The sequence below is a fragment of the Stigmatopora argus genome, chromosome 6, assembly GCF_051989625.1.
Source record: "Stigmatopora argus isolate UIUO_Sarg chromosome 6, RoL_Sarg_1.0, whole genome shotgun sequence".
NCBI classification, from domain to species: domain Eukaryota; kingdom Metazoa; phylum Chordata; class Actinopteri; order Syngnathiformes; family Syngnathidae; genus Stigmatopora; species Stigmatopora argus.
The window spans coordinates 7,628,839-7,755,304 of record NC_135392.1 but is presented as its reverse complement, the minus strand read 5'-3'; the positions used below and the strand labels follow the sequence as shown (position 1 = coordinate 7,755,304).

The 126,466-nt window shown below is 39.1% G+C and overlaps 10 protein-coding genes, 4 long non-coding RNA genes, 1 other non-coding gene and 1 pseudogene across 35 annotated transcripts; 7 read left to right on the top strand and 9 right to left on the bottom strand.

The window, feature by feature from the left end:
• Positions 1–1,480: 1,480 nt before the first annotated feature.
• On the top strand, positions 1,481–11,989 carry dyrk3 (dual specificity tyrosine phosphorylation regulated kinase 3). The gene is made up of 6 exons (XM_077603399.1): positions 1,481–2,231; positions 4,208–4,317; positions 8,063–8,268; positions 8,352–8,655; positions 8,793–9,209; positions 9,281–11,989. Exons 1-6 carry the CDS (start codon positions 2,189–2,191, stop codon positions 10,010–10,012), a joined length of 1,812 nt encoding a protein of 603 aa, XP_077459525.1. The 5' UTR covers positions 1,481–2,188; the 3' UTR covers positions 10,013–11,989.
• Positions 11,990–25,229: 13,240 nt separating this feature from the next.
• mapkapk2a (MAPK activated protein kinase 2a) lies at positions 25,230–34,135 on the top strand. Its single transcript, XM_077603414.1, has 10 exons — positions 25,230–26,005; positions 29,705–29,844; positions 31,049–31,113; positions 31,243–31,322; positions 31,418–31,544; positions 31,644–31,719; positions 31,809–31,933; positions 32,391–32,476; positions 32,560–32,640; positions 32,716–34,135. Exons 1-10 carry the CDS (start codon positions 25,760–25,762, stop codon positions 32,863–32,865), a joined length of 1,176 nt encoding a protein of 391 aa, XP_077459540.1. The 5' UTR covers positions 25,230–25,759; the 3' UTR covers positions 32,866–34,135.
• On the top strand, positions 26,013–28,056 carry LOC144075948 (uncharacterized). The gene is made up of 2 exons (XR_013300684.1): positions 26,013–26,448; positions 26,533–28,056. It is a non-coding gene; the product is annotated as an uncharacterized LOC144075948 (long non-coding RNA).
• Positions 34,136–36,276: 2,141 nt separating the features above from the next.
• On the top strand, positions 36,277–73,293 carry fmoda (fibromodulin a). Of its 7 annotated transcripts, none has more exons than XM_077603096.1 (17): positions 36,277–36,363; positions 38,663–38,758; positions 44,722–44,779; positions 51,994–52,093; positions 52,172–52,247; positions 52,344–52,493; positions 57,662–57,803; positions 58,861–58,979; positions 60,071–60,092; positions 63,035–63,257; positions 63,347–63,425; positions 69,976–70,034; positions 70,538–70,911; positions 71,079–71,201; positions 71,295–71,429; positions 71,504–71,771; positions 72,766–73,293. In XM_077603096.1, the coding sequence occupies exons 13-17, from the start codon at positions 70,567–70,569 to the stop codon at positions 72,915–72,917; spliced, it is 1,023 nt and encodes a 340-aa protein (XP_077459222.1). In that variant the 5' UTR covers positions 36,277–36,363; positions 38,663–38,758; positions 44,722–44,779; positions 51,994–52,093; positions 52,172–52,247; positions 52,344–52,493; positions 57,662–57,803; positions 58,861–58,979; positions 60,071–60,092; positions 63,035–63,257; positions 63,347–63,425; positions 69,976–70,034; positions 70,538–70,566; the 3' UTR covers positions 72,918–73,293. The 7 variants fall into 7 exon arrangements, with proteins under 7 accessions (XP_077459222.1, XP_077459224.1, XP_077459227.1 ...); XM_077603098.1 differs by having other exon boundaries at positions 52,172–52,251; XM_077603101.1 differs by having other exon boundaries at positions 51,994–52,097.
• il10 (interleukin 10) lies at positions 37,035–39,278 on the bottom strand. The gene is made up of 5 exons (XM_077603104.1): positions 39,043–39,278; positions 38,896–38,955; positions 38,639–38,803; positions 37,427–37,489; positions 37,035–37,348 (listed from the first exon to the last, which is right to left on the bottom strand). Exons 1-5 carry the CDS (start codon positions 39,193–39,195, stop codon positions 37,238–37,240), a joined length of 552 nt encoding a protein of 183 aa, XP_077459230.1. The 5' UTR covers positions 39,196–39,278; the 3' UTR covers positions 37,035–37,237.
• On the bottom strand, positions 46,304–47,657 carry il19l (interleukin 19 like). Its single transcript, XM_077602004.1, has 5 exons — positions 47,505–47,657; positions 47,352–47,414; positions 47,108–47,260; positions 46,577–46,639; positions 46,304–46,411 (listed from the first exon to the last, which is right to left on the bottom strand). Exons 1-5 carry the CDS (start codon positions 47,655–47,657, stop codon positions 46,304–46,306), a joined length of 540 nt encoding a protein of 179 aa, XP_077458130.1.
• prelp (proline/arginine-rich end leucine-rich repeat protein) lies at positions 50,626–57,182 on the bottom strand. Its single transcript, XM_077603095.1, has 7 exons — positions 57,075–57,182; positions 53,932–54,346; positions 53,665–53,850; positions 53,435–53,592; positions 52,322–52,518; positions 50,986–51,061; positions 50,626–50,883 (listed from the first exon to the last, which is right to left on the bottom strand). Exons 1-7 carry the CDS (start codon positions 57,080–57,082, stop codon positions 50,793–50,795), a joined length of 1,131 nt encoding a protein of 376 aa, XP_077459221.1. The 5' UTR covers positions 57,083–57,182; the 3' UTR covers positions 50,626–50,792.
• On the bottom strand, positions 61,566–66,443 carry LOC144075744 (lumican). Its single transcript, XM_077603094.1, has 5 exons — positions 66,344–66,443; positions 65,479–65,810; positions 65,084–65,408; positions 64,616–64,933; positions 61,566–63,468 (listed from the first exon to the last, which is right to left on the bottom strand). The coding sequence occupies exons 1-5, from the start codon at positions 66,393–66,395 to the stop codon at positions 63,317–63,319; spliced, it is 1,179 nt and encodes a 392-aa protein (XP_077459220.1). The 5' UTR covers positions 66,396–66,443; the 3' UTR covers positions 61,566–63,316.
• A 302-nt stretch (positions 73,294–73,595) lies between the features above and the next one.
• On the top strand, positions 73,596–74,925 carry LOC144076086 (uncharacterized). 3 transcript variants are annotated; one of them, XR_013300729.1, is made up of 5 exons: positions 73,596–73,663; positions 74,279–74,355; positions 74,445–74,536; positions 74,675–74,791; positions 74,906–74,925. It is a non-coding gene; the product is annotated as an uncharacterized LOC144076086 (long non-coding RNA). The 3 variants fall into 3 exon arrangements; XR_013300727.1 differs by having other exon boundaries at positions 73,660–73,799; XR_013300728.1 differs by lacking the exon at positions 74,906–74,925 and adding an exon at positions 74,863–74,883 and having other exon boundaries at positions 73,660–73,799.
• Positions 74,926–75,381: 456 nt separating this feature from the next.
• LOC144076009 (uncharacterized) lies at positions 75,382–77,130 on the bottom strand. Its single transcript, XR_013300698.1, has 6 exons — positions 76,974–77,130; positions 76,679–76,779; positions 76,116–76,205; positions 75,957–76,039; positions 75,570–75,630; positions 75,382–75,496 (listed from the first exon to the last, which is right to left on the bottom strand). It is a non-coding gene; the product is annotated as an uncharacterized LOC144076009 (long non-coding RNA).
• Positions 77,131–78,888: 1,758 nt separating this feature from the next.
• Positions 78,889–93,989, bottom strand: LOC144075500 (uncharacterized). Its single transcript, XR_013300565.1, has 4 exons — positions 93,634–93,989; positions 88,814–88,878; positions 79,495–79,595; positions 78,889–79,375 (listed from the first exon to the last, which is right to left on the bottom strand). It is a non-coding gene; the product is annotated as an uncharacterized LOC144075500 (long non-coding RNA).
• lrrn2 (leucine rich repeat neuronal 2) lies at positions 84,184–92,596 on the top strand. 2 transcript variants are annotated; one of them, XM_077602572.1, is made up of 2 exons: positions 84,184–84,470; positions 89,354–92,596. In XM_077602572.1, the coding sequence occupies exon 2, from the start codon at positions 89,705–89,707 to the stop codon at positions 92,033–92,035; it is 2,331 nt and encodes a 776-aa protein (XP_077458698.1). In that variant the 5' UTR covers positions 84,184–84,470; positions 89,354–89,704; the 3' UTR covers positions 92,036–92,596. The 2 variants fall into 2 exon arrangements, with proteins under 2 accessions (XP_077458698.1, XP_077458697.1); XM_077602571.1 differs by having other exon boundaries at positions 89,351–92,596.
• A 1,928-nt stretch (positions 93,990–95,917) lies between the features above and the next one.
• Positions 95,918–112,322, bottom strand: elmo2 (engulfment and cell motility 2). 6 transcript variants are annotated; one of them, XM_077602567.1, is made up of 23 exons: positions 112,011–112,322; positions 108,731–108,800; positions 108,418–108,525; positions 108,097–108,137; positions 107,638–107,710; positions 107,515–107,565; positions 106,978–107,147; positions 106,725–106,824; positions 106,190–106,341; positions 105,402–105,480; positions 103,911–103,946; positions 103,577–103,627; positions 102,252–102,374; positions 101,499–101,618; positions 101,309–101,413; positions 100,885–100,993; positions 100,666–100,802; positions 99,316–99,479; positions 99,081–99,193; positions 98,912–98,986; positions 98,320–98,402; positions 97,868–97,945; positions 95,918–97,348 (listed from the first exon to the last, which is right to left on the bottom strand). In XM_077602567.1, exons 3-23 carry the CDS (start codon positions 108,493–108,495, stop codon positions 97,148–97,150), a joined length of 2,139 nt encoding a protein of 712 aa, XP_077458693.1. In that variant the 5' UTR covers positions 108,496–108,525; positions 108,731–108,800; positions 112,011–112,322; the 3' UTR covers positions 95,918–97,147. The 6 variants fall into 6 exon arrangements, with proteins under 6 accessions (XP_077458693.1, XP_077458690.1, XP_077458692.1 ...); XM_077602564.1 differs by having other exon boundaries at positions 98,879–98,986; positions 112,011–112,319; XM_077602566.1 differs by having other exon boundaries at positions 98,879–98,986; positions 106,196–106,341; positions 112,011–112,319.
• Positions 112,310–112,397, bottom strand: trnay-gua (transfer RNA tyrosine (anticodon GUA)). The gene is given in 2 exon segments: positions 112,310–112,345; positions 112,361–112,397. It is a non-coding gene; the product is annotated as a tRNA-Tyr (tRNA).
• Positions 112,398–113,002: 605 nt separating this feature from the next.
• arfgap1 (ADP-ribosylation factor GTPase activating protein 1) lies at positions 113,003–122,564 on the bottom strand. Of its 7 annotated transcripts, XM_077602981.1 has the most exons (14): positions 122,400–122,564; positions 121,633–121,701; positions 121,385–121,494; positions 120,536–120,707; positions 120,325–120,425; positions 120,039–120,125; positions 119,421–119,535; positions 119,301–119,357; positions 119,149–119,181; positions 118,837–118,866; positions 118,024–118,080; positions 116,547–116,606; positions 116,028–116,083; positions 113,003–115,933 (listed from the first exon to the last, which is right to left on the bottom strand). In XM_077602981.1, exons 2-14 carry the CDS (start codon positions 121,690–121,692, stop codon positions 115,594–115,596), a joined length of 1,278 nt encoding a protein of 425 aa, XP_077459107.1. In that variant the 5' UTR covers positions 121,693–121,701; positions 122,400–122,564; the 3' UTR covers positions 113,003–115,593. The 7 variants fall into 7 exon arrangements, with proteins under 7 accessions (XP_077459107.1, XP_077459109.1, XP_077459110.1 ...); XM_077602983.1 differs by lacking the exon at positions 116,547–116,606; XM_077602984.1 differs by lacking the exon at positions 116,547–116,606 and having other exon boundaries at positions 116,028–116,077.
• Positions 114,293–125,489, top strand: LOC144075192 (ammonium transporter Rh type B pseudogene; annotated as a pseudogene).
• Positions 125,490–126,466: the final 977 nt, after the last annotated feature.

Genomic DNA, 126,466 nt, shown 5'->3' with positions numbered 1-126,466 from the left:
TTGATTTAGATTGGATTACATCGTGAACGTGTACTTAATACCGTCACTTGACGTCATTATCAATAATTGTTTCAGTTCGGCTTCAATGCTATTTCATTGTTAGGTGAATGTGAAAGGGCTGGTCCAAATGGATAGGATGTATATTGCTGCCAATGATCCTGAAAAAAGGATTATACAAAGCCAGCCACCCGAGTTTGAATGGATTTGGATTGGATTGGATAACTTTATTCATCCCGTATTCGGGAAATTTCATTGTCACAGTGGCAAGAAGGTGAGAATGCAGATACAGGAAAAATGGCAATAATATGTGTTATTTTATTTATGCTATTCTACTTCTTGGGTGCTGTCAAACTAGCTTTTGGCTTGGCCAGGAATGCACAACATTTTGACATCTTTCCTGGCATGCCTGCTAAATGTGTGTGACCTGATATATCTGTGTGGTGTGTAATATAAAAATGAGGGTTCTTCAAACCCAAAACACATGGAACCAATATTACCATCATGTAAAAAAGGCCATGTTGGGAAAAAAAATCAGTATTTAAAAAATAAGACACAAGTTTTATGTCTTTTTGAACCTTGGGTCTTCTCTCATTGCCTTTAAGCATTAATGGGATTAATGTAAGCATGTTTAAAGGTGAAATTGATCATGTTAAATGTGAAACCATTAACGTGATATTTTAACCGGGGTCACAGCAATTCATTTCAAAACATTCTAGTGGGAAGGTTACACCCAAATTTCTCCAAAGAAAATATGGTGTCCATATGTCCTGTTTTATGCTGGACAATATTGAATTTTAGTAGTTAATTAAATTTCTCTTTGCTCATTTAATGCCAAAAAGTTTCCGTCGTTTTGGTTTGTGGAAAAGGCCACTCTACACTTTTATTGCTGCAGACAATTCATTTTTATTGCATAGTCACCATTTCTTATGACGTATAGTCTGTTTGTGACTAGGATTTCAGGGAAACTATAAAAAACGACCACTTGCACACTTTAAAACTTTTTTGTGATATGATATAGTTGGTCTTGGTCCAGCATTTAATTGCTTCCAGTACCTCCCAGTTAAAATTGATTGGACCACTATTGCTATCAATGGCATCCAGAGATTCCTAATGGAAAAAAATAATCCATAAAAAGAATAAAATTCCCAGAGTAAAATGCACACAGGCCACCCTTAAATAAATAAATCTATTTATACCTTGTTGATATTTCAATGTATTTGTTTTTATTTATTTTAAGTTTTAATTTTAGATATGCTACTAATACTACAATTGGATGTCAACTGGCCACAAGTTGCAGACCCCAATTTTGAACCTCATAAAAAAACATTTAGTAAGAAAAAAATAATATGAATTTTTGTATGAAATTGAGAATTTAATCAATAGCAAGCCGTTATATTTTAACACCACAAGAGGGCGCGCGTCATATCTTCTCAACTCCAAGCCCCTCCTCCTCCAACGCCTGGCCTGTTCACCCACCCCGGGACACTGAAGACGCCCATAGCAACAACCACACCGCCGCTTCGAATAAGATAGTCGCACGATCCGCAGGACGGATTAAACGCCGCTTTCCTTATCGCGGTGACTACGAGTGTTTTTTTTTTGCAGAACGGCCACGCCGCGGTCGTCTGCGCCCTTTTAGCATGGGGGGAGGACAGTGCTCGGTCGCTTTTTTTGGATAGCCGCCCCGAAGCGAGCCCTCCGAGCCGAGCCGCCCGTCCGTCCTGACTCCAGACGGAGCGCCCAAAGGCTGCAACGGAGTTGGAAGCGCCGCCTTTCGAACGCAAAGTCGGCTCAACGACTAGAAACACGGGAATGGTGCTCCGGATCGAGTGGCTTCGCAGACAGAGAAAGGCGAGGGCTTCGCGGAAGACCCCGGCGAGCCGCTGCCTTTGGACTTGAAGTGCTGTTTTTCGACGGACATTTGTTTTGTGGCTAGCGAGCCGAGTGGGGGAAACGACCCCCATCTCCGCCCGTCTCCCTGCGGCTAACTCGGCTAATGTTAGCCGCTCACAAAATACAAACTAAGCAATCGCTGACGCGCTTTTAGCTCCAAAACCCAACTCAGGTTATTCTATTTTTTTTAAAACTGTGTCAAGTTCAAGTGAAATCCGCTTAAGTTGGCCATGTAACTTTTTTATACATTTTTTTCGGGGACTTCGGATGCTGGCATCACTAAATAATTACAACAATGATGATTATAAGCAGAAAGCCAGAGGGCCCAATATCAACAGGTAACTACAACTTTGGATTGTTTTGTTTTGTTTTTACTGTCGATTCTCTGTTGTTTTGAACTCTTAGCAGCCCATCGTGGTCGGAGTTTAACATTTGGGCAATTTACTTTTATTTACACAAATGTTTTGTATGCGAAAATGGCGTCAATGTTCTTATCACTGGACTCGAACTATCACGTCGTGGCACTTTTTTGGACGAGCTGGAGCGTCCGGTAGTCTTCTTTTCCGTGTAAACATTAGCTCTTTCTTGGAAGTCCACCACGAGACTTGCACGATCTTTATGTTTGCAGTACAAACTCCAGGAAATGTTTATATTTATATGCATGCGTGCCATCTATACGAGATCATGGGAAGGAACAAGTTTTTTTTTTTTTTTTACACAGTCATGTTTGTTTTTACACTGTCACGTTTTGGCTTCATTGTGCGATCTTTAGCCAGACTTTGATCGCTCAAATATCGTGCTTTTCAAATAATAATTCAAATATGACAGGCATACTTAAAGTAATTGTGGTTATATTTTATGAATTTTCTTTACACTTAGTTTACCGCATTATTGCTTGTCGTCTAAATGAACTAATTTGCTGCCATTGGCGGGCATAGGCGTCCAATTCATTTGGTCGGGGAGGGCTGGCTGTCATAAATGGTGGTGATGGATTTAATTCATTCACTGGTATCCCTTCCTGTTAAAATGGATTGGCCAACAATTGTTTGACTTTTTCATTTTCATCCAAAACGCTCAAAATATCAGATGTAGTTTTAAAACATTGCAAGTATTTGTAGTATAAGATTTGTAACAGGTTTGTCAATGTTTTAATTTGGTAAAAGGGTGATTGTAGCTATGTAGTGCTACATGCTTGAGTTGAGGCATTTCTTAAGGTCAGCAGCACATCTATTATGAATTTAGTTTCTTCGTTCAAAGTGCAAATCAACACCTAGTATAAATAACATCTATTTAAAAAATGTCAGTCATACCCACTAATAGACTTTTTTAAATTTTATTTTAAGTTTATTTCCCTTTTAGATGTCAACCCTGAAAGTACTCTGATTCCCAGCCTCTTCTGGCTTATTAGGACTTTGCAGTCCTGCTAACGGGATCCTTGTGTCCTTGCCTAAATTTGTGCATGGAGACCTAAAGCCTGTGCTTGGTGTGCTGTGGCGTGCAGGTCTAATGCGTGGGTATCCAGGCAGCAGATCTAATCTGTCCGGTGCAGGTCTGTTGACTAGGGGACACAGGCTGTGACGCACCTGCCCATGCTCAGAACACTCTCAAGGGCCGGCACACGGAACACCGGTTGTTTTTCTTCAGTTAACCAAACATGTCACCAGTGTAAATGTTGGCTGGCTCATGGCAAGGCTCCCTTGTGTTGGTGAGAGAGAAAACAGCCTAACAACGGTGGAGATGAACAGCCTGCCGATGGGCTTTGTCATCTGAGAAACCACCTACAAGCTCCTTTTATTCATACACTCACCTTGTATCAGCTCAGATGAAGTGATGTGACCCCACGCACATACACACATTCACACACACGCATATAGAATACACCTGGCTATCGAATGCCTACGTGAGCTCTATTTGGGAGCACACCTGACCTGGTCCAGGCAGTACACGAACAAGCTTGAATGGACAGATGGATTGACGGAAAGATGCTGTCGTCACACTGGCATCTGTTACCCCCATTAGGCCAATAATACCACTTGCAGCGCTAGCAATCTGGGACCCTAAGCCCTACCTAAGCTGGCCAGGTCGCTGCCATGCTCTTGTACTGCTCACAACACATTCATGGGGTGGACTGTTGCGGGAAATACGGTCTCCTCAATTTGTTTCCACAATATCCTAGTTGATTGACTAGATGATCAATGGGACTTTTTTTCCTGAAATTAGATGACACTTTTTTATGGATCCTTGACTACAGTGGTAATGATTCAATCATTTCCCTCGATCACATTGGTATGTTTGCTTCTCTTTGTCCCTTAAGTTCGTCATGGTGATGGACTGTACGACTCATACATGAGGACGGACCACATCCTCAAAGAGGACACGGACGCAAGCAGTCCTTCCGGCCTACCCCCCATGCCCAAACACACGGTGAGTAAACATTCAAGCACCCAAAGCCAACAAAGCCCCATTTCCTGTGCATGCTTTCTCCAGACACTGGAGAGATGCAAGCCCTTCCCCCCCGCCAATTTTACACTGTTTAACCTGTACTGCTGCATGGCTGTTTGGGGTGAACTTTTATGACGCAGGGATGAACTAGATCTGTAGATAAAGTTATACACAAGAATTTAAGTGGAGCATCTGAGGTCAAAAAGGATGTGTTTCCACCGAAGTCGATTTAATTCAGTTACTACTCAAGTTGCGACAAATGTGATCATAATGATTATCAGTGTCTTTTTCTCTTGAATAGATTCTTTTAAAGATGACCTTGTTTTATTTTTTACACAAATGAGTCATGGGTTTTGAATGCATGCTGTTTACAAATTCCTAATTTTTAACATGTTTGGAGTTTGGGAACATTGAATTCACCTGATAAAATAATCGGCTAAGTTATTTTTTAACGGAGTGTCATTGTGAATAAGAAATACCGATGTACTTGCTAAATATGGGGTTGTTTCTTTGTGGAAATCCTCAGTCATCCAGGTGGTATCCATTGGTCATCCTCAAAACCAGGATGAGGCAGACTCTTCTTCTGAGATGATAGTGTGTTGTTTTTTATTGTTGTTGTTTGTTTTGTTTGCCATAAATGTCAATGGCACTTGACTAACAACTTCAAACATAATTGTCCATTACCTTCACTATCATTCAATAACAATAAAATCATACTTGAAGATACAAGTGGGCTACTTTTCAGCCTTTGATGCTGCCTGATTGGCAGTAGCAGCAAATGTGCGCACAATGAATTTCTAAAGGCTCTCATGCCAAAAGGGGCAAAATGGTTTGGTATAAAGTCTAAAGATTTATTGGACTTGAAAATGTGACCCACAAAAAAAATCACTAATCAACAACCCCCCACCCCCTCTTGTACTGTGCAGTGTAATCTGCCATCCGTGGGCCTGTACTGAGTTTTAGGGCCACTCTTCTTTTCTATTTGCTGTCATGCTCGCAGAGGTAATATCTTCTATTGAATGTAGCTGACAGAATTGTGCCCCAGTTTATTTGTTTGAACGCCCTGAGCTGCTCGCTTGAAATCATAACCACATTTGTCATTGCTGCACATTACGTTCAAAATGTATGAACAAACTTGGGAGGAATTGGAATAGTGGAGGATGGTGGTGCTGAGCACTGTCACAAGCCTAAGCGTTTGTTTTGTGTAGTTTAAGATGGCTTACATTGGAACAAGTTCTCTGTTTGCAGCACGAGAGTTTCTTTGAATGCAAAGAGATTAGCTCCTTTCCATCTGTTGCACTGTGCTCGTTTTCGCACGAGGAACTCCGTTGCCACCTTTGCTTCACACCATTCACCTCCAATTTATGTGGGATTTTTTTTTGGTCGTTTCTCTTCCTGGCCCTTCAAATCAATAAGGCTGCACTTTTGACAAGCCACACTCTGTTTGTTTTAATGTTAGCCCAGTACTCGTTGCTGTCTGTGGGTGAAGGGTTGCAATCAGTGGCACTGGCTGCACATTTTTGTGACAACAGCTACACAATGTTAGCCATTTGGCTTGCATGCATCAGTCAAGACTGTGCTCTTGTCACTTGCAGTGATGCAGGATCTTTCCTTGGATTTTTTTTACAATGTATGCCTTAACTACAGTACAAATGTGTCACCGCTTTATTTCATTTAGATTTCCTGATGGTTAGCCATGTGCCCTAAAACAGGAAAGAATTTAGTTTGTCCACCAAGGCCATTAATATGTGGAAAATATGATCCATTATAATAGAATATGGCACGGCAAAGTCCAAGGTGACTGCAAAATGACTAATGTTTCTTCTGCTTTTTGTTATATCTATCTGCCAAAACAGCGAGATAAGCACGAAGGCCGCACCTCTCTGATTGGACGTACTCAATTTACTGCCCTGAAATAGAACAAGGCAATCATTCGCGGCAAATTCACCCACCTTTAGCCACTCCGTCCTTTATGGCCACGAACACTCAATGCCTCCAGCAACGCCCACTCGTACATATACAATGAATGGGTTACATGCGACAAACTGTTTGCTGTTCCCACTAGTGTAAAAAGTCCTTTAACCCAGTGGTCCCCAACCTTTTTCGCACCTCACTTTTTCTGTGGAGGGTGACGACTTAAGACAAAATTATGTGAGGGTGGGGTCGGTGCACGAACGACACACACGACTGCAAAAAAAAACAAGTCCCAAGAATAATAGCAATTATTTATTATATAATATGTTATTATATTTATTGTAGGAGGGCGAGATTGAAAACGTTAATATTTTTTACTCTGACGGACCGGCACCAGGTAGCTCGTGGACTGGTACCGGTCCACGGACCGGTGGTTGGGGACCACTGCTTTAACCCGAACAACACCATGCCTACCGTTAAGCACAGTGGTGGTAGTTTTATGCTATGGGGCTGTTTTCCTGCCAATGGAACTGGTGCTTTACAGCGAGTAAATGCAAATACTGAGCAAGGAGGATTACATTACCATTCTTCATGATAACCGAAAATCATCAACATGATGGTTGAGTCTTGGGCGCTGTTGGCTGTTTCAACTGGACAAAAGTAGATAAATTTACCTGCGTCATTTCAGGTTACACTATCAGTTCATGAATGTACTATTTTTGGCTGAGTAGTTAAATGTTAATTACATAAACCAAAGGGAGTTAAGAAAAATCTGTCATAGTTGTTTTGACATTACATAAGTTAATTAAAAATGTATTATATCATTGCCTATCAATGTTGTGGTTTAAAATGACCACACTGTGATAGATTTTTTTTCCCATATTGTACTGTACATACTACGTACACCAACATGTACAAATTTAATTCATCATGTTTTTCCATCAAAATGATTTAATTGTGAAAAATGAGTACACAGCAAATAAAATACACAATTACAATTTGAAATTAAATACTGTCATAAAAACCTTAAAAATGACTTCACTACCACCTTCACTAAGAAATTGGATTTAAAACAAGCTTACTTGGGTGTACGGACGGTATTTACATGTACCTCAACTGGTTTTCTCTCCTTGTAAATCTTTCTCTTTTCCCCGAAAGAAGTTTTTAAAGGACTGAATTCCAGAATGTTAATCACATGAAACTATTGGCACGAAGAGCGGAAAATCAGACTACCCGTCAGTTCTGTAATTGCAATGTTGATAAAACATTGATTGACAGCGTTGATGAAATAATATTTGGCCACTGAGTAATCGACGTTTGATACACATGCAGCAACAAACAGGAGTTTTACCAGTTTTATTGTTCTGTAAAGGGGGCTCATGTGTTGCCCCATCAACAGAATCTAAAACCAGTATTGCTGGTTCGCCCTCCTTTATGGCTAACAGTGTGTGACACTCACCTGTCTTGATAAAAATTTAGGCCTGCGTGTCGAAAAAACAGATTTCAGACGTTATTTATTCCTGTGGAACTGCACCATCGTGTTGCTTTCCAATTGGGTGTGCTGTGTTAAAGGGCAGTTTTAAGTGCTTGAAATTAGTCTAGTAATTAGTTTTATTCATTTACTCCCAAATGTCACACTCTAAATGGCTGTGTTCCTGCCATTTGTCATAGAATCTATTCAGCGGTGTCAAACTGTCATAGTGTTCTGCATCTAGTGCGGGTCAATCAATGGCTACCCACCAGCTGCAGTCTAGTGTGCTCTTTGCCTAGAATCTATGATAGACTGATAACATCATTTCTTATTTCTCTCCAGGCTGTCAGTAACAAGGGTGTGTTGAGGGATCAGATAACTGTACGAGGTGGCCAGCTGAAAGTGAAGTATCTGTACGAGGACTCCGCCAACAATCGCAAGATCAGCACCATCACCACGACCGCAGCCCCGAACAGTGGGACCACCGGTCAGACGCCCATTAAACCGCCACCACCCACCATCGTGTCCAAGGATCACAGCGTTGACAGGTGGGAATGCTTAAAAAAGTGAAGTAATTTAGAACAAAAGAGAGGATTATTTTGGTTTACCAGTCTGCTCTGGTTTATCACAGTTCAGAATCCAGTAAGGGCTCCAATGAGAACTCAGGATCTCACGGGGTTGCCAATGGAGGGAACGGCACCAAGCTGTGTGGCCCCCTCACGCCAGAGCAGGCCGTGAGACTGTATCGGACTCAACTGACCAGCCTCGAGCAAAGCGAGATCCACTCTTACCCGAACGTCTACTTTGTGGGACCCAACGCCAAGAAGAGGCCGGCCGTCACCGGCGGCAACAACAACTGCGGTTATGATGACGAGCAAGGTGGTTACATCAATGTCCCCCATGACCACCTGGCTTACCGCTACGAGTTTCTTAAAGTAAGGCAAACGATATGCTCAAAATGCAAAATGTCTGTTTCACTTCCGAAGCAGTTTTAGTGCCAAAGTAAAGTTGTTTTTGTCTTTGTAGTCGTAAATCAATCCTGGTTAATCCGCCTTCCCCTTGCTGTCCTCAGATTATCGGTAAAGGCAGCTTCGGTCAGGTGGCTAAAGTCTACGACCACAAATTGCAGCAGCACCTGGCTCTGAAGATGGTTCGCAACGAGAAGCGCTTCCACCGGCAGGCTCAAGAGGAGATCCGCATCCTGGAACACCTGCGCAAGCAGGACCGCAATGGCACCATGAACGTTGTGCACATGCTGGAGCATTTCACCTTCCGCAATCACATTTGCATGACCTTTGAGCTGCTCAGCATGAACCTCTACGAGCTGATCAAGCGCAACAAGTTTCAGGGCTTCAGCTTGCCTCTGGTCAGGAAGTTTGCACACTCCATTCTGCAGTGCCTGGAAGCCCTGAGCAGGCTCCGAATCATCCACTGTGACCTCAAACCCGAGAACATTCTGCTCAAGCAGCAGGGACGCAGCGGAATCAAGGTATTGGTGCGCTCGTCCCATCTCGATCTCCCGCGCAAAAAGTCTCACCCGCTTCTCTCTTCTCCCCTCAGGTGATTGACTTTGGTTCTAGCTGCTTCGAGCACCAGCGCGTGTACACTTACATACAGTCTCGCTTCTATCGCGCTCCCGAGGTGATCTTCGGCGCTCGCTACGGCCTCGCTATCGACATGTGGAGCTTTGGCTGCATCCTGGCCGAGCTGCTGACGGGCTACCCGCTTTTCCCGGGTGAAGACGAGGGAGACCAATTGGCCTGCGTCATGGAGCTGCTGGGCATGCCTCCTCAGAAGGTCCTGGAGCAGGCCAAACGAGTAAAGGCTTTTATCAACTCCAAGGGCCACCCTCGCTACTGCGGCACCAACACCCTGCCCACGGGGGCCACCGTGCTGACGGCGTCCCGCTCTCGCCGAGGCAAGTTGAGAGGACCCCCGGCTAGCAAGGAGTGGAACGCTGCACTCAAAGGTTGCGAGGACGCCACTTTCATTGACTTCATTAAGAAGTGTTTGGACTGGGACCCCTCATCCCGCCTGACCCCGAGCCAAGCCCTCAGGCACCCTTGGCTCTACCGCCGCCTGCCCAAACCGCTGCCCGGAGCCGAGAGAAGCCAAGGGGTCCCCGTAAAACGGCTCCCCGAACACCACTGCACCTCTTTCCCCTCCATCATGGCCAAGGGGGGGTCTGGCATCAGCACCACGGCAAGTAACAACAAACTCAGGAGCAACATGTTGGGAGACGCAGGGGAGGCCATACCCATTCGCACGGTCCTACCCAAACTCGTCACTTAGAGAGAGAGAGAGAGAGCGTTCCACTCCTCCCTTTCCTCTTTTTCCTCCTCCGCACTTCTCAGCAGGAGTGAGAGTGCAGGAGGACATGGAGTCTAGGTTTTGAAATGTTTGCTTCTACTTTGTATTTGTTTTCTACTGAGCGGTGTCGACACCCCAGTTCTGGCTTTTTGATATTAGCTGAGAAAAGGAGAGGCGACACAAGCAAAACTCATACTAAGTTTTTATACAGATATCCTCGAGCGGCTGTTCCGTTTCTTTGCACAGCCATCGATTTAGTTCACGCTTTGTACAAATGCTTGAGTGTTTTTAACGCGCAATTGTTCACACGCGAGTGTTTGTAGTTGGCCGCACACGAATGCCTCACTCTTTATTATTGAACACTCTGAGGAGTTAAAAGGGCTACAAACTCCCTGCTTAGCTCACTGGTAGCAGACAAAGCTTTACTCAGCGAAAAATCATAGTATAAAAGTGCACACTGACACATTCGGCAAACACTTTTTGCACACTGTGACGACAGCATCACCTTCGACCATCAGCGCTTCGGCTTCATCTCTTCTAATTGACCGTAGTCCCCGGCGCTCGCATGTCAGCTCAATATGTGAGAATAGTGTGTGCGTGAACACGGTGGCTTGGTTGCTTCTACTGTAGGAGACATGAAGAGTGATCTATTTAAAGCCCCTTCGCACGCAAGGTTGAGGAGGACAAGAAGCACCACTTAACGACAAAGTGTCATGGCTTCACTTCCTCAACTCTTGGCCATATTTCAGTTCTATCTAGCCTCTTACTCATATTCGTGCAATCATGTTCAAGGACTGTTAGGATGCCATTGTTTCCAACATGGGTTCGCGTGTTATACAGGGCAGACGGTGGAATATATGGAAATGCAGCTAATACGTTGCGCAGTTTGATAAATACGAGTACATTTCTTTTGTTTGAGAAGGGCCAGTAGTACATATCCATTTGAATGATCTTTCTCAGGGAGACATACTTTGTACATCCATTAATTTTGTATAGCAGGGTCCCCAACCTCTAGGCCACAGACAAATACTCGGTCGCACAGAGAGAATGATCACGTGATAAGTCAAAATTACAAACAAGATTTGGCCAAATCACTGGGTAGGAGAGAAATACTTTAAAAGACAATATTCTCAGCCCTACTTAATCTTCCAATTAATGTGTCATTTACTCCTGAAAAAAAGAATTCCCCGATAGAACCAGGTCATTAAAGTGCAACGCTCCCTACCATTGCAACAAATACAAACAAATGGATGAGTTGTAATATGTGATCATTTGTTTGAATGACAGTCTGTCAGAATGTATTTGACTTTCACTGCTTGGTTCAAAGAAAAGCTTAAGATCATTGCTGTTAATGGCAAACAATGCATTTGTGTTTCTGTGACGCAGTAGAGGCGCAAATGGGGGGTCAGTCATGTCTGTGCCACAATCTGACCTAGATATTCCATCAAACCCCCTCCCTGTTGTTCTCGCACTGTCATGTAGGCCAAGGAACCTCGTCAACCCATTAGAATAGGAAATATATTGAATTATGGTGCTGTCCAGTCATGCACACAGACACACACACACGCACACTCACTAAGTCGTCAGGTGCATGTTGTATGGACCAGCCTGCTCAGAATCCTCTGTTTAATCCCTTGTTTTCTAAGTAAAACTTTCAGGGATTTCTACTTGTTTTTTTTCTTCCAATTTTTAATAGAAGTGGTTTTAATTGCGAGTCATGCCCAAAATGTCAAAAGAAAGTGTAAAGCAAGCTTGTAATAAGAAGACAAAATAAGTTGTATGCTGTTATGTTGTACTTGTGGCGTGCGGTAAAGTGAGCAGGATGTTTGGTGTTCCAGCATGAGATCACAATCTTGATAAGTAACTGCTGAGTGACCACCAGAAGAGAATCGTAAAGTAACCAAATGAAGTTGTGATAGTTTCTTTTTCTAAGGAAAATAAAAGAAAAATGGTTATTAACTGAGTGTTGATTGACTGATTTCAGTAGATAAAGTAAAACTTCACTAACACCACTAAAGTGGGGGATAAGACTTCATTCCAAACCAACGGCATTTTGCGCTTGAAGACGATACCATTAAGAACCGTTAACCTGCATGTTTTTGCGAAAATGGGTTGATGTTTTTCTCCTCCCAGAGCACTGGTGGATGAGATCCTAGTCCAAGGGCCAATGTACCACAGCACTTCTACAGTTGAAGCTCCAACAAATTTATTTTTAACAGGTAACCTGTCAAGTAAGTGGAGAAATTGCAAGAACATTTTGCATCCATTGATAAGAGCTGATGCAGAGAGGAATACCTGTTGGAGGGTCTCATGGACCTACGAAGGCTGGGTATTGTCAGATAACACGTTGATTCAATTAGCCCAAGTTTCCCTCTGGTTTATGAGATTCATTTTGTTGTCACATGATACCTTGGTTATGAGCAATGTTTCCAATGGTGCTCATGGAATACTGTGAATAAATTCTCAGGCAGCGATAATGTTACAGATTTGGTGCCCTGGCCTTGACAGATGACAATGCACCATTTATTCCCTCCCGAATAACGACAAAGGGATCTTTTTGGGAATTGAACACCCAATTTGAAGTTCCAGTCAGATGTGAATTTTTTTTTCAAACAAAACCCTTGTATTTCATGTATTAGACACTGTCCCTTCCCACCCTGCCAACAAATGTGTCACAAGTGATGATTCATTGTCATCCACTTTGTGTTTCTGTGGACGTACATGAACACACAAAAAGTCCACATATGAGGTCACAGATGAAGCAATGAAGATTACCTGTTTATTTTGTAGGTACACTAGTAGCTTATGGTGTCCCGATACAGTCAAAAAAATCAGAAGCAGCATAATTGAAATTATCTCCTTGAGAGGTGATTTGTTTTGGTTTAGACTTTGTTCTTTTTTTAATGTTGTGTTGTCATTGAAAAAGGTAACAGTTAAAATGGTTCATCTGTTTTTAAATGTAAAATCAGTTTTCAGAATGAAACACGCTAACAAAGGACATTAACCTCCAAATGCACTCTAATGTTGTGACAAAAACATTGTACTTTGCTACTTTCGTGATACTTATCAATGTTAATTCATACGTGAGATGGCCCAGTTGAGACATGTCAAACAGGTTTCGTGTACGTCATTCAGCTTTTCATCTGCATCCATTCTTGTTTTGGCATTCTACCTCTGAGCAAAGACCTGCTCAGGTTACAAATCGTAGCTTGTAACAGTTGAGTCGGGAACCCTCAGGGGAGGAAACCAGTCCAGCAACGTTGCTGCCATCACAGTTGGGATGGAGGTTTAGGCAGGCTGTTTAATCAACCAAGACATGAGTATCTCGGGTCATATCACTAGTTTATTGCAACACTTGTTTTCCATCAATGCCATTTATAGTACATGTACTCCTCCTTCAAACCAATAAAAACTCCTATTTGAGTTATTAAAATGGAATATGATATAAAACCATCCAACTGTGATTAAAGTCAAGCCCTCAGCTGTATTTGTATTAATTATCCTTTAACATTTCTCCTTGTCCAAATGCATATGATGTCGCATACCTTCATATTTACTGTAATTCAGAACTATCCCCCAGCCTGGAGGACAAAGTCCACTATTATCTAAAAATAGATACAGTTCGGTCGAAAACATCTGGCAAAACTGTTAGACTGCAGTAAACAGAAGGAGTTCCCTTCTATTTAGGTTTCAAAGAGGCTATATAACTATTTACGGTTACATTTTGACAGAAAAAGACATGTTGCATTTCTTTCCATGCTTGTCTTCCATTACCAAGTAAAAGAAGATTAGGCCAATCCCATTAGGCACCTACCCTGTCACCTTCCTAAACCATATGCTGCTCCAAAGATCACCTGTTGCCATTTGGCATACTGACTTGCTCTTTAATCCCACCCCTGCCTCAGTAGGTGATACACAAATATGCCAACGTATCAACAAGAATGAACATGATTGCCAATGCTTTTGCAGGTCAGTCAAAAAAGGAAGAAATATTCTAATGAAGATTTTAAAACCTGTGAATATTTTGAGACAAACCTGCCCTTTTCTGTCAATATAAAAAGTCATAGTTATTGAAGTTCATCTTGTGAAAAATAGAGGCAAAAACAAAAGTGGCACATTCATTTTTTGGTTTAATGTAAAAACTACTGACTGTCTGTCTTGTATTATCTATCGACAGCTGTATGTTCATTTTCCTAAATAATCCATGAAGGAATCCTAATCTAGTTTGTCTGAGGTCATGGCAAGGAGGCAAAGTTTTTTTTTCTGGGTCACTGAGTACACACACACACACACACACACACAAACACACACACACACACACATGAACAAGAGCGATGTGTGGCTGCTCTGACTTTGGACCAGAAGAACAGCTGATCCTACCAGTCTCTGGACCAAGCGGAACATACTACATCAACCCACCACCCCCCTTTTCCCCCAAAATACACACACATGCAGTTTGACACGTCCCTACACGCTCCACAGTCGATTGCAGTCATTGTGAAGCATCATACAATGACACAGCTAAGCTCACACGCACAGCTGAGCACACGTCTCTACAAGTTGAACCTGTCACACACTTAAGTTGTTGTGGGACCATTTGCCCAACAGCGCTTTACATTCCCCTCAGAATACAGGTTATTGTCGAAATCATACGCATGTGCAAGTTGGTGAAGAATGTTGTTTACAGGTGGTGAATAATACAGGTGCCAGGTCCCTCTGTTCCAATATTGCATTAAATCAGGGGGGTCCAAAGCTTTTTCTCCAAGGCCCACTTTTGGAAAATTAAAAGGATGTGTGTGATTTTTATTTAAGTTAAAGAGAGGATGAGAATTGGGTAAGAATCAGGTTTTTAAATTGTATTATTTAAGTATTAGCTCATTTGTTTCCATTGAATTATTCTATAAATGTCAATTGCAGTGGTTGATTTTAGCAATGAAATAATCCATAGGTATAAGGATATTGTAAATTTTACAATGCATTTAAAACATGAAAAAAGGATTACTGGACTGCATTCCAATTACTCCTGATTAAAAAAAGTAGTCCCTTGATTGCAATAAAATACATATTTATTTAACAAAGAAAAAATGTCTAGTGACTGCAAAAAAGTCAAGAAAAAACTAAGATAGAACTTTTTAGTTTGGATATTCTACATACGTATATACATTTATTTATGTGAACCAAAATACTGTTTTTTACATTGATTGGAAATTTTGGATAGCCACTGTTTTAGGCTGTATGGAAGATTAGGGGTTATATTCAATGATATTTTCATAATTTGCTACAGGACAATAAAAACCGGGCAGCGTGCCACAGACGTCACGCTGGCCGTAGTTTGGATACTCGTGCATTAGATGTTCCTGTAATTAGGTTCTTAGTCCCGGCAGCCTTGTTTACAAGGCCTGGCGGGGTCACAGTAAGGACTGGAATAGAAGATGACTCATTCTCCGTCTTCATGGATGAATCCAACTGTCTGTCTGTTTCACTATATTTAACTCGATATACTGTATATATATATGCATGGTGTGTTTTTCTGGTTTTATCATTCCAGTCCTTCGTCTGTACCCAAGGCAGAAGGTCACTGTGGTGACACTTAGGCCGTATTCACACCTTCCCTGTTTGGTTTGGAGTGGGCACCTTATGGGCTGGTGTGAATACAAACCAGTGAACCCTGAAGCGGAGTAAACAACTGGTCCCAGAGGGAGAGGTGGTCTCGGTTCGCTTGCAAGCGAACCATGGTGCGGTTTGCTATATGTGGGATAGTGACCGCAGCATGGTTCGAACCAGTTCTGACAAAAACACACCTTTTTTCCGTAGCATGGGCATTACGGGAAAGTTGATTGGTTAGCAGTCCCTCAGATCACATGATTCAGGTTCAATGTGTGGCAATGTTGAGACAGAATTTCAACAGAATTTCAACAGAATTTTGATAAATTTAAGATGTTGAATTCTAGGAAGAATGAGCACAAGTCCGGACCAAAGAAAGTGAACTATAGACTTGCCCGGTGTTTATACGCTCTTAGAAAAAAGTGTGAGAAAATCAGTAAAAAGCTATTCTATGTGAACTTGCCTTAGTAGCTTTCCATTAACCACTTCAATCTAAGACATTGGTAGGTCTGCATAAGCATTCTGGAAAGATACATAATGTTTCACATTTAGTCATCAAGGGGAGCTCTGTCTGCTCTAATTGCTCATTTTGTGCATTTCATAACAGTACTATTGCACTAGACGGTTTATGGAATGTTGATGCTGATTAAAGTAAATTTAGCTTGAATGCGAAACACTGTTATGCTCCACGTAAATGACAGACTCTCCATTGAAATGCAGTCAAATTGTTTTGAACAGAGTGTAATATGGTACTAATTGATAATTTTTGTTGGACTGCCTCAATCCAGCAGTAAATAAGCATTTTTTTTGCATGTAGCCAGACACTCAATAACTAAATATCACGAGCTCTAATACATGAGTGACATCAGATAAGAAGTTTTGACTGGCTATTTTGTTTTGTACTCGTACCCTTTTTTTTAGATCTCAGTGACCTTTGTGTCACAGACTCTTTTTGTTTCTTCAGTTTTGTGTTCACAATTGTAAATATTATAAAATGCATCTTTGTTTTAAGTTCTCTGCTTCGGGGTCCAAACAAAGTTCAGCCTACGCGGTGTGTTACGGACATTTGTGGTGAAAATGAAGCTTCTTGACTCATCTTCTTTGTTGCAATACATTTCGCTCAAATACTCCAATACTACTCAACTTGAATCATCAATTGATTAACAGTTTTAAATGACTCTTCTGCATGCAGATTGTGTTAATAACTTCATTTGCAGTCGCTTTTCCAATCAGAATATTTGTTTCTTTTCATGATTCTGAGTTTCAGTTCAGCATCATCCTTTAATATCCTGTGTAAATTTCTTTCATTTGGTCACTGGTCAGAAATATTTATACATCTTTTTATTGGCGTTTGTTAGACTGTACTGCACTGAACCAAATGTTGACTTTATGTCGTGAGAATATGTATTTGCTTGTTTCGCTGGTCACATTGTCGCTGGTGTTCCGCTTTCACGCTCTCATTCCAGTCTACTTGAGAGCAGCTGCTGGGTAAACTGTTGTGCTGAGAGCTTTTTCCATGTCAGAGTTTGGAGGGCCACTTTCCGTCTGCCTGTGACAGGAAACACGCTGACCTACTGAGGAGAGAGCCAAAATGAAGATCGTATTTTACATTGCGACCCCCACTCGCTAGAGCACACTTCCAAGCAGCACGCATATTCCCTTGAGTATAGTCCTTCAGCATGGCATCAATAATTCACACATTTTTCTCTCTGTTCATTTTGATTTTCTAATGCTGGCTAAACATACCAGTCATCAGTGCTATATTACGACCAATTTAATGATGTCAAGAAATAATGGGGTGCTTTGTCACACACAACAGAATGAACTTCACGCTATAACTGATCTGAAATCATTTGTGGATGCTTTTTAAAAGGGTATTTTTATAATTTGGGGATTTCTGAGATCATATTTTGCCAAAGGCTGCAATTTAGCTAATGGCACACACACATTGATATTAATCTTAATATAGAAAACATACTTACAAACTGCGATTGGCTGGCCACCAATTCAGGATGCCCCCCCACCTCTGGCCCAAAGTCAGCTGGGATAGGCTCCAGCACCCCTGGCACCCTAGTGAGGATAAAGCAGTTCAGAAAATGAGATGAGATGAGATGCTAAAAGTCCCATGAAGTCAAATTAAAATGAATAAATTGGGCAAAAGTAAGAAGTAAACAGTTTAAACAACCCTGTCAAATTTGAATCAATTAAAAGAATGAATACACATGGATATCTATTTTAAAAATTAGGGGGGAAAAAGTTTACATACAGTTCATACTGGAGTTTTAAAAAAAGAAAAGTTTCCTATAATCCTGTGGATTTAAATTTCTTCTTTTCTTGTCTGTCTCTATCTCTCTCCGCTGCAGAGAATCTTGTAATCCAATAATCCATTTTAATCCAAATGAAGATTATGTGAGGTGAAAGAGCCACTTTGTGCATGTGATTATCCTCCAATTGAAACCACTCTTACAGTTTGTTTGTCAGCATTAAGCACGTGTAGTTTGTTGCTCGTTGTTGTGTGTTAGGTTTTGTTTATTTTGTTTTTTTTTTGTGGGTGGCCACATTGTGCTGACTGATTCTTTTTAGAGAGCAGCTGTTCATTCCCCTTGGTTCTTCATCCCTTCCCTCTGTTGTGTGCATTAGTCGAGGTCACTCCAGCACTCTTTAATCCTGCCCGTCTGATCCCCATCACGTTTCACCTTCTTTACATTCAAGTCAACCTACTGCCCCACTGCCTCGTCATATTAAACCAGCACCTTCACCACTGCACGCGTCCATTTATTTACCGGTCCAGTCGACACCTCGCCGACGGCCACGCTCGTCATAACTGTGACCCTGCAAACGTCTTACAAAATCCCATCAAAGATCAGACACTCTGAGCCAACTGGGTTTAATCATCCTCCTCTGTTGGCTCGTCAGTCGTCACTTAGCCCCGCGAAATCCTCACTGAATTACAATTGGACCAGCCTCCATGTGTTCTTAGATTCCCGTGCAGTTGCAATCCCGTACTCGGCACTATTTTTAAGCTGCTCAGCTGGCACTACCACCGCCACCCCCTCCAATCACTGCCACATTTGCACACGCCCTCACAGACATGTGTGCAGTATGGTTGGTATGAAAGCCCTCTGCCTTTACGATGTCCTTGTACGGACATGTGACCCACGCACCAGCAGGCCACTCTGGTCTGGCTTTCTATTCAGTGTGACTAGTCCTTAAAAACATAGTGTATTGCCCTCAAGTCCATATCTCGACTTCTTGCACAGTTCTACCACTGTTGCATGTAAATATAAACTGCAAACTGTGTATAAGGTCTATCTATATACGGTTTGGGTGTATGGTGCACACGTGCTAACGCATGATCCTGAGCCATTTTTACGTTCGACACAAATAGACATCATTAATGGCCCTCAGCCTATATTGCCCCTAGTGTATGTATGGATGCTAGAATATAATGCACTGCATGCATCACATTTTTCAGTGTGCATTTCACCGTGGATAGTTTTAGCATTGAACTCTCGACCCTGACCACCGGACATAGTCCGAAAGTATACAGTAAGGTCATTTTTGACGAGCATTTTCTGTTCCCCTAGGTGATCACCAAAATCGACAATTAATGCAAAAAAATACTGAAGCTCAATTGATGAAGTGATTATTTTGTGACGTGAGTTAGTGATTTGATTTATTCCAAAAGATACTATGTTTATATTTATCGTAACTGTCACAAATAAACTAAGCCTTGTCCTGCATGAATTTATTTAAAAAAAAAAACCATCTAGGAACAAAAATCATAATATGTGCATGAAAAGACCAATTTATGATACAATAACCTACTGAGATGTTGTTTGTAAAGCCGTGTCCCCAAACCAGGCTTCTCTTGTACGGTATCTGTCGTGCGAGTCTGGAATTTAATTTCTTTAAATACTGCAGTTTTGTTAGCTCTCATGGGGTGCATCTGATGTCCTTTTCATGCCTCGTGATTGATGTAGCTGAGCGGATCAATATGAATGCTGCCCTGATTGCTGCTGCAGTATATAGAATTACCAGGAAATCAACTAGGCAAACAGTGCTAAATGTGTACAATGCTTTTATATATAAGTATGTTAAACTCCATGCCCTGGATGAAAATATCAGTCAGCCGTCACAGTGGGCTGAAAGCTGTAAGTTAGTGTATTTATGTGAACCGTATGATAAACATACACATGAATGCATCTGTTTTTGATGGTCTGTCCTCTCCCCAAGACTAGTAGGTCAGTGGCCCAGAGGGAATCAATGGAGAGAAGAGGCCTGATGACGTTGTTATCTCTCTGTGAGGTGGGTCTTCATGAGCCAAAATCCCAATAAATGCAAAGTCTCCCTCTGTGCAGGACAACTGGAGCATGGTCAGCAGAATCCACCAAGTGTTATTCGTGTGCAAATGAAAGAAAACAAGGTTACGAGTGGACGAGAAGAGGCATTGGCGTGCGTTTATCGGGTTTGCTAACAGCATGAAATGAGGGCATTCTTGTCAGTGCAGTAGAACAGAGAAGTAGGCTAAAGAATTGTCTCCTGTTATCAAAAGCCCTCTTGTGCTCTGAGGGAAATAGGGGCTACAGGAATGTCCATGTGACCAAAACGTGACGCCGATTGCTCACACATACGCTAACAAACTGCTGCCCCACTGACCTAAAAACAAATATCAAGAGTTTGTGAGCCAAGGTAGTGTGAGTTTAATGCATCTTGTTTTTCAGTCACAGGGAACATTTTTTTTTGATGATGACACTGGTCAGTTGGTGTCATCGGCCTGTGTTCGTAGATAAATGGGGGATTACCGTGGCGGTCACATGCCTGTTGCAATGCTATAGAGCAATGGTCTCCAAACTATTCCACATAGGGCCGCAGTGGGTACGGGTTTTCATTCCAACCCAGAAAAAGGACACATTTTCACCAATCTGGTGTCCTACAAGTGAAATCAGTGGATTGCAGTCAGGTGCTTCTTGATTTCTGCTGAAATCTCATTGGTCAAACTGTCTGTGCTGGATCGGTTGGAACAAAAACCTGCACCCACACCGGCCCTCGAGGACCGGTTTGGAGACCCCTGCTATAGAGGCCTTCATTTCATGGATGGCAAGACTTACATGGGTTCCTTTGTGTGCATGCATGTGCTGAGTTTGTCTCATTGAGGACTTTTTCTGTCAAAATTGAGCTGTTTAGGCCTTTCTTGTTTGTTGCTTGTGTGTAGTGCACAACTTTAATCATCACATGTTGTGTCCTCACATTTCCTTGTTCTCCCTTAGTTTTTTTTAAAGTGCATTCTGAGTTTGAGTCTTGTTAAGTTTGAAAAAGCACTGTGTGACCAGTCTGTGAAAAGTGCAACACAACTAAGGCAGGTTTGTTGCCATAATGGGCTAAAATTAATGTATGTATTTGGAAAATAATATTGCCAAACACCAAATAACTATACTCTTAAACTGTGGCAATATATAGCATTGTCATAGTGGTATGACTTTGGAATTTCCGTCTCCTTGTTTGGGGAGCTTTTTGTGGCGGGACTCACTATTATTTTCTTGGGTGTGTGTCACTGCACTTTTGGAAGTTTTTCTACGCACAATGTCAAATATCCACTCCTCGATAATGGCGAGCGTGGCCACAAGCACATGCCGCACCGCTGCTAAAATTGCTGGACACTTGCGGTGAACTTTTTGCATGATTTCCAACGAAACTGTCGTGGAAGTGGTTGCAGAGAAATTGTTTTGACCTCTCCAAGGTTTGTAAAACAAAGCAACAGGGTGAGGGGAAGAAAAAAAAAAGAATGGACGTGCGGCTGCATTGATGTAGTTTAGAACAACTGAAAAAACGAAGAGTCAAAAGGGACACAAATAAACCAACACTTTAACAGCCAGACCAAGTGACATTTTATTCTACTTTTGTCTAAGGTCGTGTTGTATATACAAATACATTTCAGTGGCTGAAGGGTGAAGACGGAGGCGGCCTTAAATGAGCTCACATGTAAATATAGGTTTTTGGTGTTCTACATAGCAATTAGAGAGTGATGGCGGGACAAACAGGGATCATAGCTGGGGGGATCATAAGGGGATATGTGTGCCTGCACGCATCAGAGGGGTGAGCAAGTTCAGAAGGTCCCATGTCGGCCAGGGGGCTCGCAAGTGTCCAGGTGCTAGAATCCTCCAGCAGAGCCAATGCTGACCATGGGTCTATATCAAGAGCTGGCTTGAGTTTCAACTCCATGTGCTGATGATGGAGGATTATTCTGAGAAATCGCCTGGAATAACTGTTCCAAATTAACTCCGGCTAATGGAGAGAGCGGAAGGTATAGAGAGATGATGGATCTGTGCGTATGACTGTCCTTCCAGTTCTGCTATCCAGGAGAACAAAGCCAGTGTCTAGGGACCACTCTGCAAAGGAGAAAATGAAAATGTCAGCATTCCAAAATCCTGCAGCTCTGTGCGCAGGCCACACATTCCTGATCCTTCAGAGGACAGTCCAGTAGCTTTGCGCAAGGATCACTTGGTGAAAGTTGGACAGTTTAGTTGAACAAACACTGACTTTGCTCCGAGGCAGAAACGCATGGATGAACAAGGTACTATCTTGGCCTATATTAAAAAGTTCACCTGGAGCTATCAAATAACCATCACAGCTTTGGAACAGCATAACGAGTCTGTTTTCATCAGCACAAAGGTGTGAAATCTTAGTCAACACACTCCAATTTCAGACTCTCTATCTAACAAAAATTGTGTATGAGTGTGTTTTTAAGCTGTACGTATGGCAACCATGACCAGAGGCAAGAGGACAAAAGACAGGTTGTTGGTTTTTTTACATAACAGTGACTAAGAACACCCAAGTGTGTCATATTGTTACTGACGTGGCATCCAAACAACAACAAAACTTGCAATGCTTCATCTAGCTGTGAAGTGGAATTCATATTCGACTGAAAACTGGTTGAAATGTCTCTTGAAAATTGAATTTTAGGGTCATCATTTAGATAAATAGTAAGATAGGAAGAATGAGATAATAGTGGTTTGTGGGATAGGTGAAATTCTTTAGGTGTTCTCAGTTTTGGATCAAACACAATGACACTGCCTTGTAGATTGTAGGCAAATCAAATTCCTGACGTCATGTTGTGGTTGATGAGAACAACACAAACTCGTCCATCAACAGCATCTCCGTTTTTGCAGCCAAATATACTGCACTCCATGTTCCCTCAGACTACAGATTATCTGGGGTAAGTAAAACCACACGAACACAAATGCCACGGCTCAAACTGAATTTACAACAGTGAGATATTTAGAGCCTAGCCTCAATTTGGATAGTGTAAATGCTGCATACTTAAGTTATCACCATGATGGTTTGTTTTGGAGTTAAAATGTGTGCAGCAGCATTTTTATAAGGACGTTTATTATAATGAATGCTATTCATGGTGGGATGCAAAGTCAAGTCTCCAGACCTTCATTTGAAACCCAATATTATGACAGGTTGGACATCTGGTGTTTGTCAAGAGAACTGCAGCTCAATTCAGGGGACATACAAATAAATGAAAGATGGCAAATTCCCACATGATTATGTTAATTTCCGTGCATTAAATACTCATATTTTGTATACCCACGACTGACACTTGTCCTAACCACATCTTGTCAAATGAACTATAAAAGTCTGCACTCTCTTCTCCAACAAAGGACAACTTAGAGCCACATTCTCCCCAACGACAGTACAGTAAATTGTGTTTTTTTGTCTTTAAAACGTTTAGAAGCAATACAGAGAAATATGTGCCTGCCCAGTGCATACAAACCTTAAATATTAATAACAATATTAATACTATAATACTCTGACAATGAGAGTAACACTGTCATCTGCTGTAGTAAATGTGCAACTAAATTATTTATTTTTTTGCAACTTTTTTTTCAGTACTGCATGTGCAATTAAATTATATTTTAGTTTAGTCAAAATAAGATTCCACCCCACACACCCTATTATTTGTGAAGTGAGAGGAGAGCTGGAAAAACGTCATCTTTGTGGTTTGTGTCACCAGTTTTCTTTGTGAGTTTAGTTGCATAATAGGTAAACAGTAGTTATTTTTTTCTTAAATGTGAAGTTTGTTGAAAGACAAAGAATGTTCAGTGCCTAGACCTTAACTCTTTATAGATTACACATTTAACTGATTGGTGGCGCTAGACATCCACTCCATTTGGACAGCGAGAGACCAATGATCACTGCCAAGCCTCACAGTCCATATGGATTGGACGGCTCGCACCCTCAATACCACTAAAAGATGAGCATTTAGTGGCTGGCCTCCCAGTTTAAATGAATTGGATGTCAATGAGTAAAATACTATGAAGTGTTATTGGGGGTGTCCACATATGAGGACATCACACTCTGGCTCAGACATGCCACATTATAACAATTATAATATTGTGGCCTACGTACATGACCCAAAATGTGATATTCACAAATGTCAATGCCTGGACTTTACATGGTATCTTTACCCGTTGTGTTTTTTAATGATCAAAAAATAAAATGTTCAAACCTTTGATCTGTAAAGAGTAAAACTGAATAACAAGAATATTGAATAGATGCTTAAACAGATTTCCATGTGACAAATAATTGTACACATAAAATAGTATATATGTGTGTGTATTTAAAAAGTAAAGTCATGTGCACACTTTGTAGCATGGGCAAGCATTGCAACCCATCTTAATAACTTTGTAACCTTGGGAGCCCGGGGACTGGCTGGTTATAGAGATTACCAGCTCTATTTTTATCTTTTAACAAAACAGTTCAAGTGGCTCTCAACTGGAACCCTCTCACTCCCATTTGAGTTGCCATGTATAGTAAAAAAAAGCAAAGAAACACCAGCCCCAATTTAATGAAAGGGTATTAAAGCAATAGCAATCTTCTAGTAAATAGGGTTGTAAAATGAGCAGCCCTGGGACCAGATCCAACCTATCCCATCACTTTGTGTGGCTGCTTAAGTATAACATCTGCCAACTACATGTTTCATCCTAAAATTCAAATGAAGATTCTAGATATATAAAGAATATTTAAGGTTGTGGGGGTGCTGGAGCCTATCTCAGCTAACTACAGGCACCAGGCAGGGGACACTGTGAGACGGACAACCATTCACACTCACAATCATACCTAAGGGCAATTTAGAGTGTTCAAACAGCTTACTTTGCATATTTTTGGTATGTGGGAGAAAAGCGGAGTACCCAGTGAAAACCCACACAAGCCAGGGGAGAACACGCAAACTCAAACACATTGAGCACCCCCCTGGGATCGGACCCTTGACCCCAGAACAATGAGGCCAACGGACTAACCACCTGTATTATGCAGAAAAACGAAATTCTGTTTTTCTCCAAACGACAATGCAGAATGGGAAGCAATTAATCAAACACAATTACAGTTTATTTAAGTCTGATTAGTCATCACCCAACTGAATCTGTTAAGGGCACTAAGAAGAAAAATATTTATTGTTGAAATAATCGGAAAAGTCCAGGTGAAGAGTCAGATGTTTTCTTTTTTTTGTTTTGTTTTGTTTTTTTAATGCATTCTGAGTTTGTGTAAAAATGTCCCGCTTCTCCTTTAAGCGGCGAAAACGAGATTATGACGTCAGCAGTAAAACCTGCTCTGGCTGACTTGGCCTGAGAAAAGTGAAGTGGTCGCCCACTTACTGCTCACCTAACTTTCACCCTCGTTTTTCCTTCTGGCCTGCTTCAAATAACCCATCGACGACATCGATTTCGCGACGTGCCTCATTTCATCATTTCTGGAAGATGATTTAGGCCGAGAGAAAAGTTCATTGAGTCTTCTTGGAGGAACCGGTGCGTGGCGGCCACTACCGGAGATGGATAAGCTAACCGATAGCTGACTTGTTAGCTGTAAAGTCAAAGGTCAAGAATAGGAGCGAATGGGCATGCTAACGCCGAGCTAGTTTAGCATTCAATCGGCTAACCGAGTGACTTTGTTAGCCCGCTTCGTCCCACCGAAGCTGGGCGCTGTGGCTCCCTCGGGCCTGCTTGCGACACCGCGAATAGTTAGTCAAAAGGGAAGCTAATCCAGGAAGAAGCCCCTGCCCTAAAACACGGGCTTTCAACCAGCCCAGAGGAGGTGTTTACTTAGTAGTCCGATCCGAACAGAATGCTATCCAACGCGCAGAACCAGCCGCTCTTTCCTAACCCGAGCGGGCAACAGAATCCAGCCGGCCAGCAGCAGCAGAACCCAGCGGGTCTGTTTCCCCCCTTCCTGAGCAGACCCACCTTACAAATAAAGAAGAACGCCATTACCGATGACTACAAGGTGACCAACCAAGTGCTGGGTCTAGGAATCAATGGGAAGGTGCTCGAGATCTTCCAGAGGAAGACCGCTGACAAGTACGCACTAAAGGTAAGTTTCACTCGGAAGAAACATCGGTTGTGAGTACTTCTCAGTTTTTGTGTAAAAAGAAGGAAATCCACTGCTTGTTGTTATCTGTCTTGTCTTCCTGCTCGAGTTGTTGTGACATGCCAGAGGAAACTATGCTCGAGATAACACTTTGGAATTCTTAAATGATGTCACACGACTTCTCTCATCATCAGAAAAATACTTCGTGTGGTATGATTGTTTGCCTCAGCCTATTTTTTTTAATTATGAGAGGGGACTTTTGAGGATTACAATTCTTAATTTTGGGGAGAAGAGAGGTGTAGAACCTTCATTGTTTGTAGATCCTTCATTGTGTGTAGATCCTACCTTGGGTTAGGACAAATTGGCATATTTTTCCTTTGCAGATTCTCAATTGGCTCATCAGGTTTCAACTCTCGCTGACCACTATTATATCATGATAAAACAATGTGAGGTGTTTTGATGGTCAAATAATTCTCCAACGGTGTACATCCCTCAAATCTGTAATCCTCTTTGTGACGCTTCTTTTTCAGGAGAAATGCTGTCACCTGCACTGGTGACGGTGAAGGTATTGTTTTTAGCTTGTTCCTTTCTAATGTGGTAAAGAAATTGATTGCACAGTCATGGAAAGTGAATCACTGAGTGAAAGCGTTTTGTGGGGCTTTACAAAAACAACTGTTTTGCTGAAATAACTACGTATTGTACGTTCCTATGCACCGGATACATAAAAAGTAAATTCTCTATTATAACTAAACATCTACACATTGAGATCATTCATTGATCTTACGTTTTGAATTGGGATGCAACGCTTCTGTTGTATTTTGAATTGGAGCGAATGGATTTTGTATTTTAATTCAGTGTCTATTATTTTCATTGTGTGTTATGTTTTGTAGTTTATCACTATAGAGCATTATAAACTGATTGAACCAAGGAGTATATTAAAAATGTTGGGTTTTCAATAGCTCAAATGTTACAGCAATTTTGGACTTACTTTTATTGTTCCCCAGTGTCTGCTAAACTGTTTCCACCATGTTTTATTGATGAATTAGGTCACAGAGATGGAAGTCAGTACAGAAAGTATATGAATTAATAATGGTGTAAATTTCCCTTTTTTTTCTCCTTAATACGCTATGTAATGTTTAGCTGTTGAGTCAAATGGTGAGAATCTAGGCAGGAGACGATCTCGTATGTTGTTTGTTGAAGATAAAGCTGATCACTGAAACGCAATCCTGTATGAAATCTCCAGTTGAGTAGTCTCACTACCTTTTTATCTTTTTGTTCCACATAGTGATCTTTATGTCACCTTGTGGGTTACCACCACTTAACCTCTAGGTATAAAGACTTTGCCTCCCTCAAGCTTATGGTAAAAAGCTATTTCTTTGATACAGTTGTCCCAAACAGTTTAGTACTGGTAAAATCTAACCCAGAGAACAATTATCATGGCGTATAAGCCTCTTATATAGTCATTAGACACAAGATTAGGTAAAAACTGCACCAAATGAGAGCATCTGTTAATTCCACTTGCTATGATTCATAACTTCACCACACTCTTTTGTCCTGAGATATGTGAGTTGCTTTGACTAATTCATCAGCGCTCTGTATTTCACCCATACACTCCTGAATGAAAAGTTGTGGAAAAAAGCACAAATAATAACAAAACTGATTTATTACAACTTGACAATCGTATGTTTCTGTCAAAAAAATATTGCCCAGGTTTTTTTCTCTCGACACATCTATGTCCTACACACTTAGGACACAAATTAACACAGGATTAACTAGAGAAAAAACAAATAAAGTCATCAAGGAACAAAACATTTATCTGCCTCAAAGCCTTCTTGAGGAAGTGTTATTAGTCACACAGTACTAATGCTGTCCCACTTTGTTTCAGTTTTACCCTCACTTCCTCTCTCGGCTCTATCTCATTTTTATGAATGTGTTGTTCTGTTAGACACCTCGTGTATCAACGCACGATGGCATTGCTAGCCTCAATCATAGCCATTAAGTACATATGAGACTTTGCCATTACTAATCAATAAAATCCTAATGTATCCTGTCAACAGCAAAGGAAATCTACCATTGTTGTTTTTTTGTTTTGCTGCATCCATTTGTCTTGCTTCCGCCCAGTAGTGTTACCATAAAGAATTCATGCACATCTTATTTTCATATAAAATACATTGCCGCAGGAATTTTCAGTCCACTTAATTTCAATCCCGCTGGGTAATGCTCATACAAAACAAATATTGTGTACAGTCAGTAATCAGACTGTGAGACAAACATGTTTGCTACTGTACCATGCAAACACGTACAGACGCACACCCTCGTGTAGATTTAAGAGGCTTTTATGACTAATTCAAGTTTACCGATCCTATTCTAATCTTCTCTGCTCCACTCAATTTCACTGGCTTATCGTCACTTCAGTGGGATTTCTCAGGCGTGCCTCAAATGGCAGGTGGAGACTCCAGCATCTTTCCTCACCCCACCTCACAGTGTCCCACTCGAAGCTCTTTGAGCTTTTGTGTTTGCATTGTGTGCCCATCTGCCCCCACCTTCTCATCAGGCATCTGGGTTTAGTCTCTGAGGGCCAAAAACAGATGGAATAGGGGGGTACAGTTTTTGATTTAAAAAAAAAAACAAATCCCCAAAAATAGTGGGGGTGTTAAAGAGGTGTCCCGTGTGTGTATGTACATGTTTTTGGTGTGTTGGTGTTAGGCTGGAGGTGTGTTTGTTATATATAGAATAGATTTAGCTTTTTCTATTTTAGGGCTTGGCCATGTCTCTTCTTACAGCCTGGCTAGTTCCTATTTAACCTTTCAACACTGCTTTGTCATTTCTGGCCAAGGCAAAACACAATAAACATATAAATCAATCTGACCAGATATCCTGAAATTGACAGTTTGTCAAATATTGATTGGAATGGCCGCCTAAACCTAAGTACAACGTAGTAAAAGCAACAATTTTTGACACAACGGATTTTTGGTGCCCCCAAAAAGGATCTTAAAAATGCATGTCAGTAGAATTGTTATAATGGAAAAAAAACAAATCTTCAAAATACAATAAAATTGTGTAAATTTGATATTTCTCCACCTACATTTCAGTTAGGTTTTGGAATCGCTAGGCAAAGTGCTTTTTATTCACACCCGGGAAGTCCAGGTTTGCTTTATTTGGTCTAGACTTGGTCTGAACGATGTCTTGTTTGAACCCCAACATCGCGATGTTGCAATACGCACATCACCGCAACTTTTCTTATTAAAGGTCGTGAGACATATCTGCTCTTTTACTGGGCGTTTGAGGCTCTCTCTATCTTTCTCTTTCTGCAGACAACTTATTAAGGCTTCCAAATTTCCTTTGCAAATAGGCAAATATGCACATAGTTTTGGTTCAAGTTGATGTAAAGTTTTGTTACATTTCTTATTATGCAGATTTTGTTTACTAGTAGCCAAGAAATATTAAATCGTTACTTTTTGACCAAAAAGTAGAGCACATCCTCTCTGTTAGTGTGTGCATTGAGCAAATCCCATCGCAAGAGAGTGCCATAACTGCACTTCACTGGCTTTGCTAGATATGGTCCAATTATTAGCCAGATGAGGGCAGCACTGTGCTTCTTTTGTCAACAGTGTGTTTCCTTCCCAAATGGCTTACTGATGAATTCAACACATGCATAGTCATCACTTTTTATCTTTTCTTATTCCTCCACTGCTTATCTAGATGCTGCAGGACTGCTCAAAAGCACGTAGAGAAGTGGAGCTCCACTGGAGGGCGTCGCCTTGTTCCAACATTGTGAGGATAGTTGATGTCTATGAGAACCTCTATCAAAGCCGGAAATGCTTGCTAATAGTCATGGAATGGTGAGTGTACAAATCAATACACGCGCAATTTTTTTTTCATTTTCTATACCATCACTTGTCGTTGGTCCTAATTAGGGTTGCAGGTGAGTTTGACATGGTACCAACTGACTTTTGGCATGAGGAAGGGTAAACCTTGCAATTGCTAAACACTCAACATTGACAACAATGGATAATTTAGATTTCTAAAAGTCTCTCATTGAGCAAAAAAACATTTTAGCAATGTGGAATGAAGCTACGATATCTGTGACATTTTTGCAACGGTGGGGAGAGTGCAAAAACTCCGCACACACCTGATGGCTGGAGCAGGGATTCAAACTGCAAACCCCAGAATGGTGATGCATACGAGGCAATCATTTTGGCTGTTATGTCCAATGAAAATTTTCGCCTTTGGCACCGAGTTCTTGTAACAATTTTAAAAGATTTTCAGATTTCAAAATGGTTTCAATTACTAAGAAGCAATTATTTGTTGTTAATCAGTGTAAAAATACATGTTTTACATTCATCAAACGATGGCAAATGTTACCTCATATAATAAAAAAGGAGGAGGGGCGAGAGTTGAGATCAAGACCAAAGCCGCACATTTTTTTAGTGAACCCCAAAACTGCATTGTTTCATTCCATTACTATAAAGAATCTTCAAATGAGAATGTAAAATGAAAGCATGGGACTGCACGCATAGGCTGGTTTTGCGATGGTGTCAGATATGTGCATTCAGCGGAGCCGTTGTCATCTTAGGGGCTAACCACTGAAAATGTGTGAAGATCGAACAAACAAAGACACTGTGTTCCCACCAAGAATACCTCGCTGAATTTGCATTTCTCAAACAGTGAACGACCAATTTCGAGAAATCTGAAATCGGCTGTGGTTGAACCCCACAGTCACTCAAAAGACTGCCCACACATTTGCATTTAGGCCTGCAGAAATTGTGCAGTCATGGATCTTTGGTGACATACACAAACCCCAATCATCAATTAATCACCTGAGACAAAGTCAGCAGTGTATTCCCATGCATCATTAAATTTCGTTTTACTGGCAATTACCAATTACTGATGACATTGGGGGGAGCCTATGACTGAAATAATGTATGTGCATTCCAGCAACAATTTTAAATTTTAAACATGCATTTATTGACCATATTTATGTTAAATAAAATGAAATCATTGGATTTCAATGTCCGATTTTAAAATGTGTGCATTTTGTTGCAGCATGGATGGAGGGGAACTCTTCAGTCGAATCCAGGACAGAGGGGACCAGGCCTTCACAGAGAGAGGTATTTAACACAATGACAGCATTTTCCAAATGACTTCTGCCAGTCTCATTTAACAATGTTCACCTATTCAGTTGAGTCTTCGAATTTCCTAGTCGTACCTTCTATACTAAACCTGCTTTTTTACACCAGAGGCATCTGACATAATGAAGAATATAGGGGAGGCTATACAATATCTGCATGCTGTCAACATTGCGCACAGGGACGTTAAGGTTAGTCGGATCATTTTGCATCACTTTCTGTCTTTGTAACGAGAAGTTTTGAGTAATAGCAGTCGCTCAAGTAATTGATGTGTTACTTGCTACAGCCAGAGAATTTACTGTACTCCACCAAGAGGCCAAGTGCATTACTCAAACTCACAGACTTTGGCTTTGCCAAGGAGACCACCTCACACAACTCTCTTGCCACTCCCTGCTACACACCTTACTATGTTGGTAAGAATTCTTCCATGTGTTTACAGGCATTTAAATCCATGGCTTGCTCATTAACCACAGTGTTCTAATTCTTCTAACCTTTCACATCACTCTCCACAGCTCCTGAAGTTCTGGGCCCAGAAAAATATGACAAATCGTGTGATATGTGGTCTTTGGGTGTCATTATGTATATTCTGTAAGTAAATACTTAAGGTAGCAGTACATAGACTTGTTTTATGTTTGTTTTTTCCCCTGGAGTGAATCGTGACTCTTGTCATTTCTTAGGTTGTGTGGATACCCACCTTTCTATTCCAACCATGGGCTAGCCATTTCTCCGGGGATGAAGAGGCGGATTAGGATGGGACAATATGAGTTTCCCAATCCTGAGTGGTCTGATGTATCAGAAGAAGGTGATGATAACGACAAACTGTCATTTTCAATTTCACTTTTGGCGTGGGAAAAATGAGACGTGTCTAGAAAGAAAAAGGGTTGACCAATCGTTGACAGACAGCTTCAAATTATACGGTGACAGTCTTGTGGCATGTTTGACTTCCATTAATCATTTCATCTGTCAAAAACAAAACAAAAATAAACCTAGGGTGGAATTTCCCAATTCCACTACGCAGCTCGTCAAGGAACGACTATGTAAGGCAACCCTGTCATGAATTCTTTTTATTGTACAGTTCTGATTGTTGTGAGTCTTGATAAATTATTTTGGAATACTCTTTTGATAAGATTGTATCATTTTATCAGTGTGCAAAAAGTGGTCTTAGTGGGACTCTAGAAATTCAAATCTAGAATTGTTTTGTATGGTTATTGCTGACTGTCAATGATCAATCACAGCATGGTTTCTTCATTTTACATCAGCTAAAGACCTGATTAGGACACTCCTGAAGACAGAGCCCACCCAAAGGATGACCATCACAGAGTTCATGAATCACCCCTGGATCAATGTAAACGCCACTACACCTTGCTCTCGATCGTTTTCATTCCAAAGGTATCGTGTCAAATCACATTGTTGCGTGTCAATCTGCAGCAATCGATGGAGGTTCCCCAGACGCCGCTGCACACTAGCCGGGTCTTAAAAGAAGAGAAGGACGCGTGGGAGGATGTCAAGGTCCGTTGCTTGTTTTTGAGGCCTACGCTGTTACAAAACAGTACCGACGTGCGTCCTGTGCTCTTTTTTTTTCAGGAGGAAATGACCAGTGCCTTGGCCACCATGAGGGTTGACTACGAGCAAATAAAGATAAAGACCATTGAGGATTCGACCAATCGACTGCTTAAAAAAAGAAGGGAGAAAGCCAATAAAGTCATGGTGGACACTCAGTCTGCTGCCCACTGAAAGATGCACATATGGATTATAAAAAAGGAAGCAATAAGTCGGCGACGTGAGTCGCGCTGCATGGATTTCTCAGTGTTTTATTTTTCACGGTCAAGTCTAGCGTTTTGGAGAGTGTTGTTTTTTTGTTTAGCATTTTAATGCCACACTTCTCCCCTTTTGCAGAGGTTCTTAATCTGTGGTTTTTCTTGAGCAAAGAAGATTTTCAATTGGAAAAGATGAGGGAAGAGAAGCACTGTTATTCCTTTCCTTTTTAAAAAAAAAAAAAACGTTGGGATGCCACACTGTAAGCAACCCAAACTAGTGAATGTTAAAGGAAATGGCTAAAGCCCAAAAACCAATGCAACGCAGGACTTTCTTGACACGTACACAATGCAAGCAGATGTATTTCAAACTGACGAGTGGATTGTAAGCACTGTCATGCCTGGAGTGAGCAAGGAATAGTTGTTCATTCATCTGTCCTTTTTGAGGTTCGGATTGTCATAATGAATGTTATCACCAGGGCCATTCTGACCTGTAGCCTCCCCCAGCCCTTTCCAATCACCTGCCTTAAGGTTTTATTGTTACAGGTCCAGTCACTGGGCAGAGAAGGTAGCGCCACCTGCACGTAGCTTAAAAAAAGATTCAAATGTATTTTTTCACAGATTTTTTACAGACATATTTTAGCACCTACCGAATTGACTTTTTATTTGTGGCATTTAGCAACGTCATGTATTTGTTGCCCGATTTCAGGTTAACCCTATGCAGATGGTGTGCCATTTTAAAGCACTGCTTGTGGACCTTTTCTTCATGGTGTTGGGTTTTGTTTGCTCAGTGTTTTTAAGAGATGGGGAGTGCATGTTTCCGTGGGCAGGAGAACCCTCTCGACTGAGAAGCACTGTGGTTCCTAACTACTCTTTATTAGTAAATTCTTTTGACAACAAACGCACCTCTTCATACCTGCCATAATGTACTCGAGTCTCGTCACCAGAGCGCCATGTGATGCACCACCAGCAGGGTGTGAGTGATGGATCCTCCTCAGTGTTCATATGCCTTTCAGGACCCGCCCGACTCACTTGGGATTATAGGGCACTATTGTGTTTATTTCTCGATTCGTTTGTACACCTACATCATGATGCACCCACAAATATCGCACTGTAAAACTGTTGGCTTAAAAGTTTGACTTTACCTTTTTGTCCTGCTCATTTTAGTAGCAGACTTCTTTTCCTCTTCAATCAGCTGTAACTGCCATAATTTTGTCTGCTTGCTTTCAATTAAATACACACAAACCAAACATTTGGTTTCTCCTTTAATATTTTAAACTGGTACTCCAATGTCGATCATTTCTATTAAGGTAATATATGCTGGTATATAGTAACCTTTTAGATGTATCTGGAAGTTTAGCATGCACACAGCATGCATATATATATGTATATATATGTGTATATATGTGTATATATATGTATGTATGTATATATGTATATATATGTATGTATATATATATGTATGTATATATATATATATGTATATATGTGTATATATATATATATATGTATATCCACATATATTATATATATGTATACTATATTGTAGTCATCTGATCAAGTTGGCCTGGGAGATCTGGCAGTGAATTGTTTTGTTTCAGTACCAGCCCCACCCAATTGCAATGAATTGGAATCTATCGCCACAGCAAATAAGTTAAATTATTCTGAACAACATTTCCCAAGATGTCCAAAGTGTCCATCAGCATTTTCATGAGGCAATGTAACTTCCAGATTTATAGACAGCGCTGAAATACCAGATAGAAGTGAGTCATGCTGTAAATATTATTTCCTACTGAAAATCTGTGGTCTGTCATGACATGGTCATCTTTCCTGTGTAGTTTTATTTGACGACATTTGTCCAATACCTTCACCAAGGGGTCAGAGTTCCTATCTTGATAACATCCCATTTGTTGCTTTTGACTGTCTACCGTAAATCAGCTGTTTGCAGGAATGTCCAAATAGGCAGGGGCAAAAAAACTGCACTTTGCCCCTGTTTTTGGATGAAAGTACATACTCCAGATAGCTATAGTTTACCATTTACTAATCCTTTACTGATACTGACGGAGGGTCAATTCATTGGAACCCTCTGAGGCAGGTGCAAATCATTTCCCAAGTAACTTCACCCGAAAGATTTGTCATGCCTCTATTAACTGCTAGTTTCATTTTCATCTCAGTCACCACTTGTCTAATTCCACTCATTTATTCAACACAAACTAAACAGGCTACCATGATTTTCCATTCTTTTTGCAGTGTTTGAGAAAGTTGCAATCATGTATTGTAATACAATATATAATACATATCAATATACTGTATAACAACATTAACTGTAATGTCAAAATAAAAATGTCTTATATATTTGATACACCAAAAACAACAGTTATCATCAATCAATAAAAAGTGCCTAATTTATATGTAGAGGTCTTTTTTAACGCTACGTTGCAGGTGTGGTCATTAAACTACACGGAATTTTTAGCTTTCAATAGAATACATTCATATGTTTCATCTTTGCCTACACATTACTCCCTTCATGTTTGAGCCATCGCGATGAGTCATCATGACGCCCTTATAGTTCAAAATTGGGCCAATATGTCACAATTTTGCGTAGTCTTGTGTTAACACTTCAGGAAAAGTTTACGATTCATTTATAGAAATGAGGCGAATGACTAAACGGAGTATTTTGGAATTGTACTGGACAGATTCATAGTAAAAACTTTCCTGTCTCATTTTTTATGCAAAATTCAAACCTATAAAGAATTTCCTTAGCTTAGAGACTTTAGTATGGAAATCATTTTGCATCCATTTACCAAAGTAAGCTTTGCAATATACCCTTTGCCATATTGAAGAAGTAAGTTACATGGCTTTTCGAATAAATGAAACAGAAACAAGGAAGAACCTCCCATTAGTATGGAAAACAAGAGAAGAAATTACTGTGGTACAAAAGCAATATGTGTTCAAACATTAGCGGACCGGTCGTTAGTTCACTACAAAACCCCTTAAAGACACACAACCATTGACACTCATTATTTCAGCTCATTAGTGAGTAGAAGTCACATCATTCTAACAATGAATAGGGGAACATTTTGTCCAAGTGTGTTGAAATGAAAGCCTGCCTGAGTGGTTTCACTGCAGAGTTATGAGTCAAATCATGAACTTGAGACACGAGTTGCAAAGCATATTGGGATCAAGCATTGCCGCAGACCATGGGTGGCCAAGTCCGGTCCTCGAGAGCCCCAATCCAGTCTCTTTTCCATGTCTTACTCCACGAACACACCTGAACTAAATAATCAGGATCGGTATGAAGCTTCTTGACAGCCTGCTGTTGAGTTGGTCATTTGATTCAGGTGTGGTAGAGGAGGGAGATGTGGAAAACAGACTGGATAGGGGCTCTCGAGGACAGGACTTGGACAACCCTGTCGCAGACCATTTCAATGGATGGAGCTCTGCAGTTCTATGTGGTTGCATGCATGGCTAGAATGTGGTGAGTGGGAGTTTTTGCAATCAGCTGCATGCGCTCTGAAAGAACAAAGCAGTTTATGCCATTGAAATGCTTCACTTGTAAAGCCTCAAATGAGAATCCTGTCAATTAACAGCCCCTTTACGCATTTTGCATCAAGCAATGAAATGTAAACCCAACTAATTCACTTACATTGACAGTGACAAACCCATTGAGATTGAAGCAAGATTTACCCAAATAGATCACATTTATGCAACTGCAAAATTATCAACAGAAGTAATATAGTCTGTAATCTCACAATTGTTAAACTATTAGATTGCAGTTTTCTCATATATTCAAATATGTTGGTTATGTCTAACCCCCAAGCAATGCAAACTTAAGATGCTCTAATAAACAAACCAGCATGCTATTGTTCATCAAACCAATCTTTATTATTATTTTTTTTAATGTTTTTTTTCCCAATGCTGTGGGAGTAACAGTACATGTGTAGGGGCTGTATAGTTGCCAATTACGGTAAGTTTATATATAGGTGGTGGCCCTACTGATGGTAAGTGGAAGACATAGGTCAGGTTTGAGGTTTGTGCATCTGCATACTGGGTTTACACTTGACATGCTAAATTGTAGGAGTGCTTGGTGTGATGTTCTGAGTCACTGAATCCTTTTGCAAGAGATAGAATGACAAATGAAACTAGAAATGTTTGGACAATCTTTATTTGATACAAATTGAAAATAAATAGAGAAGTACAAAACAAAAAAAACAATAAATATTTCGCCAAGACAGTGGACTCAATATGATTCCAAAGCAGACTTTTTATAGGCACGCACGGTGTCAACCATACAGTACATTTAGCTCATGTCACACACAAAAAAATGTTTAAAAAAATAGTAACTCAGGTCTTTAGAAGTGCACAGCATCATTTCTATGACGTTTAGAAGCCAGATATGATTCAATGTAGTTGAAGAGCACATCCAGTTCGCCCATAGCTTTGTACATTCCTTTAGTCTCCATCTGAGGATAATCACAAAACTGGCTTTAGAAAAATGCTAAATTGCATACATGCAATTTCTATGCAGCAGGAGGGCTCACCTGGTTGTATGTGGCATTGAGTTTTATGACATCAAACTGCTTCTGGCAGGCAAAGTATTTCCTCTAAAAAAAAGAAAAAACACCAGAAAAAAAACATGAGTTCAGAGAGTCAAGTCTGCAGACAGTGTGTCCTCCACATTAGTTCCCCTTTTAGATCAAGATGATGCATATAATACACGTCGTCTTTTTATTTAATAATGCGTCACCATTTTTTCAGTGAGCCACACTCCCTACCTCTTCCTTTTTTTGGGGGAAAGAGGAGGAAGTCATCTGGGAGATTAAGCTATCCCACAATCAGGAAACATTTATCAATAGGGAAATCAGTCAAAAACGTTTTAGGACATTTATCGTTGAAAACACTTCTAGTTTGAATATGATCAACACCTTGTATTTTTCTGCTGAGTCAACACTACTAGTGGTAGAAAGGTAAGGAGCAGATTTACGTTGTTACTATCTTTTAGTAGATTTTTGCTGATATCGGTCGAATCTTGTATTATATGTTTAGTAATGTTTTACCTATACTTTGGAATCAAAGAATGTTCTGCTGAATACGTTCTCAATATAGGCGTTTTTTTTTTCCAATCTCTAATGCTGGTTGAGATTTTGTTTGAGTTCGGGTACCTGATCTCAGGAAGAACAAACAAAAATCAGGGACAGTGGTGACATTCGGGAATATCCCATGGCGTTCTGATGAATTTTGAGTGTGTCAGTTTTAAGAAATCTTTTTGGAGAAATGGTTTTTTCTAATTCCATTCTAAAAGCAAAGTAGGTTTTGGTATTAAAACTGATTAAGTTTATTTGTTGTAGTATCTAAGATGGAAAAAGAAGACAAACAGGTCTTTTCCCCCCTTTTGGTTGTTATCATTTGCAAGGTTTGCAGCTTTGTTACTCGATCACAACAGTAACTAAGGGACACATTTTAGAGTTTGCACAAAAATAATTTCTTATCAGTATCAATGAATTCAGTAGTGGAGAAGCAAAGATCATTGCAGTTATTATTATGGATATTATTCATTCAAACAAAAGATTTATTATTGTTTTCTGGAAGAATGTTTTTTTTCTTATTTAAATTATAGATTAGCCCCTAAACAGTACCTCTTTCTCTACAAAAGAATTCTAGCCACCCCTGAGCCCTAGAAATAGACCAAATCAAATTGGCACCCACTCTTTGTACAGCATCTCTCTACGTGTCAACTCCTGCAATGTACTCACACATTTGGTGACATCTCTTTTCAGCTCATCGAATATCATCTGTATGGACTCCACGTGAGGTCTCAACTCATTGGTGTCGTCCGACACCCCAGCGATGGCTGCGGGCAGAACCGTCCCCAGGTAAAAGTCCAGAATCCCGTTCATGACGTGGCAGGCAAACGGTGTCTAGTCGCATTAGAGAAGCGAGCGTCTCTTTAATTTAGGATTCATTCGACTCCTGCAAGTATGCTCATGAACGAGTCTGCATGCAAACTTACTTTAAAAGAGTCCTCGATCGTCTGGTCTAGCAGCGCAATGTCCAGATCATCGTTTGCTTCCTGGATGAGGTCAAATGTGCGCGTTTATTCATCAGTGTATGCGCTGCGCGGTGATGCGTTCACGGACCACCGACGGCTTCTACTCACGTAAAAGTCCCGGATTTGCACGTAGTCTTCTCTCAGTCTCCGAAGTCTGCCAGGAAAGCGCTCTACGAAGCGACAGCATTGGTTGTTGCACGTAGGAATGGAGCACACTTTGTTGAGGAGGACCAAGAATAACAAGAGATGTCTGTTGCTCATGATGCTGGCTGGATACTTTTAGTGGTTTCTCGCTGCTTCACAAGAACCCTGGCAGTGGCTGACTACTTGGGGAGCAATGTGGTCTTTTATATAAGGCCCTTTAAGGCTGAGAGGGAAGTAAGAAGTAATTGGTAAAATGCTTAATATATGGGAAACTTTTCTTTCTTTCCAACCCCTCGCACACAGTCCGACATTACATATGGGTTACTTACTCCTCCCATTACATAGATGGGGTTTGAGCTTGACATGTCATGGGGGGAATCCAGTGTATCCCCTAGATTTCAACATTACAAGAAGTTTTTAAGAAGTCATTTTATCTTAGAATTTTGTTGAAAAGGTATAGAGTGGCCTTTCTAATTGATTTGACCTTAGCTGTGGCCTTGAGTAAATGATTCTTTGCAACCACCAACATAATGATTAACAATAAATTGCAGTTGTTTCGTTTCATCAAGCCAAGTTTTCATTTCCGTATAATGTGACTTAAATGCTCTTAGATAGACTCAAGTGCTTCTTAAAAGGTACCAAAATATAACATCACCCTAAAAGTAGCCTTGAGTCAGTTGCCAAAATCAAGAACATAATCATTTTCCTCCCACGCCCAAATAAAACATCTGATTGAGTGTAGAATTTGATTATTCTGTGGTTACATACATGGTAATGTTCTTTAATATTTTATGGGGGGAAAAGGTTAGGTGGCCCTATGAGGGTACTCGGACGTTTGGTCGCCGGACTTTTGGTCGCCGGACGTTTGGTCGCCCGGAAGGTTATTGATAATTACCATTTAAAATTGTTGCTCAAATTCCCTAAATACAAACTGCGAATTATTATTTAGTCATACTTAATGCCCTATTAATTATTAGGCTAAAGAAAAGTTCCAAATTTCCCGGACATTTATTGTTTTTTGTTGGAGAACTTGTTAAGACCCTGACTGACGTCCCTTCCTAAGGGGACAACTCACGTACATACAAACTCTTATACACTCACACGTCCGCTCAGTGAAACTGCTCAGGGCCATTGTTTGCTTTGATTGATGCGTAGACCGTGTTGTTTTACCTTGTTTTGTCGCCGGACTTTTGGTTGCCAGACTTTTGGTCGCCGGACGTTTGGTCGCCGGACTTTTGGTCGCCGGACTTTTGGTCGCCGGACGTTTGGTCGCCGGACGTTTGGTCGCCGGACGTTTGGGTCCGGGCGACCAAATGTCCGCGACCAAACGTCCGGCGACCAAACGTCCGGCGACCAAACGTCCGGTCACGGCCAATGAGACTTGGGTGCTGGATTTTTGGTTGTCAATGACAACACATCTAAAATAATAATAATTTAAAAAAAACACACCTAAAATACCAAACATTGCAACCATGCCAAAGGTTTGCCAATGCACCATAGTGTGTTTATGGCAAAAATATATCCCTTGAAACTCATCCTAAACCTAAAAACTCCCTTCAGAATCGAACATTCAATACTATATCTTATAGTTCAGTGCTTCACTTGCAGTTTGTGATAGACTCAAAGGGCTTAACTCCCCCCTTCCCTCCCCCAAAAATGCAATTAAAAAGGTAAATAGATGAAGTGTCTCAAGAAGACGCCATTGAGTTATTATTACAGCGGCAACTGTAGCATATTATAACTTATTTTTGGTGTTGTGTGGAAGTTAACAATTTTGGAATGTTAATTAAAGACTTGTTAGTGTGGGCATTAATAATATTATAATGGCATCCTAATTATTATAACACAAATCTGAACCAATCAGTAGGTTACAACGGCATATTTCAACCGTAAAGGCTACATTCCGGTTGAAACGAGACAGAGTGTTTTTCCTTTCATTTTCCACTATTGGAATGACCTGTGCTTGTGGGGCGCGTGCCTGTCCATCTCGCCACGTTAAGCAACCTGGGAATTTTTGAAGATGTGTTGGAAGTCATGTACAAAAAACAACATTTTTAGGTCAAATGCTTGTTAAATAACTACTTCACACTTGAGTCACACTTGTACGTGACAGACCACACTATGGTTTGAACTCAAGTCATCACTAACCCCGTGATTGTAAAAAAAATGAAATCACCCTAAATGTGAAAAATTTGTTTCTCATCTGCCTGCATTTGTCACATTTTTGTGAGGAATTATTTGAAAGTACTGGTACTCAAGTTTTAACACCAAATACATCATGCAAACGGACTGGTCTATTCAACCACCAACAATGATTAAGACTAAATTGCAGTTGTTTCATTTCATCAGGTTTTCATTTCTGTATAATTTGACTGAAATGCTCTTATATAGTCTCAAGTGCTTCTTAAAAGCTACCAAAATATAACATCACCCTAAAAGTAGCCTGCTGTATTAATGAAGTAATTCCCACCTGTAGTTTGGAAGGCTGAAGCCAGAAATAAAACCCTTGATTTTAGCGCGATGTGGAGTGTATTGAAGGACATTATTTCAATATCATTTAAAATGCATGGTTAATTCATCTTTGGAATAGCGCGGTGGACGGGTGGTGGAGTTTGCATGGTCTCATGTGTTGGGTTTTCTTATTTCATCCCACATCCCCAAAAAATTATGCATGGTAGGCTGGTTGAACACTTTAAATGTCCTTGGGTATGAGTATGAGTGGTTGTTGGTTTCTTTGTGCCTTGCAATTTTCTGGCAACCAATTCAGAGTCTTCCTTCCCCAAAGTTGACTGAGATAGAAATACCCAGAGAAATCACATGCAAGCTCAACGAAAACATGCAAATTCCACAGTGAGGACCAACCGGGGATTGAACCCAGGACCCCAGAACTATGATGCGGACGTGATCACCACTTGCACAGCAAGCCGGCCACTCCTGTGTTATTAGATGTATTTAAAATTTCAAATACTTGTAAAATATTTGCATGGAAAAATGCCATTAATCGAATGTTAACCATGGACTAGAGGCAATCGTGATTAAAAAAAATTAAATACTTCAGCCTCACAAGGTTCGCGGGGGCGCTGGAGCAAATCTCAGCTAACCATGGGCAGTAGTTGGGGTAAATCCTGAATTGCTTGCAGGTATGTCTACTATCCAGTATAAAAAATATTCCAACATGGATTTGATAATTCACAAAATAAATTATATCTAACATCACAAAGTCTGAAGGAAATTAGTGCTGAATCAGTGATGAATGAAGATTTCATCCGCTTTCCGCTTAAAAAAAAGATTCATTAAAATAGCACTCTACAGTACGATGTGTGCTTGCAAATCTTTAACACACGTTTATATGACGCAGTAACTGAACTTGATTCCGTCACCACACATTTCACAATTACTTCGCATGTGACTTGTGGGAGGTCAGATGTAATGCGCTTTCCATCTACTTACTCACAGTTACTGCTTTCGTGTGAAAATCTTTTTTTTTTTAAAAAGGGTCATCCCCTTTCCACTTGCGCTCTGTGTAAACCCCATCAAGCTAGCTGTGTCTTTGACATACAATAATGTGCCCCATAAATTAATCTTCGGGTTAACTATTACCTGTCCGATCACACAATGCAAATGTATATAAATGTACCAAGAGAAAAGCTAGAGTTGTTTTGTAGGAGGAAACCGGAGTACCTGGAGAAAACCCACACATGTACAGGAAAAACACACAGTCCACATAGAAAGGCCAGAGTTTGGGATTGAACCCATGATCTCAAAGCTGTGAGGCGGACATGGTAATCCCTCTGCTAACGTGCCCCCCCCCCCCCTAATGGTATTATTCTTATATTATTATGATAATTTTATTTCTCGTTTTATCATGTTATTGAGCATAGTTATTTTTTGTTATTCCTGCAGATAGCTTTAATTTGATTTCATCCATATTTGCACTTGTACATTTGATCTTCTTCTAAAACCATTTTGTAAAGCTGTGAATTATCAAATATAAAGATAATCCCCAAATCCTTGTGTAACTTTGGAATTATGCATCTTACTTGAGGATATGCAGGGTACTATTCCATTTCATTGTACAAGTTTTAGTGCATCATTTGTACTTTTATTTAATGATGTATTGACAAGTTCCACAAGATTAGTGTGTTTAGTTGGTTCCAGTACTAGTATTATATCCAATAATAACATTATCAGATGATCAGTTTTACTATCAATGCAGGAATAGTATGTAGGAGGATGGATGCATGTATGTATACATAGTATGCTTTGAAAACCGTCTCGGAGTAAAGATCACATGATGGACTTCCTCAGAAACCTTTTTTTTGTTGCAGAATTGTGCAAGAGAATTTGTCTTGTTTTACTGACCTGTATTGTTGTGGGTGGCATTTCTTCAACTAACAATTCTGATATATTGTTTTCTATACGGTATGGATATTATTTATATATATATATATATATATATATATATATATATATATATATATATATATATATATATATTACAATTTCACTCAAACCACAAAACTTGAATGAAAATTGCTTGGTGCAAAAGTAAATACATCAAGCGCTAACAAATGTTATATATAGTATTCTGAAAAGCAGTGCTCAAATGAATCCATGTTTTCAGTATAGTTTTTATTGGTACATGCCAAACAAGTTACGAGTAGGAGCAGTAGATTAGTTTCCCCATTCAATCAGTGAGGTCATAAAAACAGGTGTGAATCAGGTGGCCCTAATTTGTGGAGGAAGTCAGTGCTTGTAGAACATGATTTCTCTTTCAGTGCCTAAGGAAACTGTGCTGTTTAACATATTGTTCAGAAGAAAAGCATACTTTTGATTAAAAGCTTGATTGGAGAGGGGAATCCTCATACAAAGGTGCAAATCTTTATAGGTTGTTTAGTTAAAATAATCCCGATCGTTATGAAAATGCAAGACTAGAGTGACGTGGCAGAAAACGGAAGACAACCATGAAAGTGGATTGCAGAATAACCAGAATGGCAAAAACTTCATCAATGATGATCAAAGACAGTCTGGCCTTACCTGTAAGTACTGTGAAAATAAAAAAGCATCTGTGTGATGCTTATTTATTCATGTTTTCTAAAGACTACACATTTTCAAAACGCATCGACTGGCAATGTTTTTGTGGAACAAATCAGTTTGTACAAAATAGTTTTGAGTTTGTATTTTTATTTATTTTTGAAGTATACCCATTTGACACAGCGATGTGAAAAATACACACTGAAAACATGGATTTATCAGGTTAGTCAGTTAGTGATTGAATTGTTGTTACTTTGAACACTATTTTATGACCTGCATGGCTATTATTTTCCATTCAAAAATGAAGGAAGATTTCCTGGACTATGAATAGGGCTATAATCAACTATGAGGTGTTTTCTTTGTTACTGTTATCTGTATAGCAAACCCCTGATGCTTGTTCTTTTGACATGTACAATGAAAAGACAATCTGAGTGATTTTTGCTATCACAGATGGGTCATTTTTTTCAAATGTACATGCCGTGTTCCAGGGAAATCTTAGGGACTATTCTGCCGCCCCTCGGTTCGAAAGACCTGTCTCATCAGGGTCTTGGTTGTTTTTTGTTGCACAGCTGAGAGGATAAATTGTTTTTTCTTTTTTTTTCTTTGCAGTACCCTCTGCTGTCTTGATGGAGAAGTGTGTGTGTCCCTGGGATAGGGCCTAATTACAGTAAGGTTTCCTTAAACTTTAATGTTGTATTCAATTTAATTCATTTTTCTATTATTATTATCATTATGATTATTATGATGATGATTATTGTTGTTGTTGTTATTGTTATTATTATTGTTATTATTGTTATTATTGTTATTGTTATTATTGTTATTATTATTATCATCATCATTATGTTATTTTGCATTACACTGTGTGATTCGATGCATTTAGCAGTTGTGGTTGCATCACGTCAGTTCAGAGTCACACTTTGGTTTCCCTTTGACTTCATTGTACAGGACATTTTCTTAGAATTAGACATTCAAACACTGTAATTATGAGCCACCAGTACTTCTTGTCTATCAGTGAGCAGATTGTTGCACAGATACGTCCTGTAGTCTTCTCGTTTTACTAGATAATTGTTCCCCGGAATTGCGCGTTTCAATGGAAAAGTAATGTCATCAAACTGCCAATGCAAATATGAAAATACTTTATTTACTCAAATTGAAACATTATGAGAACTCAAACAATAGAGCAATTAAACATTCAAATAAAATTCCATTCCCATAAATATATGCATACATAAATTAACTCCGTAGAAAAATAAAGCTCATCAATATCCACCTGTTCTAATCAAATCGTGATAATGTAGCACATAGGATCTGGTTTTTAAGAGGTCAAAATGAATGTGCAGCTGCCAAAACTTTGTGTTGCAGGTAGTCAGTGATGCCCTTGTGGGCAACTGACTGACAACCACTTCTGCTTGTAATTAGCCTTTGCCTATAAAGTGAGCTGGTATAGACTGTAGCACCCTTTGACCCCGAACAGGATAGGTGGTATATGAAAATGGATGGATGCCTGTTTTGTTGCATAGCATATATATTTTGGGTTGCTTAACACATGTTGCACCCTGTATTTACGCTTGCAATAATCACAATAGTTATTCGTTGTTTCTTCCTCAATACAACTTTACTGATCTATCTTTATCAATAGGTTAGAACACAAACCCATAATATACAATTACACCCGTATATATATCATAGCAACACGTTAGAACATTTTACAAATTCGAGAAGTCCTTCTCAACTATTCGACAAGGAGAAAAATGAAATATCGAGAACATAAATTCCTTGCTATAACCGTCATTAACACCATACAGTGTAATAGTGTTTTTGCTTCCTCAAACCAACTTTACGGATATACTACATCCATCCCGTTAAACTAGTTGCACATCCTCAACATGCGATCGTTAATGGGGTGTAAATGAAACACGTCAACATGTCACACAAACATACTGCTATAGAGACAATTCTCCTTAGGAGACGTAAATATATATAAAATAATGGCAGCTATCTACAAATTAAATAACACTTATAAAAAAAATAAAAAGATTAAGTTAATTCTCTGTACTCTCTAACTTATAACTATGCCTTTTCTTGCTACTGTCACAATGAAATTTCCCGAATACGGGATGAATAAAGTTATCCAATCCAATCCAAAGCAAAGAATTGTTGGATATCACAGTTAAATGTGTGTAGGCTGTCATCATTCTAAAGGCATCTCCGAAGTCGTTCCCCGTTCAACTTCATCCAGCCAGTCCAACAGCGTATCCAGCTCAGCTACAGCCTTAATCACCGCCTTGTCAGTGGCCAGCTGTATCGGGTTAGACGGAGAGAAAGGTTGACCTTCACATTAGACACAAATCGACACAACTTTTGCGATATGAATACTGAATTGAGGCAGCATTTAAATCAACATTATCCCCAAGACATCATATTGAGTGATAAACAGTTGTTAACCACACGAAAGGTTGCGTACCTTGTCAAACTCGGTCTGTAGCAAGTCAACGGCTTTGTGTGTATCCTCATTGCAGAGACAATGCTAAAAGGAGCAGACAAGACCGTTACTTATGATACAGGCACATTCAGCGTTCATTCAATTTCCTACTTATGCAGTGAACTGTCCAAATAATTCTGCGTACAATCCCTAAATTTCTCTTGCAATGCCCCCTTAGCCCCAAAGCTTTCCTTATTCTTAAAATAATTTCCTGAGCCATTTTTAGGAAAGAACATTTCCAATTTGATTTTTGTTTTTATATTTACAAAGTTTTGAACATTTTGGTAAGAAATAATATAGTTTAAGACGTTGATGATAAAAGATTGGTACCAAAGTGTTACCTTATTAATGCACTCTAATCATTCTTTTTTTTCCTGAATCATCTTATCAGTGAGAACAAAAAAAAAAAAATATATATATATATATATATATATATAGACTGAGCACTCGTACATTATTAGTTCAGTACAGTCAGTGGATGTCGAATAAATACTTGGCTTTCAGCACACTTACACATTTGTTAATATTCCGTCTTGTGGTGACAAAAGTGTTGGCCAGGGCGCTGATGCTACGTTTCTCTTCCGGCTGATTGGAGGCATAGTTGCGGAAAACTCGCTCGACGTAGAAGTGCAGCAGAAGGCGGATGTAACAACAGATCTGCTCCTCCTAAAAACATTTAATAGGTTACATCCCTTCACACTCGGGTGGCAATGTTGTGCATTTTTAATCCAAGGTCAAGCCTGAGAAATAGACTCACCGGAACCTCACTCATTGCACTTCTGCTCAGAATCTTTACTGCAGTCTCAGTGTCTTCCATAATCTGAACCCAAACAAGCCAAAATTGAATGTCCACTTTTTCCGCAAAGTGTCATTTGCTAGCTTTTGTTGGTAGCACTTTGGTCAAACTTACCGCTTTTGATCGTATTTCGGAGTAATAGCTGCGTAGTTCTGGGAGGTAGACGTTAATGTTGCATCTGCTGACCTGCATAGTCAAGGTGAGTGCAGGCTTAGTCATAAGGCCCAGCAGGAGCCAAAAGGAGAAGCAGAGCATCTTTGTCATCATTTTGGTCATCTGCAGTGGAGACAAATTCACTTGAGTTTAGTTTGCAATCATAGTTCATTGAGAAAGTATGAGCTATTTATGGTTACTAATGTAAAATCCAATCTTTTGTTCATATATCTATCACCCTCAATGCCAGCCATTAAGAGAAAGGATAGATTTGTGATGCTGTCTAACCTTATTTTATGTCATTTTCACAATACAAAGTAATGTTGCGCTCCAATCTCCCGGTTTCAGAACCCATTGATAAAACAGCCATAATAAAGTAGCCATAATAGTTGGATAGTAATAATATCATGCAACACAGTGCCGCGGCCACAAAACAAACAGATGCCTCGTCATTAATCTGTGTCATCCTAAAATAAAGACTGGTTATTCATCATGCTGCTATTAGTGATGCTGTCAGGCATCAGCTATGTCTCAACACCAACCACCGCTGTGCTCGCACTCACCTGTGTGTTCACCTGTATTCTGAGTAGGATCCAAGGCTGTTTGTGTCTGTCTGCCTCCATGCTGTCTGGTCTTATAGTGCAGCCACGGGGAATTTTTGTGATACTTTTTGGAATAATTCCAAAAATTGGACAATGAGGATGTGTTGGAACAGGTAACTCATCTGGAAGTGAAATGAGTGAAAGTGTTCCTTCCCCATATCCTACATAATTATTTTAATGACTCATTCAAATGTGACATCACTCTTCTGTTTTAATCAAACTTGTTCTGCCTTGGCAGCATTCTAGATCCCGTTAGATAACTACAATACAATAAATCCAAAGCCAACTTTTTTTTAACACATTTCTTCTATATATTCACCTAAAGCTAAAGCATAGCCTCAATATAGTCAAATAGTTTTTTTTAAACGCATTGTAACGTTTTCCCTCTCCAGCAAGAGAAGTCCAGGGACTTTATTGTCAACTTGCTTAGCTGCTAAATCCACTGAATGATGTTTTCAAAACTTTACTAGAAGAAGTCATGAGTGGAAAAGTTGTGCTTTTTGGGATTAGTGATTTGTCATAACTGGCTGCTTACCTAAAACGGATATACATCTCTTGCTCTCCATAACGGTCGAAAACGGTTCAATGGTTGAAGAATAGAACATTTATATAGGATAGAATGTTATTATTTTTTATTTATTATTCATTGTCTTTTGTTCTGTCAGCATTGGAAAATCAGTTATTTTTGTAATTTGATTTCTGAATGAGATAAAATTACATCTTCCTGTAATACTTTGGCAGAGAGAAAATATCCATTATCCAAAAATAAAGCAAGTCTTTACAGGAAAGACTAAGCCTAACCCAAGTATTATTCATATCTGAATTCTACTAAAGATTTGTGACCCTGATGCCAGTTAGAACCCTAATAATAATAATAATAGCCCTCTGCCATCTTCACGGTTGTTAATTTTTCCTTTTTTTCCCTTCATCAAATCAATCTAACAAACCACAACAAATTATTCGCATCATGATGCATTGTGATCAAGAAAGAGCCTGCAATTACACTGAAATGCATTTCGTGATGGCTGCAAATCTTGACTCGCACCACACAATGTTATTACACCCAGCAGAGGGTGACTAGACTGGTGGGAAGAAAAACTGACATGAAACTCTGGAAAGTCCAAGTGTCAATTCTCAAATCAATTACGTAAATGGATGTTGTTGATTTTTTACAAAATATTAATATTCATTCATTCATTCATTTTCTGGACCGCTTTACCTGCTTTAATTAGGAATACGGGGAGTGCTGGAGCCTATCCCACCTGACTCCGGGCCAGAGGCAGGGATTATTATTATTATTATTTATTTAGTATTTTTTGACCAAAATGTACTTTTAAAAATCGACATTGTTCCCGATGCCCCTGTGACCCCTCTGAAAAAGGACATTTTACATCCTACTATTTCATTTTTCTCTCATTTTCTGAACCGCTTTATCCTCAGGGTTGCGGGGGGTGCTGGGGCCTATCCTAGCTGACAGAGGCGGGGGGACACCCTGAATTGGTGGCCAGCCGATCGCAGGGCACAAGGAGACGGACCACCATGCACACTCGCACCCATTCCTAGGGGCAATTTAGAGTGTCCTATCAGCCTACTATGCATGTTTTTGTAATGTGGGAGGAAACCGGAGTACCCGGGGGAAAGCCGCACAGGCCCAGGGAGAACATGCAAACTCCACACAGAAAGGTCGTAATCCAACAAGGATTAAAACCTCGATTAAAGTACTGTTGCAAATTTTATTGTCCCATTATTTCTTCTTAGGTTACAACCAAATTCCTTTTCTGATCTTTTTGACCTTGACCTTTTATTTTTTTTAACACGTTACACCTGTTTCATGGCTAATTACAATTTGAAAGATTATATATTGTTATTGTATCGCGATTGGCACTCATTTTTGTGCTTCCTTTTCGGAAATGCTGACTCTATTCCTGGTTTGACTGAATATGGAGTGTAATTAAGTATCAACACCCTTCATTTATAATGACTTTATTCTTTCAATCTTCTTTGAAGTCTCTTAAAATAAATTGATATTTATGTAGTCTTTTAGACTAAAATAAACATTGGGTTAATTTTAGAGAGTGCGTAGTTTGATGGAATTTTTAACCACAATGACGCTGGTAAGGAAAAGCAAAAAGAAAAAGATGAACCTTTACAATAATTGCAATCTTTGAACCTTTAATAGCTAGCGTGTGCCAAATAGTTTGTCCGTAATTATGCTTCATCTGCATTACAGTCATTTCAACTCAAGGGACATTATATTTATGTATGATTTTGATTCATTTTGATGGAAAGCTGGAGTGCATGAACAAATTTCAGCAATTTAGGTAACGGTAACCCATGTCAAGAAAAAAAAAATAGAAAAATTAACCTTGAGTGATGTGAGCCAAAGGATGGATTCATTGGGAATTCATATTTACTCATCTGGCACTTTTAATTCAGTCAATTTCAAGTATAAGTGGTGTGCTGTTTTTGGCAAGCGTCCCGATGCTACCTGTGAAATCAGTGAAACTTTGGAATCTTCCAAGCCATTGAAGTATCAAAAAGAGAATTTCACAGATTGCACGGGAATGCCTTGGGCATCACTGAGCACGTGGAGTGGGCGCGGGGGTGTGTGTAAGTGCACGCCCTCTTCCTTCAAGGAAAGGTTTCCCTAAATCACAATAGAGTGGAGATGTCTGAAGCACATGATGACATCCCGCGGTATGGGGGCGCTAAGTTGATTTCCATCCAAACGCAAGTACCTGAGGCGATACAAAATTCAGTACGGCGTTTGACAGCTTCGTGATATTGTAAGTCTTCTTTAGTTCTTTTTTTTGGGTTGCCCATTTGACTCCACCACTCACCTTAGTCTTGGAATCTGGCTGTGGTCACTCATGTCGGCCTGCAGGTTACGTGGGCAGATCTGGGTGCCGTTGATATCTGTGGGCGAAAAGTGTACCCGTTGTTCGAAAGTAACGGTTTCATCATAGTGGAAAATCTGATCTGAGGTAGTAGTTTCCAGGTTCACTTACTGTATGTGGAATCAATTGTAGTACAAGTGAATTTTTGACATCACTACTTCGTTATTGCGTTGTCTACAGCAATGGCGAGAGGCTGTTTAATATATTTGACCTTGGTTTTAGTTTATACAGATCAAATGTAAACGGTTGAGTCTGTGAAGGTTCATATTCCAGCATTAGAACATTTTAGTTTAACTTTCGTCTCTCCGAATGCGTGGAAATATGTCCAAATATTATGCTATTATATTTATCAGACATTGGTTATTACTAGGTTGAAAATGGTGTTTACAGTGTTCGACTTTGATCGAAAATATTCTATTATAAAGCCAAAGAAAACAATAATTCAAAAAAGATACCCAGGGATATTGGAGTGTTTATAATACGACAAAGTTCTAAACCCCAAAGATTTTTTATTTATTTTTTATTTTGTGACATTTTTGGCCAGTTTTCCCCCTTTTTTATACACTGTCTTTATCTGAGGCCTGCAGTATTTTTAATGTTCTCCTAGATTCATTGGTGACCTTCTGGAAGAGTTGTCACTGTGTTTTTGTGATCATTTTTGTAAGCTCAGTTCTTCAATTTCTTTAGTTGTAGGCATTTTTTTTTATAATCTCTCGGCTGCTTTTATTTTGTCAGAGAGGTTCCAGTGAAGGACTATCACCAGAAATCAACCAGGTTCAAAATAATTTATACATGGGTCTAGTATTTGGAACATCCCTAAAATTTGTTATATGCCACAATTATTTTATGATTTGATGACAACAAACTTCATTTGATGTGAATGCGTGATCCTAAAGTGATGTATCGTGTAAATGTTTGGGTTTCAAGTATACGTTTGATCGTTTTTTGCAGATTATGTACTTTTGATGGCTTCCCTGGGCTGCGATCTTCAACTCTCTCTGGCTGGAGTGCTTAACGACCTCTGGTCACGAGCTATGGATTGTGACCAAAAGTTTGTATGGAAAAAAAAAAGACAGTTGCATGTGTTGATTTCGGCTCTAAGTGTGTTTTGAAATCGGCTCATTTGCAGTCAATCCAAGGGAAGTATTTCCTGCGGGACTTCGCAGATTACACAAGTGTCATCTTGCATGATCGGCAAAAGCACAGTAGGTATAGTCATATTACAAAATAAAACAACCTAGAATACACATGGGCAAGCAGTGAATTTGTTTTGGCTTACTGTCAATGGTGTTGTGATTGAGGTGGAGATGCTCCAAGTGGGCGCTGAAGAGAGGAATGGAGGCCAGGTGGTTGTGGGCGAGCTGCAGTTCCAGCAAGCTGGAGATGTTGAACACAGCCCTGGGGACGCCTTTGTCACTCAGATGGTTGTAGTTCAGCCTCACGAAGGCCAGGTGAGCAAAGCCTTGAAAGTAGTCTCTTAATAAAAAGATAACATTCATGAGAACTCATATTTATTGAACCTGCACCACTTGATAATAGTGGACAGATTTGATTTGGACGTTGAGTAGTGGTTAACATAATATTTAATGTTAAAATAAAATTCCATATTTTCCTATATGAGCAGTAGGCTTGGAGACCAGTAGAGGGTAAAGGTCTGAAAATTGTTGTCTATCTGATTAATATTTTAACAATCAAAGTATCAGAGAGAAAGAGCAGTAACTCAAATTAGAATTCTGTTATGAAGGAAAATGGATTAAAATAAAAACAGGGGTTAGGGTTAATGTATGACTTTCATACCTGTCAACTTACACGTTTTTCCCGTATTTTACATGTTTTTATCATTTCAAATTGTGTAAGCCGTATAACAACTTTTGTACGGGAAAAAAATGTTTACCCATTTTGGCTCTAATCCGGATCGTCTGGATCTCTGGTAGCAGACGAAATAATTGCTAATATTGTCATGCTTTAAGCGTGATATGCGCACGCGCATTTCCCTATCACACATCCGCCTTTTCACTATACAAATATAACGTGTCAGCAAGCAATGTATACTTAGAGAGTCAAGCTGTCAGCGTCAAACAGTGACATCTACAGAATCGTGAATTTAGTTCATAAAAAAGCGCACTGACTGATTGGGCACTACGTACATCCACATTGGGGAACATTTTAGACTTTTAAGTGCGCCCTATGTGAGTAACTATGCGCTGCGTTGCATTTGTACGGTTTATTATCACTTAAGGGTAATTGCAATCATTAATAAGGGGAGCAATTGGCCAACGTTGACAGGAATGGATTTCACATTTTCAGATCTTAACGGATTCATATCTTAAAGAACACCATGTAGTGTGTTGATGACCTTTCGCTGTGAGGCCACAGAACTTTTTAAACTTACTTTGGGATGTCTTCGATCCGGTTTTTGTCAAGAAATAGCTGTATGAGGCTGTTGGGTACGCCAGAAGGCATCTTCTTTAGCGCGTTGTGGGCCAAATTCAGCTGCATCAGGTTGGACAAATCCTTGAAGGTGTTTTTGCTCAGGTCACTGTCACTCAGCTGAGAAGAAAGGCATCCTCAGCAAATTGACGCAAGTCACACAGAAGAGACACACAAGGTTTTATGTTTCACCTGGTTGTAGTAGAGGTCAAGGAGGGTCAGGTTTCCCATCTTACTGAGGGCCCCTGCAGGTATTTTGGAAATTCGATTCTTACTGAGACGGAGCTGTTCCAGACTCGCGGGGAGGCCCGAGGGCACCTCTTTAAGCTGGTTACGTTGAACGTAGAGATACAAGAGAGCTGGGATCTTCTGGAACACCTACACAATGTTTATAAATAGAAGGGCCCGAAGCGTTTGGCAACACTCAACTAAGTGACGCAAAAATGGAAGCTGTCCTACCTGTTTGTCTATTCGTTGGATGCGATTGTTTGCCAGGTTGATCCAGCGAACGTCTGAGGCATTTAGGAAAGCTTCTGCTGTTACCTCGGAGATGTAGTTGTTTTGAAGGTACAGATAGTGGCTTCTTGACGGGATGACCGGGATTGTACGAATATTTCGGTTTTCACAGTTTAGAGAGTTTGGATAGTTTGGAGAACATAAACACTCCCTGGGGCAGTCGGGATAAGGGGAAGGCGGTCCAAGGATGAGCGGGGGGATGTCCGTCGGCTCCTGCGGCTCGGCTTGAGAGACGGAGGGCGTTCTGTGGATGGCGGGGCGCCTGGTGGGCTTTCTTGGCCGGGTCCTCTGGCCGACCACCGCTGCTATCAAAAGGAGCAGTACCAAGGCAGAGGAGAGTCCTACGTGGGCCTTCATCCTGCACCGTGAACATTAACAACAATGTTCTTGTTATACGTGTTTGCCATTATTTATATATATAGATTGATTAAAAATTGTGGGATTGTGCAAAAACATATAATGCATTGTTAAATAATCCCTCACATCAAGGCACAAGACAAAATACAACTTAAAATGAAATGTTGAAAAAAGGAGACCACCTAAAGTACATAGTTTTTGGTTACTTGGAGTTGCAAGCCTCTCAAATATCTGTTAATTTAATTCAAAGAATTCCATACAATTGCTTCATAAAATCCGTAAAAAATATATGTATACATGAGTAAAAGCAGTTTTTAGGACAAATACATTTTAAAAGCCTGTAATTAATCATATTGTTGTTAATATTTAGTCATTTTAAATTTAATCAGGCACAAACACACACACATACTACAGGATGAAAGGATCCACATGCGGCTCTAGAGCCATAACTTCTAGGTATCTATCATTGGCACTGGAATAGTATTTTTGCTTGTAATGAAGCACAGCATTTTTTTTTAAATGTTAACTTATTTGGAGCTTGTGTGGAAACTTTGTACTCATATTATCAGATACTCTAAGAGTAAGTAAGACAGGAAATTAACAGTTGAGTGGGAAAAAAGGAACGCTGTTTAAAGAATCAGGGAAGGGATAAGGACTCGTTTGTCCGGCTGGCTCCGTAGGGAGACATGAGCAAGGGAAGAGCGTGGGTCTGAAACTTGCCAAGTCTTTGCACTTGCACACATTTGATGAATAAGCTTTCATAGAGTTCCGTGTAGCTTAAACCAACCAACTAATGCAGTGTCATGGATGAATTTCTTGAAAATGCAGATGGGGATCTGTCATGCCAAAAAACAGTAAATTCTAATCACTAGATTAGGACAATTCTGCAAGTCTTCAGTAAGCATCTATGAATCACATCATTTGTTCTGCCTGGAAAAACAAACATGAACTTCTCTCTGACGGCGGTCCTTAGCATTTCCTTTCCTTCTCCCTCTCAGTCATCCAGAGCCTTCCAGACCCTTGTACCCACACACCAAAAGAATATCACGGATAATTTCTTTCCCGTGATTCGATAACAATGTATAACAATTGTATTTGTCTACTTATCATTTACTTAGAATTTGTTGTTTATTAATGTTGCATCCCTGCATGTTGAAATTCGTTCATTCTAAGAACAAGTATCTTATATAACGTATAGCAAGTACAATTCAAAGCTCTATCCAGGTTTATCTTGCTGTTTTTATTCTTATATGTATTTAACTTGTTGTTTTGTCATTAAATTGGACTGGACATCAAATCTTAATGTATGAACCATGCTTGAAATGCATGATGGTATTACAATAAATTGACTCGAATGCTCGAATAAAATTTGCCATAAAAGTAGATCTAAAAAAAAAGAAAGAAAACAGCAACCCTCTCACCACCATGTCTCCTGCACCAAAAAAAACAAAAACAAAATTAATCTATGCAATACTAACTGATCAGTTTCCATTGGAAAAAGATGCAGAAGGTTTGGATTCACCTTCTTTCCTTGAACACAAGACACGGTAACATCATGTACTACATTATAGTATTAGTTACTGAATGATTAAATATAGAGGCATGTTTGAGGCACTTGACTTATAAATTGCTTCTAACTTTAAAAGGAAAAATGAAAGGCATTATATATTTTTATTAGTTTATTAGTTTTATTAGTTTATTTCGAATTAGCAGGTCTACCTAATGGTGCATCACTAGCCATTCGTGATAAAATTTAATATCCTTCTGCATGTTTTGAACTTAAAACCCATCTGTTTTGTGATGTAAAGGTTTATAAGTAGTAATACGTGAGTTTTGTAGAAGAAACTCCAGCATCTTGAAACAAGAAATAAAAATGATCACACTTCAGATGTCATGTAAAAAAATAAATTAAAAAATAACACACAATGTTCTAATGACAATTTTGTATCAATTGTCATTTTTGACTAAAAAACATAAGTTCATATAAAATTAGATGTTGCTCAGTGATGTCACCCAGACAAAATCGCTGAGTTGCTTTTATGTTTCTCATCCAAAATCTGGCATAGAAGCAAAGAATTCTGTCAAAGTCAATGTCTCACCAATATGCTCTACAGATTTATTTTACTCTATTTTTGCCAAGCATGTTCTCATGTGGGTGTGGCTGGCTGTGCAAAAAAATCTGCATGTATAAATCCATCTGGCTATGTGGGGATGTCTTTAAATGAGAAAAATAAATACAGTGAATAATATGAGAATAATAAGGATTTTATCATGGCAGCACAAATCAATAAGTTCGGTTCAGTCCACCTCTCCCTTTCACTAATATTGATAACTGCACTTGATATTGCATGACTTTATTTCAATTGATTGCTTGCAAAGAAACACCAAATTCGACTCAAGATCATACAAATGCGATTTTTTTCTCCAAAAGATGCTCCGATTATATTTTTAAATTGGTGTGCATTAAAAAAGCATGATAGAATTATCATTATATTAACATTCTGCATGCAACATTTGTTTGATGATCATAAAAACAGGTATGGTAGAATATTTGGAATTCATGTTTGAGGAAAGAAAGACGTAACACACGGTGGCAGGTATGGCATAGCACGGTGTCACCATGGTAACACATCTTGGCGTTTGTGCTACATTCTCACCACACAACACACCCTCTATTTTCCCAGCCAAACATGCCAAAAAAAGAAAAAAAAATGATTAAAGTTCCTTACCTGCCCATGGTACCTGCCCTCTTTTGTAAGGTCTCAAGTTTTGTCTTTTCTTCTCTCTGTCTTTTGCCCTTTTTCCTTTGCTGTCCACTCCCTCTCTTCCTCTCCAGTCTCGCCCTATCCAACCCTCCTTTGGGTTGTTTAGCTTGTTTTTTTTCTCCCCCTTTCAAGGTCACAACGCCTCCTTCTTCCCGACCCATGACTTTTAATCTTGACAGAGTCGGTCTTGGCTTCCCTTTGCATAAAATAAATAAATATAAAACGTACTCACCGAGGAATATTTGCACAGAAGCAAAGATGTGCAGAAGATGGAACACCAGATATTGTATTTACATTCTCTGTCCTTCTCATTTTCTCACTCTTTCTTTTAGATTCAGCTCATGTGGTTTTCATTAGTAGCATCCAACTGCACATGACTGTTCTCTTTTCTAAGTGTGCCCATATGTTGTTGTATATTTTACAAAGATATGTCAACCAATACAAAGACTCCCAACTATAACTATTACTTTTCTTTATGTCAACAACAACAAAAAAGTCTATTAATGTAATGGGAAATTCTCATTCACATTTTTTTCCCTGTTTTGTCTCAGATTTATTTGCAACGACAGAGGGCGTCCCAAAATTCACCTGCTGACTGAATGAGGAAATAAAATGATGTGTGGCATTATTAAAAGAGGGCAGAGAAAGAGAAAAAAGCTCAAAGTTCATGGAGTACAACCTGCTCCTGACCAGGTGAGATCCAGAGACTCAGTTACCAGAGTAACAGGCATCAATTACACCTCTTTGTTAAACAGGCTTGAGTTTCCTCCTTTTATCAGGTTTGAATAACCAACTTTTTTGTAACTAAAACCCAGATTTTTTTCTTTTTATGAACCAGCTAATAGACCGGATGTTCATTAAACATGCTTTGTCAAATGGACCACAGCTGGCTTGAGTTCATTGTGCTTCAAGCCCAATGACAATAAAAACAAAAATGCTAATTCAATCTTGGAGAGAAGGTGGAAAAACCACACAAATTTAACCCTAAAATTGAGAACTGTGACCAAACCACCAATTAATTATTACTTAAAAATTGCAAGTATACTTCTTAAAAAGTGTATTATCACCTGGAATTCAATAGGGCCAAAAATCTGGTTTAAACTGACTTCTACCAGAATCAACATTTCTATCCATTCACTTGCTGTGATGATCTCATTTTTGTTAAAGATATATTTTTTAATCGTCAATCACATACCTGTCAACCTCTGCCGATAACTGCCCTTATAAATGATTATGATTCCCCTTACAAACCCCCAAAAAACCTTACAAACACCGTACGACTCGTACGGTGTTTGTAAGGTTTTTGGGGGGGTTTGTAAGGGGAATCATAATCATTTATAAGGGCAGTTATCGGCAGAGGTTGACAGGTATGCAATCATGTTATCATCAGTGTTTTAATGTTGTTAATTATAGGAAAGAAAGGATTCATATAGTATGAACAGAATATATTTCGTATTTTTGTGTGGCCTTGTACAAGGGGATGTTTCAAATGTTTTTAAGAGATAATTAATAAGCTACAAGGCTGCATGTGTGTTTTGTTTCTGTATGCACACACGTGAGTCACGTGACTTGTGGAATGCAGGTTTGTCTGACGCGCATTGCTCAAATCTATGCAGATGGATAACAAAGGGCTGAATGTTGATTCCAGAGGAGCGAAATTTATTGGTGGCTCGCGTTTTATTTTACGGCAGGAAACAATAAAAGTTTTTTTCTTCACTATTACATACTAAAACATCTGCTTTCCAAACAGATGGCGAGCAAGGCTGCTTTGGGCTCTCTGGTCCAGAGTCAAATGATTTGTATGATAATCAAACACCTGTGCAACAATGATCTCTTCTTTCAATGCACAGAAAAAAAATGGATGATCAGGTATGCCATACTCAGAGGAAATCACATTATATTCCAAGCATTCATAGCGTCGTATTGCAAAGTTGTTGCACATTAGGAGGAGATGACATCCTCTAAGCTGTTTGTGAACATTCCTTTCTTTCCATGCCGCACCCAAAACTCCGGCCAAAATCCTTTGAATTCTCTCTGCCAACAGTTTTTGGCTATTAAATTACTCAATGTCAGCTTTTTAGTAATGTCACTGTCTGGTTACAAGAAATACCATTAAAATATATATATTTTGTCATAAATTGATGAATATCGAATGAAATACAATACAAATTGTTGTATTTTTTTTGTTCTTTTTCTCTTGTATCAGAAGTATATCATCAGGAATCAGACAGAGAGCAATATTCGGTTTCCCTTTTATTGTGAATATGATGAGTGGTATGAAAATCAATGAATTATGATCCTTTGCACTGATTTATTCCAGTCCTGCGGGTGCCAGTCATTACAAAGTGACACCGAGCAAGCTTTTATCACCTCAACATGAGCTATTGCATTTTGGAGGTCACTACCAGAATGCAATACTTTTTAAAATTTCTCATTTCATACATTTCTTTTTATGTTTGTATTGGATTATCTCCAATCTATTTGTATTGCTAGTTTTTTAGGTAGATTGTTTTTGTTAGCCAAATTGAGTTTGTATGGCAAACAAAGCATAATACATACATGTAAAAGTATTCTGCCTTTAATTTAATTTACTGCAGAGGTCAAAATCCTCCTTTGTAGCCATTAAAAAATCTGTTGGTGTTTTCAAATCATATTTTCTACTAGCCACCTCAATTTATATAGAGAATTTTTATCACTACTACCTGACTTTAGGTAAAAGCTATATGAAAATATGCTGATAAAAATGTGTGAAAAGAAGATGAATGTGAGAGGCTTATGTGTTCCGTGGCATGAGTGTTTGAGGCTCATTGTTCTTAAGATGTTGTTTCTGAAACCAGTTCAAAATGTAATTGTTGCCAGAAGTTCTGGATGCGTGTTGCCTTTTCTATAGCAAAGACTGTTTAATCAGCTGATTTGAGGGGGAAAAAATGTTCCTTATTATTTCTCTTTTCTCTTTGTAGAATGAGTTTGGACTGTGATTGGGTAAGTGCTACAGTACACATAAACATGACACATAAACACTAAAAAAATATAATGGAGCTTGTTCACTAATGGAACCTGTTAAGTCCATCAAACTGCTGAGGCAGCAGTCAGTGTTTGTATTTATTTATTTATTTTCTTTCTTGTAAACAGCATGTCCTCGACCTACGACTTTTTGACTTTACGACGCCCGTGCTTTAGTCCTCGTCACATAGCTAGTGCTTAATTATTTATTGTTACTTGAATCGATTTTAATTATTTTGACACAGTTTGACTTCAATGGTGAAATCTGACTCACACGGAAATTCGGGCTACATTGCCAGCCTAGGAACCGAACTCGTTCGCAACTTCCCAAACATACAAGAATACATTTCATTTGTTTTGAGCTTAACGCATATTTCAGGTTCATGAGTGACATCATTTTATATAACTTTTTTGTGATGTCAGGTAAGTAAGACTGGCTTGGAAAACATGTTTCTGTGTAAAACACCATTACAAAAGGGAAAATCCAACAAAAATCCGATCTTTAAATCCCCAGGTCATTCAAAACTTTTGACAACTATGCATGTCATGGAAAATACTATCTGATCTTGTCACAACACACACACACACACACACACACACACACACACACACACACACACACACACACACATACACACACACACATTCACACACACACACACACACACACACACGCACAGAAATAATTAATAGTTAGTGATTTGAGAAGGCTAGTTAAAAGTCAAAAAATATTTTCTCTCTCTGCTTACTATAATATTCAACTACGTACTAGTGTACAACATGCTATCTGTTTTAACTTGTAAAGTATAATCTCAATCGAAAATAAAAGGGTTTGTGAATTGGAATACCAGAATGTTACATAGTTTTACATTCACTGTAGTTTTCTACAGTATCGGAAAAGCATTCCTACCAAGTCAAATTATGATAAATAAATCTATACATCAAAGGTGAAACCCTCCCATTCTGTTGTTGAATTTAATGGTGATATTTTTGCTAGAAATTGAATTACTTTATTTCTCCTGGCTTTTTTGTCTTTGGCAGACTGACAGGTTATTTTCTCTTGTTGGACATTTGCTAGGATAGACTGTAGACACAGCATCATTTTTAGTGGTTATATAACCCAAAAGGCCTAAAATATTAAGAAAGATAAACTTCAAAGGTTCAACGTGACTCTAGGAAAACATAATAAAAGACGACAAGACAGCTCAGCATTGGGAACATTCCCAAGCCAGATCTAAAAACGTGAGTTTTCAGTTGAAGTAAAAAGGGCAATAGAAGTTGAAAACCTTCTAAAATCTATCTATCTATTGTCATTTTGCTTCTTATCATATTTCGTATATACTGTGGCTCTTTGCCCCGTTTCACGTTTCTCTCATTTTTATTCTCTCTTAAAAGACACTCAAATTCCACAGGGCCCATTAAAAACAAATAATAAGTAATAGGAAGAATGTGTTATGGTGAATAATATGGTTTTAATTGTGTAAGCGGCACATCGCTTTGTCTCTCCCAGCAAAAACATAAGACAACTAGAATGTCCTTTAATACTCATTTGAAGGGATGCAGCAGAAGTTTGGCTTTACAGAACAACTTAATGAAAACTAAGACTTCTACCGAGAAAATCTCGTGGGAAAAAGTTGGACCGTCTCCCAGCTTCTCTAAAGTGCCCTTATTAGCATGTACTGTAAGGCCAACACTTGTTACTTCTTTTCAGTGAAACTGACAAGATGTGCTTTAAAAGTGCTGCTGATGTCATATACGTCATTAAGAGAATAATTCCAGTCTTGAATGAGACTCATACCTCGTGTATGACTTGGCTTAACCAACATGAGTCTGGTCTGACCATCATAAGCACTTTACAGTGCTTTTAGAGGACATGGTGTCACCTGGAAAATATGGATGTGGTGGAAAAGTCAGACACAAAAACAGCATTTATGTTTGGATAAAACACAAAGCCATCGCTAGAAAGATTAATGCTTATTGAAGAGTGAAAAATAGCTAAAAATTAGTTTGAGTGGATTACATGTTCTGCAGAGAGTAACAAAACAAGACATAGGACAACTGCATCAACACAAAATTAAGAATTATTACTTGGAATAGAGCGTTTGCATGTTGTTCAATTTCCTTTTGAATAAAAATGAATCAAGCTAGTAGTGTCGAAACGTTATGGTTTAACAGATACACACAAAATTTGCATGAGATATCAAAAGACCAAAACTATGACATTGAATTGCACAATCATATGAGAAAATGTCTGCATGACTATAACGGTAATTTCCATCATAACCGTTGACAGTATTTCAGCCATATTAGTCACTTTTTGCGCATTATTATTAGTACATTATTCATCATTGTAGTCATTTTTTTTGTACAAGTAAACTATGATTGCCTGTCAACTGGCACCCGTAATGGAGGGGTAGACACCTGCACCACAGGATCCTTTTAAAGATATGCAATGCAGATTATGGTAGGCTTGTGACTAAAATATATAATTTAATGTAAGTTAAGGGAAAAACTACATGATTAGCAATGTCAAATTTATACACTATCAATCAACCGGAATGGTATGCTCATGACAACTGAGTTGGTAAGGCTCAAATTTCTGAGTCAAGTTCATGTTAAATTATCTTTTGATATAGATGTAGTATTTGTTTTTTTAAGGATTAATGAGATTGTCCTCTACATATCCAACCGTGTCCTGGATTTTTGACTTCTTTTAATAGTGTGCTAAATTGGCCACCACATCCCACAATGCAATGCAGCTTAGTTAATGCACAGGTGTATCTAATATATGATATGTTGGCAAGGAGAAACACTGATGATTGAAAGGGGCTTTTGAAAATTGAAGTCTAGTATCCAGTAAAAAATAATTGCATTCGGTCAAATTATTTTTGGTTACCTACTCTTTTTACTGTGTTTTGCAGCTAGGCCTAGGAGATAAATTGGCCTGCTTTGGAGTTGATTTGCAACCTTTGCCTATGATGTTCACCTTTTTGCACACGGTTTTGGGTCTAACCCAATGAGTCAGTGTTGCCCTTCTGAAATTTCTGCCTTGGTGCCAACACTGACATCTCTGTTCCGACACATGTTCTATTCCACTCTGACATACCACAGTACATGTTGGAAAAGAATGCCAAGAGAAAATAGGTACATTAAATCCAGATAAAGGACTATTTTTTCAGGCATTTATTTCATTGTTTGCACATTCAAATGTAAATCCTTTGAATCACTCTCAGACAGAAAACCCAGTCAGAAGGAAGATGCCTGTAAGACATTTTGTTGCCATCCAGTCGCAGTATCTTCAACCTGGAGTAGGTAAGCGGTCCCACTTCTCTGCAGAAACTGGTCACATTAAACTCTAAAGCAAAGACATTGATATTCATAAAAATGGTCAATTCTGCATTCTTGCAAAAGGCTTTGGTTTCATACCATGCCCTCGGTGTTCATTAGAGGAACTGAGACAACAGTTCCTCTCACCCGGAATGTGTTTCTTATTATAACTCACAGATGGTGTGGTTAAAATGGGCACAGTGATAACCACAGCGCTTCATTGTCAGTCATAATGTGGCTCTCGGTGGCGGTGCCGATAACAAAACCCTAATGCGCTTGCATACCTGTCAACCTCTGCCGATAACTGCCCTTATAAATGATTATGATTCCCCTTACAAACCCCCCAAAAAACCTTACAAACACCGTACGACTCGTACGGTGTTTGTAAGGTTTTTTGGGGGGTTGTAAGGGGAATCATAATCATTTATAAGGGCAGTTATCGGCAGAGGTTGACAGGTATGCGCTTGTGTCAAGTGTTTTTCTGTCTATCTCCCTGCTTACAATTTTCTTGTCTTTAGGCCCAAATGACTTTCCAATTTGCATCTTGACAAAAGGTTGGATTGTGGACTTGATAGCGTAGGCAGGTACAGCAAGTGAGTGTGATGAAGAGCAGGTTTAGAAAACGCAAAGAGGAAAATAAAAAAGTAGAACAGCATGTGCTTCTCGCTCATCTGGCAGTATTTCCTTTCGTCTAAAATCATCACAGATGTTTTCATACTAACGTGTCTTTTCTTTTGCTAACCTACTTTTCCCTTCTTTCGGTAGCTTCAGACCACATCGCTTCTCACAACCTCATTGACTTGTAACAATTATTCCATTTATTCCATGTGGCTTAGTGCAACATTTTCAATCGCAATATAAAATTTGGACAAGATCGAAAATTATATAAGCTGTTTGCTACTTGGCATATTAAAAAACTAACTCTAATGTATATTGTATACATATCTATAGTATTGTATTTTAGATCAAACATAAGATCCATAATGAAGTTAAAATCTTATTAGGACTGCTTGTAAACAATTACACCCTTAAAAACAGTCACTAGGCAGAAAAACTGTATTTTACCTACACTTGAGGTCTTTCAATTCATTGGAACCTTATTTTGACATCATGGAATTCTGGCATATCTGAAAACTGTGCATGCAAGTAGTGGCATGAGGTCTTGCAAAGCTCACCTTGTATTTCATTTGCCTCCAGGTACAGGTGCTGCAATGTGGTGGGGACCTCAGGGATGGTAGTAAAATTGTTGTGGGACAGGTCTAGTTCCACCAAACTGGAGAGGTTGAAGGCCTGGGGCTGGATTTTGCGACTTTGCAGGTGGCAGCGACTTAGACGAAGGTATTTGAGGTTGGAAAATCCCATGAAACTGTCCTCATCAATGACTGATAGGGAGTTATTGGACAGATAGAGCTGCTGCACTGACGTGGGTAAATGTCTGGGGACTGTTGAGAAGGAATTCCCGCTGAAGTCCAACAAGTTTAAATTATGCAGCCCTGTAACACACGGACAGAGACAAAGTCACGTAGAATAGCACTGAACCATTGTTTCTGTTTTGTTTTCATAATATTACGAACTTCTCGTGGCCCCGAAGCTGACCAAAACAATAGAAAAATTGGTCAACATGATGAGGAAGATATTTCTACCTGCAAGCTCTCCTTCTTTAATGGTTTTCAAAAAGTTCCCCTGCAGAAGAAGCAACGTCAGATTCTTCAGGTTCTTCAGGGTCTCTCTCCCGACACTGATGATTTGGTTATGGGCCAGTCGGAGCTGCTTAAGACCGACTGGCAGATTCCTGGGAATTGAGCTTAACTGGTTGTGGTTGGCAAAAAGATAAGCTAGTTGGGTCTGGTTTTGTAAAATACCCTCATCCACATATTCACTTTTCAACCGGTTCTGGTCCAGAATGAGCCAGTGTAGTCCAGTGATGTTTGCCAGAAATGAGGTGGTTAGGGATGAGATGTTGTTGCTCTGTAGAGGATGGAAGTTAAAGAAAGGCGGAGTGGTCAAACTTCAATTTGACGATTGAACATTGTCGTACCTGTAGGAAGAGGTACTGTGTTGTGGCAGGTAGAAGATTCGGGACATCTATCAGGCCTCTATGGTCACAGTACAGGGCCGTGGGCCACTGAATGGGGCAGTCGCACCCCCGAGGGCAGGCCTGCGGGTTGGTGGCCCGGTACCACGCCGCGTCTAAACGGCCGCGTAGGCTCATCACGCTGGGCTCACCCAGTAAGCGGTCGATCCACAAGGGAACGCCGCCGTAGTCTATGTCGGCCAGAGTGGTTGTTGACGCCAGCGCAAAAACACACGATAGGACAGGAAATATCCACAGCACTCCCATGGAGACCAGCTGGTGGCGTCCACGTAACCCTGCAGGGAAAGGTTACTTTGTTACATCACCACTCAAATTTTGAGGTTTGAATTGTGTTTTAGGGGGATTCATATTGATATTTTTTTACTGTTTGTTTCAAAAAACTACATTGTAAATGATAACATGTATTTTTGAATACAATAATCGAGCTCTTTTGCAAGGAAGAATGGGGATTTTCAGTCTCTCGGTGTGCAAAATTAATAGAGACATACCCCAAGTGACTTGACTCATCACTTTTCAGGTTTTTATTTGTTAAAAGGGCAAAAAAAAAATTCCAATACATTTCGTTCCCATTCATTCAATTTGTGTTCATAACAATATCAAATCAGAGCGGTTTGCATCATCAAGTCAATCCAAATCAGCACGTACTTAGCATCAAATTGTACAATTCTCCTTTTGATATAGCAAAAGCTTTGCGTTTTGCCAAGAGCTGCAGTTATAAATAATAAAAAATCCACTTTTGCAGGCCCGTGCAAGCACATTCAGGATAGAACACAGTCAGTCGCACACCCAAAGAACAATGCCAATTTACCTTTCGGTCGAGGAGAAATGTTGGTTAAATTCCCCAACGAAGAGGTCGGCATCCTGCAGAGGAAATGAGGACTTTAGTGTGCTTGTGAGTGTGTGTGTGTTTTAAAACTGTGAAGAATGTTCATGTTTACTTGCTCTCTGATGCATTCCTCTTCCTCAAATACTGGCACCATCCCAGATTTTTTCTGTGTTTCTTTGGCTAACTAAAAGGGAGTAACATTTAGCGCATACATTTGTATCATGGAGATACACATGCAAATGATTGTGTTTGATGTGTGCACATATGTGTGTACATTTGGCTGGTGTGGGTGTGTGTTTGGGTGAATGCACGAGTGAGTGTGTGTTGCCTTCAGGCCTTGGTCAGAATAGTACCTGGGGATCCAAAGAGACCATTCTGTGTGCAAGTGTGATTGCTTTCCACATCATAGAGGAGAGTAAAATGATTCCAGACTTTTTTTCTTTTTAGGGAAACATAATGAAAATATTTAACGGTATTCTCCGTGCAATCATACTTAAAAATAATCTAAAACAACATGTTCAGGTAGATTTGAAAGGTTGTTTTTTTTGCTGTGCAGACAGATGTGTAAGCCTGGACAAAAATTATCAGGCTGAGAGATGTATTCATAGAACAATATGTTTATTATTGTGCCTGTAGTTTGCAGTATGTAGAGCTGCAATGCACACAACTAAAAAATCCCTAATTTACCATGGGAAAAAATTAATCCTAATCAATCTGTTGGTCATTTGCATGCTATTTTTTAATTGCAAGTGTAGAAATCATCAATTCGAACGCATATTTGTGCAAAATAGTAAGCTAACATGCAAGGAAGTGAACTTGAAGTGCATAATGGGTTGCATCATTTTCCTCGAGTGACATGATGCCCTCAGGTGGTTTCTCATTTATCATCTGTCTTTTGAGCTCCTTGACATTTTGTTTCCCGTGTAGTTGCTTATCATGAGATCAATCATGAAGTCCTTTTTAAAACAAGAGCGATGTTGCAAACACGTATCGTGGATTTTGCAACTTTCACTCCACTTCCATCGAAACACCTTCCACAAGGAAAATTACTAGGAAGTTGAATAAATTGCTGCAAGAACAAAAAGCCCAAATTGCAACATTAATTGATTAATGCACACTTGTCATGTGTTTAATAAATTATGTTGTGTAACACATTTCTTACTGTGTTTAAAAAAGAAAGGAGGTGTTTCTTACAGTAGTTTCATAGTGCCTCGGGTTTATAAAGGATAACGGACTGGACTATAAAGTGTGCACTTTGTCTAATAGGAATTTTTCAACAAAATACACCTCATTAGCCTGTCAAAATCCATATATAAAAAAACACTGAAATAAAAACTGCAGGTTCCAAAGCAGTTGAAATAGGTTTATAGATTGGAATATATGGCAATATTATAATCAACTATGTAAATATCAACTAAATTCCGGTCTGCTGTAAGCAAGAGCTATATTTTCAATTATTTTCCTCTGATCTTGACATCTTTGTGTTTTCAGTTTCAACTTGAGAAGTACACTACCCTTTTCTCAATAGCAACTCTTTGAAATAACAGCAGGTGGCAGTATTTCTGTTTCAATTTGCCACGAACTTTTGAATTGATTTTAATATAACATCAATTCTTATTGCAGGCCCTTGTAATATTGTCATCAGGAATGAGGTTTTTGACCATGGACAATATTTTATTTTATATTATAAATATTCTTCCCCTCTCTTTTTCTCTATATGTGGAATTAATATTTAAAAAAAATCTCTTTTTAGGTATCCCAGGTGGTCAAAGCCATTTCTTTGGCAGGATCATTCACATTTATGATGAGAATAATGCCCTGCATATATATTGCCTTTAATATGAGTGAGAAACATTGTGTGATATAACATCCATTTGCAGACATCTGCTTTCCATTTTGTGCTCAATGTTGTTTCCTGCACAGTTGTTGGCTCAAGTTACATTTCAAAGACCAAGAAACTTTTCCTTTTTCCTTCTACTAATTTCAATTGACGTCACAATTAACATAGGTTAAATCATGCATAAATGTACATTTCTGAATCATTTGGACATGATTTTGATTTATCTTTTTATCTCATAATAGACAGGTCTCTCTGTGAGTCTTTGTAAGAATCAGGTTTGTTGATTTAGGGTTCAGGCAGCTCAGGGCCATCCTTGCATGTCATGAGTTCACTTTGATGGCATGTTTACACAGCACACAGAAAGGTGGCGGTTAAAGGGTCCTAGTTCCAAGATGTCCTTGACTACTCCAGAAGTTGCTTGAATTGTTACTGACATCTTTTTTTTTTTCATTTAGCCTACCATAGAAAAGTGCATTCATGTCTAGTCTAATCTTATATATCCATCCTCAAATATACTACTACTACAGACTATTCAAATCAACTTGTCACTACTGTTCGTTCACAAGCTCGTATACGAGTTGTTATTTAGTTTTTTTTATTTTTGCCAAGAGGTTTATCTAACACACATGTGCATGCCCTTTGTGTCATCTGGCTGGACCTAATGTGGACCACTTCCTGACTCTTTATTACCATCTGACTTTGTGTAACTGACTTCCTCCTCAAACTTTGACCAATAGAATGCGGCTTTCATTGTCACACGTTGTAATAGAAGACAAATGTATTCCAACTGCTCATTTTTTTAACCTGTTTGCAGTGGAACGTCTGACCTCAGGTTTTTGAGGGGGCCTCTATGAGTATTTAATTCTCTTGAGTGGAAAAGAATGCGTGCCTGGTTTATTACACAGCATTGTGCTTTGTTTGTTTTTCCACCACACACCAACAAACCGTACCTGTATAATATAAAGTGAGAAACAGGAAAGTAAAGGTTATTTGTAGGGGTGCTAGAGCAGGATATAGATTTCATTTTGCTTGCCTACCACTTCTTATCTAAAGATTTTTTTGTTAATATCTTACCTTGATATTTTAGGATTTTTATGAGAATGTATCCGGTATATTTTGGTGAAAATCCAACTCATAATGACAACATTAAATCCCTATTAAATCATTGACCGCATATATTTGATATTGGCCCTCCCATAGAAACAAAAGTGTGACTTTTGTGAGAATAGAAGACCATATATCAATATATAGGCCTTTATATGTGTCTTTCTTGTTATCTATTTGCTTGTTTTAACACTGTATGGATCAGTTTTAAGAAGACTAACCAGTCATCCACTCATATTAAAACATTTATTGGCCATTAAAATGGTGATAAAAACTGTAGCTAAAATGAGTTTATTTTATTTTAATTAGAAAATCAATGAATGAACTTCTAGTCGCAATCTGTTTTCATTTCCCAAAGAAATCAATAAATGTCACCTGTTCAAAATTGGGGCCGTTTTTTTTGTTCACTCCAATAATCCAAACAAACAAATCAATGATGCCCAACAAAATGAGTTATTGATCATAGCACCTGTCCGAGTCTTTCAAAAATATTACGCAGATGATAAAATATATTGTTTTAATGTGTGTTATTTTTGGGGGGATGGTTTTGTAAATAAGATGCAGGAGGGTGGATGGCAGAGCAGAGTCGAAGCATCACAGGGAATGAGCAGAAAGGGGTGGAGAACCTAACGCCTATATTTTTGTTGTTGTTGGTCCGTCTGTCTTCTAGTCTTGGTGCCACTTGGACATAGCAAGGGCGACAGAGAAGACGCCTGTATCGCAGAACAGGTAAAAGGTTAAATTGTGCCCGTGTGTGTGTGTGTGCTAGCGTGATTGTGTTTATGTCTTTGCACGTGCATATGTTGGCATTTAGAATGCTTTGAGGCCTAATGGACTTTTGTTACTACATGTAGGTTGGATAATAAAAGTCTTTGTGATTTCCCCCCTCACACATAAAGTTCCTTATTGGATACGCCAGTGAAAATTTGGACTACTTTTGAAGCCCATCGACAAAGAGTGCTTTGTAACGAGGTTTCCATTTCTTTCCCTGGCAGTTTTTTTTGCAATTCCTCCTTAGATTCCCTGTGGATTAAGACTGCTAAGAATGTCGCTCCCTGCAGGCAGTTCCATTCCAAAACTATGCCAGCAACTGCACTTATTGGGTTAGGGTGTTTACTGTAAAACCGTTTGATCACTTCATTTGTATAGCAAGAAAAAGCATCATACACCTTATTTATCTCATCCTTTACTGTTGAAGTCATCAGGCTTATATTGCTCTATATGATTTTCAGGTTGAGGAAGATTCTGCATTAGAACCGCCATGCATCCGGGGATCATTTTCTTGTCCGCCCTGCTTCTACTCTCTTTGTCCCATGCACAAGATCCCTTCGCCTGGCTGTATAGCGGTCGTAGTTCCATTCAGGCGGACAAGACAGGAGGAGAGTGCCCCGCTGAGTGCGACTGTCCCCCGACTTTTCCCATCGCCATGTACTGCGATGGGCGCGGCCTGACAGCCATGCCCGCCATTCCCTCCCGAATGAAGTACCTTTATCTCCAAAATAATGCCATCACATCCCTATCTGACTCAGCTCTGGCCAATGGAACCAATCTTGTGTGGCTCATGATGCATCACAACCAACTTACATCTGATGCCATTAGCGAGAAGGTTGGTTACGCATTTAAAATGAGAGAATGTATAAATCAAACCTAATGATGCAAGCAATACAGTACATTATGAAAAACTTCATGTCTAATGGTCTGTCGTTTGGCAAGGCCTATATAGATGATTTTCAAGTTGAATTGAGGTTGAGTGTTTTTATTTTATTTTTGTAGGCTTTTCTGAGGTTAGAACAACTGGAGCGTTTTTATTTACAACACAACAATTTGACCAGAGTCCCTGTTAACCTTCCCCGTACCCTTCGAGACCTGAGGATCAACCATAATCATATTGAAAAGGTCAGATTTTGCAGCAGTGGTGTCACAACGGGTGTGCATTTTTGGGGGATATTTAATGTTCCAATATCTTATTGTAATTTTCATGTTGCCTAGGTAACATCTTCAGACTTCCAAGGAATGGATAACCTCACAATCCTGTATCTCCATGACAATGCTATCACAGATATGTCATTGAATTCCCTAACATCCCTGACGCTCTTGGATGTCAGCAACAACAATTTGACTAAAGTGAGTGTGGACCTTTTTATGTACACTATTTCTGAATTTAGACAGCCCCAGTGTCCTTATGCTCTCCTACCAAGGTTCCAGATGCGCTCCCTGAACAACTACATCAACTATACTTGGATTCCAACTCCATTGGCTCTTTGCCTGAGGGATTCTTGTCCAGTTTCAAACAGCTGCAGTATCTGCGGATGGCCCACAACCAGCTCACAGACATGAGCCTCCCGTCCAATATTTTTAATGTGACCGGTTTGGTGGAGTTAGACCTGAGCTTCAACAAGCTGGAGAGAATTCCTCCCGTTGGCACCACCCTGCAGCATCTCTATCTACAAGCCAATCACATAAAGGGTAGAAATCACAATTTCTGTATGATATTTTATGAGTTGACATTTTAAATGCAAAGTAATTTGTGCTCAGCATCATCCGGAAAGATATGGTCATATACAATGTTCCCTCTAAGCTGCGGGCGTGCGCAACTGCGCACTACTCTCATCTTCTCTGCGCAAAGCAAATCATATGGAGCGCACAAAATAAAATCCCATTTTTTTTCTTCATCCGCCGGGCCACCCATTCATAGATATTAATCATTACATTTTATTATTACTAAATCATTTATGTGTAGTAGACATGCACCTGCTTATGGCAGGTGTGATACTGGTGTGTGCCCATAGCGAGCAATGATGATGTTGCTCACACAGTGTGCCCAGGTAGGTTGTCTTTCTGCCAAGACAAACAAAAAATTAAAAGGAACATTGGTCATATATACATATATGATTTGAGAATCGATATTTACCCAATAGCATGTTTTGAAATAAAATCTTAAATCCAATATATTGTATTCCCCCAGAGATGTAGATTTATTTGTGAAAATAAGAAAAAATCTGTTTTTCTTTCCCCTAAGAGTAAACTTGTTGCAGCCCTCATATGAGCTGCTCTGAAAGTGCCAAGTAAATCCCCCCCAGCCAGCAACCTGAATAGTCTCCCTGAAAATGAATTTTTAATCATGCCCAACATCTGTCATCTTGCACTGTATAAACACACGAACCCCTGTGGTAGCAAAGCAATTTAAAAATGTTGTGTGTGCTGGCCAAACTCAAGTCCTGCTGCTTGGCAGTTCACATGAATTTTGTGAGAGTTTTTCAAAAGAAGCCACTTGCACCTACTAGACTCGAAAGGCAAATAGAGGGGTGAGCAATGGATTTATTTGATGTGGCTCTGCCCAAAATCATTTTGTACTGAATCACCACCACTCTGGCAAATGTCGTGAAACTGCAACAATTGTGCTCATGTTTTTTTTATGGTCATACTCGGTAGAGTCAGTGAAAATGTTTTTCTGTTACAGAGTTCACTTTGGGGAGTTTTTGTCCCATTGTGGATGTCAGCAACTTCTCGCAGCTGCAAAGTCTACGTCTGGATGGGAATGCCATCAGTCACCAGGACATCCCATCAGATATGTCACTCTGCCTGCGTCTTGCCTCCAGCATCGATATTTAATGAAGAAAGGATTGGTGGGCTAATTCTATGGACAACAATAACATTTAGTTCACTTCAAGAAAAAAATATTTTGACAAATGCTCATGCATACAAATAAATATTTTATTGCAGATTTAAAAGTAGAATACGATACTTGGTACATGTAAAATTCTCATTTATGATTTCTAAAATATTGTGACATTATTTTTCTGCCTTCACTTTTGTGTGGCTTAATAATTTTGATTCTTCATTCATTTACCAAATGTAATCGAGTTGCCTTGAGGATTCAGCCTATTATAAAATGACAATGCTTGATTTTGTACAAGAGAACTTTTACACAGTGAAAGTTAACATTATCCTCTTTACTTTTTAATGAATAAAATTGTGGTCAAAAAAATCATAACTTTGAACAGTCCATCTATACATGCATTCAGTATGACTAAATACGAATAATACTACAAAAATCGTTTTATCTTTTAAACACTACGAGCTAGACAAATCTCAATAATCACAGTAGGGAAAAAATACAGCAGTTATATACAAAAATCACGACTATTTACGTCATCTTCAAAACATAGACATTGAGTTGGGAGGGAGGACAAACCATCTCGCGAAGCACGGTAAGCAAGCTGCCATCTTTTCCACATTCAATATGGCGGAATGGGAGTGGTTACGCCTAGCGAGCCAGGTGCGTAAATTACGCACATGCGCACTTTTTCGCCCTTTGGATCAGCGTTTTCCTGCAGATGGACGACGAGCATGACGAGGTAAGGCGTCGTAAGGCAAATTACTGGCCTAAGTGCATTTTCACCACGCTACCGGGAGATTTTTTAGGAATCACTTGAGCCTAAAACGCCAATAAATCTGTTAGTTTAATACCAGGGTGAACACACCGTCGACGATGTAAGTTGAGGCTCCTTTTCCCAACTGGCAGTCTGCCGCATGTGGCTAGTTAGCACTAGCGTCACGATGACACTCCGTATTTGACTTAAAACGTATGTTGTCCGTTTTCTCCATTATTGAGTCGTGTAGAAAGACTTTTAATCTAATCAAACAAAGCGGAGACTTCAATGGACACTGTGTTGGATAAAGGCTCACTCACAAATTGCTAAAAGCCTGTTTCCAATTTGTTATTGTTCTGTTTTCACCCCAAAAATCATTTATACAAAAATTGTTAAGCCAACTTTCTCCTAGTTGCTAACCTCAGTCTTTATATTTAATCACCTTGTCTGCAAAAGGGAAAATAGCTTGGAACACTCTCTAACTTATTTTCATTTATTTATCTTGATCGTTTATTACTTGTCTTGTGAAATTTATCTTTCCTGTAATAATTGTTTGGCAAGTCCCAAATATCTTAGTTAAATGAAGTTTTCCCTGTTTAGCATCAATGTGCAGCTCTTGCAGGACCAGAACACTCGCACCCTTGAGGTTACAGGAGAGCAGACTGGATCAAGTCAAGGTAAAACTAGTTTAAAAAAAAAAACACAATCATAGCTGTTGAATCTCCAGTCTTGATATATGATAACTTATGCTTTGTTTGCACACCAGGCCTGCATCTAGACTCTGGGGTGTCTACAAGTGATCTTCCTTGCTTGAAGATGTGGCATCTCTAAATTCTGCACTTTGGAGCCTTCTGGGAGGTTAGTGTATTTGTTTATTGTAGAGTATTCATCCAAATTAAGTTTAAAGATGTAACTCAATTGGAAAATCAGATTGATTTTATATCCATGGTGAGGTCTCATTGACTAAAGTTGCAATTTTCTCCCCCTCTTATATAGGTGCAGTCCAGAGTTGTCTGGCTCATGGTGGCAAAATGAGAGGCCAGATGGATCAGCAAGTGATCTTCCTTGCTTGAAGATGTGGCATCTCTAAATTCTGCACTTTGGAGAATGCTGGTAGGTACGTCTATTGTAGAATACCCTGATCATGTAACTCAATTTGAAATCAGATTTATTTTATTGGTGAGGTTTCACTGACTAAAGTTGCAATTTTCTCCCCCTCTTATATAGGTGCAGTCCGGAGTTCTCTGGCGGCAAAGTGAGAGGCCAGATGGATCAGCAACATCATTTAATGTGGCAGAAAAGGAGAAGCAATTGTCCTTTTCAAAACACTTGGGAGAAAAAGACCTAAAAGCCTTTCATGGGTCTTTTTTTTAAAATAAAATTGTGGTTATTTTGGCTAAGTGTTTTTGATAATTTTTCCCCAAGTATAAACCTTAAATGGGTCTGTGATTATTTTTGGAAAAAATTTATAAGTGTAACACTTGCTGAAAAAAGCCTTCAATGTTTTTATAAATTGTGGCTAAGTGGAATTTAATAAAAATTCCAAGTGTAACATTTGCTGAAAAATATTACTAAGTGTGAATAGGTTTTTTCAAGTGTAAAAATCTGTATGATGTGTAGCCAGTGTGCAAGAATTAAAATGTTTTCCTGTTAATTCTTTGTAATTTGCATTTTTGCTGGGTTATAATAAAGTATAAGACATATACATTTCAGAAACATTTATTTTTTCACACAAATTTGGCTTTCAAGAGGGGTCCAGATGGTCAGGCAGTGTCATCGGTAAATGGACGAAAAATGCTTTTCCACCAAGGTGAAATTCTGGGAAGAAACAAAAGAGTTAAGTCAACATAGCTACTAAGATAAGCTTTTTCTATCAACATGAAAAAGATACCTGTCATGAAGGCCCATAATCCACTTGGGTGCAATGTCTCCTTTGCTCAGTCAGCAGACCACTGCAAAAAAAAGGCAATAAATATTAGACATACCCCTCTGATGACTTTTTAGCTCAGTGGTTTAGTTTGCTTCTCTGACCACTGCAGAGGCAGAGAGACTCAAAAATAAGAGTCTATAACAGGGATCTCCAACTCGAGTCCCTAAGGGCCTATATCCAGACTGTTTTCCATGTCTTCCAACACACCAAAATCAAATTATCAAGCACTTGGACACCTTGCTGATGACTTGATCATTTGATTCAGATGTGATGGGAGATATAGAAAACATACTGGACAGGTGCCCAAGGACCAGAGTTGGGAGACCCCTGCTCTATAATGACAGGTACCAGGGAGGGGATGTTGGTGTCAAAGACTGCCGTTCACCCGGTCACAATTTCTTTAGTGTTGATTTGGTAAAGTAGGGTGGACCCTGAAGAGAAGATACAAAAGGAGTAGGTTTAGTACACAACATTAAAATAATAAATAACCTGAAACATTGGTCCGACCTCATTCTCAACTTCTTCCTTTTCTTCTTTGGCATTCTCGTCCATTTTGGCAGCTTTCACCTCCTCCACAGTCTCCGTGGCTTTAAACATCTACAAAACACCAAAGCGTGATTACTAAATTGCTTGTTTAACCATTTTGATGCACAAAGGACCCACACTCATTTCCCATGTTATTTCATCCTGGGCGAGTTTTGCCAGTCAATCATTTCAAATCCATTAATTAAAAAAATACAAATAAATATCAAGACATCAATTCATCATGTCTATTCACAATAACATGCCACCGCTTAACCATTGCTTGGCCAATCCGTGCTGCATATTTTATTTCACACTAAAGTAGGGTTCGGTAGCTCCAACAAGGTTAAGAACCACTGGTATATATTCTTTAAGTGTACCGTTTATGTCTTGCTATTAAAAATCAACACCAGATTAGTTAATGTTTTCATTCAAAATTTGAATGTATCATAATGAAAAACAAGTTCATTGAGCAAAGCATTAAACGCTGGCATTTAATTATTGCACGGAGAGAGAAAATAGAAACTAGTATTTGAAAAACGACTCACTTTGCTGACAAACAGCTCGTTATGGCGTCGACAAGCTGGTCCTCTTTGGTCGTTTTGGCCACATTCTTGATGTTTCCCAGCAGTCTGTGCTCGTTGAGGAACTGAAAGACACAATGCAATGATTTCTATTTAAACATAAAGAGAGCTATAGGTAATGCAATGTAGCCCATTTGTTTGCAAACATTTTTCTGTCTCCAGCCACGTGAGGCTACATCGAGCCAACGAAGCATTCTCCCGTCAAAAAGCACCCTTAAAATGAGAAATGGGCTTCGAAATACCCAAAATGACAACGTACCGATTGCGCTGCACTGTTCTTACGAACTTTAACTGGTCTTTCTTCGACAAATCGTCACCTTTGAGCTGCTCTACAGTCCACCAACTTACTGCTTCCTGGTTCATCGGCCATTTTAAAGATTGGGGGCGGGCATTTGAACTCTGACCTCGGCCACGCCTATTAAAAGAGACACACACGAACAAATGTTTTCATAATAACGTGTGTTAGACTTATACACGTTATTATTAAAAACAATGTAGTATTTTTGTGTCTATTTTTTGTGTATTTTAAACGTAAGCATTCGGTATTGCTACGTCTAAATCAATCCTGTTTTTGCAGCTCGCTACAGATAGTTTGGTAGCACTGACTAGTCCACTCTATCACTAGCCAATTGTAGTTTGTGAAAGCGATGACGTATCGCTACGTCTACGAGAAGGTGTTGGTCGCCAACTCAAATCTGATTGGTTAAAGCAACAGTTTAACAGAGAACAATAGCAGCAATAAACGTTTAAGTACGTACTCTATAATCCAAAATGTTTTTTCTACTAAGAAAGTGATGTTTCGAAAGGTTTTCTTCAATATTGAATAAAGTGAGATGCAGAAGAATTTGTTTTCAGTTCTTTACAAATGAACTTTAACAATGGTAATCTATTACTAAATCAATAAAAAATGTAAACAAAACTTTCAGTTATTACTTGCTCAATTCCAAAAGAGAATAACTCATTTAAAAGAATTTGTGCTCAAAGATCACAGTGTATTGTGACTACTTTATCAACTTTTCCAAATTAAAACCTAAAATCCAAGAACAGGCAGAGTTTGTTCTGAATTACTGATTGTGTTTTGTTTTCAAAACATTTTTTAGAAGGATAATTTTGTGCCATTAGTTTATTTGCTATCTATAATTGTAATCGGTGTAATTGGGGTGGGGGGCTGGCAGTGACCTCTCATGGCCAACCCTCCTAGTTGAAATGATATGGGCATCTATCGTTGTCAATGACAAGGAATTAATTCATTCTCTTGACTTTTAATTGTAAATGCATTATTGGGACAGCACTTCATTTTCATCAATGCTTCCTGGAGGGGAAGCAATTAACTCATTATCTCTCCCTCTTCAGTATATTGCAGTATAAGTGGGGCTTCTGTAGCCAACTGGACTCAGGGCGACATAACGTGCTTCATCAGACAAGATAAAAGTGGGAGTGCAGAGTGATCGCCAAATTGCACAAAATCCACTATAGAAAAAAAAAGATACGATGAGTACATATCGTCAAAGAACGAGGAAAAAGTCCCATGAACTAAAATCAAGATGCCCAGTTAGGTAACAGCATTAATTAGACATTATTTTATCTTGGGGATGTTCTATGGGGGCCTTCTTTGTTCAATGGGGAAAAAAAGCAAAAGCACTGCCAGAGCATAATAAATAAATAATAATGACCCCCTAGCGGTCCACCATTGAGCTTTTTTTCTCCAGAAGAAGTCAGGGACAGATTTCCAGAGGCTGGGATGACATTGGCAAAGGAAGGCATGTAATCACAGCCTAAACAGGCCAAATTTTCTACTCTCTTCAAAAATGACATCCGGTTCATATTGAGTACACGAGACAGATGTGATAGAATGTGCGGGAGCTGTTTAAAATGTTTTGCTGACTAAAGTGGGACACCAGATGAATAAATGAATGAATCGATCTGTGACTGTGAATTCATAGCCTTTGATGAATGTAAAGACCTTGATGAATTCACACTTTATAGATCCATCATTAGAACAGATGCTTGTGCCACTTTCCTTTTACGGCGTGTCAACTGTTCCTGACCGTTCACATCATTGTGCACTGCTGCATCCACCACAACATCTCACCGAGCTGAATTTTGCAGTGATGTGCTACATCATAAGGGAATTAATTGCACAGATAATTCTGCAGTTGAACTCCAAAATTTAATTAGAAATCAAAATCCAATCATTGGTGCTGTTCTGTGGATTATCTTAATTTCAACTTCAACAATCACTTCAAAAGCTTCTGCCAACTCTGAAGTCATGCTGAAAGAAATATTTATTTTTTAGGTCTGGAAAGATGCTGCAACTAAGATTGCATTTTCAATTTTAATTGCTCTGAGTGGACTCAATGGTTATGACCATTATCAACCATAGGAGGACAACCTACACACCACGCAACACATACACACAGAGCTACATTTGATGTAGCTAGTAGTCCAATTTATGTTCACTTTTCCTTTTAAGTTTCAATTTGTCAGGTCCTTTTTTTAATTAAAAAAAAAACTGCATACCACTGTCGTTCAGTCCATCCTCGCTCAGGCTCTGAAATCATTTATGGTTCCCAACTATGGTGGAATACAGCTCCCATCTTGGGTTCTGGTTCTGGGCTGGTGTCCTGGTGTCCTCCCAACTCTTATGGACCCCCAGCATTGCTGTTTATAAGATTAGCACAGTACATAGAGGGAAACCTTTGGAAAGTATTTGGTCTTTGACTTATTCTTTAGCAAGCCTAGATTAATTTGTCACTATAAAGCACATTGAAAGTTCCGACCTTTGTTCATGGTGTAAATTATTTTTTTGCAGCGTCTATAGTCACTGTGATGCCCTTTTGAAGAATGGCATCCTTTTCTGAACATCCATCAAGAAGGAATACTAGCAAAAAAGAGGGCACAAAGCAGAAGATCACAAGCAAATGTCAATGCCAAATCCACACAGGAAGGTCCGAACCTGGGATTGAACCCTTGATCTTAGAACTGTGAAGCCAAGGCCAACACACTAACCACGCACCCCACCGGGTGAGAGCAACTGGCTCAATAAAACCCTCAATCAAGTACAGTAATCCAATTACTTAGATTTTTGGTTACTAAGTACGTTACATTTCTCAGTTACTGAAAAAAAATTCATCTGAGAGGCTTGATTAATAAATTCATCAACTGAGTCGGTTTTGTTTTCCATGCCGATACTGTGGAATTTTCCGATTTTAATTAGACATATTTGTATGTATGAATTTTCTGCTGCAGTAATTGCACTCAACTCAAAGCACTTAGCAAACTCTCCCCGTAACATTCACCATGGCAACCGGGCACAGAGAACCTGCAGATAAACATAGACCTGTTGCCTCCACCCACGTAAGACGTACCATAAAATGACTCAGAAGAGATCAAATTAATGAATATCGTACATTTGAGCAGAGATAGGGCAGAAAGTCACTGAGCAGGAATCCTCCGCTTATTTGTTCCACAAAATTAATTCAATGAGAAAGAGTCTTGAGTGTACTCTGGGGAGGAGGAAGAGACGACACGGTCGCCATTTCACAAAGATGAGATCATACGACAAAGTACAAAGGGTGAACAGGCAAGATTTTTCTACTTATCGGTGTTCCCTCTTCTGCTCCCCGTCGCCTGCAACCCCTCTTACAAACTGCAGGATTCTTAACATCCTGTTGTTATTAGATACTGCAAGCCTTGTCGCCATGACAGCAAATTCCCAATCTCCTGCCCATGTGCGCACCCTCCACATTGGTGGGTGGGTGGCTAGTCCTTCAAATCATAGATGAAGACCAGTACAGAGAAGAGCTACCTCTATGATTATGTAAAGCTCTGGCAGTGGAGAACAAACTAGTGTACTTAAGAATATCATTACTAAGATGTACTGTTACAATTTGTGCATCCAGCAGATTTACGTGGTGATGTGTTCGGAATGCTTGCAAAGAAAAGCATTGCATTTTACACTTTAAAATGTGAAAACATTTATTTCTATCAGTTGCACTGCATTATAACTATATAAATCGTTTAAAACTATTCACTGGCCACGCATCATTTGTGATTTAGTTGGCAGTGTTCGTGTTAGTACAAATTTCCTACACAACACGTGTTAACCCTTTTTTTAAATAAAATTATTTCTTGGAAAACAGACAAATAAATAAATAAATCTCCTTTTCTGAACCACTTTATCCTCATTAGGGTTGCGGGGGGTGCTGGATCCTATCCCAGCTGACTTCGGGCCAGCCAATCACAGGGCACAAGGAGACAGACAACCATGCACACTCACACACATACCTAGGGGCAATTTAGAGTGTCCAATCAGCCTACCATGCATGTTTTTGGAATGTGGGAGGAAACCGGAGTACCCGGAGGAAACCCACACAGGCCCGGGGCAAACATGCAAACTCCACACAGGTGGACGTGACCTGGGTTTGAACCCAGGACCCCAAAGCTGTGAGGCCGACGCGCGAACCACTCACGGTACCGGGACGCGGCTAAATAGATACATAAACAAAATAATAATAATAAACGGAAGGGTGCGCAGCTCGTGAAGAAGCTTATCTTCCGCTACATAACTGACTGGCTTCTTAGCAAACAGGAAAGTAGGATTAAAACTGTTTGTTTGCAAATCCACAAGGTGGTGTAATGGTTCAGTTGCCTGACTTTGGTTTGGAGAACATGGAATTAATTTCCACTCAGCAGTGGTGCCATTGTGAGTGCCAATGGTTTTCTGTCTCTGTGTCTGCGCCTTATGACTGACCGGCGACCAGTCTGGGGTGTAGTCCACCTTTTGCACAAATTCAGAACTTAATTGATAATTATTCATCTTCTAAATCGCTTATCCTCATGAGGGTCGTGGGGGTGCTGGAGGCAGGGTACACCCTGAACGGGTTGCCCGCCAATCACAGGGCACATAGACAAACAACCATCCGCAAATACTCAAACCTAAGGCCAATTTGTTTAATCTGCCTACCATGCAAGATTTGGGGACGTGAGAAGAAGAGAAAAGCCAAACATCGATCTCAGAACTGTGAGGCAGATCACTCTGTCACCGTGCTACAGTGTCTTACTGTGTCTTACTTAGTGCTTACTTGATTAGACTACAGAAAAATACAATAAAACAAGAAAGAAAAAAAGCCTGTGTATACCGTGATGAGTCAGGATACCCTTTCCTATTGAACAAACATTCATTCGACCCTCTTAGTCAAAATGGATTGGACATCTTGTGCTGTCACTGGAAGCCACAATTAAACAGCTCCCCTGCAAGGGTTAAAAAACAAACAAACAAACAAACAAACATGCATGAACGGGTACTAAAGTGAAGAAGTCATTAAAGGAGTTGCATCGAATGAAGTGTGCATCTCTCAAATGTAGCACAATTGACAACCTCCTCCCTGGTAGCCCAGCAAGACAAAAAAAAAGGATGAAGCCCACAGATATGAAGGTAAAACGCAGCAAGCACCGAATTTTTTTCCCTCCAATAAAAGCACAACAACCCTTCGGTGTTGCTATGGAGACCTCTTCTCTTTTGCTTCCTTTCAGTGAGCCACCACTTATCCTTGATGCCTTTCAGTCAGCAGGACATGTGGGTGTGCACGTTTTTGTGTGTTGACTCTACCATGAATCTGGTAAATGAAGGGAGACGCATTAAAGAGGAAAGTTGGACTTTGCGCATACATGCAACCATGAACAGAGAAATCATCCCTAAAGCAGCGAAAAAAACTGTACCTCAACCTTATTTGACACACTTTCGGGTCTTTTACAAGTAGTTTTTCTGCTTTTTAGATGCTTTTAATGCAATTTCTTACTCAATACGCACACACGTGCAGTCTTCAGTCTAAAAACAACAACGGAAAAACAACACAAGGTTATGTGGGGAGTTCTTTCTCTTTCAGACTCATCCTCTAAGGATGAACAAAGGCTGAATTGCAATTGATGACAGCCATTAGAAAAGCACACAGTGTTGACAAAGAAAGCCCTGTAAAATAAAACTCTCATCCAAGGCAAGCATACAATTCCAAAGGGATAATATAGCACGTGGACCAAACCTGCAATAGATTACACGAGAGAAAGAAGCTTTCATTGTGGCTCCAATGTTTTTGTTACCAGTGGAGAAGTTGTAGATCTCTTCTTCATCATTTAATTAGCACTGTAAGTGCTGAATAAAAAATGTTTGGCCGCCAGCAGTTTTCTCAGCTGGCTGCATCACTGAACTCTTGTTGCATTCGCCATCATTCCAAACTGTCAGAACACGTTTGATGATGTTTTAGTGGCATAAAATCAAAGATTCATTTAATTTGGCCTTTTCTGTTTACGGCAACAATGAATACATTAGAAACAGGCATTTTTATTGCTTCTGCAAGTTATGGCATCTTTTACTTGAATTGAACAAAAATCACTTTGATTAGTGTGATCGCAAGAGTGTTTTCACCACATTAAGATCTGCACATTGATGGAATCAATTCATTCATTTTCTGAATCGCTTCATCCTCACTAGGTCCGCAGCGAGTGCTGGAGCCTATCCCAGCTGACATCGGGCCAGGGGCGGGGGGATACCCTGAATCGGTGGCCAGCCAATTGTAGGGCACAAGGAGACAAACAACCATTTACACTCACACTCACACCTAGGAGCAATTTAGAATGTCCAATCAGCCTACCAGACATGTTTTTGGAATGTGGGAGGAAATTGGAGTACCTGGAGAAAACCCACGCAGGCCTGGGGAGAACATGCAAACTCCACGCAAGGTGGACCGACTTTGATTTGAACTCAGCCACCGGGCCGCCTGGATTCAATTCAAATAAGCAAAGTTTGGAGCAGCACTGTCGGGTACTCTGACGTTTGGTCGCCCGGACGTTTGGTCGCCGGACGTTTGGTCGCCGGACGTTTGACAAGATGACAGAGTTTACTGTTGAAACCAGCTCTCAAAATTATATTCAGCCGGGCGACCAAACGTCCGGCGACCAAACGTCCAGGCGACCAAACATCCGGTCACGGCACTGTCATCAACAGCATTGAAACATTACAGCAACTCTTAAATTAATTGAAGATCGGTGAAGAAGTGGTACAATGCTGAATGATGAAGAAATATTAAGCAAAAACAATATTAGAATGATTACTAGTCACTTGAAGTTCATAAGTGTAAAATAAAAATGAACTCTCTTTTTTATCACTAAAAAAATGTCCCCTGCTCTATTAGGGTTAAAGGTCATAACGATCTACTTTTGAATGGCTGCCAACTGTTAAGACCACTGTCCCTGAAAAGGGTTAATCACATCAAGTAGATGAAAATATGACAAGAATGGCAGCTTTTTATTCATGACGACAGATAAGAGGATGATGAGATTTTTTTTAACCATCCCAGATCCATACATTACACACTTGGGGACGACCAGTCATCCACACGCTGTACCCCACTGCAAGTATTTTTCCATCAGGATGTGACAGAGGAAAAGGAGAACAAGGGAGCAAGGGAGGCAGGAGATGGAAGCGAGGAGGCTGGAGGAGAGCGACAGAAGCTCTACTGCAGAGAGGAGGAGAGAGAGCCAGAGACAGGGAGAAAGAGTGAGAAAAAAGAGAGAGAGAGCAAGAGAGAGAGAGAGAGAGGGAGGGAGAGACTTGGCAAATGTCCTCTCCAGCTTCAGTGCAGCAGAGACGTGATATTTCAAGAATCTTAATTGTGTGGCCGAGAGGGCGACAAGAAATAGCATCCTGAGCGCGGGAAGCGAGGCTGAACAGAGCGATGAAGTGATCCTTCCTGCTCTGGTAAGAAAAATGAAATGTGGCGATAGCACAGACATGTCGCTGTGGATGCATGCATGTTTGCTCGGTGTGAGTGCTTTTCAAATGGAGGAAAAAAAACAAATAAGTTTGTGCAGACATGTGCCTGCAGCAACAGCCTGCATCATCATGCGTCTCTCCCTCTCTCGCTCACTCTTTTTTTTTTGTTTAGTACATCAAGATTTTTCATCTCTGTCCAATCATCCCACACCCCTGCACATAATCCTTTTACTCATAATCACATGCAAATGTGTTTATATTCCTCATAAAAGCAGTCGTTCATCACCTCTAAAATTTAAAGGGAAAAATGCTTCAAGGTGTAGCCTGTGACGATGGTATACTTATCAATGTATTATTGAAAAAGCAGTTGTTTCCATCTTTTAAGAGAAGTAAAACCACAAGGACAAGCATGTGCCATTAAAGGGACAGAGGTCCTATGTATTGCTAACAGGTGAAAATGGTCGTTCTAAATTTGCCGATTGCCATTTTAAAAATATTAAATGTGGTTGCAGAATGCACAGTTGTGGGGATCTGTACTAAAATTCTTTATCATTTACAAAGACCAGTCAAAATATGACTTCAATATGAAATGGTGATTCAATTATAAAAGGAAGAAAGAAAACCTTGTTAGTAAAGAGATGATTCTGCAAAATGCATGAGCTGCAGTATAAACCTATCATCAAATCAGCTGTTTCTCAATGCTCGTCTTTTCATCCAATTTTTCTATCTTCTTTCTTTCTTTCTTTTTTTGTTGTTGTTGTAAAGCTTTTCTAAAATGTATGTATATATTTTCCATCAGTAAGGACAAAGTCATTTATGGAAAAACCAACCTAGGCATGACTAGATATTCCAGAACAAAACCAAAGAAAACAGAATGGAAATCCAATACAATTGTATTATCAAAAGATATTACTCAATTTGATCACTTGTCATTGTAGTTGGCAATACTGCAGACCTGCATTTTTCAAATTTGCAACCTCATGTAGCCAAGGCAACAAAAATGTAATATAAGCATGTCTGCATTGTTAGGAAAGTTCATTTTATACACACGCACACACACATGCACTTATGCACAAACACACTACTTCAAAGCTCAGTTAACACATTTTCAAATTAAGTTGGGCAGTTCATAGTTTATAATTTTTTCAGTGACATAAAAGTCCCAAAATTCGCATGACCAAAGCCAGTGACAATTAAAATATCTTATCATTTGTTGAATTGGGTCAACTTAAATTGGTTGATGAATGTGTAATTTCATAGTTCATTCAAATCTGTATTTTTGTTTGTATTGTCGTCAAGTGACTATAAGAAAAACTGCTTGAAAACAAATCAGTGCCACAGTGCTGTATTATTCTGAAACGCCTTAAGAGGCTTTTGCAGTAGTACCTACTTACAAAATTAATTCATTCCAAGAAGTGGTTTCATAACTGGGATTTTTCATAAATGCATCCTACGGTCCTCATTATACTTCCAACTAAACCCTTTAAAAATGATCTAAGTGTACCAATTTTGTATGAAAGATGTAAGAAACACACAAAAAGAGAAAACAGAGAAGAAAACATGCACGTTTGATTGTTGTTGAAGGTACAATAAAGTAATAAAGAGAGGTAAACATTTGGCAAATGACAAAACATACAAACACGCACGTAACACACAACTTAACAACTTAAAATGATGAATTCAACAAACTTAACATTCATTGAGCCTTTTTGTAACCTAAATATTTTGTAAGTAAAGGTACTACTGTATTTAGATGCATTTTTTGTGAAGAAAAAACAGAAGTGATACTGTGTGTTGAAGTTGCTTGATGGCAAGAGAAAATGTTTGTTTTAGTCCCTTCATTAGAAAATTACTCCAGAGTTCTAATTATCAAAATAATGAGTTCGACACATTACCGTTCTCTTCATTACTGTACATGGAAAGTACAGACCATCAGGGGCTGCTCATAATAATTGACTAAAAGTCGATTATTGTGCTTTTTCTTCCCCCAAGCAAGTGTCACATTATGAGGACGCATATGGTGCGTGACTGCTGATTGCTGACATTTATCCAAGTATAAATTGAGGCTCGTTTAAAGTGCGTTTAGGTAGTTTATCCCAGTGTATTTTAATTAAACCATCCACTCTTGATTCAAAATAAACTGCCGTCTAGAATTCACCCACTGGTACCAGCATGAACCTCAATACGTTCATGAAACCAACCAACAAAAATGTGTAGATGTGGGTAGAGTAGCCAAATAGTGTATATTTAAGAGTAGCGCTTCTTTAAAATAATGCTACTGAAGTAAAAGTAAACATAGTCATCACAAAGATTTACAGAACAGAAGGCAGTACTATTCTGTATACCACTGATATGCTTTTCTTAATATAAAGTATAAAGTCTGTAGCCTTTCGCTCAAAGTCATCTGGGATAGGTTCTGGCACCCCGTGAACCTGATAAGGATAAGCCGTGTTTAAAATAAATGCATGAATATATAAAGTAATTCTTGCATTGAATCACTATAGATCAAGGGTGTCAAACTCGGGTTGGTTTGCGGGCCACATTAACGTCAACTTGATTTCATGCGGGCCGGACCATTTTAGATATAACATTTAGATTTTTTTTTTATAAATGGATTAAAAGAACTGGATTAAAATCCCTGAATATTCAGTTTTTTATAGATCTAAAACAATGTTTATTTTAGCTTTTTTTATATATATATTTACAAAATGATTTTTGCACTAAAAACACAGAAAAAAAATGGATTAAAAATTGTAATGATTGATTTAAAAGGGGGGAAATCAGTAAATTTAATATACATCCATACTCTTCATTTTAATTTGATCCTAAAACAGAAAGTCGGCACTCATGATTTACTTTCCCGGGCCACACAAAATGATGCGGCGGGCCAGATTTGGCCCCCGGGCCGCCACTTTTACACATGTGCTATAGATTGTGCAAGTACCTCTAACGTTGTGGCTGCTGAGTGTCCAAGTAACTTTTTGACTGCATTATCATAACTGCATGCTGTTGCTGACGGTAAACCGTGTACTCTCATGCATTCCAATGCTAAGGAAGAGAAAGTCAAGGAGGGTGAATGTGGAGGAAGCAAGCGATGCACAGCTATTTATTTTAAAAGCTTTTTACAAGCAGTATGAGTTACAAAACCTTCTTAGCTATGCTTCAGTTCACCACTCTACATTCCCGAAACTGACATTGTTGATGTTTGAGAGCAAACATCGAAAACAGGGGGCATCAAAATTAAATGGCAAATGCATTATTGAGCAGGTTGCATGTGGAAAGATGAAAGCATGGAGATGAAAGTGAATGGCTGATGGAAGTATGAGAAGAACCCCGGGAGGAAAGATCTACTCCAAGATGATGTTGACTCAAACACTCTCGTACAATGCTCACTTTGCATCGCTCATATAATTCAATTAACGTCATGGCTGTTATTCAACATCTCACTTAGATATTGAAGAAAGTTCAAGACCTTTCCATTTCTGCTTTAAACATGAACTACAATCTTTGATTCCAAAAGACTGGGTATTTCATCCATTTTGTACATCAGGCTAAAACCAAGACCTTTCATACTTGGCATCATGCTCACTATTGCCCAGAACTGGTGAGAACAAAAATTCTGGTTTAACACACACTAATTTTAACTTTCGCCATTTGGTTAAGCTTTGGTAAAATATGGTTAAGAAAACGCATTTTCAGTTGGACAGGAACACATTCAATGGGATTTAAAAAATAATCAAATTGCAAAATGTTATGACTCAATATTTCTAATGTTTCCAATGAAAAGGGCAGGGATTTTATATAAAAGGAAAGTGTCAAAAAGCACTTTTTCTTTTTGTGGGTAATTGAGAATGCAGTCACAGTAACATAGACTGTATTATTACGCTATAAAAACACTGATATTTGTTTTCATAATCCAACATACAATTTCTTCCAATATAGTATAGTGATTTCAATACTATGACTGTATAATAATTCTAAATTTATTCTTGACAAAATATTTCTGAAGTGTAATTGTAATGCGGGATTTTCTTTCATTTCCGGTATAAAATATGCTTTTTGTCCACAAGTCCAAAAATGTAATCAGTGATTACTTATTTTTTAATTTTTTAATAATTTTTATTATTATATTATTATTTCATCTGAAAAACATAATACCTCCCTCGCCACAAAATAGCTGCCTATTTTGCCCTAGATTATGTGCAGTGTCGCTATAAATGCGGTTGATAGCGACAAGTAAAATTATCATGCAGGGTAGCAAGATTATGAATTATTATTACACGAGGCATGAAATTAGACAATTAAGAAAATATTGATTGGTCACTCACCATACAGATGCAGTCAAGATGTTCGATCTCTCACTCATGACTTCACTTGATGTGGTTCTTATCATCTGGTGCACAGATTGGACCAAAACAAATTGGAATTTAAGGAACATTGAAATATGGCTAGGAGTGAGGATTTGTTTCCATGGCAACAATGCAATAGACTTTGTACTGATTCTTATTTGTTACAGATAACCATGCTAATTAAAGTTTTACTCGAACTGATACATTGAATTCTAATCTGCAATAATGGCAAATAGTTCATCAACAAACAGACAGCAGTTGTGGGGTTAAGTCAAACTTTAATGAGGCCTAAATTCAAAGCACTTTGCTTCTACCTAATGAGTAACAAAATTGATTTCAGGCTGAAAACAGGACCGCTGATATTGAACAAATAAAATGTAATGTTTTTTTTAGACAGTCACACACTGTCCATATGGAATTAAAGGCAGTTATAAGTTATAAGCAGTCATTTCCTATTTTCCAATTCACACTCTAACGCTCTATTATTTTTCTATTGTGTGAATGTTTTTGATAAAGCAGTCAGCTATGAGCCGGGAGCCCACCGCCCGCTGCCAAGATGTGAGATTGATGGCATAACCCCAAAACGGCTGTCATCATGATCCCCCACTGCAATCAAGATACTTCCTAAGGAGAGGCACTGTAATATTTGCGAAAAGAAACACATTTCAATATTTCTTTGTGGGTGAAGCCATTGTCGCTTGCTGTCGTTATGATCACCCTTTCCCAATTTCCTGAGAATTGCACCCCGGTGAGAGCGATCCTAAACATCTTCTGCCATTTGCACACGCCCAGACAGTTGACGTCGTCGCCATCTTCAAAATATCTTTAAAAAAATCTCCTCCAATCCGCACCCGAGAGCCCTCAAGTATTATGAGGCCAATGTTGATCCTTCTCCAGTCACAGTGTCTCCTGTGTGTGTTTGTCAGTGTGTGCACGCCAGGAGCGCTGGGCTCGCTGCCTCAAGCTGTGCCATGGCACGTCCCCTGCCCAGGGCGGTGTGTGTGTCACATCAAGCCGTGGTTCTCACCAGACTCTGTTTACCATGACGCTCCAACAGTGGACTGCAATGATCTGCTGCTGAGCAGCATCCCCTCACCCTTGCCCTTAAACACACACACTTTGCACCTCCAGGGGAACAATCTGTCCGAAACAGACGTGGTTGCGCTGGGCTGGCTACCCAACCTAACCGACCTTGACCTTTCACAGAATTACTTTAACTGTGTCAGTGTGATAACACAAAATTTGTCTCTACCCTCTCTCCTGTCCCTACACCTGGAGGAAAACCATCTCAGCCATCTACCAGATGCCTCCTTCTCCTCGCTGCTGGCTTTGCAGGAGCTCTTTCTCAGCCATAATAATCTGTGCTCAATAGCACCTGGAGCCTTTGCCGGTCTAAATTCTCTCCTGCGCCTGCATCTTAATAACAATAGACTCACGACCATTGATCCAATGTGGTTTGGAGATTTGCAGAACCTAGAAATTCTCATGCTTGGAGGAAACCCAGTAGACACCTTGCCGGAGCAGGGCTTCTCAGCCTTGAGATCCCTTCGCAGTCTTGTTCTTGGTGGTATGGGCTTGAGAGATTTAGCTGATAATGCTCTGGTTGGGTTAGAGGGTCTGGAAAGCCTGTCCTTCTTTGATAACCTGCTCACCAAGGTTCCTACTCAGGCTCTGCAGAGAGTGAAAGGGCTAAAGTTCCTAGATCTTAACAAGAACCGAATCAAACTAATCAAGACGGGAGACTTGCGAGACATGCTCCATCTCAAGGAGCTCGGCCTGAACAACATGGAAGAGCTGATGTCCATTGAGAGGGCGGCACTAGAGAACCTACCGGAGCTCACCAAATTGGAAATCACCAATAACCCTCAGCTGTCCTTCATTCATCCACAGGCTTTCACAAAGCTGAACAGACTTGAAAGTCTCATGCTCAACTCAAACAGCCTCAGCACTCTGCACCGCCACACCATGAGCTCCCTGCCCAGACTGCAGGAGGTCAGCTTGCACTCCAACCCACTACGCTGTGACTGCTTGTTTCACTGGGCCGCGCAAGATGCCTCGGATCCTCGGCAGGACATGCCAACGAGCCACCGGCGAATGGTCCGGCCGGTGCGCTTTATTCAACCCCAGTCGACGCTGTGCTCAGAACCCCCAGAACTCAAGGCCCGCAGCGTGAGAGAAGTGTCCTCCAGGGAGATGTCGACTTCTTGCCTACCAACAATCCCTGCCACCTCGCTTCCCTCCAATGTGGGAGTCAGAGAAGGAGGAAAGTTGCTTTTGCACTGTAGAGCCCTTGCAGATCCCCAGCCTCAACTTTACTGGGTGACCCCCTCAGGATTCAGACTTGGGCCTGCGTCGCACAACGTGTCTGAAGAACCAGCAGGTTCTCATACCACCAACACGGAAGGAATCGCCGACTCATCTCCATCCAGCGATGCTCCAAGTAAGGCACAAGGTGATTCCCCCACCACACGCTACTGGCTCCTGCCTGAGGGAACTCTGGAGATCAGAAAGATCACCCCGAAAGAGGCCGGTTTGTACACCTGTATAGCTGAGAATGCACTGGGAGCTGACACGCGCAGCGTTACTGTGACCGTCCAAAGCAGGGAGAAGACAAGGAAGAGGGTGGTGGCTCATAACATAAAGGGCCAGTCATCACCCAGAGCTGTGACAAAATTAAAAGTGACAGAAGCTGGCGAACACTTTGCCTTCTTGTCCTGGCAGAATCGACGCAATTTCCCCACCACGCGTTTATCCTGGCAAGCTCTAAGCTCAGAGGCACCTACGTACACCACACGTATACTCGCCGGGACACACAGTTTCAACCTGACCCACCTGCAAGCCGAGACATTTTATAGGGTGTGTCTACATTTAGGGAGCAGTGAGGCTACCAAACGTCTCTACAGGAGAACCACAGCAAGCAGGAAAGCTCAGTGTGTCTCATTCAGAACAAAGCAAGTGGCGGAGCCTCGAGCCAGCCTGCAGCTCAGCCCCGAGCTAACGTACACTGCGACCGCACTTCTGATGATCCTCGCGCTTATACTGATGCTTCTGGTCGGCCAAAGATGGGACAGCGAAAAGCAACCAGGAGTTCTCCAGGAATTTAAAAGTCGTACGGCCCTGATCATCGTGCAGAAGACTGGGGGGAGCACAGAGAAGAAGCCAGAGCATCGTGAAAAACATCTGTTCCATCACGACTGCTGAGATCATTAAAATACACGTGACGATTACTCAAATGAATACTACTAAATGTCCCTTTGTGAAGACTCGCAGTGAAGTAGAAAAGATTTGTATTTATTTTATATTATAAGTACCAACAGTCTGATTGGCATTGTGTTCTGTGTTGAGACACATTGTAAAGAATTCTTAAACGCAAACCAGTTGGTTTCAAACCGGGGCTGAAATGAACAGTGAGTGCGTATACAATTGATACTGCTTATGGCTGCCGGGCTGGCACCTGATTCAGTCAGGGACACGTGTTGCTGGGATGTTTATTACATTTTCTGTCTAAATGTGTTGCAGACTTAACCATAATGTAATACTGTCTGATGAATGATCAGAAAAGAAAAATAAGGACTGCTTGTTTTGTTCTTGTACGTCAAAGTGATTGATGCTTAGCGCTCAGTATGTTGGACTACTGTACTTATAAAAGCGTTTCTCGCCTAACATCCAATATCCACTTTCAGCTTCAAATGATTCTCAAAGTGATTGTGTCAAATTCTATTTTGAGCAAATATGTAATAAATCTTTTTAATTTAGCTGTTACTATTCAGTTTTTTCTCGTATACGAGAGTTTCTCACATCAATCGTGATATTATCAAATCCCTCCATACAGTATTATATTGATTTTTTGACATTTTTATATATCATACACATTTAGTTTTCTTATATTATAGATTATAGACTTCCAGCAAATATCTCTCATGAAGACAAACATTTGAGTACATTACATATAGTGGTACCTGTACTTACATTTTTTTCTTAAGTGGATGCATTTTATATGGAAAAGATTTAATTTGTTCTAAGATTACCCGTAAACCAACCCAGAAAACCTTCTATAAATATAAAAGTATACCAATTTTGTAGGAAATATGTGCCAAAGACAAAAAAGAGGAAAATAATTATGAGAAAATTATTTATGAAGCCATTAAAATTAATGACATGCAAAGACATTTTCCAAGGCATACGCCGTCAAGCAAGACTTGTGAACACTTTGATAACAGAGCACGCTTCTTCTTTCCACTTGCACTGGGAATAACTTTCTTGGGTGAAAATTATGCCAGGCAAAGAATAAAGTTGCATTAAGACCACCAAGAAAAACTCAAGAAACAAAGTGTTAGAATTCTGTGACAAACGAGGCTCTAAGGCAAGGGTGTCAGACTCGGGTTGGTTCACGGGCCGCATTAACGTCAACTCAATTTCATGTGGGCCGGACCATTTTAGATATAATATTTAGATTTTTTTAATAAATGGATTAAAAGCCCTGAATATTCAGTTTTTATAGATCTAAAACAATGTTTTTATTAGCTTTTTAATATATTTTTAGATTTTACAAAATGATTTTTGAACTAAAAACACAGAAAAAAATTGACTAAGAAATTACAATGTATTGATTTAAAAGGGGGAAAATCAGAAAATTTAATATACATCTATACTCTTCATTTTAATTTGATCCTAAAACAGAAAGTCGGCACTCATGATTTACTTTCTCGGGCCGCACAAAATGATGCGGCGGACCAGATTTGGCCCCCGGGCCGCCACTTTGACACCTGTGCTCTAAGGCAAACAAATCAGGAACTTACCGCCAGAGCAGCTCCGTCATGGTGCTGGAAAAGTGCCTGGAAAGGGGGCTTTTGGTTGGACGGTCGCGCTCATACCCGTCGGTCCCTGCCGAGGGTGGGCTATTTTAGTCATTGTGACACACCCCCTCTGAGGCAATCAGAAGGCAACTCTATCAACATTTCTGAATAAAATACAGATTGAAGGATTTCTTTCATATCTAGAGTAAACATTTTCTCATTGAGGCCTTTCTTAATATTTCGTATGTAGAAATATTAATAAGTAGAGGCACCACTGTATAACCAAATAAAGTTACGTTAATGTAAAACAGGAGTGGCCAAGCCCTCGAGAGCCCCTATCCTGTCTGTTTTCCATGTCTCCCTCCACCAACACACATGATTCAAATAATCAGGTTCAGAAAGAAGCTTCTGGATAGCTTGCTGATGAGTTGATCATTTGATTCAGGTGTGGTAGAGGAGGGTGACATGGAAAACAGGCCGGATTGGAGCTCTCCAGGACCGGACTTGGCCACCACTGATGTAAAAGATCTGCACGGCGGAATGGAAAAATGACAATAAACAGGTCCCAGCATTCCCTATATTGGGAAATGTTGACGTATTGGCATATGAACAAGTAAATAGAGACGATTTCCCTGGAGTAGACCGCATGTAAAATTCACAGCTGCAAAAGCTCTGGTTTTGCACATTTCAAGAAAGAAGGGGAGGAGATGAATGGAGAAAAAAGGGGTAACTTGCCAATCGTTGGGAAGGATTATATTGCTGATATCAGTGAATCAAAATAGAAATCAGTAATTGCTAGTTACTTTATATTTATTCACAGAGAACATACATTTTCTCCAATTAAGGCAACACAATACCGCATATACACTGACTACTGCATATGTATACCATTTTTATATATTTTTCTCTATTTTGTATTTCACAACTAACAACATTCCATTCAACACTGATACAAGAAAGTGGAGAAAAGTACCAGACACAAAGCCATACTATTAGCATGTACCTATATATGGATTTTTTTGTTTCTCAGTTAATGCAGTTAATGCTGTATGCTAAGAAATTTTAATACAGCAAATTCTTATTCGTAAAAAATATAAACTATTACAACATCTATTAGTAGTTAAAAGCAGACACATTTTTCACAAATAGCATTGATAAGATTGGGAAATGTAACATTCTTTAGCCATACAGTACACACTAATGTTAAAACTGTGACATCATCATTTCCTCATAAAGTGCCTATTCTAATAATAATAATAAAAAAAATACCTGCCCTTCTGAAATAAAAATCCAAAAAAGTGTGAAAGCATAATGTATAGGTGGTCTCAAATGTTTTGCTTTGTGGCAATGTGTTTTTGCATGAACAAAAAAAATAAAATGAAAAATTGCATGCTGGAAAAAAACTATCCTGACGCAAAGCGATGTTATTTCAGTGCCATACTCCTCACAGTGTACAATTCTTTACAAAAATATAAATCTGTTCAGCATTATCAAATGACATCATTGACATGTTTTGTACGACATTCAACATCCACAGGTATTATACGATGACCTAAATATTTTTTGTTAACAAATAACACTGCACGGTGAGTATCGTAATGGGCACTATATTAAAAAAAACAGACATGGTAATTCTTCATTTTTTTGCCTAGATCCAACTGGTAAACAAAGAAAAAATGTCATATAAAAATTCTATACAGTACAATCATTCCATTTATGGAAACACTTTCTTTAAAATCTGTTGAAAACAGACAGGCGATGTTCAGAAATAAGAAATGTTTTGTAACAAATTACAATAACTTTTGAGATAAAGAAATGAAGTATTTGCAAACAAGGAGACATCGGTACCACAATTGGAATTTGGTTTAGTTTTGAATAGTACGTAACCTATGAAAATTAAAACCTGTTCTCATGTACATAATACAGTATATATTACATCTTTTTGCAACTGCATGAATGAATTAGTACATAAAGAGCATGTATGCAAGAATATTCCTAAATATTTAGCGAACAATATAATGCTATATTTTAATTAACCCAACGGCTAGAGATGACAGGTTTTGTGTCTAAATCTAATAAAAGTGATGATTGATTAACCTTTATTCAGTTTTGAACTGAAGTTGCCATAATGTGGCAATAAACTTGTAAACCCACACAGAACCACTGTGAAACCTGCTCTAGATTTAGATTAAATTATGATTAATACTATTACAAGTAACAAAAATAAAGACGTAAAAGATTTTATTACAGCAGCACCTTTGAACATTCCTCTTTTTATTTGTATTTAGACACAGAGAATAGTAAATCTCAGTGTCTTTATAGACCGCAACAGTTTTAATGTGCCACATGGTGTATTCCCATTGGGGTTGTCTTTTTTGTCTTAGTTTATCCAGAGAATGCAGCTGGGCAGAAAATAGTTTTAGGGGATAGAGAGCTGAGAAAATAGTGATCCAAAAACATGATTGAATATACAGTATATTTACCATGATTAACTAATGTAGTAAGCTGCGTTACTATTCTATCTAATAGTACCTAGTCCTTCGTGTACCCAGTTTAACATGTAAAATGTAAGCCTTTGCCCAGGCCAGAATTGGGAGAGAAATCCGCCCCCCCAAACATTCACAGATAGATCAAGAAATGGGATCGTTGACATGGATCCATGTCTGGGGACAGACCATAATATTTAGTCACAACAGTTTTTCTTCGCAGACATTAAAAAAATATTTCAGGTTTACCAGTCCCCCATGTCTCATGTTTCTGTTTTTCTCTCTCTATATTGTTCAGTTGTTTATTGTGTTTTGCAGATATTATCGTCAGTGTTTTGTGTTCTATAGCAAGATTTAGCCATTGCCTCGGGCTATTATTTTGCTTATTCTTCTAGTTTAAGAATTTTTCTTTCAGGCTATCATTAAAATCACTAAAAACAGAAGGGCTTGTTTATAGGAAACCTCGTTAATACTCAGATTGCCTAGTAGACAAAGCTTAGGCGAGAGTGGAATCATGCAGTTCAAAAAGGAAGAGTTAGCTGAACACTACTGCAAATAGTCTCCAAAAGTCCAATATTAGGTGGGAGGGGTAACGTCAATTCAATGATATTTTCTTTTGGGTGGAGTATTTCGAACAGACATACACTTACTAAGTTTAGCGATATTTTTTGAACACAATTGGTGAGAGAAGAAGGCAGTATCACTCAGAAAATACCTTAATCCATCTCCATCCCTGTCAGATTTGTTCCAGGGTTAGGTAGCTGTCCCATAATTTATTATGAGGGTTTACAATTGCCTATAGATGCTAAAAAAATGGCAGCGAGGCCCTACCTTTTTCTAATTTGTTCCTCAGTTCACTCGAACATAGTTTTGTGGCACCAAAATACCACAAGTAGGTGAGTGAAATGGATTTTGTTGGGATTATTTTTGCTTTTGGAGATTCCAACGCAGCCTTTTCTGAATCACACATGACAGGATTCATTCAAATCGAAGGTATGCACATTCTTGACCATTGCAAGCTTCCTTTAAACTCAGCTATAGTTGTAGGTGAAATTATAAGAGCTGGGCTCTTTCGGAATAGGGGGCGGAGCCTCTGGAATTGTGATATTCTCAAGGTCCAGGAGGCGGAGCTTCATTTCCATGCTGATGAGCGTGTCTAGGTCACTTCTCGTCAAATCACTGCTCATCTCCCTCCCCAGCAATGCGCACAGAGCGTCTGTCCAGATGCAGTACTGGTCCACAAACAAATGCACATAACCCCGAATGATTGCAAGAATTACGAGAAAGTTTGACAAATGGTCACACCTATGTGCAAATTACATCACCATATGCCTTCAAAAATGTTAAAATGAGTAGGAATTCCATTACCGCAGTCATAATGTATGGTGCCACTGCATTGTGACTCACTCTGTGCATTTGTTGGATCATTATGTCATTTGATCAACACTATAAAAATGTGAATTAAAACAACTATTTAGGGTTGTTTATTCATGGGGTGGTGGAAGCTTAGTAACACAAGAGTGGAGATATTTCTTCTAGTCCCTAGAGTTGTTATTAAAATAATAAAAGCATAGCAGATCAGTGAGGGTCTTGAATAGTCTCAACTGAAAAGCCTGAGGTTTTGTTTTCTTTCATGATGATGATAATCATTCAATATACGTACATAAATGAAATATGGGTTTAACATGGGCCCTTGTGAGTTACGGAACAATTAGATATGTATAATCCCTGATGTGCGCTTGTTAGCCTACCTCATATTTGTTGGGTGCAACAAAGTTGAGTGTCTCATCTGGATCATAAAGGACTGAGAAGGCCAACTCTAGCACCTCCTGGGAAAGACCAGTTCGAAACGTTAAATCCATAATCCCAAAGAAAAAAAAATACAACTCCCTTATCTTATTGTTCAGCAGCAATGCTTTATATTTCTTAAGTAGAATACAAGGGGGAGTGCTAATCATATGTATCAATTAGATATTTGTTTCAGGCTTTAGCTAAAAAAAGAAGAAGAAAAAAAGAAAGAAAGTGTGTAAATGAGTGGAACCTCTTCCTGGGTGACCCCATTGATTGTATCGTATTTCTCTCGGGTTCTCCCTTAGGTACAGGTAAATAATCCTTAAAGCGTGTTCCCAAGTCGCCTTAAACTATGTAAGGCTTAATGAGAGTTCCAACGTTGTTTAAGGCAGAATGTTTATCATACACCTACCTTGTTTTGCTTTAGAGCACTTTTTTCCTTCATATGTGGGCAGTCCTTCCCAGTCACCACAGACTTCATGTCAGAAACAAGTACTGTAAGAATACAAATCAAACGGGCAACATGTCTTATATTCAAGTAGTTGACAAATCTAGCTCAATTCCACATTTATAAAAGCACATTTTCTTTTTCAACACAGTTTAAAAACAGTACATATTTTGCGCGTGTCTTTTATCCAAAATGAATACTGCAAGCTGATTGTAGCATAAATGGATGGATATATGAAATTAATCCGATTTTTTTTTTTACAATTATTGTTTTAGAAGGAGGAAAATCAGGAAATTTAATATACATCTATAGTCTTCATTTTAATTTGAGCCTAAAACAGAAAGTCGGCACTCATGATATACTTTCCCGGACCACACAAAATGATGCGGCGGGCCATATTTGGCCCACGGGCCACCACTTTGACACATGTAGCCTATAACTTAAAAAGTACTTGTTTTTAAAAATGATTTGTGGACACAGAAAAACAAGCCACCGGATGAGTCAAAAGAAAGCAAACTCTCACTCTTGTCGCTTAGCATCTCAAAAGGCACTTCACCCTGGGGCGATTCATCCAAGTCCCCATAATGCAGCACTTTGTGGTTGAGAGAGAGTCTGCAGAACCAGAATTTTTCTGTAATACAGGTGGGAATGCTTAACGCAACACAGCCAAAAGAAGACACATTAAATGTGTATTTAAAAAAAAAAAGGGGGTAAAATGATCACACCTTGCCTTCGGCGGTTCCCCACTTTTCGGAAACAGCTGCCCTCGCACAGCCGATTGAGTCGTTGCTGCTTAATGAGCTCCAGAATCTCGGGTTGGATTCGCTCTCGAAGCTCGCTGCCTCGCAAAAATGACATAGATGTGCAAACATTATAACATGTTCTTTGATGACATATTATACCATTTAACAAGTGTGGGAAATTGACAAATTGAAAAAGGACGTTTGACGTGACACTGACATGATGGGCGGAGAGTGAAAGTCATCCTGGCTCATTCTCTCTGACTGCCGTAGTCGCAGTATCTCGGAGTAGTTGAGACCTCGTAGCTTGTTCTTCAGTTGATCTAAAGATGAGGGCTTCATGGCCAGGGCCCTGGTGATCTGCTCTCGGACCACCTGCATCACCTGCAACACACGCGACTCTCCTACTAATTTGAACTTTTTAATGAGGAATGACTCACATTCTTCCCCTTCAAAAAGTGATGCCGTCAGCGAACAACTTTCCTCATTTCTTGTCATTTATATTCAAAATGGATTCAAGGTAAATAACGGCAGCTAATTTGTTACAATAGACTGCAAGGACTCATAATGCCTTCATGTGAAGAAAACTCTCTGGGCGGCAGTCAACAGCATTAAGAATTTAGCTGTTGTGTAATATTAATTGGAGCAAGAGCTCTTTAGCTGCCGACTCCTGAGGGATTCTTTCTCACTCACCGACACACAGCAGAGGCAGCAAGCAGAATTTAGAACAATAAACACGTTTTTTTTCTTTTTTTTCTGTCCATGCCAATTGATGGAAATGTGACATAATACGGCTCTCTCACTACGGTGAAAATATGAACATAATCTTCTCTGCCAAAGTAGTTATACAAATCTGGCAGAATAATGGGATGTATTAAAGATGTTTAGAGAGCTGGTGACATTTGAGGTAAAAAATCATTTCAGTCATGAGGCTTAGAAATGAATAATAAATAATTTGCAAGCCGTCAAGCGCAAGCCCCTCAGTCCCTCAGATGTTGCAATAAAAAAGCTTAGAGAATTTAAAAAATATATATTATAGGATAAATTTATACACAATAACACCTCTCAGTTTAAAGTAGTTTCGGTTTAAATCTGATGTAACAATATAAGACCACAATAATTAACATATGGACAATACAAAACTATTTTTTTGTAAAGGTAAACACTTGGATACAGCTCCGGCATATAATTAGATTGAATCAAACAATATCTGATGCGTATTTTTCCTGTTTTGGTTTTGTTCCAAGGGTTGAACATGTGCTTATTTTGTGGAGAGGAATACATGAATAATTTCACACAGACTTACTTGAATCATAATACAATCAGCACTAACAAAACCACATCATTTATTAAATGATCTTCAAGCAGAAACGCAAATGAAATATTTGTAATAGTTTGGTAATGTTTGGCAAAAGTAACGGCCTGCCCTGCTTATGCAATTTGACTTTAGCAACAATACAATAGAATTAATGTGAATGTACTTGGCCATGCTTCATATGCGATCTCCCTATAAATGTACATTTTTTGCATTTGGGAGGCATTTCACTCGACAGTAAACATATTTACTGACCTTGTTAAAGTCCTCTGGGGTGGCCCTCATCTCCTTCCAGGTTTTATTGAGCAGCTGGATGCAGATGCAGAAGAACTCCTCCCATGCGCGGTCATGAGTAAAGAACATAGGATGGTAGTCGTTGCAGCCCTCATTAGCTTAAGAAACAACAAAATTTGTGATCCATCCATTTCCCAACACCCGATGACAAACATTCTGGCAACATTTGACTTCACTTACGCAACTCTCCGACTTGGAGTATCTCGCAGAGTATCCGCGTGAGGTCGATTGCACACCGGCCAAAAGGACATTCATGCTTATCTTCGCGGCTACTGTTTTCCAAAACAATCTGTTAGGAGTGAGAAACCATGTTACGCTCGAGTCGCTCGCCCACAATTGTTGTCAGCAATGTTCCCTCTAAGCTGCGCGCGTGCGGAATTGCGCACTACTCTCGTCTTCTCCGCGCACAGCAAATCATATGGAGCGCACAAAATAAAATCCAACTATTTTTTTTTTGTTTTGTTTTTGTTTTGGTTGTGTGCGTGCGTGTGATGATGTTGCTCACACTGGTACTCAGTGTGGTCAGGGAGGTTGTCTTTCTGCCCAGACAAAGAAAAAAATAGAGGGAACATTGGTTGTCAGCCTGACAAGAGTCAGAACTTACCCGAATATACGTGTCCTGGTGGACCTTGGCCAAATACAGCATATTGTCCAAAGCCAACATGCCTGGGGGAGTCTGGGTGAAATCCATTGCAGGGTTCAAATGGTTCTACATGTGAGAGAGGAATATAACAACAATTTAAGAGAGAGTGTGTGTTGCCATTCACATTTACTTTTAGTCAGAGGAAACTTACTGTGAAACCTAGCATTTTATAATCCTTTGCATACAGAGCCTTTCTTTTTTCTGTACCAGTGGGTTCATTTTCTCCATCAAAGGCAATCCTCCGGAGCTCGAAAATGACATCTCTTTGAGTCTGATGAACAGAAACCAGCACATTTTGAGCGTAAATACAAAATTGCAACTTTTCAGCCCATAGTATTTTATTGAATTTATTTATGAAGTGCAATCATTCACTGCCAGCGCTCTAGTTCAAATGTATTGAATGTCTAGCCTCATGAAATAGCACTTAATGAGTTAATCACATTTTTAAAATCTTTTTTAGTTTGCATCAGTTTATTCAAAAACTGAAAATTTGTAGACGTCCAATATTTTCAGTTTAAATTTCAAATGGATTGGACTCCTATTGCCGTTAATAATTGTTTTGATGATATTCAAAACAAAAACATACACTGACCTTGGCACTAAGTGAAAGAGTTAAACTAATGATGACTTTGAATAGATGTCCACTGTCTCTGAAAGTGTAATTAATATTTGCAGTTGAAAAAATTAAATGAGTCAGATTTTAATTTTAGGTGAAACAATTTCAAAATGATTATCGATTACAAAAAATATAGAAAGCTGATTGATTGATTGTATACCTTATCATTAATTAACTGACAACATTTTACCATAAAGTAAACACTTGTTTATTTTTAGTTGTCCTTCAGGAACAGTGCAAAATAAGTTTTTCCAAGGCAAGAGAAATTGAGATATGATTTTGTAGTACCTGGTCATTAGGATCCATTTTGGTCATCATTCGTTCCTCCAAAAGATTAAACGTCAGCACCTGCAGTACATAAAGTTGGTGTGCCATCTCTGCTTTGATTGGTCGATTTCCTCTTATGACGTGCTGATGAGGAGCAACATAAATAGTTAGTACACTGCAGAGCTTATGAAGAAAAGAGCACACTTGGTGATTACGCTGACTAAAAGTCCAGATGGAAGGAGAGTTTGTTGTTGGAAATTTTGGTTTGATGTTAGCCAGGTTTGGTCAGAAATTCTTACATCAAAGTCAAATCTACTACGATTGTCCAAGAGCTTATAGTAATTCCAAAATATCCTCCAACAATGGAGATTCATACAACGGAGTGGTTTAGAAATAGCATCCAAATAAACCACTGATAACCATTATGTGTGGCCTCATTACTTTTGTCTGTACAGTTTGATTTGAGTCTGACCACCATTCCTTACACACATACAAAACATGCAGTGGGAAGGTAGTCAGGTCAAATTAGGATACAGATACTGCTATGGTCTAACAGTCATCATAAGTGGGTCACAGTCTTGCAGGATTTGGTTCCAGAGCGCTCACAATGCTGTCTGTCACTGCTCCAGGAAATACAACTGCAGTCTTCCTTATTTGCAGCCAGCTCAGGGAAGCGCTTCCACACAAGTTGGTGCCAAAAGGAAGCAGTCTGAGAGCAGGGTTTTTTTTTCCGCTTCATGGATTTCATGCCATTTCACATTTGCTGGTTCTGCTTCAACATATTTCACATTAGCCTAGTATATTTGCCATAACTGAGTGTGTGGTTTTTGGTGCATGGAGCATCCATGCCCCAGTTGGGAAAATACTCTTAAACAGGGCTTAATAGTAGAGTTTGGATATTCAAAAATGTTCTGTACGGGGCTTCGTTTGTAAAGTAGCACATGCTGCATTCAATTTGACATATTGAGTGCCATACAATGTTTAAAATGTGGTGTGAAAATTCTTCTTTTTTGCACTTTTGCCACAATTTTCAGCAAATTCTATAAAAATATATATATATACATAATAAAAAAGTGACTCCACACAGTGTGTAAAATGTGGTGTGAATTTTCACACCACATTTTAAACACTTTGTGGCGCTAAATGTGACAAAATTGTGTGGCTTTACTAATGCTGCTCAATGGTTCTGTACTATCTAATAGCAGATGTCATTTTAAATCCAATATAAGGCAGAGATGGTATGATATAAAAAATGCTGTTTTTGACCTACTCTCAGTTCAATAGCAATACAAGGCAAGTCATTCCATCAGAAAGCCCACTGGCATTTGGAGCATACCGGTACTCACATTAAGAATGATGGATCGAAGGTGCTTCTGGGCCAAAGTGCTTGCCATTTCCTGTGAGTAAAGTAGGCAATCGACAGAAAAGTTCAATAAACAAATATCATTCGGTAGGTACAGCAAAGGCGACCAATCTTTCATTAGCTTCACTATAGCGGAACCCAGTTTTGCCCCTCAGTTAAAACTCCTATGGCAATTTGTTCCAACATGAATATATGTGCAGACCAGGCAAGCTGCCCACATTTGCATGGATAATGCAGCAGCTTTACACAAAACAAAAACAAAGGCGTGAAGGTCTGTGGGGTGGAGAAGATGATATGAGAAGCTGGCGTGTACTCACAGTGAGGTGCTGCTCCAGCGGGTTAGCGTACACCTCCTACAAGGTCAAGGGAGGAGGAGGAGGAGGAGGAGGAGGTGGATGTGCAGTGGTGAACATAAATGCGCAAAACATGGAAAATGAGATACAACAATATATCACTGACACAGCATGCCCAGAAAAACAAACGAAACGCAACACAATTACAGTATTTAAGTAAGAAAAAGTGGTGCAAAGCACAGGGTGCTGCAAAAGTCACCCTTCCTCATTCTCATTCGATTATTTGAATCATTTATATATGATATAAAGCTATCAGCCTTTGGAGCAACGCTGCAAAACTGCATTTCCTATCAGCTTGAGAAGCTCTGTGGCTGTTATATTGCGTCAACACCTACTACAATTTATAAGGTAATAATTTGATCTTGGCAAATTTCAGGGTATGGCTTTAACAACGCATAGTGGGGGGCCTCATACTTCGACCACTGATGAAAACACAGGAAGTTGGTATAGGTGAAGCTGATTGTCGCTGAATCGGGATTTTGCTTCTGCCTTCTAAATGGAATTTAGGAGCATTTTAATCCATGGTGATAGTAGCAGAAATTGTGCCACTTGTTGAGGCCATAAAGCTTCTCAAACTGGCACTAAATGGCAGTCTGGGACATAAATACTTCTGACCAGGTGGTAAATTTGCCTGCACTGCACCATTATACATTGGTGAGACACGGGAAAGCAAATGATGTCATTACATATTTAATTCAAAGAACACAAACTAATGTTCCAAGTAATTGAGTCAGTTTGCCCCCCAGTGGTCAAGGGAAAGAAAGCCACTGTATCTTTCAAAATAACATTTAGTTTAGCATGAAATAACACTACTCTTCATCTGTTGGAGGTAATTATAGCAACTACATTATGCATTAGTGACGCATGCAGAAAACAGACAATAAGCAACAGGATAATCCTCTTTGTTTTGTTTGTCTTTTGATTTTTTTCCAAAATATGTTGAGAATTGGTGCACATGCAGGTTTGTGCAGAAAATACTCATACAAATTGTGTTCAATCATACTAGATTTGAAACTATAAGGCTTTACGGCCACTTTATGAAATATGTATGTGTATAATGATCGTCTGGTGGTTCTAATGAAAAATTACTATGTGCCATTCTAGGTATGGTCATCTGATAGATTATAGTTGGTATTTGGGCATCTTGAATGAAGGTGCTTAAGCGGATTGTTCAAAAACAGGCCTCTCCTTGTGACAAGGTAAAATTACGTTGCTGAAACTTTTACTTGGTCAATTTAATAATATATCTGTAAACTGAATATTAGTTTTAGATTTCTGCTGAACTTTCAATGCATGTCTTGTATTATTTCTCTAGACTTCACACAACAGATGTGCTATAATGATATCATATCTATGACTATAGAAAACAATAACGACCTCTTTTATAAATTGCGAGAATCCTAATCATCGACAGTTTTATGCCATGTCATTTTTTTCCCATCCCGGTGGTCTGACCTGCCGTCGATCCTCAGGTGCTTTCAGGAAAAGCGCATTGATGAGGGCGATGGCGTAGGTTTGAATCTCTTGGTTTGACCTGAAAGGATATCAAGCGAAACAAGAATCCTGTTAGAAGTATCTTGCTCCGCATGTATAACCACAGAGTTCCAAAAGAGTGTATATGAGTTGGGCAGGCCTAAAAATCAAAGCCTGTAGTATTTTCTTACTCTGGCCCTCCAATCAGGGAGCAGAATGCCCCTGCTCATGCGTGACCGGACGTTTGGTCGTCGGACTTTTGGTCGCCGGGACTCATGGTCGCCGGACGTTTGGTCGCCCGGACCCAAACAACCGGCGACCAAACGTCCGGCGACCAAAAGTCCGGCGACAAAACATGGTAAAACAACACGGTCTACGCATCAATAAAAGCCAACAATGGCCCTGAGCAGTTTCACTGAGCGGACGTGAGTGTATAAGAGTTTGTATGTACATGAGTTGTCCCTTTAAGAAGCTACGTCAGTCAGGGTCTTAACAAGTTCTCCAACAAAAAACAATAAAAGTAGGAGTTGGGGAGCTTTTCTTTAGCCTAATAATTAATAGGGCATTAAGTATGACTAAATAATAATTCACAGTTTGTATTTAGGGAATTTGAGCAACAATTTTAAATGGTAATTATCAATAACCTTCCGGGCGACCAAACGTCGGGCGACCAAACGTCCGGCGACCAAAAGTCTGGCGACCAAAATCCGGCGACCAAAAGTCCGGCGACCAAACGGCCGAGTACCCTGCTCATGTGTGCGTGTGCTCACACTTGCAGGTGCCCGATGAGCTGTCCCACGGTGATCTCCTGAGCCACTCGGTGGTAGAGGCTGTGGCTGTTGAGTACCATGCTCTCCAGGATGGCCAGGGAGCGCTGCAGGATGGACACGTCCACCATGGGCTGGTTCACGTAGCTTGCAATCTTTGGAGGAATCAAAAAAAGGGAAAACTGCGTTGGGAGTGGGAGGGTGGTAAATGACAAAAACTCTGCACCATACACTGGTTGTGAGTCATCTTCGGAAAGCAACATTCTTATTCACCATCAAATATACCCAAAGTTATTCTGTAGCATTTGTTATGAGAAACTATCAGGGCTACACTGAAGCATTCGGAAAATAAATACACACACACACACGCGCTGGATGAGCTCCAAATAATCCGGGGAGTTGCTAGGCAACAGTACCCACTCGCTTCCGCTGTGTAGGAAGTAAGTAAGGTCAAAGTTAAATCAAAGGCGGCGAACAACAAGGACTAGGACACAAATTAAGACTATGCGAATGTGGAGCGAGGGATGAAGTAAGGTACCTGTTTAATGAAGGAGAGCGAGATAAGATCCCAAGACACAATGCCGTGATCCATTAACTCCAGGAATGCAGTAAGAGTGAAGGCCAGCATTTCGCCAAATCTGAATTTAGAAGAGAGTTTTCATCTCATTTTGATGTCATTTTACGGTACACTGCACGTGACAGAGTCTGTGTTGAAAAGTAATCATCTCAGTGGAAAAAAAGCCGAAAAAAATAAATAAATAAAAAGTGGAGGAGGAAAAAAAAAATCTCACTGCGTGCCGCTTTCGACGAGGCGAGCCAAGGTCCCGATTCCCTCCATGTTGATAAACTCTGCGGCAAACGTGGGGTCTGCCGACAGCTTTGCCAGTTCCTTCAAAGCCTCCAGGCGAGCGTCAATCCCGTGGGATTGGATTCGCTCTAGCAGTTGTCGGGCAGCGCGGCCCTGTCAGACATGAGAAGAAATTACAATTAGGAAAAATGAAATGTTTGTTAAGAGGTGAGTTGATTGTGTAGAGCTATTTAGTGTCAGGACAGTTTTCAAGTAATTGAGGAATAATGGAGTGGACAATAATACAACAACAATTTCTTAAAGATAAAATGCTGCATAGCTGAAATTACGTATACCATATTTCACAGCATTCTGGAGAATGTGGCTTTGATAAAGTAATGCGCCTCTATAATAGATTTTAGTTCAGCAAACACAACCATAATTCATACAAAAGGCGTACTGGATTATAAAGTCAATTTTGGGGAAAGTACAAAGCATTTTAAGTGCGCCTTGTCCAAAATATTCAGTCACTGTTACTCACGGGAGAAATGGCCAATCGAAGAATTGTCCCATTCTTTATTTCACAGCGGTTCTAAAGAAAAATCACAGGCTCAGTGTAATATTCATACAGTAGCCAGCACAAAACAGAAAGAGTAGAGCTCACCTGTTCCGTGATGTAAAGCTGAGGGCCATCGGCATACCGCAGAGCAAACTGCTCAGAGCCAGACAAGGACCAGCTGGAAATTAAGAAATAAGCTTTATTCCATCAATAAAATGTGACATTTCACTACAAAATTTATATCATTGCAAGACCGTAAGGGTGATTTTTTTTCCTTTATAGCTTGCAGCAGCCCTAGATTTTTTATTCAGAGTCACAAAATTAATCACGGCAAAGGACAGACTGCTATATATAAAGTAAGATAGACAATGAATTGCAAGGTTAGTGAATCAAAGGCCTTATTTCCTATTGCAGCTTCATGCTAAAAGTGAGTTCACTTAAATCTCCAAAACAGAAGAGATAACTTGTACTGAAATTGCACATTATTAGCATTATATATATATACTATTTTTTTTTTAAAGCTAACATTGGTATATTGAAATACCAAACAGAGAAGAGGTTTACCTATCACAAACTTCACGAATGATTGAGGTCAGAGGTCTTTTCTGTCGTTGATAGAAGACATAGAAGACACGGAAAAAAATATAAATGAATGTGAAAAAAATTATTATTTGTCTACGGACAGAGGTGAAAGGTATAAATTGCAAGTACATAACAAATACCGGACTATAATTCACACATAAAAATACAAGCAAATCCAAAATAGGGTGTAGTTAACTAAATAAAACATGATTGTAGAGTAGTCCATGTCATGATGTATAAGTGGACTGATCATTCTGCTTTATGTTAGCTCCTGTATGTAAAATAGGACAATTTTGCACCAACCTGATCCATCTCTATAAGCTGAGCATTCGCACCCGGCCATTCAATAGCCACCTTTACAATATCGGCAGGTGGTGGCATGGTTGCCTTTTTGTTGTCACCTGCAGACAACTAGAAAAAGAAATGGATTACTTATTCATTGACATTTCTATTTACATCAAAAGTCTAAAGTCATTGCCCTTCCAACACAATATGGCAACCCAAGTTATACTATTTATAAAAGCTAGCAGTATAAGGCCAACAACTTCAGAGTGGGATGAAGGCTGCTTCAAATAATAGCAAACTTATTTTGGCGACCAATCTAGAAGTTCATTACCTAATGAAGCAATGTGGATGGAATCACTCTATGGCGCACCACGGCACTCGTAACCACTCTGTCAGTTCCACTGTAAAAAAAACAATAATAATAAAATTAAAAATTCATGTAAATCCATTGGGACAAACATACAAGAAACAATGCACGATTTGTGTTGTTTTATTAATATGGCCATTAAACATAACCCTCAAGTATCAGCATGACTTTCATCCATTCATTTTCCAACATGACCTGTTAATTAAATGCGAATTTCCAAAGATCAATAAAATTATACACCATTTATGAGAATGTTTTTAGATTCTCTATAGGGATAATGACTATTTATACAGTAAGTAAACCAGTAAAAGTCTAATCTAGTACGATAAAATCTAAAGTGGTCTAACTCCCAAAGTATTGTCAGATAACACCAGTGCAATGAATAAAATTAATAATGTCTGAGTTCTATTCAAATGAGCCAGCATCAAAGCCTCAGCATTTGTATGCTAGAGCACTAACACGCGTCGTGAATACTGGAACGAAGCCACCAAAAAAAAGGCAGTCTGCGAGAGATAATAAATCAGTTTTGCTGAATTTTGTAGCAACACCCAACACTATTTTACCACTGTATTGACTAACATTTCAGTAGATCTTTACGAGTGAGGCTTTTACAAAGTTTACTAAATCCCTCTTAAGTTTGGTGTCATGAACATGGAGTCCTTGTTCAATGAAAGTTTAAACCTGTAAATCCCTCACTCTTATTTGCAAATAATTTCCTTAGCGCGTAATGTTGCAGGAATACATCTTTAAAAGACTGTTGGCATTCGTAGTAAGAAATTATTGCTTTGTTTCCAACTTAACAGGCCCAGAATTGATACTGTGAAAGGGAATTTGTGAACCACTCCAGTTTAAATCATCATGATGCATTCTATTTTTTTGACAATTTGGAAAATTAATGTGTAATGCTAAACATATCCCTTTACTTAATACATGTTGGGAAATGTTGGCTTTGGTGTGGAATTAATTTTATAAACATCTCACAAATTGCTTTAAAAATATATATATTATAGTTAGTCAACTCAGGGTGTTGTCGACCTATTGCCCACAGTAGGCTGGAATAGGCTCCTTTACCCCCATAACTTTTATGAGCATAAGCAGTACAGAAAAAGAATGAATATCAGAATTGGAAAAAAAAAATCACATACATACACACAAAGCACCACAATTCCTCTATTTTCGCCATGTACAAATTTGTATTGAACCCGCCTTTCCATTCTTCTATTTTTGTATAGGTATATTCAATCATTCATTCATTCTCTAAACCGCTTCATCCTCACAAGGGTCGCCGGGGGTGCTGGAGACTATCCCAGCTGACTTTCGGGCACGAGGTGGGGGACACCCTGAATCGGTGGCCAGCCGATCGCAGTTGTATAGGTATGTTTTTTTTTATTAGTATTATCCTAAAAAAAATGTACGTATCAAGGTTTTTGTGTGCTGAGTTAACACAATTCGTTCATCGGCAATATTAAAGTCCAACTTTGTGGCTCGACTGTTGCACAACACAATGTGATAGTCAATGCATAGAACTGCACTGTGCACCAGGGACACGATTTGTCACCATCAAGAGACCCAGCCTGCTTATGAGCACGTGTTCACTGGTAGCTTGGCAACAACCGCTAACTAGCCTGGCAGTTACGTTGAGGAAAATCGGCAGTTTCCAAGATATTGTATTTTTAGCACGGTATAAAATATTGCCATTCCATAGCGAGACTGAGGTTTGCAGTTTCATTTCACTCATTGGCTGCCAGCCTTCCCAGTAAGGGGTCTTCGATACGTTACACAATTATAAGGCATATTCCCACTGGAAAAGGTCAGTTATTTGAGATAAATACTGCCGCCTTTTATATAATGTAAAAGACGGTTAATATACAAATGATAGATTTTCCGATCGGACAATAAATCAATATAGTAATCATCGTGATAGGCCTAGGGGAGTAAAAACAGTATACCCATTGCAAATAAATAGACTATATATACACTGCTCCCAATCAAATACTATGAAAAATACTATGCAACCTTGCCGCCTTTACACCCTAAAACCGGGCCACCTAAGGTTTTCTTTACAATATATATTTTTTCATTTTGTTCCATTTTATTTACAATTACCTTAGTAGGGGCGGCCCGGTGAAGCGAGTGGTTAGCGGAATCCAGGTTGGTCCACCTATGTGGAGTTTGCATGTCCTCCCCAGGCCTACGTGGGTTTCCTCTGGGTACTCCGGTTTCCCCCGCATTCCAGAAATATGCATGCTAATTGCACACTCTAAATTGCCCCTTGTTATGGGTGTGATTGTGCATGGTTGTCCGTCTCCTTATGCCCTGCGATTGGCTGGCCACCAATCCAGGGCGTCCCCTGCCTCTGGCCCGGAGTCAGCTGGGATAGGCTCCAGCACCCCCCGCGACCCGAATGAGGATAAAAGCGGTTCAGAAATTGAGATGAGATAGGGAAGTATAAATGTCTGAAGCAGTGTAGTGACCACAATCCCTCAAAGACATGATCCAAAATATGAGGTCCACGTATGTGAAGCCACGTTTATTTGACTAACAAATCAGCTGTGCGACAGGAAGTGCATAACTTTCAATGTAGCCATTCAGCTTGTTGCCTACAGCGACCCCTGCGGCCAGACAACATCCTTGCAGGTGATATCTACTCTAACTGAAACGAATATCACCATTATTGTGTTTCCTTTTCTTTTAAAAACGCAGTACAAAGCATTCCAGTTTGCAATTAAAACTAAATAAAGCTTCCGCTGGTATCTGCTAAGAAATGGACAGTTTGTGACAGTGTTACCGTGCAAGCTCTCGCCGGTAGTCGTGCCACTTTTCGCTTTTAAAACGGGTTTAAATGTCAATTAAGATGCATTTCCAAAAGTGTTAAAATAAAGAGTTCCAGTCGCAGTCATGGATTGAACAACATTAGATTGAGAAGCAGTGACGAGCAGATGCTGCACCGGATGTAACTGCGAAAATATTCAACAGTAAGCAGCAACGTCGATTAGCTGAGGTTAAATTAAACGTCGTTCTGCTTGCTGAAGAGTTGACAGTTTGTCTAAATGGAAAATAAAATAATCAGTAGGCGTTAAATCGAGTCAGAAGTGCTGAGCCTCAAACTAGGTGATTCGATCCAACACGCATCCGTCTGCTCCTCCATTGGAGCCCCAGTTTTCTATGTATTATCAATCTTTTCGGTGAGATGAATAAGTGGAAGTGGCGGTTATTGCTCGAATCGGTGATCGGTGTTACTCACCCCGCGGCTGGGCCATCGATGCTGAGAGCATCCCCCTTGTCTCTCTCGCCGTGGTGAAAATATTTGGGAAGAGCAGCAGACACTCCTCTAACGCCTTGTAGGCGGGACGCGATGCAAATGTCAAATCTTCCCTCAAATAAGCAAAGACAGCATGTTCTCTTGCTTGTGTGGAACAAGGAGTGTCGGGATTCATTGACAGAATGCAAAACACAGTACGGATCACACCTACGCTTTTTTTCAGTTTTGGAAGTGTGATAATAATAGTATTAGCTATGGTAGGAATTGCAACAAAAAAACATTCCTTCGAGCCGGATTTGAACCAGCGACCTAAGGATTTCAGCATTTAGCTCCTACAGTCCTCCGCTCTACCAACTGAGCTATCGAAGGGCATGGTGGTTAGGCGTCTGTACATGTATATAGCAAAATAAAACAGTGCAGTACTATATATCGCTAATATAATCTTAATGCGTTAGATGGGTGTTTTAATAAATATTTTGGTCATTTACGATAACCTAGAATATAATACGAGTTATATGATCTCTAAAGATATACTCAATCGCTTAGTTTTGATGTTGTAGGGAATATTGATGTATCACAATTTGGTTCTTTTCTTTTTTTTCTCCAAATATAACATAAAAATGCATGTTTACTATTACGTTTTTATCAAGGATAAAAAACATTTGTATATATATATATATATGTATATATATATGTATATATATATATATGTATATGTATATGTATATGTATATGTATATATATATATATATATGTATGTATATATATATATATATATATATATATATATATATATATATATATATATATATATATATATATATATATATATATGAATATATATACAAGATATATATACAAGATATTTTTTAAGGGCGCAGGTATACGTATTTTGAAAAAAAAAAACATTTTTTGTCTCAAAACAAAGTACTAGGTTCCTTCTATTCATTGCTCTTCAGAGTTAACAAAAAAACTGAATTTATAACACGTTTTATTCAACACAGAAACAATGTTCACAAAGAAATATCCACAGCCTGTAACACCAGCTCACTTCATGGTATTGCGGCTGGTGACAATTCTATGGGGCAAGCAGACATGAATGCACTTCGATCAACCGTAGGAACAATTTTTAGAGATTTAACAACAGCTGATTGCTTTAAATTTCACATTACATAGCTCATGCACAACATCAAAAATAACATCTTTGACATGTGAGACATGAACATAGCATAGCATAGGTCACAGGCACAACAGCTGAGCTGTTGAGTGTGTGGAACTGAATTATGATAAACTAAAATCACTATTGCCTCACCCGTTTTTGTCATTATGAGGATGCATTTTGTTTACACACAATTTAGCTAAAATGCACCCCAACAACACATGGACAAAAGATTGCACGTGACTTGAAAAATATTTTTAAAATCTCATAATATAAATCGTACTGGTGTTAAATTAAAACAAAAATTCCTTGTAAATTTTGGAGTGTGTTCTCATATACATTCATATATGGCACTTAAATACATATCTACATTCTGGTGTTTACACTGCTTTTTGCGCCATTTGCAATATACAAATTTACATATATGAGAACACAATCCAATATTTAAAGAAAGACTGGCTACACAATGTGATAACAGGATGTTCATGTACAAAAGCAAAACTTTCACTGCACCTCACATTTGCACATAAACTGACATGAAAATGAACTGAGCAAAGAACAGTTTAAGGCTTTTAACACACAAGCGCACACAACCACAATCAGTCCAGCGTCACACTTGCTCTCAGACAGATGCATTTTTGTTCCAGGGTTTTTTTGTTCTGCATTGACAGCAAAGCACATCGAGTGCTTTTGTTATTTTGTTAAAGATGAAATCCATGTCATCATTCAGACAAAGACGCACTGAATACTAATATAATAAAACTCTTCTTTGAGGTAGAAACATGGAATGCAATAGTTTGACTCATTGAAAATCATTTAACAGTTCAAACAAACTGGTGGCTATGAGGGGGGGGGGGGGGGGGGGAATCAAGGTCACACTGAAAGAAACAACTGGTCTTACACAGTGGAAGAGATGCCACAAATACCAAAAATCTGCACAATTGCCATAAAAAAGATTTGTATTAGCCTCTTGATGCCTTTAGATGGTGTTAAAGCACTATTTCTCTTTAAATGAAACTCCTCTGCTCACTTCAACATATTTCCTTGACATCGAGATGCTAATAGATGAAAAATAAACAAATATTCCACCAGTTTACACCTGATCATGGAGAAGAACGTAAACAAGTTATTTGGTTAGACACCAACCGCCCCAAAAAATTAATTCTCATTAGCCAACTTTCCAAATCCAATTAAGGTTTTCATCTGTAGTTGTGATTTCAACACTAAGCAGTCGTAAAAGTATGTGAAAATACAGTACATTTTTTTCTGTGTAAATGAATGCACTCCTGTTTGACTTCCAAAAATTACAACCCATCGTTTATGCCTGCATGAAATATATTATTTAGTCCACTATCACCATTCACAAAACGTTCAACCCAAAATATCCCATACGCTTGAAGACAATAGATAAAATGTATATATAGGTATAAAAAATATATGGGATAACTGTTTATTGATTGAGCGTCAAAGCTATCAAGATATATCTCTATATATTAAGTGTTGTTCCGAAGGTGGAATTGCTCAGAAATTCCAACACGTGTTTTATCAGTTCAGATTATTAAATGGGCTTATTAAAAAATTGAGCAATTAATTGAAGCACACAGCCTTATGTTGATGTTTATTTATATATCATATTTAAACTGTATTTCTGGAATTGCATGAAAATGCAAGTCATCCAATAAAGAAAAAGATTTGGATTTCTTTGAAAAATCTAATAGTAAAAAATACAAATTTAAATAAAGATAACACGTCCGCTTTATTTCTTGGGAGCATAAAATATACGGGTACAGATGGTAAAAAAAATAATATACTGTGATGATCGATTGGGGGGTGTGCATTATAGTACAGAAATTATGATTAGCATGGGTTTCCAGTGTGCAAAGGTATTCAACATTTACACCTAAAATGTCATGTAAATGATATAGTTTTGATGTAAAACAAAAATGGTCTGATGCTGACCAGAAAGACAAATGTAGTAGAGCTGGGTACCGTATTTTCAATGATTTATAATTAAAATATGTTTTGTATCTCATGCATAAGTTTCATTTGAAGGCAAAATGAACAATTGCATCAATACAGTATAAACAATGGTTTAGTTACTAATTGGGTAATTCCATTTTTTAGGGATGATTTAACCATTTTATGTCAGTGATTTTGATGCATTATTTTCCTTGGTGTTGCCTATTTACAAGAGGAAAGAAAAACAAACCCACGCCAATTTAGCTATCCTGTCAAGAATAGGATTTTGTTTCTCATGCAGTTAATGTAAACCTTAAGTATCTGCTCAATTTGAATGTGTTGATGAGACTTGTTAAGGGAAATGGCACTTTGCCTGTCATTGTTATTGGGATGACGGATAAAAGGAGCAGAAAGAGGGAGGGAGATGAGGTTTGTGTAGTGAGATGACTACCAGTCTGCATTACCCCATGTTTCCTCAGCAGGTTTCGTGGGACTCTTTTTGGTCTTCCCATCGGCATTCTCCCAGTTGTTGTCCCAGGCTTCCCAGCTCTCCTCTGTACTGTGTTTGTTGTTAGATGCTGCATCAGAGCCCCAATTGTCCCAGCTGTCAGAGCTCTTCTTTGCAGAATTATCTGCAATGGTCCAGCTGTCACTGCTTGGGGATTTCTTGGCCTTTAGGGAGGTGTTGCTACCAAACGTTTCCCAGAAGTCTTTTGAGACCGGCTGACTGGAACTGCCCTGATATCCCTCGGTGGGATCCATGTTCTGGTAGCTATCACCAGCAGCTCTAAATAAATTTAAAAAAAAACAATATGAAAATCATATTGAAGCACAAATATGCATTAGACATTTTCCACAACTTGAAGTCGATGTGTTATTACCCATCTTCTGGTTTTCCCGAGAAAATATTGGACAATTTGGCACCAGCTCCCTGCATCTAGGGTACGATAAGACTATAGTTAAAAAAAAGAAACTAAAATAAAACAGACATCTTGGCATAATTGAGGGACATGTCATAGTTTATACATTCTGTTTAATCCACAGTATTATTTGAAAAAACGATAATATTAATTTACTGTCTTGAGAGAACATAGAAAGTGGAAATAAAATAAATCTATAAAAATGATGTGCACAAATACTCACCACCAGAATAAAAATGGCAGCAAGAAAAAAACACAGGATTAATATACATAAAAATAAACATGTTTTAGCAAAACCAGTCTCACATGAGAGTGAAAAAATACAAGGTGGGGGACCCTCCAAAATTTCTGGACCATTATTTAACCTCCCTTCAATAAACTGCGATAAAACACATGGTAGTAATGTTGTGAGACACTGCTTCACCTTCACGAGACTGGTTTTGTACTTCCAGTATGGCAGAGCTCTGCCCCCAATCCTACCTTGTTTGCCAACTCACTGATGCCGACTGTCATTTCATCTAGCAATTTGCCATCTTTGACCTGGATGAGCCAAATTGGAATTATTCAAAATCATTTTAGTACAGTAACAGTGGATATAATATTGTATACACTCCTTTCAAAATGCCATGTTTTTTTAAGTAAAAAAAGAAAGACCTTGATTAATACTTTCAAAAAAATCTACTATAAAACACATTTAATTAAAAAAAAGTATTAAAAAATGTATGTGTAAATACACACCCACCCACCCAAATTAATACTTTGTTGCAGGATATTTGCCTTCAATTACTGCCGACCTGCAGGCCACATGTTTTTGCTGGAATATCTACCCACTCTTTGGAAAAAGACAATAAAGGTGTCAACTGCAAAAATCTGCTCCTGTGCAGAACCATCATATTCAGGACAACCCCGTTGTGCAATATAGTCAAGTCTGGATTTTGGCTCGGCCATTCCAAAACCCGAAGCCATTTCCTTTGGTAATTTAGAGTCATGTGGACATGCTAAAAGAGGAAGTTCCTCTATTTTTTGGTAACTTGATAATAAATGCCTGCGATTAGTCAACAACCCTTTTAGGGTGTCTCTCGTCTAATGCCCAGAGGTGGCTGGGATAGGCTCCAGCAGGCTCCGCGACCCTTGTGAGGAAATGCGTAACGGAAAACCAATGAATAATAAATGTGTTTAGTGGTTAATCCCGTGAAAAGTATCTTGTTCTTGTCTCCTGACTGATACCTTTGAGCAATATCCCTCTGAATCTGTGGAAGCTAATTTTATTTTAACATTCCTTCTAAATTTAATGAGTAACAAACTCAGTTGACTTTGAAAAAATATTTATCTATGGTCTTTCTTTTTTCACATCACAGAAAATGGCATTTAGAAGGGAGCTGTTAAATTTTGAACAGCATATACTAATTGATCATTTTGTCCCAGTCCACTTTTTTATTATTATTTTTGATTATTGTCAGAATAACAAAGTGTTATTTGGAAAAGAAAGCGGTCACAAACATACAGTAGAGAGAAAAGTGAAGCTCATGCATGCACATGCCTTTAACTATGCCAAATGTACATTACAAGACAAAAAAGGCTTATCCAGTAAATGATTCTAAACTTAAGCAAATAAACAAAAAACAATGTTACCACTAAAAGTTTTTTTTCTTTCTGCAATCAAAAACCATTGATAATAGTACATATGTTACACGCAGTAGTCGTAACTATGGGCCAGATTCAGATGGGGTCAAGTAAATGATGTCATAAAACTTTAAGAATTTATCAAAAACATCTTCAATCTCCATCTGCCACTAAGCAATTAGGGATGCAGAGCTTTTGTCTTGTAATGTGCGATCAGGTGAAGCTGCAAAGCGAGCACTATAGAATAGAACACAGCACATTCACATCTGAAGCTGTTTTGTTTGTAAATGCTGCAACCCACCACCAATTGAACAACTTCAAACATCAATGTTACCTTCTCTTGGGTAGGTTTGATAACACTCTCGTTTATTGTGTGTCCTAACTCTGTGGCCTAGTTGGAAGTCAAACAGGGGAAAATATCAATCACTTCATTTCATTTCCAGCTTGCTATGAAATGATACAACACTGAACTTGTTGGTGTAATGACTGAAATTAGTTAACAATTAAGCTCCTGTAAATCCACTAAAACAAATTGATTTGCGAAACTGACCAGTCAGAAAAAAAGCCTCTCTGTAGCAGACAAGACGAGATACGTTGAGACATATGAAGTCATGTTGAATTTTCAACGTGAATACATTTGCGCCTAGATCTTTTTTCTTTCTTTTTTGAATAAGTAAACTAAAAAAAATCCTGAAACACAGACAGATTAAATGCACAGGCATAGGTTAATGATTCCCTTTCATAAAATCCTATTGAGAATACGAATGAGATTTTTTAAAAAGTGTGCCATTATACCTTAACACCACAAAAACAATGTTTAACATATTAACATATGAATGGATAACTGATTGCAACAGATGTCACACAGTATTTCCACAGTAGTTGTTGAAATTCGTTTTAATTTCAGCTTGCTTTAGTAACACTGCATTAACTGATTAGAGAAAACTAAATAATGTACTCTATAAATTATCCATACACTGACAGCACTTATATACTTCATGATGCAGGAACCGACAAGACACAACAGCCACCAAATTCTCTTTCCAAGCAAAAATAAATAGAACATGCAAACAAAAAATGACTAAATAAAAATGACACTTAAATACAAGCATAATGCACAGAGTCATGCACTCGTTTCTTGCTTTACCGGTTCTGGGGGTGCCTTATAACCCCTTAACTACATCCAGGGAAGGCAAAGAGATATTAAAGTAAGAGTCATTAAAGCATCATGCTTTTCTATTTCAAAAGTGCAATGAGGCAAATAGTTAGTTTTTTGGGGGGTCAGAAAAGTTACAAATAAATATAAACAGTAGTAAAGAGGCACTAAAGTTATTTTCAAATATTTAGAAACCTGGTACAATGGCATCCAATGTTATAAAAACAAATGTAATTTTTTTTTTACATATTTTAGTGCCTCTTTAAGTAATCAGTGTGTTCTGTGTACATGTGTCAGTCTTACCTTTAGAGTTGCTTGATTAGCCAGTTTTGATGTCTGAGTGAGAAAATGAAAATCAATTAATTCCCTTTTTCCAAAAAGGTTACCAGTTAATGAAAAACAATTGTTAAACAAAAGTCGCTTCGTCAATGTATATTTTGAAGATGTGTCCTTACATTATCTTTTGCAATAGAAGCAAACTTCGTGGCTCCTACGGTGAAATTACTCCAACCCTGAAAAACAAAAAGAGAAATGAAAATCTATTACAAAGAAAATCAAAGTTAAAAATGTCTTACCGAATAAATGGAGGACATAGCGTTGTTTAGAAAGTCTTCCTCCTTCTTCTCTGGGGTAACGGTGTTGCCAAAGCCAACATAGCGGTTCTCTTGATTGCCACTATAACCGCCTCCGCTAGTGTTTAACAAAGTAAAAAATGGTATCACAATTACACAATCATTGTGCCTAATGCATACTGCCTGGCCACTCGGTGTAGCAATTTGGCCTTTTTGGGGCATTTTGGATGAAAATACAGCTTCACATTGCCCGCAACGCCCTTCTGCTCTTGTGGTGAAATCCTACTTGACAGGGGAAACTGTTTTTTTGGGTTTAATGGCCATGATGGGGCACGTTAAGACGTGGTGATGAACGTGAACCTACTTGGCGTGGACCGTTATGGTCGTTTCCAAGGATGTTTGGGTAGAAATACATGCCTGGCTGCAGATTGACTAGGTTTGCTGTAACTTTATTACATTTATATTCAGGAGAATCGAGAACAGCTCGTTGGGATTTTTCAAATAGTGAGGACAGAATAAGATTTCCAAAATTGGAAAACTGATCTGGTATCAGAATTGCATCAGTGTTGAGTGATTAAATTATGGGATCAGAAGTAAAACAATGTGAGAGCATTTTATTACCTCTGGTAAGAGTTCACGTCATCACTCAACCAGTCTTCGAAAGCTTTGTCACCGGATGCGACAGAATTCGGTCCAGATCCCCCAGACCTGAGGCACACAATGGCCGTGTTATTGACTATTTATTTGGTGGGACATGTAGCAAAAAAAAAATACAAATACATAATACAGCTCCAGCTATTTTAATGTTGTAGGCTGGTATCCATGTATAACGTGTTAATAGTTTTGGTTAAAACATCTTTCAATGTATTTGCTCTTACAAACAGTACAAACTTCTCATTAGTCTTACCGGTGGGAGGTTGAAAGATTGTTTTTTGGTTGTGGTGAGGTCCAATTTTTGGCAGAAGATGTCTCAATGGACCATTCTTTCCCCTCTGCTTCAGTGGCAACCTAAAATTTGGATGTAAATGACTGTTTTGAAGGCAGCCTCTAATTGCAATCTCCAGTACTACAGGGTTATTCTCCAAGAGAAATTGCCCATTGATGTCGACTAAGTGTACCTTGTCCCGAAAGAGCGCAGCAGCACGGCTATTATACTTCTCCTGTAAAGTCCAGTTGGGATTGTAATCATCTTGAAGTTCAAGAAATAAACGAAATTTCCCATTCCCTCCTGCTTTCATCTTCTCAAGCTCAATATCCTTCCACTTGTCCATCGTGACAGAACGTACAAAGCTGAAGGCAGAACAGAAATTCCGAACAATAGTTTAAGAAAAAAGAATAAGAAAAAGCTTTAGGAAGTAATTCACATTTTAATCTTAACTAATATTCATTTCTGCGTTAGAACGATAAACCAGTTCAACTGGATCACCATTCCTAAAAGCGAGAGATCCGAAAGTATAAAGTATAATTAAAAAAAACAATGGATTAAAAATCCACCATATGATTTTGTGATACTAACTAACACAATATATCTATTGGAAAACAATGTTTAATTTCCAATACATTGTATGTATACTCAAACACAAGAAAGTGTTTTTCTTAAAAAAGGAAACAGATTTTAACAACTAGCAAGCTTTGCATATTGACAAGCATAAATAAAATATAATTGATTATTAAAACCCATTACTGTCCTGAAAGGGAATTTCCATTTAAGGTTGATGATAAAGGTCAAAGTTAAACACTCATGACTCAAAATATTAGATAATCTTTCTTTAAAAAATGTTTCAACAAATAAGTAAAGGGTTAGAAAATAGCTATTGGTAATCATTTACATTATAATATTAACATTAGTTTAAAAACTGTTGTATATTACCATGCACTTGTGTGAACAGACATTACAGTCATGTTAAGGTTGGAGACTTGGTAAGTTCCGCTTTTGATATAGTTGGTTTTTTTTTTTTTTTTTTTACCTGAGATGTACCCCCAAGCCTCTGTGTTTTCCAGAGCATTCCAAACATATCCAGATTCCATAGGTCACACTGACCCACTGGGGGTTGAAGGCCCCACATTCGAAGCACAGCTGTGACAAAAACAAAAAGACACTTATCAATCTTATACTCATTTTTAGAAATTTCATCAGCCGCACTTTCCCCAATTTGAAGCCTTCCTACATAAAATACACTTAACATTTCTTTTATTATTTGATCTATGGACTTACAGCATTTTCATCCTGAGTTCTTACTTCCTTCAATACTCTTCTGGTTCTTGGACTTGCCATGACGATTCACTGAGGACAAATCAAATGAAAATGGTTTCATGACCTTTTACAGTAGAAACTACAATATGTTGTAGAATATATACATGTTCTGAAGAATATATGAACCAATATGTTTAGCCAAGCTTGACAAGTATGAGTTGGGGAGTTTTTGAATAGATGATTCTGCCATCTATGTCTACCCAGACTATGTTCAGTGGGCCTTGTATTAATTAAAATCGTTAGTTTGATGGTTATCTTTCACAGGTCACAAAATATCGCAACCTAGTATTTATCATGACAGTGTTGTGTAGTGTGTTCTATTAATCGCCGTTGTGTTGAATTAGTATCTCATCTCATCTTGTGAACAGCTCTATCCTCATTAGGGTCGCAGGGGGTGCTGGAGCCTATCCCAGCTGACTATAGGCCAGCATTTGTTTTGTATAAGCATGCGGAATAGTATTTATTTCAAGTGGCACAGAAACAAAAAATAAAGTATTTTACAGATGTATCCGTCGCGTTTGTTGAATTTAAAGCTTTTCAAGCTTATCCGCATCTTATGATATGTATGACGTTTACCGAAATGTTCACAGGGTTTGATATCTTGCTCATTTTTATTATTATTATTATTATTATTGTTTTTTAGTCAGTAGCTTCTCATTTGGCAAGATAACCACACCGATCATTAAGGCTGAGTTAGCAGCGGAGCAGGCTAGCGAACTAACTCTTACCTGTTTTCTTGGCAGAAACTAAAGACAGAGGACGCGGAAAAATAAGCCTCAACAAAAGCTCTGCTCGCAATCAAATGTGGCGATCGTAAAGGTTTATCAAACTAACAAAATGAACGAAAATGGACTGATGTGTCAAATACCGGCAGCCATGTTCCTATTTGTATACGTGGGCACTGCAATGCATTATGGGGGTTCTTTTTATTTTATTTCAGCTATTCTACACTAGTATACACTCTGATCCCTTTGAAGTTTTCCTCTTTGAAAAGCAAAAATACAGTGAGATTCGCGAGATTATTATATTGTTATATATTGTAATTATTCTTTTTTTTTTAAATGTTATTTGTGGTAGTCCCATCAGTGTCACCAAAACAGTCCACTGCAATTTGTGGCCATAATTTAGCCATTTGCAACAGTAAAAATCCATCAATTTAATTCAATAAAGTACAAATCTTTGCAAACTACACTGAAGGAAATTTACATTGTTATTTTTTTTATATTTCATTTAATTATAATTGTAAATATGGCCCGGTGGCTTCAGTGGTTAGCATGTTGGTCTCACAGCTCTGGGATCCTGGGTTCAAATCCAGGTTAGTCCACCTATATGGAACTTACATGTTCTCCTCCCACATTCCTAAAACATGCATAGTTGGCTAATTGGACACTAAATTGCAGTGTTGTGCTCTGTGAGTTAACAAAACTACATGAATAGAGATCATAGTTATTACTTTTGCAATGAATTGTTCCATCTGTCTGGTATAAAATTCAAGTTTGCTCTTTGGGCAGAAATATTTGCCCACACATTGTGTACAATGTGAGCAACATGAAAATCAACAGTGGGTACAAAAGACAAATAAATCCATCTGCCTCTCTTGGCTTTAATGAAACCCAATTTACAAAATAAACATTGGCATTTCACAGAGATTTTGCTTACTCATTTTCCCCCAATTTCAAGGCAACAAAAAAAAACTGTGAAATAAAATATTTTTTTAGTACTAATGTCTTAGAAAATGTGTGAAAATATTCTTTCAAGTTACATATGATCAAAGGGCCCCGTTTGCAACCTGTTGGCAATAAGTCATAAATCCTTCAGTGATACTAAAAGGATAAGGCTCATGGTCAATATTACTGACAGTGACCATAAACAACAGTACATGGCCTTTTTCATCTTTAGTGTCAGTCTCTTTTAGGTGAAGTTTACTATTTTTAAAATTAGTTTTGGCGTTATTTTACTGTTTTTCCCCACTTCATGTTTTTGTTATGTTTAAAGGAATGCAGAGAATTAGGATCTGATTTTTACAGTTTACACTTAGTCATTTACGCATGTTGACATTGTGTTTGTCTTTGTGGAAAGCAGTGTTACAATTCACTCATTCACCTAATAAATTACTAATAAATAAGTGGCTATAATGAATAAAAATGTAATTTCTGTACACTGAGCATTTAATTTTGTCTATTCCCTGTGTCATTTTGACAAAGCCATAAGAAATACATTTATGCTTGTGAGGGATTAAAGTGCAGTTGAATAACCTGTCACCTATGTGAGCCAGCGACTTTTAACCATTATTAGCATATCTTATCTGATAAAAATGAGTATAAATGCAGGTATTAGCACAAGAGCCCAGGTTTTAGACCAGACCTTTGCAAGTGAATATTGCCATGAATGCACCAACAAGCTTACGAGTGCGTTTACCAGCGCTGGTATTGGTGTTGCAAGCCGCTCTCCTGATTCTCTATGCTCTCTTTGTCACTTATGACGACGACGCCAACGCCAAGTTCCAAAATAATGCGACCAACCCGATGGAGAACAGCGTGTACCGCGACTATCCTTTCTTCGCTGACATCCAAGTGATGATTTTCGTAGGCTTTGGGTGCCTGCTGGCCTTCTTCCGATTCTACGGCTTTAGCGGATTGGTCTTCAACTTTCTCACAGCCACCTTTTCGGTCCAGTGGGCTATCATCTTCCAAGGTTTTTTCCAATTCTACCACGATGGAAAAATTCACCTGAGCGTGATCAATCTGCTGAACGCAGAGTTTGCGTGCGCTGTGGTGCTCATCTCCTTTGGGGCAGTGCTGGGCAAGGTCAGTCCGGTGCAGCTCCTGGTGATGGCTTTGCTGGAAATCCCCATGTTTGCTGTGACAGAGTGGGCTGTATTGAAATATATTCGAATAAATGATGCCGGTGGTAGCATCCTCATTCATTTGTTCGCCTGCTACTTTGGTCTTGGCGTGACATTTGTTCTGTATCGCCCAGCCCTCAGCACCGGACACGCCAAAGAAATCACAAGTTACCATTCAGACATCCTCTCTACAATGGGAACCTTGTTCCTCTGGGTGTTCTGGCCCTCGTTCAACTCTGCGCTCACCTTAAAAGGTGACGATCAACACAGAGCTATCCTGCACACGTTTATTGGCCTGAGTTCATCCACCATCACTGCTTTTGCACTCACAGCAGTGTTTAATAAGAGAGGCAAGCTCACAATGGCTGACATCCAGAACGTGACTTTAGCAGGTGGTGTGACAGTCGGGGCGTCGGTGGACATGATGATTTCTCCTTCGGCTGCCTACGCGTTAGGTATCATGGGCTGTATTGCTTGCTTCTTCGGATACAAGTATCTGAGTCCCTTTCTGGCACGGCACATGAAGATTCAGGACCAATGCGGCATTCACAACCTGCACGGACTCACCGGCCTAATATCATCCACAGCTGGAATCTGCGCCATCCTGCTCGCCACCGAAGAAAGCTACGGGCCCAGCATGTACCAGATCTTTTCCCACCGTGCTCCACCTGAGGGAGATGCAAAGTTGCTGGAACTTCAGAGGCTGATCCCTGGGTTGAAGCCAGGGTTGGGGCGTACGGCGGAAGAGCAAGCGCTCTACCAAGTGGCAGCCATCTTTTCCACCATTGCATGTTCTACTGTTGGTGGGCTGCTGACTGGTTTGGTCTTGAAGCTTCCATTTTTGGCTTCACCTTCGGATGAGGACTGTTTCAATGATGAGGTGTTTTTTGATATGCCAGCAGATTTTAATAATGTCGAATTTTACAAGAATGCGCTAATCTGTACAGATGTTGATGTTCAGAAAAACAATTAGCTTCGTCGAGTTAAATGTCTGAGCAGTCACACCAATGATTTATTGCTATTGTTCATATCCTGTAAATGTAAGTGATTCAACTTGTGATCTACTGATGTATGTTATCAATCTTTTGGATTGGATTTATATTTTTTATTCAATAAAAACTGTTCTGTAAAGATTGACGGTGCATTCTCTTTTTTTAACACTTACACATCAGACAACATATCTTCCTGGCCCAAGTCATCATTGTCAGCCGTTATAAATAAAAAAATTATCATCTGCCTCTGGAATTCACTCATATGTTATCAGCTCACTATGTGAGCTGATAACATATGTTGCGGCGCTTTACTGGGAAGTCATATTTGAACTTTTAAAATGTATTAAGAAGTGTAGCGTAAACTCATAATGTCTCCCTGCTAGTGCATCAGAACCAAACAATGAAAACAATGGGTGTTTGGTATTTATTTCGTATTAAAAATCATTAAATAGGGCAGTCACTGTCCAATGTCCAGTATACTGGACAATTGTGATATAAAACTTAATTCTCTCAGTTTCTATCAAAATACAGATGTTAATTTGAATATGAACCAAAGCATTGTGTTCATATACCGTATTTTCTTGCATATAAGCCGCCCCCGCGTATAATTAGTATTTTGAAATAAATGATCGTATCGGCTGCATTGTCTTGCGTTATGGCATTTTGTCTTTGTCACCTAGCAGTTTCGTGCATGTCGAGTCTAATTTATGCGCATATAAGCCGTAACCTGGATTCAGACTTTATTTTTTTGGGCTATATGCGAAAAAATACAGTAGATTCATATGATTTTGTTCTTTCAGATGTGTGTGTGAAGCTAGTGCTAATGCGCCATTGCAATATTAAGTAGCCAAGAATTAGGTGCCCAGAAGAAGGTGACCCCTGATCCAATAGTTGAAGAGCTACTTATCTAATAGTAGGTGATCTAATAGTTTATCTAATCATAATAGAAGCTCTATCC

Bases quoted from the DNA above. Each gene is read 5' to 3' on its own strand.
- dyrk3 (XM_077603399.1), top strand. From the start codon at position 2,189: ATGATGATTATAAGCAGAAAGCCAGAGGGCCCAATATCAACAG. The intron at 2,232-4,207 runs GTAACTACAACT...TTGTCCCTTAAG, and splicing joins AGAGGGCCCAATATCAACAG to TTCGTCATGGTGATGGACTG. The intron at 9,210-9,280 runs GTATTGGTGCGC...TTCTCCCCTCAG, and splicing joins AGGGACGCAGCGGAATCAAG to GTGATTGACTTTGGTTCTAG.
- mapkapk2a (XM_077603414.1), top strand. From the start codon at position 25,760: ATGCTATCCAACGCGCAGAACCAGCCGCTCTTTCCTAACCCGAGCGGG. The intron at 26,006-29,704 runs GTAAGTTTCACT...CTGCTTATCTAG, and splicing joins CTGACAAGTACGCACTAAAG to ATGCTGCAGGACTGCTCAAA. The intron at 31,934-32,390 runs GTGATGATAACG...ATTTTACATCAG, and splicing joins GTCTGATGTATCAGAAGAAG to CTAAAGACCTGATTAGGACA.
- il10 (XM_077603104.1), bottom strand. From the start codon at position 39,195: ATGAGCAACAGACATCTCTTGTTATTCTTGGTCCTCCTCAACAAAGTG. The intron at 38,804-38,895 runs GTAAGTTTGCAT...TAATGCGACTAG, and splicing joins CGATCGAGGACTCTTTTAAA to ACACCGTTTGCCTGCCACGT. The intron at 37,490-38,638 runs GTGAGTACATTG...TCTTTTTTTTAG, and splicing joins AAAGAGATGTCACCAAATGT to AGGAAATACTTTGCCTGCCA.
- il19l (XM_077602004.1), bottom strand. From the start codon at position 47,657: ATGATGACAAAGATGCTCTGCTTCTCCTTTTGGCTCCTGCTGGGCCTT. The intron at 47,261-47,351 runs GTGAGTCTATTT...AAATGTTTTTAG, and splicing joins GTGCAATGAGTGAGGTTCCG to GAGGAGCAGATCTGTTGTTA. The intron at 46,640-47,107 runs GTAAGTGTGCTG...TGCTCCTTTTAG, and splicing joins GACGGAATATTAACAAATGT to CATTGTCTCTGCAATGAGGA.
- prelp (XM_077603095.1), bottom strand. The intron at 53,851-53,931 runs GTAGGACAGCTT...AACATTGTGTAG, and splicing joins TCCAACGAATAGACAAACAG to GTGTTCCAGAAGATCCCAGC. The intron at 50,884-50,985 runs GTGAGTGGTGGA...GTATCGCCTCAG, and splicing joins AGCCAGATTCCAAGACTAAG to GTACTTGCGTTTGGATGGAA.
- LOC144075744 (XM_077603094.1), bottom strand. From the start codon at position 66,395: ATGCCGACCTCTTCGTTGGGGAATTTAACCAACATTTCTCCTCGACCG. The intron at 65,811-66,343 runs GTAAATTGGCAT...CTTTCCCTGCAG, and splicing joins CATTTCTCCTCGACCGAAAG to GGTTACGTGGACGCCACCAG. The intron at 64,934-65,083 runs GTAGAAATATCT...CGTGTGTTACAG, and splicing joins TAAAGAAGGAGAGCTTGCAG to GGCTGCATAATTTAAACTTG.
- fmoda (XM_077603096.1), top strand. From the start codon at position 70,567: ATGCATCCGGGGATCATTTTCTTGTCCGCCCTGCTTCTACTCTCTTTG. The intron at 71,430-71,503 runs GTGAGTGTGGAC...TCTCCTACCAAG, and splicing joins GCAACAACAATTTGACTAAA to GTTCCAGATGCGCTCCCTGA. The intron at 71,772-72,765 runs GTAGAAATCACA...TTTCTGTTACAG, and splicing joins ACAAGCCAATCACATAAAGG to AGTTCACTTTGGGGAGTTTT.
- lrrn2 (XM_077602572.1), top strand. From the start codon at position 89,705: ATGAGGCCAATGTTGATCCTTCTCCAGTCACAGTGTCTCCTGTGTGTG.
- elmo2 (XM_077602564.1), bottom strand. From the start codon at position 108,495: ATGCCACCACCTGCCGATATTGTAAAGGTGGCTATTGAATGGCCGGGT. The intron at 106,342-106,724 runs GTACCTTACTTC...ATTCCTCCAAAG, and splicing joins CGCTCTCCTTCATTAAACAG to ATTGCAAGCTACGTGAACCA. The intron at 105,481-106,189 runs GTGAGCACACGC...ATATCCTTTCAG, and splicing joins CTCATCGGGCACCTGCAAGT to GTCAAACCAAGAGATTCAAA.
- arfgap1 (XM_077602981.1), bottom strand. From the start codon at position 121,692: ATGGCAAGTCCAAGAACCAGAAGAGTATTGAAGGAAGTAAGAACTCAG. The intron at 120,126-120,324 runs GTAAGACTAATG...TGTGTGCCTCAG, and splicing joins AATCTTTCAACCTCCCACCG to GTCTGGGGGATCTGGACCGA. The intron at 116,607-118,023 runs GTAACATTGATG...TGGCTCATCCAG, and splicing joins TCAAACCTACCCAAGAGAAG to GTCAAAGATGGCAAATTGCT.